The following is a 128,847-nucleotide window of genomic DNA, read 5'->3' on the forward strand; positions in this document are numbered from 1 at the left end:
ATGGGACATTAGGCCATATACATACAACTAAAATAATATTCGAATAGAAAAAAAATTCAAAACAGGTCATCCACCAAAATAAATGAATTTTAGTGGATTCCCGTAAGTAAATAAAATTGTAAATTTCTGGTATAAATCGTAAGGAATCATCTTAAGCAACCATGGGTACCCACGCTTATCTATGGAGATAGTTAAGAAAAGGGGGTACGCATGATTGCTTTAAAAAGGGTGCGCATGGTTGCACAACATGGTTCCATTGATCTTATATACAAATTTACAATTTTAATCATTGGCAGAGAATTCTCTAAAATTCAATTTTGTCGATTGAAGCGTGTTCAGGGAGCCCAAATCTACCATACCTTGACGGAACTGGAACGATTACTGACATCAACTTCAAAAATGTCGAGTTGTGTAATTTTCAAACCCCTTTAAACAAACGTCCCAAACAGACAGTAGATAAAAAAAAACAACTTACTTCATACTTCATTTAGAAAATTACTATTAATTTGAATTTCTTTCACAGCCCCTTTCCAAATGTCAACCCCCTCGACCACGATGCCGATCGTGACTTGAATTCCCAAAAAAAAAACAAAAGAGGTTCGCACAAAACCGCAGCCCTCGCAAGTGACCAGCGCAGAATGCAGATTAGCAGCTCAGTTTAACACAGTGACTAACTCACACACGCACACAGGTGTAATCTAGCCTCTCCTAGGCTTTGTCTGTTACCAATTTCCAAGCGGTAGTTCAAGATTCGCTAGCCAGACATAGCCTGACAGAGGTTAGGTGAAATCTGAAATGTCAACGAACGACGACGAAGTGAGCGATTTGAGTTCAGTGATTTGGACGACGACGACAACGGCGGCGGCGGAGAATTGCGTGGGATTTATGTGACCAAGTTATGGTTTGCCGTGATGAAGATATTTTTGTTTTTTGCTGGACCGGAAATGAATGTGTAGTGAATGGACTTAAAACAAGGTAAGAAGGGTAAACAAAGGTAAGACCTCTAATTTTATTTACGTGTTCCATTGAACCTGTCATTGATATGATTGATCTAGTCACTGATGCAAATTCACAGTGAACGTTTGATAAAATGAATGTTTTGATTGATTACAAGACGAATAAATCTAAATGGAAAAAAGTATTAGAACTCAATAATTAAAAAGCACTTACCAATACACACAATTTCAACTCCTTGTTTTGCTTTCCCTTGAAGGATTCAATATGATAATATTGTAAAAGAAGCATTTGTTTTTAATCTCTTTAAAAATATTCAAAACTGTTTTAAATTCAGAAGAGTTCATTCTAAAATCACCATAAGATTAGATTCTCTCTCTCTTCACTCTCTTTCTCTCTCTTCTCTCTTTTTTACTTTTACTACATGTTTTACTAATCCCTTAACATTTTTTGTTATGAAATAAACGAAACAGTTCAAGCTTTAATAAAAAAAAGCTACTTAATCCACCCGTATCGTTGGTGCCTTCCTTAATACTTCCTGAAAATGGATAACATAGATAAAAGTTGTCATAACTTGAGACAGGGTTGCCAGATCATCAAAACTTTAGACTCGTTTGAAAGGTCTCTCGATTATCTTCCCTACGATATGTTACATGATGGTATTTGAGTCACAATCTGGCTACTAATCTAACATCCGGATATGTGAGAAAACACATTTTTATGGATAACTTTTGAACTACATATCGAAACTTCAAACTTTATAAAATTCTGTCTATGGGACCCTAAATCAAACAAAATTTAGATTTGACAATTCGAACATACAAAAAAAAGTAAATTTACAATATATTTAAAAACGGGAACATAATTTAAAAAAAATTTACTTATTCCACCTTTAGGTGGTTGGTGCCTTCCTCTCATTTAACGTGATTCCAACCCCCCTAAAGTGTCCACATGTTTATGGATCTTCCCTAACGTTCGCAGCACCTATTAGGTCCTTATAAAAATAAGTGATGAGTAAAAAAACAAACTACCTACAGACTTTTTGTCAAGATTATACAGACACGGCCTTTGAGGAAAATGGCATCCCTCTACACGGCTTTTTCGTGGCGATCAGACCCGACCAGTTGAGGTTATGTGAATTCAGACCATTTTTTAAACTGCTTGTAATTTAAGATAGGTAAGTCAGATCTTGAAAATTCTTACTCCATCTAAAAGATCTTCTCATATGCTATCTAAAAATATATAACATGTGATGTTTTCATGAAAAAACCACCCTTTTTACCATAATTTTAATTGAATATGAAACCGTTTTTTTAACATAACTTTTTAAATACATGATAAAACTGCATGAATTTAAATAGCAACTTAGGGGACGTTAAGACGGATCGATTAAAACCATTCCGGCCAAAATCGGTTGAACCTGTGACGAGATGTTCCAGTGACATTGATTTGGTACACATGTCTACATACAGCCAAACACACAGACATTTGCTCAGCTGGGGATTCTGAGTCGATATGTACAAATGAAGGTAGGTCTAGGAGGTCTAATTGAAAAGTTCATTTTCCGAGTGATTTTATAGCTTTTCTCAGTAAGGTGAGGAAGGCAAAAACAAAAAAAAAACATTTTTGTTTTTTACACTGTAGTTTAACAGGTATTTGAAAGAAAGCCAAACCTAATTAAAATAAAATCATATAGAAAAAGCAAAAACAAAAGCATTTCGATTCTTTTATTAATACCTAAACTCCCAAGCTCGACAAAAGTGGGGAATTTCCATATAAATTCCTCCTTTTTCTCGAGCATGGGAGTTTAGGTGTTAAGTTAACAACAAGTTTCAAGAACTAACAAAAACTACCTACAATTGACTTTTGAAAAACTGATTCATCTTCTTCTCAATGAATGAATATCAGTACATTTATTAAAATGTAAAATAACTCATAGAATCTAAAATTTCGAAAATCCTCCTCACTTTCAAACAAAAAAATACAATGAACTGTTTTAGCAAATTGGAGCAACCTCCAGCATCTCCTGTGACAAATAATTAAACTATTTCTCATCAGTTTCCGAAAAAAAACATCACATAAAAATATATATTCAATGACTTTTTTTAATGTTAGTACAGAAAGTGGAATGGATCGGAAAATTTCCTCATAAACTTGAAAATCTGAAAAAGATAAGCAATACTGCAACATTTGAATTATTATTTTCACTCTTAAAAAAACTGTTACACGTGCCAATGTCAAAAAAGCACCAGTTCCGGGCAAACACGAGCCACCTTTGCATACAAAGTAATGTCATTAATTTAAAATTCGCGGCCATTTGCGGTCACCAAACCGCAAACTTTCACAAAACCTGACAATTTGATTGGAGAGGTCCGCGCGGAGAAAAGAATATGTGCGATTCCTGAAGGGAGAAAAGCCCCACCACCTCACCAAATTACCATATCTTGTAATAAATGACGCAAACGACGATGGACTTGAGCGGAAATATTGTGCGTTGTGTTGAGTATTCAAAAACCTGTTTTCATTTTCGACGATTAACGCCCGCAAAACATATTATACGTCAGGGGAGAGGACACCTTCGAACGCTAAAAATAACGGACACAACTTACTACATTTCGGGGGGTTTGAGGTGAACATATTGATAAAATCTGCTGCAAAATCTGCTTTGCTGAAACATGGTTCGGGATTGAATTCCAAACTAAAGATTGTTAAAAGATATTACATATGAACAAAACAAACTTTACAAACTATTTTTTTAATAAAAACATGCTGGGCAAAATTCAACTAATTTTGACGTAGAATTCAACTGTATTTATTACCTTTCCTAGTTTTCTTCCACAGCCGCCGGCGTCATCGTTTGCCTGTCTCTCTAAACATATGCTCCGAGTGGTTTTCAGCATTGAACTTGAAAACAAGCTAAACAAGTTGTTGCTGTTCCGATCGTCGTGCGGACGGTCGGCTATTTTCGTCTCTTTCAATTAGGCCACCACACTAACGTAGCGCGGTTTGAGTGCAGCCGGCTAAGCATATTAGTTAAAACTGTTTATGGGACAATAATAGATGGTATCGAGTCTATTGGAAATATTATGAAATGAAGAAACGTGTATTCCTTACTTTTTTAGATTGTAAGAATTTACGGAGTGAAAGAAGTGAGAAATAATAAAATTATTATTATATTATGTATTGATTTACCAAAAAGTTTTAACGCATATTTTGATATCCTGAATGTTTGGGAGGTCATTTAATTCGAAATATAGTGGACTTGTTAACGATTGTCCACGCTCCATACAAAAAAGATTTTATTTGTATGAAAATTGTCTACGATGGGTTGAGATTTTCAAAAATCTGTTCTCGTGGTTTGTGGATGGTCCCTTTATAAAGATGAGAAAACGAAACAAAGAATTCTATTTCGGACATTGTCCAAAAGTTAGGTAGCAATTAGAATTACGTTATTTTCTTCTAGTTCTTTTTCTAGGGATGGATAAAAATTTACATTATTATTTAAACCCAAAAAAAAAAAAATTTCGAAAAGTTCAACCAAAAACAAAAACTACGAAATCAGTGAAATTTATCAAAATTAATCGATAAAGTTTGTCGAATAGAGTTTGTGTGATAAAAAGTGAAATAAAAAATTCGGGATTATTTTTCGTGTACTCATTTTATCCGAAAATCCAAATTCTTACCAACATCTTTGCCGAAGACAACAAATCGATCATAAAATCACTCCCTCCCCTTGGTAAAAATTTTCTGGTATTATCATGGCACGGCGTATTTTGTAGAACAAACTTTTCAGGAAAAAATAGTCATCGTTACTTTCAAATGTGTCTTATAGAAAATTTTCTCAGCTTTCCAATGCGCTTAAGAGCGAAATGATTCATCAAGAAATTTCTGAGATTTATTTATTTATTGGAAACTTTTAAATAAAAGTTCTGGAAACTTGTCAAATTATGTGTTTTATGTGTCATTTATTCATCAAAATGTACAAAATAAGACAAGAAACAACTTTGTAGAAGGTTGCAAATCGCTGAACATTTTGAAAATAATGTTTTAACTGAGTTTTTGAGATGTGTGATTTATTCAGAAATTAAAAACATTAAACCGTAATAAAGTTTAATAATGATTTAAAAGATAATTACATAATTTTTGTGTACAAGAATCACGTGTTTGCTCTGATTTAGCTGATACAACCGAATTTTTTGAAGATTTGAGATTGTTAAGGTTATTATTGGATATTTATGAATAAATATGATATTTCCGTAATCAAATATAAACCAGAAACATGGATACAAAACATAATTTGAAATCTAAAATGTACTACAAATTACTGTTGCAATCTTATATAGGCATATTCTCATGAGTATACATTGAAGAAAAAAAAGTTTTTCTGTTGAAAATGCATTTAAAAGTAGTAGTAAAATTCGTGTGTTTTAAATCTGAATGTTGAAAACATCGCCACAAACTTTTTTTTGGTTTAAGCAAAAATTAAGTAGTATTTAATAAAAAAAAATCAAACAGAAACTTCCATTTCAAACTTGTTGAACAAAAGTCAAAGTATTTGTAAAAAGTTTTAAAAAGATAAGATTTATAAGACTTCTATAATATTGTTGATTTCTTGATCATTTCATTCAAGAAAACTAAAAAAAAAAACAATTAATTTTCATGAAAAGTATTTCTCCGGAAGTTTGCAACAGTAATTTGTAGTTCGATTTCGAGTATAAAACATGCTTTGTATCCATGCAACTGGTAAATATTTGGTTAAGGAAATATGATATTTTTTCATAAAAATCTTATACCCTTATCAATCTCAAACTTACAAAAAAAATCGGGTTTATCAGCTAAATCCAAGCTAAATCTGAGCATTCGAGTGATATTTGTACACAAAAATTATGTGATAATCTATTAATTCTTTTAAAAATATTAATTAATCCCACATATTCAAAAACTCGGTTAAAATAAATATTGAAAATGTTTAGCCATTTGCAACCATCTACAAAGTTGTTTCTTTTCTCATTTTGCACATTTTGATTAGTAAATGTCACATAAAACACATCATTTGGCAAGTTACACAAACTGTTATTAAAATGTTTCTAATAACTAATAAAGGAATTTAGAACAAAAAACTTAAAAAAATGATATCTCAGAAATTTCTCGATGAATCATTCTCTTCTTAAGCGCATTGGAAAGCTGGGAAAATTTCCTATAAAACACATTTGAAAGTAGCGATGACCTCAAGGTTGCTCAGAAAAAAATATCAGATAATTAACCTTTCTAAATTGTTTTGCTCACGTTTTAAAGCATTTTTTTTAGGAACTAATCATGCCAAAAAAATTATAAACCATTCAAAAATAACTTAAAAACGTATCTATAAATTTTTCATAGAACTTTTTCTCATAATTGCAAATGCAAAAACTCATTTTTTTTGGTTTTGAAAAACCTATTTGCTTTCAAAGAACTGCGCATGTAAAAAGAAATGTGGCAAACTCTAAATCACTAGCGTGCACAGGGTGCCCCACCATCCTCAGAAATTTGGTCTAATTTTAGTCAGGGGGCGTCCATAAACGTCGAAATTTTCGAAACGTCCATATAATTGCCCCACCTTCCTCGAGGAGCTGGGCACGCTACTGCTCTTAATCTAAACATGGCTCATGTTTGAAAGAATGTAAAACAAATAAAAATATTGTTTTGTTTCAAAACCAATTTATTTTCAAAGAACTTGTCATGTTTGAAACTATTTTTAAGAAACAGCTGATTTATTTTCAAAGAACTGGTTATTTATAAAATATTGCAAAATTCCTAGAAATGGATAAAATCATCTCTTAAATTGTTCAAATAACTCAGTAGCGTGACCAGGCTCTGATAGAAGGGGAGAGGGCTCACGCATGGGATTTTTTTTTAATTACGGTGTGTGTGAATGACCCCTCAGACAAATCTAGAACAAATTTCTGGGGGAGGGGGCAGGCCCCCTCAAGGCCTCCCCTGGTATAGCCAGTGAAAAAACTACTAAAATTATTTAAAAAAAACTACTAAAATTATTATTATTATTTTCAAAATAGTGCAAAAACTCCCAACAACATTTTTTTGTTTTCGTCAAATCTTTCATTTTTTTTTTTTTTGAAAATTAATTATTACAAAACAACTGAACTAGTGTAAAATGCATTTTAAAACACCTTTTTCATGCAAATGCTGAAACTATGGCTTGTTATTTCATTTTTTTATGTTGGGGTTTTATTTGGGTTTTTTAACCCCATGACTCAGCTATTGTTGTAATGTTTTTGTTCAATAATTCGATATTGTTGTTCATTTGTGGTTAGAACAGACACAAAACAAAAAAAAGGTAGATCAACTTCCAAATTTGAAACTTTTAAGAGCTCTGAGAACGGGTCCCTATTTGAATTGTAGTCTTGTTTCGCATTTTTTTTAATTCACGTCATTTATGAATCTTCCCGATTGTGCTCGTTCGTATTTTATTGCTCGTTTTGCAAAATATGCGCAGTTTGAATATTAAGTGATTCATTTTGCTCACTGTTTCTCCTCGATTTGCCCAAAAAGAAAGTACTTCCGAGCACTAGCGTGCCCAGGGTGGGGCAACATGGGGCAGTTGCCCCACCATCCTCGGAAATTTGTTCTAAAATTGGGCAGGGGGTGTCCATAAACGACGAAATTTTCAAAACTCTAATATTTTTGCCCCACCTTCCTTGAGAACCTGGGCACGCTAGTGCTTCCGAGAAAGGAGGACGCGGCGTGAGAGAATGCTTTTTAATGAAGGAAAATCCAGTTCTTATTTTTCAAGGTTTGCAAGCAATGCAAGATTTAGAGATTTGCCATTTCTAACAGAGTTGAATCAAATAGTTCAACGGTTGAAGCAAATGGTCCAACCGCGATTATCCAACCAAATGAACCAAGATAAACCCACTTTCAAAATGATGTCATTAAGCCACAAATCATTTCCGGCCGGTTCGATTAGTCAGTGCAATTACACAAACCGTCCGTCGAGGCGACTTTCTTTGCCTTCGATTCGATTGGCACCTGGACGGAGGTTACTTAACAAACTTCGACGACTTACTGCACGGACGGACAAGAGGACGGTAGTACTCATCCTCTATGGCTATGGGGCATTTTGTGGTTCAAGAGATGACACACCGCAAGAGAGATGTTACACCAGGAAGGTCGAACGAAATCCGGACTGACAACCAGAGCAACTGGTTTTATTTTTTCGTTTTTCGTTAGGTAACACACTCTGGATGCGTCAAGACTCTTACCTCGACGGTAGGTTGCATAATTTAAGGAGTGCTAGTTGTATGAAAATGATTTAGTTTACTTCATGATTTTTTCCAAGTCCCACTGTATACCATTTTTAATAAAACTTATAAGAAATCATAATGTCATAAAATATCATAAAAAATCATTGATCAAAAACCTGAAATTCCTCAATCCTCACGTGTCAGCTGTTCTCGGAACGAGGCCAACCAACCTCTTCAACTATAAACCAAAGCAGCATGAGGACTTAGTACCTCCTACTAGCGAAGTGAATGATGGTGCGGTGATGATTGGTATTCATGAACGCAGCTGTAACATACCTACTTTTGCCGATGGACGTGTTGGCCCAAGAAGAAAGTAAATAATATTATATTTGCGTTCATTTGCGAGCGCGAGAAAGAAAGCAACCTCCGCCGCGATTGTGGGACACTCGGACGACCCGAGAAATGCCATGTTTAAAACACCTATTTATTTATATTATAGGTAAACAGGTGATGGGTTTAGTGTTGGTTCAGTTTTCTTGAAGGTATGCAAAATCATTGGAAAGAGACGATGATAGCATTTATGTACTTGATTAATACTTATACTGTTTTGGTTACGGCAAAATAATCTGATAAATTTAATTTGTTTTATATTTTTGTATTTCTGTTTTGAATTACAATCCCGTAAAACTGTAAAGAAAATGTAAAAAATCAAAAATATATGCAAAATTGCTAACTGTATTAGGATCATTCCGTGTCAAGTGGGTACACTTTTGGACTCGACCTTCACCGATTTAGACCAAACTTGGAAGGAACGTTCATCTATCGATAGTTAACAGAAATCCCAAGTTTGGTCCGATTGGACCATCCCTCTTTCTTTGGCACCTCCTCCTTTTTTGGCAATATTCTTAAGGAGCTATTATACTACGGCAAAGAAACAAACAAACTCGCACTTTTTGACACTTTACCAGTTTGCCTGCTTTGTTTGTTTGCCTGAATTGTTTGTACAAACGTCAGCCTGCATACATTTTGCCTTGGATTTCAAAATTTCTTATCGTCATCTGGGGTGAATAGAAACAGCTGTTTTAGCCAGGTTCTTGCAGTTTGATTATTTTTATATTTTTGATTGATTTCGGTTAGAACAGATACAGATCAACTAAATTATTGCATTTTTTTCTGTCCCTATTCAGGTTGTAGTCCTGATACCTTCCGAAAAACATATTTTTTATAAATTTCTGGCTCCAATACAAGATCTTGCACCATCTCCAAACATTTGTGCAAAAGATGCCTTTTTTGGTCCCATAAAGCATATAAAAAAGTGCAGGATGTTATGTTACACATGACCAGTATGACAAAGAACTTTGCCTTAAACTACTGAAGTTGAATCTATTTAATTGAATTTACATAATTTTATTTCAAGTTCAAGCTAACTAAAAAAATTATAAACTGATGCATAGAAATACACGGACAAAATTTTCGAAGTTTTTTAAATAAAATAACGGTTACTTGATTATTTTTTGCCATACCATTCAAACCCTAAAATTGACACACCGTCAAGTTTGCGCATCAAGCTTCTTTTCCGTTGCTCCTGGCTCACTGCCGGAGAAAGTACGTTAAGCCGTGCACGACTTGTTGTCTCATTCCAACCATCCTCTATCACGAGAGAGAAAAAAAAACCAAGAGCAGGAGAAATGAACAAACACATGTTTTCAAACACGCGGCCGCCGCCGACCAGCAGTGGAATGCCATAATGTTACATTGCGCGCTTCACTCACCACGAGGCACGCCGAAATTCATTGGCATTTGGTTCATTTCTCACTCTCAGTTTTACTTGAACAATTTGATATATTCATTTTCTAGCACTTGGAATCGTGTGTTGGATTTTTTTAAACAACTTTCTAGTTGGTATATTTTTTAACTTTGATTATTTTGATTCTTTTTAGGAAATGTAATTTCTTCATGTAATTCGATACATAATATTTCTTACTTTAATTTGTATGCTTTCCTTTCAATTTGAATTTAAAAAATAGTCTAACACTTAGATTTAAAGATAAAATAAACATACTAAAGTGTCAGATTAATTAGCGAATAAATTACTGACAATAATTTACTCTCTCACACAAAAATAACTTATGAGTACGATCAACACTGAGAGCAAGAGTACTCCGAAGAAAGGTCCAAAATGGGATGTAAACAACTCCAATTTCTCTCTGCGTGGCACTATCAAAACAGACACTCTCACCGATTGCCACGGTCTTCGGCCAAGATCTGCGAAGAAAGGCCCATTCAGTACCACCTGGTCGTTGGAGTAGTTTGGAGTGTTTTTTTTATTTCTCGGCTCTGCCCTTGTAAGGCAGCTGATATTGGATTAGGTGTCATAAGGTGTGCAGCCGCGAAGTTTCCACCAACCATTTCGTCACGATGACAAGCCAAGTGTGAAGGAGATTTTTGGATAAAAATCTGGAAAAAAGTGCAACCTTGTGGAACAGGTCGAGTTTTTGGTGTGAGTTTGGGATGAGCTGAATGAAGGGATACATATATCCCGTGTGGGAAACTGTAAAAACAAGTCCGCGAGTGGTCGGTTCCGGTTTTGTAGGTGATGTGGGCATCTTCGTGGAACCGGTGCAGTGGTGGTTTGTGTTTTGAAATCGGTGTTATCACGACGTCTTACGGAATCTTCGATTATGTGACCTAGAAACACAACACGGTGCTAGAAATGTTTTGAGGGTTTGAATTCATAATGATGCAATTAAATCAGGATTTTTTAAACACAGTGAGTGTAAACCAAAAATAAATAGAAATAAGTTAGCATTGCATGCTCGAACACTTGAAACACTCTAAAATTATGAGTTGTGAATTTGTGAAAAACCTATAAAATCACCCATGGCTTTCAATATCAATGTGAAGTTTGAAGAATACATTGAACACCCTAATGGACACACAAACAACTGTTTACCATTATAAAACCTCAGGTTTAAATAGTTTTATTTAATGATTTAAAACATGTTTGGTAACTTTTTTAAAATTTTGTTTTTTTTTTGAATTCCGTCTTGATTAGCATAACCATTTTTCGGAAAATATGTCCATTTGCGTAAAACCAGTGTTAACATTGTTTCTTTAGTGTCTTGAATTGTTATCATTAGGATGAACAACGCTAACGAACATCATTGACAATATGGCAACGTTTGTTTACTCACATGAGAAGTTTGGCAGTACCTAGTTTAAAAAATATATATAAATATATATATTTCTAATTATTTCGTCCTACAATAGATATGGCAAAATACGTGATTTTTCAAAGTTTCATTTGAAACGATTATCCGAAGTTCGATTATCCGAAGGTTTGTATGGGACTTCGGATAATCGAATCACGACCAATATTTTTTTCATATTTTTTTATTTTCTTATTTTTAACATAAAATTCGAATTCTGCGACCCCATTTTAGTCAAATTTAAAAGTTGATTGCCTATAAAATTACAAAATGCAATTTTTTCAATGTTTCATCACCGCCATTTAAGCCGCCATCACGGATTTTAAAATTCTAAATCACATTAGAGTAGCTTATGGGACATACTAAATCTCAACAATCAAAAATAAGACAACGAAAAAAAAATATTTTTTTCGTTACTCGATTATCCGAAGTGATTTTTTTCCGAGGCCTTCGGATAATCGAGTCTGGACTGTATTTCCCACCAATCTGTATCCAAAAATTAGCAAAAAGTATGAAAATTGGCATAAAAAACAAATTAATTGCAATTTTACCAACTGAAACCATGTGCAAGAATTAAATAGGATTATTTTAACACTCTCATGATGTCATGATACAAATTAGTTCCAATAGGAAAATAGACTACATTATTGGATTATTTGGATAATTACACTAAGACTATCTGCAGCGCGAAGTTTTATAATTGCTTCAAATTGCGAGCAGTTTTAAATTTTTAGAACTGGCGGAAATGAAACTAGAACACGATGCTCGCAACACGCTGATCTAAAATTTGTTTCCAAAAAACCTTTTAATTGTGTGCGTATGATTATCAACACAGCATCATGGTGTGTGTGTAAGAAAACGTGGATATCTCTATATATCTGATTATTTTTGAAACTGAGTTCTATTCCAGTTCCAAATCGTCTCACGTTTGAAACTAACTCGTCGAGCAGTTTTATTTCAGTTTCAAAATACTGCTCGAAAAATAAAACGCAGCTCCGCGTTGAACAATGAAACAGCTAGAACAAAGTAGAGCCGCGTTGCAAATAGTCTAAGAACAGTAAAAGTTTTTTTTGTTTACCCAGGTTGGCAGCTTATTCAGCTGATTTAACCTGCATGCTAAGTACACTTAATTTACACTAGGAACAGATAAAAATGTCAAGTTACAAGTGTTATTATTTAAATGATTTTTAAAAATATCTTCAAATTGCCGGAATTTTTCAGTACAAGTTTATGTTAATAAATGTGAAATTTTTAATTCATAGATTTGATGGAAATAAGAATTGATGTTTTGATGAAAAAAAATATATTTCATATGATAAAGCACACAAATAAGTATTTGAGCTGCTTTAATCGACTGCAAGCCAAAAATCCATCTTAAAAAAAGTTTATCAAACTTTTAAAAAAAAATCTACATATGGACATTGCACAGTGTTCGGAATGGCAAAATTAAGTGGAATAAATTGATAACTCCTTTATTTGACGTCCTAGCCAAATGGTGTCTTCGGAAGAGTTGTTGTACTTGATAAGGGCTATCTTTTGAAGTTATTGACATACAGGGTGACGACCTTCCAGGGTGTCAACCAAAAACTAACTTTGTTGGATGACGTTGTAGGGCTTTAGTGTCTTCGGCAAAGTTGTAGAGGAGAAAATTTCATGAAAGTTTGTCCAAGGCACCAAATTTGTAGCTCTTAATCTACTACGTCATTTTTGCAAAAATGGTCCAAAAAAGCACTTTTTTGGTGATAACTCAAAATGTTAGCATTTTAGCGGCCTACTATGTTCTGAAGAGTTGTTTATGACATAAAATTACACATCTTTGCCGAAGACAGCAAAATGTTTTGAGCCTTTATTGAAGAGTTATAACCATTTTTAATGTGATTTTGAGCCTATTTTCAAGTTACTATGTTTTCAAAATGGCGCATTTTGGCGCAAAACCGAACAATGCACCTGAAAGTACACACTTTCAACTACATTTCCTGAAAATATCTCCGTGTCTATCCGTGTCTATTTTTAGATATCTCGATTTGAATTTGACGGTTTTTAATCAATCTATTTATAAATGTTAATCGAAATCATATTGAATACGAGTTGAAAATCGGTGAATTGAAGGGTAAATTGATCAATTTTTATGGAAAATACTTTGTCTATAAAAAATACGACAACCTTTCTAAACTGACCAAATATAAAAGGAAATATTTAATTTTAAATACGAACAATTATTTAAAATTTTAATTTACATTATTTTTGGGCTAAACATGTTTTTATTCATAATTTTAGAATGTGTGTCATAATTTTAAGCATAAACAATGTATTTTCCATAAAAATCGATCAATTTACCGATTATTACCACGTTTTCAATAAGATTCCACTTTAAAATATAAATAAATTGATTAAAAACCGTCAAATTCAAATCGAGATATCTAAAAATAGACACGGATAGACACAGAGATATTTTCAGGAAATGTGGTTGAAAGTGTGTACTTTCAGGTGCATTAGTCGGTTTTGCGCCAAAATGCGCCATTTTGAAAACATAGCAACTTGAAAATAGGCTCAAAATCACATAAAAATGGTTATAACTCTTCAATAAAGGCTCAAAACATTTTGCTGTCTTCGGCAAAGATGTGTAATTTTATGTCATAAACAACTCTTCAGAACATAGTAGGCCGCTAAAATGCTAACATTTTGAGTTATCACCAAAAAAGTGCTTTTTTGGACCATTTTTGCAAAAATGGCGTATATCTCGAGTAGATTAAGAGCTACAAATTTGGTGCCTTGGACAAACTTTCATGAAATTTTCTCCTCTACAACTTTGCCGAAGACACCAAAGCCCTACAACGTCATCCAACAAAGTTAGTTTTTGGTTGACACCCTGGAAGGTCGTCACCCTGTGTGTCAATAACTTCAAAAGATAGCCCTTATCAAGTACAACAACTCTTCCCAAGACATCATTTGGCTAGGACGTCAAATAAAGGAGTTATCAATTTATTCCACTTAATTTTGTCATTCCGAACACTGTGCATTGGCCTACCCCAGTACATTTTTTTTAAACAATTTAAATATTGAGAAAAGTCTTACCGGTTGCAGAATATTTGAAAATTACTTTGAAATCCTATCTATTTCATAAGGTAATTATTTACATTATTTGTGTTTTTTTTTTGTTATTGTGTAAATTCTTTAAACATTACAAACACTATTGAAATTTACTAATTTTAAATCTTCAAGAAAAATCTAGCTACCAAAACATAGTACAGTCATCCTACAGATTCGGAAACGATTACTAAACGTTCAACGGTTCAACATTTGAAAAATGATGAAAGATTGATAATTCAACAAAATGATTTGCCATTATCTTCATTAGTAATATGATGCTTCTCAACTTAACACAGAGAGACAGATTCGGGCAAATCCTACAATCGTTGCACAGTTAAAAACATCATGGTAATATTACATATGGGAAGGGGTACACCTTTTATGTTAGAAAAAAAAAAATTGAAAATGTGTAATTTTACCACTGTTTTGGTGTAATGTTACCTTTTCAGTCTAAATTGATTGTTGAATCGCAAAACCTCCCACGAATGTCAATTCCCATTTCGAATGAGTGCCTAATTTTCCTTTCATGTTTCCATACGATGAATAAACATGTTTCCGAAAGTAACAGGTCCACACCGTCATCAACAATCCGGTCCAGTGCTCGCTTTCGCCGCGTCCAAAACAGCTCACGATAGTCCATAAAGTACCCGAAAAAAAACAGTTTCTTCATTTTCGTTACACCAAATAAAATAAACGGGATCACTTCTCTGCATACTAATCTCGAGCGGACAATTGGCCACCTAAACTGGTGAGAATTTGTAGTTGCTCCAGGTTAAAATTTTCGCGGTTAGCATAAATAACTGGAAAATTCCTGGGGGAAAAATTGCACGGTTTGAACAAGCTTCATTTTCGTGTATCTCCCCCTACCCATGAAAATTCCTTCTTTGTTGTGCAAGCGTTAAATAACCCAATTCACGCGATTCGACATCTTTGTATCTCCCTGTCTGCCAGGGGCCGGAAGCAGACTGTTTTGGCGGCCGGGTGATAATTTGTTTCTCACCTTTAAATTCAGGTGTAATAATGTGGCTTGAATGGTGGTGATTGTTGTATTTTGTTAGATTATCATCTAGGAGTTATTTAGTAGCTTTAACACAAGCAACACAATCGTCTGTTTATCTGTGCTTTTATCAAAATTTTTAGTATAATTTTCCATTTTTTTTTCAACTTCTAACAAAACATGTTTTATACACAGATAAATAAACGTAAATTATTCCTCAATAGAGCCACAGACAAACAGACTTGAATCATTGAACACTTCAAAGTGGATTAGTATGCGTGTATACCGTTTGAACCAACTGTCAAGCTTAAGTAAATGTGCAGTGGTGAGTTCAAAATCATCGTGTTGAGTTTCTGATCATTGCGTTGAATTGTCTAATGAATGCGCAAGAAACTAAAAAAACTTGTATTCTTCAAAAATACTTAATTTCTTTTGTCGCACCACCGCCTACCATGACCACGGAGTCAATGAGCTTTGCCAAGCCAGTAAAGAAGTGGTCATAATATCAGCAGCTCGGCAAACAACTGTTAGGCCATTTGAATGAAGGTCATTGAAAGTGAAATGGAGCTTGAAGAAAAAATTACACTATTTTATCATTACACACCTCTTTCACCCGTCCGCCCGTCCATCAAACTCGTCGGACGCGTCTGGTTAAGGTGAGGTTAGGTTCACTTTGTTTTCCCAATTTGGCACTTTATGCTGCAAACGGACCTCTGCTCACACTTCAATAGAGTTGACCGGCGCGGATTTTTTGTTTTCGGGGTTTCTACTGCGTGTTGGCCGCACCTATCACAACAAAATAACCCATAATTATGATTATCACAAAGTTTGCTCGCGCTCCGGAAAGTAAGAGTGAGATTTGGCTGAGTGTGTGTGTAGGTAGAGTAGAGCAGATTGTGTAATCCAATTTCCGTTGGGGTCAACGGAATCGGACTTCATTGCAGACATCTGGAACTGAACTTGAGGGGAGGTCATTTAAAAAGATCAATCACAAACATAGGTGAACTGAAAACAATTCTTCAATATTGCCAACAATAACGGCGATTGAGTTCCGGGAACGTATCATTAGTATGTGAGACAGGGATAATTACGGTCTTGTGCGGAGAGGGAAAGTGTCTCCTGTCTGATTGTTGGAGGAGATTGACGACTTTCTCGGTATTTCCGAGTTATTTATTCATGCCAAATTTGTTGGGGACGTGTGAAGTGAAAGTATTGAGTTTTTTCGAGGAATTCAATTTTTGTTTCTTGAAAACAACTTTATAATTTGTTTTGAACTCAATCAATATGGACATGGAAGAACATGCGTAAATCGTCATTGAACTCACAAATCATAAATTTAACGATCAAATTGAATAGCACGTAAAACTGTATCCAGATTTTTAAGCGAAGATGGCGTTCGAATAATGAACGCCCGAAGTGTCAAAATCACGCAGTGGTACCAACATTACAAAACAAAAGTGCCATGGCATGACAGCCAATTTTTTTTCGAATGTTGGTGCTACTGCGTGATTTTGACATTTTGGACGTTCACAATTCGAACGCCATCTTCGCTTAAAAATCTGGATAGATGCACACTACCAAACCAAAGACAAGCAGACTTAAATCATTGAACTTTTTACCAAACGTATAATGATGCTTTCTCACAAGAGCCATCTAGTTGTGAACGTGCGCATTGTTCATATTTTTGACAGTATGAGCGCATACAGTTTACAACTCTTCAACGCGTGTAAGGAAGCGGTGGTGAATTTGAAATTGCCGTGGTGAGTTTCCAATCATTTTCATTGGCTGATGGAAAGAATAAAACAAAGATTTACGTCAGTTTGTCTGTGCTTAATGAAAAAGAAGATTTGTGCTACAATTTAGTCAAACTTTCGCTTCGCTAAATTGAAATTCTCCGCACAAATCAAACATTGACAGTGTTCATTAAATACCCTCCCATCCATCAATGCTATTTCACCACAAGACCGATCGTCACCGCAAAACAGATCTCGCAAGCACACTGAAATAAAAACCAACAAGAAATTCCTACACCCCCAACATGTTTCAGCACTCCCAAGCCCTGCTAATTTTCCAAACTCCATTATCTTCCATTTTTTTTACTCCAACAGCATTTAACGAGGAGGATCCACTTCACCCAACGAATCAGCAACTTCAGTCACGGGGCAAACGCCACCGAAGAAAGTCAATTGCGCGAGAGACACAGACCCATTATGGCCACCAAATCACTCCTGGCGGTGGCGACAATTGCGGTGCTGATCGTGATGCCGGCTCTGATTTGCGGTCTGGAGCCACCGGAAGATGCTGCCAAATCGAGGGGTGAATTGATGGGTGAGGTGAAATTTCTAAATTTAGTTGAAATTTGAGCAGAATGTTGTGAGCGTGTATTTAACAGAACGAGAACTGTCAATTACACGCTCATTTGAAATTACTCAGATTGCCTTAAAATGGAAACCATCTTGGCTAAAGGGATGACATAACCAAACTTTATTTTGACAGCTCCCAGAACCTTCGGCCGGATCCGGATCATGAAGAACGTTATGCTTCCGATGGTGTTCCTGCTGGGCGGGATCAAGATGCTGCTGATGTTCCTGACGGTCATCTCGCTGAAGACGCTGTTCGTGGCCACCTCCATCCTGGTCATCAACATAAGCGTAGGTCTGGCGAAGGTCATCAACTTCTTCAAGCATGGCCAGTACGGGCAAGTCAGTCATGGCAGTTCCGGCCACTCCTGGGGCGCACAGGAAAAGAACATCAACATTAACATCCACAGCGACCCGGGCCACACGTTGTCCCTGGACGGTCCTCCACTGCCGTCGATCCACAGCAGCATAGCGCCCTCGTATCCGTACTCCCGGAGTGACATGGGCCTGGAGCCGGTCTACAGCAGTCTAAGCCCGAGTCTCGGACACTACTCGAAGCTCTACTCCGGTGGTAGCGTTAGCAGCGTAACATCGAGGCCGTACTCGCACTGGCCACAAATGACCCGGCGATGATAACGCTCCTGGTGGAGTTCCGAGGAAGCTCCCAAGATACTCACAATGCCAAATATGAAGACCACGTGGAGGAGACTGTACTCAGCGGAGTATGAAGATGAATGGCTCGCCGCAGCCAAGTGTGCAGCTCTAATTACTGCAAAGAGATTCGTTGAAATTGTTAAGTTTCTTTCACCCTATTCACTGCTGGCCACCAGTGCGAGTGTTGACTTGTAAGTTATTAAACTGTGTATACCACTTAAGGCTTATGTAAGCCCCTAGGTTCTTTAAGTTTATTTAATTAGCTCATTAAGGTAAGACAGGATGTGCGCAAAAGCGACCACGTGAGGCAAAAACGTTGAAACAAATCCCAAATTTGTTGAGTTAATTTGTTTCAGTGCAGTTCAGAATTGTCAAACGGAAGTAAACAGTCGTCGATATCTAACCCCGTTCTCGTGTACTAGTTTTCACTTATTTTCATGTGGTCGTTTTGGCGTGTAAAAGATTTCTACCAGAACAGTGCTATCTCGTTTTAGTTTCAACTTAATTTATTTATTTATTTATTTGAAAAAAAAAAGTTCAATCGGAACATATCAGAGTCGCGTTGCAAGCATACCAGCTTCATCAGTAAAAAAATGTTTGCAATGCAGCCAGTTACACCGTTTAAGTTATGTTGATAAACAGAGATAAAAGTAAAAGTGGACGAAAACAACGGCCCACAAAAAAAAGTGCATCATTACTAAATCAGCTCGTGCGCGCCCGCGCTCGAGATACTCCTATTATAAGCAATGGTATTTGTAAGCAATTACGCACCGCGTGCCAAAACCCACACTAGCCTACAACTGTTACAACTGCAGGTGAAAATAAAGTAAAAGATGATGTAAATTAGTCAACAGTTTAGCGCGTTTCTTTCTTCTTTCTTTCGTTCGCCGTTTTTTTAACTCGTTTGATAAATTCAGCCAAGCGAGTCCAAAACGAACTCCGAAAACAACAAATTTCATAAGGTAAGTCCATCATCGCGCTATTGTTTGGAGAAAACGGTGTTTTTCTTCTCGTCTAACGACCAAATCGCGTTTATTCAAGGTCGATGTGACGAGAGTACCTGTTGGGCGGGGTATCGATTAGGGTCTATCACCGAATGCGTGTTAGTTGGTCATTGGACTAGGTTAGGGTGTTGGACTAGGTTGACGAATGACGGTGCATTTTTACAGGTGACTCAACATTATAACCTGTTTTGGATCATCAACATAATACAGATGTAAGATTCAATTTTTGTGTTGGCTTTGGGATTTGTGTGAAATTATATGACTATTTTTTGCTAGTCCTAAAATAACCGAACATCGAACTTCATTATTTTCAATTATAATATAAGAACGCTTAGGAGTTAAAAGAAGGAAGGTATTATAAATATTAACCCTCTACTTCACAATTTTATATTCTACATTTTTTCCCGTGTCATTTTGGAAAATGTTGTTCTAAGAAATACTTTATTTCTCTTCGTCATATTCTAAGAAAAACTTTATTTCTCTTCGTCATGTTTTTCTTCTATCATTATTAATAGTTTAACATGCATTTATCTTGTTTAGTTTTTTTTTATTATAATAATATGCTTTTTCTAAAAACTCCACTAAATTATTTTGCCTGTTTGCAGTTTTTTATATTGTTTAAGTTATTTTTGTTTTACTGTTTTTCACATTTTGTTTATATACAATTTAACAGTTACCTTTCAAGGGATTGCATAGAAGTAAATTTTTTTGGATATTTTTTTATTCTCTAATTTGACTATAAACATCTTGAAATTTTAAAAAGATATTTAATTTGTTCGCTCTGATTAAATCCAATTAAATATTATTTTTGAAAAAACATGTACCTAACGATTTTGTTTCTGTTGTGCATGTGTACCGATTTGAATTTTCTTTACAGCTACACTGAAATAAAAAAATAGTACCAAATTCCTAAATTCTAGGAATTTTGCCACCTTTTCTTATTAAATAACTGGGTTTTTTGGATTACCTAATAAGAAAATGAAGCAACATTCCTAAAATTTAGGAATTTGGTACTTTTTTTAATTTCAGTGTATGAATGTTTCCGACTCAGTAGCAGAAAAAATCTTTTATATTTACGGACTGTCAAACTTGAAATGCATTTTGCTTCGCTTGAATACGCTTTAGATTTTAGCGGATTGCATACTGGATTTCAGTCCCGCCCGTGTGGATCAATCGGACCGCGCACTGGACTCACAATCCAGAGGTCGCTGGTTCGAATCCCGCGGCGGGCGCTCTAAAAATCTTTGTGTAAATATGGGTATTCGGCGCCGTCGCACCGTGCCATACTTTCATACACTTAGGTGCCCAGGGCGGCGCAGTCCTTGTAGATAAAAAGGAAGACACTAGTGGTTGGTACTAGCAATGGTGGCCGACAGCTATAAAGTCAACTTCGTTCATACTGGATTTCGTGATTATCTAAGTCCACGTTGCCGTGAGCTAATGTATTTCAGTAATTCCGAATTCAATGAGTCCAAAACTTGCTCGGGTTCAAATTGGAATTGAACCCAGGATCATTCGCTTACAAAACAAACATCGTATCTATTCAGCCATGGCTTCTCCAAATCTTAAAGACACCTTCGCTCAATTCCTAAAAGTTTGAAGTTTAGTCGCATGACTAATTCACGCTTTTTACAAAATATGGTTCCAGATATGGCCACGGTGGAACCGGTTCCGATTGGGGTATTTTATATTATTCCAGGATTATTTCGCATGACGCACGGCTACAGTTAACGACTGAAAAAAAAATCATTTTTCAAAACATTGGCAAAGTTTCATAAAACAAACAAAATCACCTATCCGTAATTATTTATAAAAATCAACAGTTCAATTCCACCAAAAAACCATAGGAAAAAATTGTATATGAATTTTTTTGTCTTATAAATTAAGTATGTTTAGCAAAATAGAGATCTTTAAATAAATTGAAACATTTACCAAAATAATACATAAAAAATAAACGCATGAAATTCACAATTTGTTTTAATTCATGACATTAAAAATCAATCAATAACTCATGTTTTGTATTATTATCAAAACCAAATAATAAGTCTAATTAGTGAAAGTGTTCATTCAAACACGGCAACCAAAAAACAAATTAAAATTTAAATATGCTGCATACTCACCGGGCGTTAGCGCTCGACCCAGGAAAGATTTCCTCACGTGTTACAAAGCAGAAAGCTTTCATGGGAAGCTCACAAACAGTTCGTTACTTTTGATTTAAAGCATTGGAATAAGCAAAACCAGTTTGAGTGAAAACAAATTTCACAGTTTCGGAAATCTTGCAAATTTTGGAAACTTGTTTCACGTTTTTACGGACTCTGTTTTGATTTTCCCCGAAAGCCAACTAAACTTAGGCCGTTGCAAATATTTTTCAAAGTTTATGTCCCCCTTCAAAGTTGGCCTGAAAAATCAGGGGGCAAAAAAATATTTTTTCGAAAAACTTCAAAATTTTAATGAAAATTAAAGTTTAACCAACTGAAAACCAGTTAAAATGCATTTTCCCGCGTTTATAATCATATTTAGCATGTTTGAACTCTTTTGAAAACATTTTAAATTTTCATGAAATACCAATGTACAGTCCCACAAAAAAAAAATTTTTTTTGGGGAAAAAAAATCCGTCAATACCTCGATATTTTCAAAACTAATGATTGGAAAGCAACTGTACGCCTGTAAAAAGCATTTTAAAACACTTTTTTCATCCAAATGTTGAAACCTAGGCTTGTAATTTCAATTTTTATATTTTTTTATTTTTTTGCCCTCCCCTCGACTTTGGTCAGAGCCGAGGGTCATAAACTTTGAAAATTTTTTGCAGCGGCCGTAACCCAAAAAAAAAATTCGATGTTGAGTCTATTTATTAAACTTAAAAATTTTGTCTCTTTTGGCTATAATCAGCGTCGAGCAAGACAACATAAATAATATTCAACCTCATAATAACTTTTTTGAGCATGAGAATTAGAGCCTTATTAAAATTTGTTTCAAGCAAAACAAAAGTATTATAGTGTGGTTACAGTATTGCTGTTGCCAGAAAATTCTTATACATACTTCTGAATTTCTGTAAATACTTCTTACTTGTCTAGATTTTTGTGATAACATTTGTATAAAATTAAAAAAAAATCCGAATGATAAATACGCAAATTGACAATTTTTCTATTATTGAAGCAGGTTATTATTAATCAATATTACCCATGGGAGATTTAAACGAAGAAAGTTGTATTTCATCTTTCTGATTATGAATATGTTTTTATTGTTTTTTTTTTATTTATTTTTTTCAGCATGATAAAACCTCTTAAAAACACTCTTTCCACAGATTGAATATTTTGAATCGTACACATGAGCAATTCTCTACCAAAACCGGAAATGGATTTTATTTGTATTTTTTGATTTGGCTCAAACTTTGAGGGGGCCTTCCCTATGACCAAAGAAGCCATTTTGCATCATTAGTTTGTCCATATAAATTTCCATACAAATTTGGCAGCTGTTCATACAAAAATGGTACGTAAATATTCGAAAATCTGTAACTTTTGAAGGAATTTTTTGATCAATTTGGTGTCTTCGGCAAAGTTGTAGGTATTGTTAAGGACTATTTAGAAAAAATAGGTACACGGAAAAAAAAATTTCCCGATTTTTTTATTAACTTTTTTTTTCACAAAAACTAAAATTCCCAAAATACGTATTTTTTGATTTTCGAGATTTTTTGATATGTTTTAGGGGACAAAAATCCGCAACTTTTGAGCTATAGAGAAACATGGTCAAAAAATCTTCCGCCGAGTTATGATTTTTTGAAAAACTTGTGATTTTTGGAAAAAACGAAGTTTCATACATAAAATTTTTTTGACCTCATTTTTTCATGCAAAATTGAATTTGCAATCGAAAATTACTTTACAGATTTTTTGATAAAGTGCCCCGTTTTCAAGATATAGCCATCGAAAGTTTGATTTCAGTGAAATATTTGCAGTTTTTCGATTTTTAAAAATAGTGACCATGAGTGACCATTTCTAAAAATATTTTTTTTGAAAAGTTCAGAAAATTTGCTATAAAATTGTCTAAGAGACATTGAAGATTGGACCACTGGTTGTTGAGATACAGCGGCTTAAAGAAAAAGAAACACGAAAATTGAAGTTTTCTAAGTCTCACCCAAACAGTCCACGATTTTCTAATGACGATATCTCAGCAATTAATGGTTCAATTTTCAATGTTAATACATGAAACATTCGTGAAATTTTCCGATCTTTTCGAAAAAAATATTTTGAAAAAAATTAAATCAAGACTAACATTTTAAAAGGACCAAACATTGAATATTATGCCCATTTAAAATGCTAGTATTGATTTAAAAAATTTCAAAATATTTTTTTCGAAAAGATCGGAAAATTTCACGAATGTTTCATGTACTAACATTGAAAATCGGACCATTAGTTGCTGAGATATGGACATTAGAAAATGGAGGGTTGTTTGGGTGAGAATTAGAAAATTTAAATTTTCTTGTTTCTTTTTCTTTAAGCCGCTGTATCTCAGCAACCAGAGGTCTAATCTTCGATGTCTCTTAGACAATTTTGTAGCAAATTTTCTGAACTTTTCAAAAAAAATATTTTCAGAAATGATCACTCATGGTCACTATTTTTAAAAATCGAAAAACTGCAAATATTTCGCTGAAATCAATCTTTCGGTGGCTATATCTTGAAAACGGGGCCCTTTATCAAAAAATCTGTTAGGTAATTTTCGATTGCAAATTCAATTTTGCATAAAAAAATGAGGTCAAAAAAATTTTATGTATGAAATTTCAATTTTTTCCAAAAATCACCAGTTTTTCAAAAAATCATAACTCGGCGGCAGATTTTTTGACCATGTTTCTCTATAGCTCAAAAGTTGCGGATTTTTGTCCCCTAAAACATATAAAAAAATCTCGAAAATCAAAAAATACGTATTTTGGGAATTTGAGTTTTTGTGAAAAAAAAGTTAATAAAAAAATCGGGAAATTTTTTTTTCCGTGTACCTATTTTTTTCTAAATAGTCCTTAACAATACCTACAACTTTGCCGAAGACACCAAATTGATCAAAAAATTCCTTCAAAAGTTACAGATTTTCGAATATTTACGTACCATTTTTGTATGAACAGCTGCCAAATTTGTATGGAAATTTATATGGACAAACTAATGATGCAAAATGGCTTCTTTGGTCATAGGGAAGGCCCCCACAAAGTTTGAGCCAAATCAAAAAATACAAATAAAATCCATTTCCGGTTTTGGTAGAGAATTGCTCTTATAATATTTTGCTTCTGCCAATACAAACTCTGTCTCCAATTTTGATGAGAAATTCAATGTACTTTTGGAATCTACAATAACCCAGAATAGGGGTCATTTTTCTATTAGATTATTTTTTTGCTTTGGGACCATCCATAAACCACGTGGACACATTAGCGAGGGGGAGGGGGTGTATGGCGATTGTCCACGCTCCATACAAAAAAGTTGTTTTTGTGTGGACATTTGTCCACGAGAGGGGGGGGGGGGGGGGTTTGGGATTTAAAAAAAAAAGTGTCCACGTGGTTTGTGGATGGCCCTTTTTTAAAATTTCGTGTTTTTCTAACTATGCAGGATAAGTTTTTACAGTGTTACAATGTTCTACAAAGTTTAAGAGCAGACCATTACAAATATTTTTGCTTGTAACCTTCACGAGTTATCACGATTTTACGAAGAAAAGTTTTGAAAAAGTTGGTCGTTGTCGATCTTGAACGGCATGGTCAACCGCTATAGACACGAACGATGAAACATAGAGAAACGGAAAAAGTAGCTTTTACAAAACTTTTTTTTTGTAATATCGAGATGACTTGTGAAGGTTAGAAGCAAAGCTGTTATGTTAATAAGTCAAAATTTTTGTAATAGTCTGCTCTTCAACAAAGTCAGAAACAAACATGAAATTTTAAAATGAAATTTTTTTTTTTTTTTCAGAATGAAAAAAAATACTCTTTAGGGTTGCTTCTGGGATATTGCAGATTCGAAAAGTACATTAAATTTCCCTTAAATTAAAAATGCGTTTTTTCGCAAATTTGAGTAAGCCATTAAATTGGGCGTCCAATTTCACATAAAAGTCCCTTGGACATCAAAGTACCATATCATTATCATTCAGGCTGCAAATTTAAAAAAAAACGCGTCTTTTTTCGCATGTTCAAAAATTTAACGGGTGGTACCGCCCCTCCATCACGAGATATCGAAGAAATGGACCTCGGATTCGTGATAAGGAACCAAAATTACTGTTTAAGACAAAGTTTCAAGACTTCGTTAAGGATTTGTCTCACAAACAGAATCATAATTCCTTTCTACGGTTTCTGCCTAATCTCCCATCATTGAACAAACCCCAAGTGCAAGGTTCAAATTAGCGCAACCACATTTTACGGCTCGTTACATTGCAGCACGATTAACACCTCCTCAGCAGCCTCCCTCCATTCAGGAGCTGAATGATGCAAATTACCACACGTCGTTAGCCAATCACACACCTTCCTTCCTACATGATGGTCAACTACCAATTGACACAGAGGTGCACTTTTCCACCAAACCAACGCAAAGACGACGACGACGCCGGCATTAATCAAAATCCATCCAACAAACAACCAACGTATGGGCCGTTATCGAATATTGATGAGCCACCTGCTTAAGCCCGCTGTCAATGTCTACCTGCCTGCCATCTACTTAAAGGTTGCACTCACATATAGTGTTGCGTGTGTTTCGTCCAGGGGGGGTTGAGCAAAGAAACAAAGAAAACTTTTACTTTTTCACCAAATTTCAAACGGAAATTTTCTCGCGTATTTGCAAAGAGTTCCTCCTTCTGGGGTCTTCTACTATACACATCTGCCGTTTCTGCTGCCACTGCTTCTGTTGCAACAACGTATGGTCATTGGCAGTGTTGTCGTCAATTCGCAACTACATTCATTGACCACCTTACCGCTGATTGTCACACACAAACGGTTTGGGTGTGTACTGTGGAGTGGAGTTGATTGAGGAAGGATTTTCAATGGCTATCAATTACACAACAAAACAAGTTAGTGTCACTTAATAGGCAAACTTAATATTTTTATTTGATAAATGTTTAATTTTGGAAGGTTGAATATTACCTAGTAATTTTACCTAAATAATATATAAAAAAGTGAATCTAACCAGGATTCTATCTCGTCACACGTGCATTTTGGGATCAAATTGAGTTTAAAACGCCATTTGGTGTAACTCTTAATGCCTCATCTTTTGACCTTCACAGATCCCCATAATTCGATTTCAATCCCGAGATATTCAATAAAAATCAAAAAACTCCGTGCATTTTTGTCACTTTTGATAATAAAGAAGTTTCAATCCTGTCGTGCTTTCTTGAAACACCCTGGAAATTGTTGTAAGACAATTGGTCATGGGGAATTCAGGTCAAAGCACGTTTGACACACGTACATGCCCGATTAGCGAAAAAAATATATAATTATAACTGGGAACTCCGGAAACAAATTCAACCAAACTTCTGAACAATGCACAGCATGGTGGACCTAACAAAACGTTTTTGTTATTGTTTACATTGCGAGCTCAATTTTTTTTCTATTCATGGTAAAACATTAAAACGCATTTTTCTCGGAGTGTCAGAAAGCGACGAGCGTCAAGATAGCTCGGCAATGTCGATTTGATGAAATTTTACAAGTTACACTTTCATTTACAAAAAGTTTGTCACCATCTGTCCAACAAAAAACATCGATTCTGAATTATTGTTAGGTAGAATTATAAGCCATATTTTTTTAAATATGCCATACACAGTAAAAAATTGTAAATTTGGAAGGTGCTGCATGACCTCTTTTAATGATGTAATTTTACCTCAATTTAGACTGAAACACTGGGACTTGAGGTAAAATTACACATATTTTTCTGACATAAAAATTCATAGATGTATTTAATATTACCAATTTATTTTTACTGTGTACTGAATTTAGAATTGTTGATTTTTTGGGAATTACTTTGCGTTCAGCAATTTCCCTCACTGTATGGAAATTGTCCACGAGGGGAGAGGGGAGGAGGGTTCTGAGAATTCAAAAAAGTATCCACATGGTTTATGGGCCATCCATTAGGACAGCTTAAAAAAAATTACACTCTCAAAGATATAAACCTAGTTTTTCATCTCTTCCATTAAACGAAAATGATGCATTTCCTTAATACGATTATTTTGCTTTTGATTACAAAATAATAAATAATGAAGGACAAACAAACTGAAACAAGTTCCAGAAATTTGACTTTTTAGAAATTTTCAATTCTGTATTTTCATATTTGAGTGAAACTTTGTCCCTTTGTCAAATGAAGCTATTTTGCATAATTTATGAGTATTCGAAAATCTATATCTTGAGAAGTAATTTTCTAATCTATTTGGTGTCTTTCGCAAAGTTGAAGGTAGTGATTATGATATTTCAGGAAAAAAGATTAACAGAAGCAAAACCTCGGTTATAATCGCTATTTTAAAGGGGAAGTTTATTTTCTCAAATATTTTTTTTTTATTTTCCTTATGTTTGAGAAAAACCAGGATAGAATAAACGTTCATTTTATTTATAAATTTCTTTGAATTGTCTATCTACACGTCCTCAATATTTTCTAAACTAAAAAATACAATGAAAATTCAGTTAGCTTCAGATTATAATGCAAATAATTACTGGATGTCATTTGGTGGACTAGAACTACAGATCGGAAATGACAAAAATGCTTTGACAAAAAATTGCGAATTCTTAGTTATTTCTTTGTTTGCCTTTCTTACTAATTTTACATTAGCATTCAAATTTCGAGAAATTAGCTTGAAATTGGAAATGTAATCTCGAGGTAGGGTTGTCAGTTCTTCTAACATCACGATAAATTATAAAAATCTTTAAATTACCCAGTCTGGTTCTAGACAGCATTTTCCTCAAAATTACTGAGAACCGGTTTAAAAAGTCTGCAATTTGCACTCAACCGGATATTTCTTAAGACTATTAACACAATTAATGTGTTACAAAAAACACGAAATTTAAAATTACAATATTGTTCTAAATGGAAAAATTGTGATTGCAGATTCGAAAAGTACATTTAATTTCTCAAAAAATGACATGTTCCAAAATGTTTTAAACTTGAGTAACGAAAAATTTCCGATTTCGTGTGAGTTGGCAGATAATGACCCAATAACGAACTTCACTGTCGAATTTCAGTGGAAAATATTGTTTTTTGTCCGTTTTAGCACAAATGTCCGATACGCAATAACAGCAACCCTCTGAGAAATGTAACGCCCCGATCAGTCTGATGGTTGAATAAAATCGGGCTGATCGGGGCGTTAAAGGAGAATGAGCAAATTTGTATGGGAGCTGGTCCAAGGATGTACACGAACGGGACCTACTTTTTTCGAAAGATCTCGCCGAGACATGAAAAAAAGTCTTCTGGATCAACTCTCTAAACCCCGGGGTTCAAAAGTTACAAGTTGTTGAAGTTTGAGCATTTTGGGTAAAAATGTACAAAAAATCGTATTTTTGCTATTTCTAAAATCATTTATAAAATCTCCATTTTATTATGGATTTTGCTCATCTTGACTTCATTCGACGCGTATCAGCAAAAACTATGAGTTCTAATATGTCTTAGCATGATTGAAACATGATTTCTCTTGTTTTTATACGTTTGAACCGTTTGTACAAGAGGCATCCCATAGAAACAAGTCGAAACTTCAAGGTTTTGAAACCGGATCCGACCCAAACTGCTTCAGTGAGTATGGAGGGCTTCAGTGCAATGTTGTAACAACTTATTGGGATGGTCTGAGTCATCCGAGAACTCCTTGGAGTTAAGACCGGCGAGTCTACCGCCGTAACAAGCAAGATGTCGGCGGTTTTTGACCACTGATCATACCCGTATAGCTTCAGTGAGTGTGGTAAACTACTTTGCTAATGTGTTAGGATGTCCTGGGTCATCCAAGGACTCCCTGGAGTTAAGATCTGTGGGTCTACTACCGTAACAAGCAAAATGTCGACCGGTTTTGACAACGGAACATACCCGCATAGCTTCAGTGAGTGTGGTAGACTACTTTGCTAATATGTTAGGATGTCCTGGGTCATCCAAGGACTCCCTGGAGTTATGATCTGTGGAGCTACAGCCGTAACAAGCAAGAGGTCGACGATTTTTGACCCCGGAACATACCCGCATAGCTTCAGTCAGTATGGCTTTCTTAATGTGTTAAGATGTCTTTGGTCATCCTAGGACTCCCTGGAGTTAAGATATTTGGGTCACTGTAACAAGAAAAAGGTCGACGATTTAAAACCGCGCATCATAACCGCAAAGATTCAGTGAGTATGGCAGACTTTATTGCTGTTATGTTGGGATGTTCTGGACCATTCCAGGGAGTCCTTGTAACAGCCGTAGACCTACAGATCATAACTCCAGGGAGTCCTAGGATGACCAAAGACATCCCAACACATTAACAAAGCAGTCTACCATACTGACTGAAGCTATGCGGGTATGTTCCGGAGTCAAAAACCGTCGACCTCTTGCTTGTTAAGGCTGTAGCTCCACAGATCATAACTCCAGGGAGTCCTTGGATGACCCAGGACATCCTAAGACATTAGCAAAGTAGTCTACCACACTCACTGAAGCTATACGGGTATGATCAGTGGTCAAAAACCGCCGACATCTTGCTTGTTACGGCGGTAGACTCACCGGTCTTAACTCCAAGGAGATCTCGGATGACTCAGACCATCCCAATAAGTTGTTACAACATTGCACTGAAGCCTTCCATACTCACTGAAGCAGTTTGGGTCGGATCCGGTTTCAAAACCTTGAAGTTTCGACTTGTTTCTATGGGATACCTCTTGCACAAACGGTTCAAACGGATAAAGACAAGTGAAATCATGTTTCAATCATGCTAAGATATATCAGAATTCATAGTTTTTGCTGATACGCGTCGAATGAAGTCAAGAAAATCTAAATCCATAATGAAACAGAGATTTTATAAATGATTTTAAAAATAGCAAAAATACGATTTTTCGTATATTTTTACTCAAAATGCTCAAACTTCAACAGCATGTAACTTTTGAACCCCGGGGTTTAGAGAGTTGGTCCAGAAGACTTTTTTTCATGTCTCGGCGAGATCTTTCGAAAAAAGTTGGTCCCGTTCGTGTACATCCTTGGACCAAATTCGCCCATTCTCCTTTGTCTGAACCACGCATAAGGCTACGTGTTAATTTTTCACGAAAAAACTGAATTTCCTCCAAATTTCAAGAAAAAGTACAGGATATTTTATTTTTGAAAGAAAACATGGTTTTAAACCAAACTGCATCAATTACTCAAAAGATATGGAAATGCATATGGGTTATTTATGCAAACAGGGGCAGTTTAGTCATTTTAAAAATACTTCTCTTCATCATAATATGCGTGAAATAATCGCTTTTTCTGGTATGGGTATTAGAAAGGTTAAGGAAATAAACAAAACTGTTGAAAACATTCTTAAGTTTACAATACCACTTCAGTGAACGGTAACTCATTTGAAGATTCACTTTTCAATCGCAAAAAAATTCCAAGCATCGTTAAAGGTATTTCACTACCGTCTCCAAACGCTCGTTTCCAGCTAAAGATATTGAATGCCATGGTCGTTCGGCAAAGACATTTCCTCAGTCAGTCAGCATCCCTATGCGAGCTAGGGCCACCTTCGTCACACGTCTTTGACCTTAGCCATTTTTATCAGCAAGAGCCTTTCGCCGACGAGAAGAAAAACCACGCAAGAAAATACACATGTTCGGTCATAAATTCAGCAGTGGCGAACCATGAATGTGTCGTTATCAACGTCGTCTTCATCAGAGTTGTGTGCACCAACCTTTTCGGATTGCCGTTTTTGAAGATACTGGCGAGGGGAAAAACTAGTCGGTATTCAAATATGGTGCTATTCCAACCGGTTGGACAGCAGAAAAGTCGTGGTTGTACGATTTTCCCCCCTCCTTCACACCCTCTTTTCCCTAACCATGGAAATGACTCCCCTGCAAAGGCCACCACTAACCTAACATGGACATGGGCTCAGCATAAACCAGTAGTGAAATGGCTCATCCAGGATCAAGTTCGCTTCTTGAACGGCGACGTCAACAACGCGGTACGACAGCTCTTGGAAGTGGGAAAACTCTTGAAAAGTACCATTCCAACCACGTATGAAGAAGTGGAATAAAACGTTAAGGCGGTACGAGCGGATAACTTCAAAAAAAGATAGTGGAAGATTTTTTTTTTTTCAAAATATGTAAAGTATTTTTTTTTTTGATTGCAAAACTAATTTTGTTTTAAAAAAAATAGCTCAGTAAAAAAATAAAAAATATAATTTGAAAATACCTGAAAAAATGTTGCTCCTACTTTTGTATAGCTCTAAATTTACCTTTTTAAGTTCCCTCAACCACATCAACTTACAACTTTGCTGAAGACACCAAATCGAACAGAAAATCCCTTCCCAAGAAACAGATTTTCATATTTCACATATACATTTCGTATAGACACCTGCCAACATTCTAATTGAAATCGTATGAATAGTGCAAACGGGCTGTATTGGTCATAGGGATGCCCACGAAAAAAATAAAATAAAGAAATAATTATCATGAAATTGACTGCTTTTGTGGAGAATTGCTCCAAAGACACAAATCTAGAAACCCCTTAAAACATTATTTTTTTCTAATTTTGAATGTTCAATTTCTTCCAAAAATTTGGCACAATTAAAAAAGGTACAAAATTATCCAAAAAAAAGTTAAGTTAGACTTCTAGTTGTTTTTTTTATTTATTTAAGTAAAATACTCTTGAAACAAAATGGTCTCAAAATCATTTAAAACATGCTTGTAGGCACCCCCTTAACTTAGACCTCAACGCTAAAATACTTAAACGAAGTTGAACACCGGCTTGTAAGAAAAAAGGCTTCACGCTGAGACCAAGCAATAAAAGGCTTGAAGCCGGGATTGAGGGTTGTGTGTGGTTTTGGGTGCTCGAAGCTTTACTTAATTACTATTTTGCGAGACAATCATGATTAGTGGAAATATGTGGTTAATAAAAGGTGGATAGTTTGTGGTTTTCGTATGCGGTGAGTCTCTTGATGGCTCGAGAAGAAACTCGACAAGACGAACTTCGTCCAGCTGGAAAATGTTTTCAGTGATTAACACGAATTAGCACCTTACCAATACTTGGCGACTTCAGCAAGTTTGGCCCTTTTTGTGAGCTTCAATCAGCGATTGGTTTGAGTTAAGCTAAAAACTTAAAACTATTCGTGTGGTCAACTTCAAGTCAAGTTCAACGTAAGGAGAAACTGAAAGTGTAGAAAATGTATTAAATAAATTTTGTTGCATTTATATACTCAACACATTACTTTTTGTGAAAAGGTCTATCGTAGAGTCTATCCAATTTCTTTGCATATCTTCTATATTTTTATTTTGAGTGTTTGAACAATTTATTTTACTAATTGGGCCAAATTTTTAAGTTTATATATTCGTAAGTATTGTTAAGCCTAAATTCCGATAAATTTTTCATTTGTAAATGGTATTCAATACATACAAAAAAGATATGATAAACTAAAAAAATCGTCGAAGCCCCGTCTAGACAGCAATAAACCAGTTTGTTATGAACGCAACATTAGGCGGTTCAATGAGGTTAGAAATTTGACACTCCCTTCCCTAACCACATTTTTCTCTTCCTTCTCCCAACCATCTCGATATCTAAACCGAAAGTAAAAGTTCAATCGAGTTCAATCATCTTTGGAAGTCAAAAAACCAACCACAAAACAGTAATGGTCCTTTCCACAATCGATTTACCAAGCCAGAAATTGTCAACTGAAATTTCCCATTGAACCTTCACCTGTTTGGCAAACAAAGTTTAGAGGACCTTTGGGAACGTAACTCAAAGTGACTGCAAATTGTCCAACAAACAAGTGCTGCAAGGAAAAGCCCCCACAGGGGCTCGACCGTACTCTTAGTTGGAAGCCCTTTTTTATGGTAGAGGTAAAGCAGAAGATGTTTTGCCGATGCAAACTCGCCGCACGTTTTTCCAATCATTTAGCTGCCAAGAAGACACTATCACTCTCGCCTTCTAATGTGCATAGGGGACTGGCTCAACTAACCATCTGGGCAATGTCACCAAAGTTGATGACCACCAGAAGTAGAAAGGGTAACCAACAAATTGTTATAATTTATTTGATTATAATTAAAGATTACCTTCATGAAATGAAATAAGAAAAGATTGTAATACATTTTTTATCTTTAATGTCGTAGTTAATATTAAAGAACCAAAATTTTTTTTTTTTGCTAATATTTAGCAGTTTATTTTATTAATTTTGAGTGCACTTTACAACATTTTCAAGTTCAAGTGTTTCAAGTGTAAGTTTTATCTAATTTAAAAAAAGAAAAAAAATCAGGAATAATATAAGAAATTTCTCAAAAATATAAAATTTCATCTAGCAAACAGACTAGAGTTATTAGTAATTCGGAAAATCACATTTTTTAAATTGTTTATGAATTGACTAGCTAAAATTACGATTTATTTGTATGATACTGAATGTAAATTAATTGGATTCCTAATGTAGATTGTGAAATTAAAAAGTGAAATTTTAACAAGTTTTTTAAAACATTATTCAAACATATGCTGTTAACTAAAGTTTTGGTCGGATAATTATAATTAAACTTTTGTTTCTCAAATTTCACACCAGTTACACAGAATGTGTGATGCTAAAAAACTCGTTTAAAACTAATGAATGAATGAATGAATAATTCTCATACCCGCCGGCAGTATGGTCCAGTTCACAGGTGATCGCTTGATCAAACAGTTCGTCATCTTATGTTTCCCATTCCTCCAAAGCAACTGAAATTTGAGTGAATTTCACTCAGATCTGGGTGAATAGAACTCAGTTTTCGTGGAATTCTGAGTGATATTCACTCTAGTCTGACAGATGTCCCCTTTACTCTCCCTTTACATATCTGATAATTGTCGATTTTGATGAAAGCTGAGTGATTTTGAACGTGCGTGTACAGTAGGGTGCCCAGAAAAAATGACCCCCTGCTCCACAAGCAAAAATTGGTTTTTCGGGTTATTTTAAGCATCTGTGCAAATTTTGAGCGAAATTGGTTGAGATTAACCCATTGATACCCGAGCCTAAAGTTGGTTAAAAAAATGTTTTTCATACAAAAATGACTTTTTTAAATCGCTAATAGCTTTTCAGGATCGAGTTTTACGGCTTTGGTGTGTTCTACAAAGTTGTAGAGCATTAAATTTTCAATAAGAATCTCACGTTTGGGAATATTTGGATGGAAGTAGCGCACCGTGCAGACCAAACTGTAAGAAAATTGGGTTTTCCATACATTTTTTCGATTTTTCCCATACAAACTTCACCTTTGAGTATCAATGGGTAAATGTTAACCGATTTTGCTCATATTTGACCCAGAGTCCTAAAATAGCCCAAAAAACCATATTCAGCTTGTGGAGCGAGGTTTTGAGTAAAAGTCCCATATTCTGGGCACCCTAGTGTACAGAGACCCATTTTCTTTCGGTGATTTTTAAAAGGAGGGGGAGGGGGGGGGAGCAAAAAAGGTAAATAAAATTTACAGCCGCCTGTTTCGATCAATTTATAAGCACGTTTTAAACATTTGTTTTGTTTAATAATAACCGTAGAGATTATTTTAAAATTACCAAAAATAAGGCCGATGCAAATATTTTCCAAAGTTTTTGTTCCTCGGCCTTGGCCTGGTCAAGGAGAGGGGGCATAATAATAAAAATTTAAAAAAATTAATAACATGCCAGAATTTCTACATTTTAATGAAATATATTCGAACGCAATTTTCGCTTAAAAAGCTGGATTCGAAAATTTATTATACACCCGTGCAGTTGATATACAATCATAAGTTTTGAAAACAAAATTATGTGGTGAAAAAAAAGCTAGCGAAAAAAAACTTTTTCGGTTTTCTACAATGAAAACTTACCAAAATTCAACAGATTTTTGATATTTTTTTTAAATCTGCTAAAAATAATTATAAACGCAAGGGGAATGCGTTTTAGGGGAAGGTGGGGCAAGAGGAACAATCGCTCGTACGGCCGTAATTTTTACAATTTTGATTATTTCCAGTATGAGGAATTGTTGCTAGCAATGCAATTAGCTGATTCTACTACCACATAACCGCCAAAACGACGTAAACGCCACGGGGCATAATATTGAATGAAGTTTTTTTTCAAAACCTTTGTTTTCTTATAATATTTGGAAAGTACAAAATAAGGCTTATTGTTCGTTTTAAGGCTCATTTTATCAAAATACTATTTTTCCTTAATCAGTAGTGTCTCTACCAATGACTTGCACCTATTACAAAGTATGATTTAACTTTTGGTTATTTTTGTTGAGAGCTTTTGAAAAATCTTGTTCAGGTGGGGCAAGTGTACCATATGGAGTTTTAGTATGGAAAAAAATACGAATTACTGCAACAACATATTTTATTGGGAAAAAAACATAAACGTACTTAAAAACTGATAAACAATTGTTAAAAAATTTGTCCATGCAAAATATAGTAGTATTATGAAAATTTACTGTTTATCATCTAAGTAATTCGTTTTTTTTCGTAAAAACGATCAAATTTTTTGTAAAATATCATTATTTAATCTAAAAATGAAAGAAAGGTTTCAAATACATTCTAATCTGATGTGTTTAATTGATAACAGTTCAATTGTTAGCAAATTAACATGTTGTTTCATGCATTGTTCCTCTTGCCCCAACGGGTTGTTCGTCTTAGTTGAGTAGAACGCACGGATAACCAAAAATTTTAATATCAATTTTTCACATTAAAAAACAGGATTTTTTAAAAACTTGTTATATCAAAGTCTTAGTTAAGACCTGGAATATGATGAATATACAGAATCTGACAGATTTTTTTAACGTTTTTAATGGGTTTTAATGAGCATTTCCTTAGCTTGTTACACTTGCCCCACTTTCTCCTACAGCACCGCAAAAACATTTTTTTTGCTAAAATATAAATTGTCGTCAATACTTAGTTATTTTGGAAATTAATGATTGCAAAACAACTGGACAGGTGTATAATGCATTTAAAAACTTTTTTTTCATCAAAATTTTAGAACCGTGGCTAGTAAATTAAATTTTTAATCTTTTTTTTATGTTATGCAAACAAAAAATTATGATGGTGTAAAAATTGACATTATTATTACACTCAACATCAACAGTTTGGCTTGGGTTACACCTTGACATTCGACCTCTTGTGGATATATTAGAAACTGCGTTTTAAAAGCTTTTGTTAATAGTCTTTTTCGCAAGCATTCAGGCGTAATTAAAAACAAAGAAAAGAAGCATTTGCAATACATTCTGTAAGGAGGGCATCAATCAATGAGGTATTTAAAAAACGTTTTTTTTTTACTCCTCTGTACTTACAAGTAACTACATTCACAAGTATCATGTTCAATTTTCCATTCTAGCCTAAATAGTTCCCACTGCGCGCAGATCATGTCCTCAAATCTATCTTATCCCGTCTTAGTCCCCAACATCGATCACACCTGTAATGAAACACCCCGAACAATACTCTCCCTGAAAGACAGTACCCTCTTGCGATGACCTCCTTGACTTCGGGACACCCTAGAGACGGCCGCCGTGCAATACCCCAGCAAAATTTTCTTGCTGCCGGTGGCCGAAGCGTCTGCAGCACGAGAGAGTTTTCATTCCCCGTTTTGGGACCCGCGCACACGAAAACCGGCAGCAGCTCGGGGAGAGACTTGTTCGGCGGCGGTTCGTCGTCTTCGCCTCGTTCGCATCTCATCGTTCGTATAAAGCCCAACGTTTGGCCGGAGTCGGGCTTAATGTTACCTTGATCTTGAATCGGTACAGTCGTGTGTTTTGCCGAGCGGAACACAGCACGAGTTCCGGCGACTTGAATTGACAGCAATTAACGAACATAGTTTAGTGTCGACCGGGAGATCCCGTGACGAAATAGTGAGAGAGACTGTTGTGAAGGGCGGCGGGGGTGTGCGAAAATTTTCCCCTCAGTAATTTAGTGTCCAAGTGTCCGGAATTCCGGAAAAATTGGTGAAACCATGATAAGAAAACGGCCGTTGATGCCGCTACTGCTGCTGCTGGTGGCGGTGACCACGCTGGCGGATGCCCAGAAAGCGGAAAGTCGAGGTATGATTTGTGGTGGCTGCTGTGCGCAAGGCCAGAAATGATGTTCAAACTTTTTGAAACTTAAGTATACACAGATTAATATATACGCGGATGGTACAGATAATCAGCAAAGTGTGAGATTTTTCTGCCAGGCGAAATTGGCTGCCAGCTCTCGGAACTAGTGAGTTCGTGAACAACAATGTGTTGAGAAATGGAGAGATTGTGTCCAACCGATCCCAAACAGAGGCGTTGAGGAGTTATGAATGCTTCTTCTCTTCTTATGATAGGTCATGTCCAAAGGGGTGTTGCACAATTCACGGTTGTTTTTATTGTTGTTGAGAGGATGGCTTTTTTTGTGTTTGAGTCATTTAACCCTATGGACACCTGGGTGTTGATAGAAGAAGTTTCTGGAGATGGTGAAAGGTCTGAATACAAGCACAAACTTCAGTCATTTCAACAGGCAGCATCCGGCAGTTAGGTGTAATGTTACGGCATAATGACTGTAAGAAATGGGCCTTGTGGTGGACCCGTTAAGTGAATATGACTTACGGAAGAAATTGAAAGTTGATGGTGTAAGTTTTTTTACTCCACACACATTATCAAAAATATTGCAGATTTTTCAAATACTTTTTTACTTCAAAAAAACATAGTCAAGCCTACGTATTGGTACTCAAGAACTTATTTCATTCTTAGGGATTGGCTTTCTAGAGTCACCAAACTAAGCAAATCCTTTTTTTTTTTTTTTTTGCAGACTGTTCAATTTTACCGTACCCATTTCAGGCCTAAAGGGTCATATTACCCAAAAAAAATTCTAAGCTTGCCTTAAAAAAAAGAAAAATCTAAATTTTATTTAAAAAAAAAGTCAAAACAACTGAAAACAATGAGAAAGTTATTTTTTCTACTTTGAAATTATATTTAGCATGTTTGGGTTCTTTTAAAAATATTTGGAATTTTTGTTGAAAAATACATAGAAAAGCAAAAATACTGGAATGATCACATGTCGAAACAAAATTTCAAAGATGAATTGGCGATATTTCACGACAGAATTTCCAGATCTCCAAACATTATATTACCTAGATAGGTGACGATTCTTGAGATTTTCAATTTCCCGGGAATCGAGAGTTGTATTTTGCTATTTCCCGGGAATTCCCGGGACCCGGGAGTTTTTTTAAACTATGCAATAGTGCCATTAATTTAACAGAAATGTAATAAATTTGTTACTTTTCAACCAATTCAGTTACAATTAATTCAAACTTATTCAATGAAATGTTAACTTTAGTAGCCTCGTTTTATAGTTCACAGTTCTACATTTTGAAATATTTTTTTTCTGAATTCTGAAGCTTTTTGCATGAACTTGTCATTAGATTTTTTAAAATTTAAAATGAGCTAATATATAATTTCCCAATATCGTTATTTTTGCAGTATAATAAATAACGACTCAAAACAACATTTTGAAATTGTTTTTCCTTCTTGGGTCAACTGTAAATATTGAATAAAGAAATATTTACCTGGAAAATATTAATTAATTAATTACCTTGATACAGCGACATTAGCTTACATAGAATAAAAAAAAACAAAATTTTAAGGTGTGCTATGTTTGAAAGATGATATGGAAATTGAACTTGGCTTGAAAAGGCATTTTCCTCTTAGAAATAATAAATAGAAATAATTGAAAAAAAAACTTGAGTTTTTCTTTTCTGGTGTGTACCTGCTAAGAATGCTTTAAAATAACTTTTGGCTACACTCAATTATAGTTATTGGATTTTTTGACAGAAGATTATAGAAGCATTGGTTTATTTAAACTTGAATATCGATCATTGAACACTTAATGTTGTGAACGAAATTCGATTTTTTCAAATGTTTTTCTGATTAAAATATATAATTTGGCTTTCATATTTATAAGAATAAAATTTCCCGGGAGTCTCGACCAAATTGCCCGGTCAAAAAATGATTGATTTTCCGGGATTTTTTTCCCGGGAATTTCCGCTCGTCACCCTCTACCTAGAATTTTAACTGAGATGATATTTATGTTAATTTTGGTTAAGAATTACATCAATTGGATTTGAATTTTGATCTAGCCGTCTTATGATGTAATCGTTCATAAAAAAGGTTACTAAATCATCAATGTTCATGACTTATCGTATTACAATAAGATGGTTCTGCCAGTAATTTTCGAGACCTAGCCTTGAAAGCAACGACATTGTTCACCAAAGTACACATTTTTCGACAAGACTGCCAGATCTTTGGTTCTTTCGAGGTTTTTAAATTCATTTCTGAAAAATTATGAAAGTCTGGGCACTATTTTTTAAAACCGCCCTATTATAAAACTTCCGGATCTTAACCATATTTCAACTTTTAAACCTTTTTGTCAAGCCATTAAATGTTAATATAATCGAATGGGAACCCAACACGGTATCAAGGCACTCTAACTAACAAAAACAAAGATTGGATCCTGCAGAACAGGTCTGGACTATTGGAAATTGAAAATTGGTAATTCTTTACCAACTCACACGAAATCGGAAAAAGTGGCCCGACCCCTTTTCGATTTGCGTTAAGCTTTGTTCTAAGGGGTAACTTTTGTCCCTGATCACGAATCTGAGGTCCAGTTTTGCATTTAAACAAAAAAAAAACATTTTAAAATTTCGTGTTTTTTGTAACCCTGCAAGGATTATTTCGTAGAGTATAACAATGTTTTACAAAGTTGTAGAACAGACAATAACATTTTTTTTGGAATATAAACATAATGGGCTTGGCTGCTTTTTTCGCATGTTCAAAATGGAAGGGGACGTACCCCCCCTCCGTCACGAGATACACAGCAAAAAATCCGATGGTAAAATCGCATGCAAAAGCATGCACATCACCTTCGTCAAAAAAGACACTTAATATTACACGCTGCATGTACAATTTTTGTAAACACAAAAAAAAAAGTTGCAACCGACGGGACTCAAACCCAGCACCTACAGTAAGGACTGGCGCCTTAGCCCGCTCGGCCATCAGACCGATGAAAAATGTAGAGGATAAACGTATATGTGAGCTTCACATTTCGGTCAAGTAGGTTTTCCATACTGATGGGCTACATATTTCAGGGTGTAATATTACACAGAATTTCATAAAATAATGCAAAACTTATTTTACACCCAAGCCTTTTACACGCAGCTGGATTACTACTTTATTTGCTGTGTATCAAAAAACGGACCTCGGATTCGTAATCAGGGAAAAAAGTATCACGCAAATCGAAAAAGGGTCGGGGAGTTGGCGGAAAATGACCCAAATAGAAAAACATTTTGTTATTCCAACAAATGATTTTTTAGCAATTAAAAGTACATAATTATTGATTTTTTTTAACTTACATTATATTTTTTGCTTGCAATTTTCACAACAAATAATCTTTATGCTAATTTTTATATAACACATTTTGGATGTTAGTCAAATACGCGCCCAAAGTTGGTCTACAAACAGAGTAATTCTCGATTTTTTGTTATTAGGTCCTATAAACAAATTTAAACATTGTTGTATCCCTTTCAGAACTTATGTCAATGTGCATCGGAGTAAGCGGGATACACTCAATGTTTACATTTGTTTATAGGACCTAATAAATAAACTCTAGAATTTTTCAATGTTTTGGCAAAGTAATGTAAAACAAGTCAAACCACTGAACACATGTTGTTTTACAAATACTAATAGAAAATTGGTATTTTTTTTTATTCTAAAAAAGCAAAGAAAAATTTGCGTTGAAAATTGAATCCAGCTTGAAAACGGAAAACGATTCAATTTCTCACCCCTTTCGTTGCTCTTATTGATTAGTTAATCTCTCATGTTTCGCCACATTGTGTTGCATCCTCTCATACATTTCAAAACATCGAAACGTTCAATTAATTTGTAGCATCCAATTTCTCTCCACGTGGTGATTTATTTTTCCGAACGCTAAGTAAAAACAATTTCTACATTAAATTTCTCTACCCCAGCGTTGATGGTTACCATCGTACGAAGCCGGCCAGTTCGGCGACTCTTTCTTATCACCGTGTCTGCCATCGTCCGCGCGGTGAACGGTTTCGCTTTCAAGCTCCAAAAAATCCGTACAAATGCTGCACGCATGACCCCCTCCTTCCCCGTTGTTCCTGAGCTGGGCCCCACCAAAATTCGAATTTCACCGCGAATGCCAAGGCCGACGCGGAACGCGTTTCATAAATTATTCCATGTTCAATGGGTGTCCACGATCGCCAGCCGATGATGGGCGTCACAGATTGGCCCAGCTAACGGTCATTCGCAAGTCGTTAATTTGATTTGAGTTCCTTCGCTGGTACCCTCAAATACCTTCGGGGAGGTGAAGGGCAGTGCTCAATCAAGGGTGTTTAACACACCTTACGTGAGAAATCTTCCTCCAAAATCTGTCAATCATGGCACGTTTTGGGTGCGAGTACGCACCTGGAATGTCGAAGCTCAGCGAACTTTCATCTCTTGAAATTGAATACCAAGTACAAAAGGCATCTGAACAGATTGTACTTATTAACCTAAAGGTACAACCCATGAATTACGTAGCATTTTGGTTTGATTTGTGATTTTTTATATTACTACATGGATTTTCTCTAAATTTGAAGGTATCTTTAAAAAAAATATACTAAGAATTCAAATAAATATGTTAAGTTTTTTAAAGAATTTTACAATAAACATCTAACAATAATTATGAAAATCTTCACCAAACCCGAATTGTTTGCAATAGTGTCGTTTTTAAATTTCACCCAACCCAACTAGGCGCGCACTGACCGCCCACTGACATTTAGGAGGCCAATGTTCACACCTAGTTGCAAGTGAAATTTGTAACAATTTCCAAAAACTAATACGACGCCAAACCAATATAAAAAGAAGAAGAGGTCCACCAACTAACGATCATCACCGAGCGCACGGAACCGCCGCCAAACACGCACTCATTTAGCTTCGACAATTAGTTTTGAACGGCGGCGTGTTGTTAGTTCGGGTCAGCACCGTTAGGGGAGGGTGACCAGTAGTTGTATTTTTTTTTATTTTCAAAATTTGGGCATTTTAAATGTTGTTCATTTTTACAATAAAAAGATATAATTAAAAAAAAGTGTCAAAATTTTGAAATTTTGATTTCAAGAATTTCTCCCCTATTAACTTCAAAAACACGCTCCTGAACTTGTACGTACCACGGAATGCCGATTGCCCTCGCCCCTCCTCCACTTTGGGGCCACGTCCGTTCCGTCCGTACGGTGCCTGCTTCAATAACCTTCCCCACCAATCAATTGTCGTTACTGACCTGTGCGCTGCTGCCACAAACTGACTTTCTTCACTTTCGTTTGCGCAGGCTGCTGTCCCAGATTCACAGCTCGGCACCTTGTTTAGCGGAAGTTACCGTCCGGTCATCATCATTTACTTGAGTGGAACGAAAATCAATGGATTGCGGAGTAAAACTGATTTTAAAAGGGCAGAATTTGAAATTAAAAACAGTACAAGCAAAAGAAAAGTATCTTTGAAAATTGGAAAATAAAGTGTTTAACTTAAGCTTACCATAATAAAGTAACCTTGCTCAATATCGGCGCCCTCCCATGAGGATAAAGTTCATCAAAGTGGTAGGAGAAAAGAGCAGGAAATCCTTTTGTAATTAGGACTGGTTAGATCGAATTTCATTACTGAACTTATAATCGACTCCATGCCTTTGGAGCTGCGATAACATGTAATGGTCATCTTGAACATTCCACAACAGAATCACACGCGATAGCAGTGTCAAATGTCGATCGATTACCGATGTGTCTTTTTAGTTTGCGTGCCTTCCGAGCGGCGATGCTACGAACGAAGTTATCTGATATGATAATAATGTGCAAATGCTTTTAATTGTTCATCATATAATCGACACTATAGGGTCGAATGTGACAGTCCATTTTGATCGTTCCTCAACAAAAAACACACGTAAACAATTATCTATACCAAAAGAAACAAAAACTTATTAAGATTATATTTTGCCTAAAACGGTAACACATTTTTTGAATTTATGTTTTGCAGTTGTTTTAATGCCGTTAGCCGTAAAATTTCAATGTGTTGTTATCGGCATGCCGTGAAATTTAAAATTTTTTGGGCATACAAAATATTATATTTTTGACACAATTCCGATTGCCAATTGCCGATTTCCGAAATATGCAATCGGATAAATTTAACAAAATTTATGTTTTTAGTCTAATCTAATCTAATCTAATCTAACACAGACGCAGCCAGTCCGATGAAAGCATGCTGGAAAGTCTTGTGATTAGATTACGCCCCAAGCACTTTTCTTGTCAATATTAATAATTGCAGTACATCCGAGAACACCCGAAAATGTATTACAAAAATTAAAGCGGCCAGCCCTACTGCGTTGTGTTTACCGCAGAGAGGATTCTGTGAACGGATCACATTTCACAGAATCTACAGGGGAGGAAGGATGCGTGGACATACCGTACCAAACGCTCCGTTTTATATTTGCATTGGTTTTGTGTAGGGTGTGTCAAGTGTTATCATATATAATATTTTTTCAATTTATCATGTGTTATTTAATAAATTACCTCCATGTCATGCTGAAAGGAATATTTGATTATTTATGGAGACGGTTATAGTACAGATGAATAGAATATAGAGAGAAGAATAAAATAGAATAGTTGAATGAGAATGAGGATTGCTTGAGATAGCAAATGTCAAAAAGATTGTTAACAGAAATGAGAAAAAAACTAAATTTTGTTATCTTTGATAATTTCAAAAGGATTCACTGCACTGATGTTGGCAAACGTGCAAGAAAAAACAAAAGGGGGCGAAACTGTGACACAAATTGAGTTAAACAAACAGCTGTTCGCGTCTTCCAAAATTGTTCGGAACAAAAAGAACGCATTCACCTGAAAACTGCATCGTTGACGAAGACTTTGCCGCCGATCCGCCGCCGAAGTCAGTGTGTGTGTGACCGACGCTGCTGGGTTGCTGGGACGCCAACTTCCAAAAGCTCCTGCTGTCATCTCTTCGTCGATGTTTTCCCCAGCTGCCAAATGTCAAATCAAAGCTCCTGCTCACTAACACAAACACTCGCGACTACACTCTCGCGCGTAATTTCTCTTCGTCAACATTTCGGCAGCCAAACTCCATCAAGGCCAGTCTCCGGCAACAAATTTGGTCATCAAGAAAAACCAAAATAACAGCACGGAATCAAAAACATTCAACCAAACTTCATAATCTTTTAGAACCGCATCTTCGACTGAACTAATGCACACTATTTTCAACTAGAACAAGTAATGATTTCGCAGAAAAAAAAACGATTTTAAAAGGGAACAGCGACGTGACGCGACTCTTACTTTTCGTTCTCTCTCGTCCTCTTAACAAAATTTATGTTTTTAGTTTAAAAAAAACTAAAAAAATCTTTTGGATGTTTGCAAAATTTTAATTATCTGGACAGGTCGGTAAAATAAACCCGTTGATTAAAGGTCATTATTTAGGGACCATCCACAAACCACGTGGACACTTTTTTGGAAATCTCAACAATTTCCATACAAATGAAATCTTTTTTGTATGGAGCGTGGACAAAACTTTTGTTGTTGGATTGTTGGTGACTTTTTGAAAGGGGGGGGGGGGGGGGTTAGAGGGGGTTCATCTTTAAAAATATAAATAAATACGATCGTTTTTTTATATATACAGCTTTGTTTTTGAGGTCAGATTTTTCTTAAGATCTTTTGTGGCCATGAAAGAAAGATTGAAAAAGGATAGAAAACTTGCAAAAATATTAAAAAAAACGATACTTTTCCATTTTTCGAAACTATTTAAATTTTAATTTGAAAGAATGTAAAAGTCTCTAAAATATTCCAACAATTTTTATAAATAAAATAAAAACTTACAAAATATTTGGAAATAGTATTTATAAAAAGCGAACTGGTAATATTTAAAAAAAATGGAAAAATTCACAAAATCATTACGACAGTTAAGAATAAGGTTTTTTTTCAATTAAGGCCGTTGCAAATATTTATATTTTTCAAAGTTTATGTCATATACCCCCCCCCCCCCTTTAATATTGGTCCGAAAAATCAGGGGGCAAAAATTTTTTTTTCAAAAAAATATCAAAATTTCAATGGAAATAGAAGTCTAATCAACTGAAAACAATCCTAAATGCCTTTTTCTGCATTGATAATCATATTTAACATGTTTGGAGTCGTTTGAAAATAATTTGAACTTTTAGGAAATTACAATGTACAGCACCGCAAAAACTTTTTTTTCTCGCAAAAATAAAATTTTCATAAGTATTTAGAAATTTTGGAAATCAATGATTGCAAAACAACTGGACAGGTGTATGATGCATTTTAAAACACTTTTTTCATTCAAATGTTGACACCGTGGCCTGTAATTTCAATTTTTAGCTTTTTTTATTTCCCTCCCCCTCGACTTTGATCAGAGTCGAGGGACATAAACTTCAAAAAATATTTGCAACGGCCTAAATAAAAACTTAAAAAAATATTTGAGAAGTCGAACTTTTTTTTTGGAAGAACTGCTAATGTTTGAAAGAATGAAAAAACTCACAAAAACATTACGACAGTCAAAAATATGTTGTTTAATTAAAAAAACTTAAAAAATATTATAGAAGTCGACCTTTTTTGGAAGAACAGCTCATGTTTGAAAGAATGGAAAAACTCACAAAAATATGTTGACAATCAAGAATAGGTTGTTTTTGTAAATAAAACTAAACTTCCAAAATATCTTAGAAGTCAAACTTTTGTTTAAGGAACTGCAATGATTATGTTTGGAAGAATGGAAAAACTCACAAATATATTTTGACAATCAAGAAAAGGTTGTTTTTTTCAAATAAAATTAAAACTAAAAAAATATTTTTAGAAGTCGAACTTTTTTTGGAAGAACAGCTCATGTTTGAAAGAATGGAAAAACTCACAAATGTATTTTGACAATCAAGAATAGGTTGTTTTTAAAAATAAAATAAAAACATAAAAAATATTTTAGAAGTCGAACTTTTTTTTTGGCAGAACAGCTCATGTTTGAAAGAATGGAAAAACTTACAAACATATTACGACAAACAAGAAAATCAGACTTGTTTGTAAGAAAATAAAGTTTGCAAGATTTTTTTAAAGTTTATAATTATAATTATTTATTCTATTTTTTCACATTCAACCTTTTGTCCTTTTGACGTTTGATCCATTCGACCTTTTGTCCACTTTCGACCTTTTGTCCATTCGACCTTATGTCTTTCGACCTTTTGGCATTCGACCTTTTGTCCATTCGACCTTATGTCTTTCGACCTTTTGTCGCACATCCGTTCAGGAAATCATAAAGACGGTGAAATTGCGACCATATTATTTACACAATTTCTTATGAATCTTTTGAACCAAAATTTCACAGACTTCTAAATCGCTTAAGCACTTCTTCCCAGAAACCCATCAACCAACCAATCAGTATCCAGACTTTACACTCCGATAAGCTCCACTGAAGAAAATCGTCTCGTGACTTGCATCCGTCTGCACCTTTGTTTTTTCCGAAGAACTTTACCAGCTAATTAACCGCCAGAAGGCACGATCATCATCCCGGAGGGAGGCGCAATTTGTCACTCACCATAAACCATAATTTCTCGCTAGCTTCGAGGTTGAAATCTGCAGCAGTTGATGTAACTATGAACAGAAAAATTCCAACAATTATCGCGCACACTGAACGGATCATGCCCTGTCGGAAGATGATGGCGCATGAGAAGGGCACTTGAGTCAATTGATCGGTCCAGTGCTCTACATAATTCAAGTGCCTAAGATCAATAAAACCGATCGATAAATGGTTCGATAAGACAAAGATCGTTGAGTTAGTTGCGCTAGATTGTGTGGTACATTCTTCGAATCTGAACCACTCCGTTACCAGAGATGAGCTTGAGCGTCTCTGAAGTCTGGAGCTGAACGTTACCGTTACCGTAGCAAGCACGTTTCATTACAGTGGTTGTACTACGCTATCGAGCCACCGTGGGACCGGTTCGATGGGGTTGTTGTGGACGAAACTCGTTTCGTGTGTTCCAATTATTCAATCTACGGGATACAAAAAAAGAGGGAGAGTGATGCACGCGTGTCCCATTAATGGATTAAGACGAAGACGAAGATAAACAGACTTGTCACTTTTGAAACGAGCTTGAATAGAAATTTTCCCAAGTGATTCCTGTTAGTTGACAGATGGTCACCATACCTTGGTCGTCATATTTATTTATTCAAATACAAATAATTTTAAAGGAATGCATTCGATGCACTGAACCAAATCATTAATCAACACAGCAAAAAATCCGATGGTAAAATCGCATGCAAAAGCATGCACATCACCTTCGTCAAAATAAACATTTAATATTACACACTGCATGTACAAATTTTGCAAATCCCAAAAACAAATTGCAACCGGCGGGATTCAAACCCAGCACCAACAGTAAGGACTGGCGCCTTAGCCCACTCGGCCATCAGACCGCTGCAAATCTGTAAGGATAAACGCATATATGAGCTTGACATTTCGGTCAAGTAGGTTTCCCATACTGATGGGCTACATATTTCTGGGTGTAAAATTACATAAAATTGCATAAAATAATGCAATTTTTATTTTACACCCAGCACTTTTACACGCAGCTGGATTACTACTTTTTTAGCTGTGAAGCTGTCACCTTTTATTTTGACATCTCGCAAAAAAATGTTGAACAGGTTTCACATGAAATAGTGTCAAATCACCGGTGTTCTGCTGTGAGTGTAAAATCTTGTTTACCAACAAGTTCAGATTGAACCGTCCCGCCTGCGCGTCCTACATGCAAACCTGATTACCAGCAACATGGTGCAGAATTGTGCACCATGTAGCATTTATCAAGAAATGGAACATGAATAACAAAACGATTATTTGTCAAAGTGGCGTAACTGCAATTTTTGCATAAAAAATAGGAAACTTTGGTGATATTTCTCCAAATACGTATAATTTCATCGATTCAAATTTCAAAGGTACAAATCAACTAATTTTAGTAAATTTGCTTTAAAGAGCAATAATGACACATAAACCACCTCCAACTCATCTTCAACGCATTTTCTTTTTTTCTTCATCTGGGTTGCAACGGAACGGATATGATTATAAGATGTGTATGTTGCAAGCGTGCAAGGTAATATTTAAAAACTGCATGCCATGAAAAGAGAGATGACGGAATTTGCATTTGCTCAGCGACACACGGCGAAGACTCCACAACACTTTATAGTGGTACTTGAGTGACGTCAGGCTGTCACTCCTTGTAAGGGTTTGAATGCGGAGGCATGGAGGATACTGTGTTGAAAGTGAAATCTTTGCTTCAGTACACCGAGGATGATGTGCGGTGGAATAAGCGATTTTAGTTTTTGACTTAATATGAATGTGAGATTCATAAACGTGAAACAATCAGAACTTATTTATATTCTACATTCAACTAAATACAGTCCAGACTCGATTATCCGAAGCTTCGATTATCCCAAGTTCGATTATCCGAAGGTTTGTATGGGACTTCGGATAATCGAATCATGAACAAAAAAAAATCGTATTTTATTTTTTTCTAACTTTTAACATCGATTTCGAGTTCTGCAACCCCATTTTAGTCAAATGTGAATATTTGCTTGCTTTTTAAATTAAAATAGTTTTTTTATCATCGCCATTTTGGCCGCCATCTTGGATTTGAAAAATCTAAATCACTCTACAGTAGTCTAGGAGTCATACTAAAGCTCAACAATCAAAAATATGACAAAGACTTTTTTTCGTGATTCGATTATCCGAAGTTTCGATTATCAGAAGTGAAATTTTGCCAAGACTTTCGGATATTCGAGTCTGAACTGTATCGAAAATAACATAATAAAAAAAAAACTTTTAATTTATTGAATATGGAGCCTCAGCAACCTTTGAGGGTGCTACAGTCGACCCTCTGGCTGTCGATCTTCTCGATATCAATATTGCTCCACCTGTCAATTAATTTTTCAGTCCCATAAAAGCATGCTTGATTTTTCATTCTATAATTTGATACCTCCCGCTCTCGACGGTCCCTTCAATATCGAGACAGAGAGATTCCACTGTATAATGTTCAGTAAGAATACTCAGCTTAAGCAAACAACTTGAGATTTTTTAGAAAAAAAATTCTCTTGTGAAGAAAAATATTAAACCAACCTTGATTTTTTGGTAATTTCTAGTCTTATCTTGAATTATCAATTTACAAAATATTGTTATCAAAAAAGTCATCCGGAACGAACGCAGTTCGGAATGGACGTTTTCCTGAATAGACGTATCCCGGAATAGTTGATATCCGGAATGGACACTTCCCTTAAGGGATTTTTGCCGAATTATAAATTCTTGATACATTCCCTCAAAAATGTTTTTTTACGAAAAGAAACTATTTTAAACTATATGTATTAATAAGAATACTAAGCTTATCTAATCCAAGGAAAAGGATTACACATACAGTTGACTCTCTAATTGTCGATATTTCAAAGAAGATTGCAAAAAAAATATCTAAAAAAAAATCTGCAAGTTCAAACATTTTTTAAATTATTATGAATTCAAGAATGTTAATTTTCAAGTTGTTTCAAAAAGATTGTACTTCTAGTTCCAATGAACTCAGATTTTTTTTAAAACAAAATATTGCCCTCCCATTTTTCTATCTAATTTAGTAAGAGAGGCTTTCTCTCATCCCGGTGGGAATAAATCGGGGTTTTACCTGATCAAAAGTTTATTAAACACCAAATTCTGCGTCTTTAAAATTTTATAGATAATATTTTTGAAATTTCCTGAAATGTTTGTAGCAAAATGTTAAAAAATAATGCGCAGCCGTTTTTTTGATAAATTCAAACATAACTTTCTAATGCCATCTCGATATGAAATTTCTGGAAAACTTACATCATATTTCTTATTAAATGACATGTCTTACCATTTTTCAACAGTTGAGTGAAGGAACTATGTTTTCTACTGAAAAATGCACTTGTTTGGGAATTTGGAGAACGTCTTAAAATCGGGCGTACTTTTTTGCATAATATTTCAGATTTTGAAAAAAAAAATCATAAACATTATTTTTTTCAAATACAAAAAATGTTAGAGATCGTACCTCCCCTTCTTCACGAGATATGTGAATTTGAACCTCGGATTCGTGCCTAGGTACATTTTTTTTAAATCTTTTTTTTTTGCAATTCCGTCGTGAAACTAGATATTTGTCTTTTTACTCTCGAACAACGAAACATCCTACTTCTCTTTACCAATAATTACAGAATCGAAAATTAATACTTTGCGATACAAGGGATGAAAAGTTGATCTTTTCAGCACCAGTATCGAAAAGTATTACTTTTCAAAATTGTTTTGATTGAATTGAATGAATTGGCTAGTGCTTTTCGAAATTGCAAAAATGTTGTATGCAACTTGTTACCAAACTTGATCTTTCCAGCACTCGTCGAAATTATCCAACTTAGTGAACCTTGTTGGATGAATGTACGACCCGTGTTGAAAAAAAAAATCTTCTTTTTCCAACTTGTGATATAAACTATTATTATCCTGCGTTATACGAAAACTTTCATAAATGATATTATCGTTAAAATGTTCAAACGTCAACTATTAAAATAGATCCAGCTCCCACCGAGATATCATCTCCGATCAACCTCAATCCTAGTCCGATACACCTCGGACGATCGATCCACCTTGTTAAGGTCAAACAACTTGAATTGATCTACGAACGCTTTCACTCTCATTGATAAGATCTTCCACCGTATCTCGCAAGGCATTTCACTTTCGAAGCCCTCGAACATTCTGCAAACAGAGAGACTCGCGCAGTGCTGAATTATTACATCCAAGTTCTAATGGACCATAAAGCATCGCTCGTGTAAACAGCAGCTCCTCTTCTCAGTTGAGTAACTGGCTGAAATTCGCAATAAATTTCATTCCGAACCCTTTCAGGGAAAGAAAAAAAAGCACCGACAACTTTCTTCCCCCGATATTTGCCACCGGCCAGCTCGATTCATTCACTTGAAATGCGCAATAATTTTCCAGCAAATGATTGTTGACTAGTGAAGAAGATGCTGCACAAAAAAAATCGCTGAAAGCTGAATGAAAAACGACACGAAATGTGGAAAGGAGCCATTTTCCGGCTCGTTTTCGCATCAATCAAATGCGATAAATTGCATTTAAGATTATCCCACAAAGCGGAATCGCGGTTTGATCCATTGAGGAAAAAAACGCCTCACTCAATTAGCGTGTATTCATCGACAGTCCTCAAAACGAGCGTTTAATATTAATAGTTTTGCACAAATCTAGTTGATCGTGTGCCATTTGCACACAAATTGACCATCATTTATAACTCACGATTAACCATTCTTTCTTTCTCTCTTTTCTGATTCCGTAGCTACCGTGGATTCGTCAGCGATCTTGGAGAGTGCCATGTGTCTGATTCGGGCCCAGCCGATGCTGTGCATACGGCAGCAGGCCGCCCGGATGCTGGACAACTGGGAGGACATTCTGGACGCGAAGAAGCACGAAATGATGGGTGAGTGTCAGCTTTACCAGGAAATTAAGATTAAATGCAGTCAAGACATTTTCTAGCCATTAAAATAGTGGTGAATAAAGATAGACTTTTTTTTAAATTAATTTCAAGTTGAAATTTTCAACAGAAATTTAATTTTGTTATTTGAACAAATTTTATAAAATAAAAAAAAAACTGTCCAAGAAGCTAAACCTCGCTAATCTGTGCGCCCATTTCCCAGGAATGTCACCAAGTAGCTCTCATTTTTTTCCGAGAGTGTTTCCTCCTAGTTGAAACTCGCTCTTGAATCCCACGCGTGAGCTCGAACGAGCCTCCACATAAAGTGAAAACTCCTCATTAGACGACGAGGATAATTGCTGATAAATAGTTCCTACGTCGTCGGAAAAGCGGAGAATCTCTGTTCACGCTAGTTCGATTTGGGTCAAGTTTGAAACCTGCGAGAAAAACTGGTTCTATTGGCCCCCCCCCTCCAACAGTAGGTGACACATTTCGAGAAGAAAAACTCCAAAGCGTAGAACTTGTTTATACAGTTTGATCTAATTACGATTACGTGCAGAGTGATTACGACTGGGACAGCTCTGGAAATGGGTGAAAACAGAAGTTGAACTTGACCGTTGTTGCTTGAAGCAGTGAGAGGAAAAACAGGCTTTGCCATTTACTGTATATGCATTTCACAGACACTGAGACTATGTTGGGGCTCTTCTTTAACTAAAACTTGTTTCTCCGACATGATGAAACCATGTACCATAATGCAACTGCACGTTATAGTTGATGGTATTTGGAGCAAGATGAATTAAGTTTAAGTCCAGTTCACGGTTTCTAAATCGCTTAACAACTTTATTGTTATCAATCGTAGTATAAATTATAACTATTGCTATACAGTCCAAACTCGATTATCCGAAGGCCTTGGCAAAATTTCAATTCGTATAATCAAAACTTTGGATAATCGAAACAAAAAAAAAACATTTTTTTGTTTTTGATTCGATTATCCGAATTCTCTTTCAAACCTTCGGATAATCGAACTTCGAATAATCCAAACTTCGGATAATCTAGTTGGGACTGTTCCCTAAAATGATGAAGAGGGGAAATCAATTATTCCATCATTTATTTGAATCGAAAAACAAATGAATTAGATAAAGTTTATCAACACTATTTCAACAAAAGAGAACAAAAACAAAAGAAAAACCCGGAACATCACTCAATCAACAAAAACTGCATCAAATTAAGCTCGAGCAATTATCAATTTAGAGCATCAGTACCGCTCGACCGTGTACATCTGTTAATCACCACTTTTCATATCACGTTTTTATGCCCCATAATTTCCAAATCGCACTGCCGGATGTAGCGTATAAACGGTTCCACATTACTCTTCCAGACGAATGGCATGCAAATTGTTTACATTTTGCACCTCGCTCTTAAACGGCGTGTGTCTGCTGTATCAAATGTTTATGAATTGCAACACAGTGTGTACAACAACAGGCACAAAAAAAAGAAGAACATGAGATCTCACCATTCCATTTATAACGTCATAATAGCACAATGAAGCACAGATCAAGCTTGAGGAGAAGTGTTGAAAAAATGTACAAAGGATAGTGTTTAAGACAGAACAAACCCATTATTAATCAGAAACGTTCAAATTAATTGAATACTAGCCTTTCAAACGAAACATGTTGCTAGTTCGACGCCAACATTTCAAAAAGCATCATGTACAAACCATGTGTTTTGAGAAAAACGCATTTGAATGTTGAGCATCATTTTTCAATTCCCATTTTAATTTAAAAGCAAAAGACGATGTTCTAATGATAACAAACGATGAAAAACGTTGCTTTTATTGATACTTGATCATCCATATTCAATAAAACATTATTTCCGTCACTATATTTAAGAAAAACAAACATAAATTCTTTTGAAATCACCAACGTCTATATCATCCTGCTGTCATTGGAGGGGAAGCTTTGTTATGATTGGTTTTTCTTCGCCGAATGTACATGGCTCTTATTGCAAGCGGAGGGGAAGTTTTGTTATGATTCGCTTCTTGTCGGCAAATGTATATGGCGTCTTTTTCATGATGTTTTTTTTTTTCGTCACGAGGTTCATGTAGTCTTTCATTTGACAGGTTGATAGGGCTATATAAACAGGCACTGCTGATGCCAGAGATTTTGATTATGTTTTTCTTTTTTCAATGATCACTAAAAAATGCTCAACACTCAACCGAGAGGAAAAAGCTCCCAAACTTGTAGCAGTAGCACTCAAACTTTGACTCAAACACTACAGTGCACAAACTGTTTGGATAATGCAACAACAAAGTTTGAGAACATTTTGCTCTCAGGTTTATTCTGATAAAATGTTGAATGTTTGTATACTCTGATTGATTAATCAGCTGAAATGAAAAGAACACAATTTTATGTAGGTTAGCGAAATTTGATAATGTGATAATTTTCACAAATTGAATAGAGAGAATTTTACTCTCAACCGTCTGCCATGACAAAAATAAAACCAAATTTCACCATCTTAAAAAATCTTCTATGTTAAAACGGTATGCCTTCAGTAGAAGAAAGAAACCTTAGAAAAAGATATTTCCTCTTGGTGGTAAAATACACGTGTTTCGAGAGACGCTCTCAGAAAGACCATCTGATAATAGTGTATTTCCGACGGCTGCCGGCGGTAAAGGTTTTATGGCGTGAGCGAATGGTGCTGGTAATGATGGCTTAATGTGCAGCTTCTAGGCGTATCCGATACCTACGATTAAAGTAAGCTCAGCGTAAATGTGCGTGAAGAAATTGAAGGGATAGTGTTTTCTTTTTCCTCTTGAAGAGGAGATGAAACTGCAATTAGTTACATTCTCAAGAATTGAGAGGAATTCGAATGGTCAACATAAAATAGTAGTTTATGCAACAAGTTACAAAAAGAAAATTTTCTCAAAACGCGTAGTACAACGAGTTGGATAAATACGACAAGAAAAAAATCAAGTTTCGCAACGAATTCCAACGAGACCATAAGATACGTACTTCTTCTAAACAACTCCTCAATTCTAAGGAACTTAACTATACTAAGTTAAGTCTTAACTACACTAATGTTTAGGCGGGGCCAGACAATGCCCAATTACCTCGGAATTATGCCGCTAGGTTCTCTTCTTTTCTGAAATGGGCTGTCACCACTTGAAGGGTGACTGAGATCTGTATCTGCAAAACCCAAGTCAGATACAAACTATACTTTCTTATAATTTCGCTGTCGGCCAGTGGCTATCCAGATTATAAAGCGAAGATGGAGTTACCGATGGTGCACGCCGAAATGTCAAAATCACGCCGTTTTACAAATATAAGAAAAAAAACTTGTGGCTGTCATGCCATGGCACACTTTATTTTTAATGTTGGTACCACTGCGTGATTTTGACGTTTCGGGCGTGCACCAATGCACCATTCAAAATGCCATCTTCGCTTAAAAATCTGAATAAGTAAAAAAGATGACGAATTGTCACTTGTAGACGGCGTTTATGAGCTTACACAATATCAAAACAAAAGTATTTTAGCGTGTGTGAGTGGCCGGTATTAAGGTTTAAGGAGTGTCAACTGGTCGTTTTAAAATATCTTTTTAATTTCATTTTCAACTGCTAAAAATTTAAATCTGGTGACATTTGATCACAAACTGGCGCAGATATGATAATAAGAAGTTAACCCTCTACAACCCAACCCCGCCTTTAGACGGGCTTCGATCTAAAAAATCGCCAAAAATCAATTTTCCAACCGATTTTTGATCTTTAAAAAGCATTAGAAAGAAGAACTCTTAAAATTTTAGAAAATTTCAGGGTTGGAAGTTTTACTTGTTTTATGTGACTTTGCCAATGTTTTTAAAAATGACATTTTTAGGGGTCAACTTTGGCTGTGTTTTTTAAAAACATTTCCTATATTTTCAGTAAAAAGAAGTATGCAGTAATTTTTGTAGTGTCCCAGACTATGCCTCTACGCATTTTTTTTTGCAATTTAATAGCAGAAAATGTGAAAAATGTAATTATATTAGGTGGTAGAATAGGCCAAATACTACCAAAAACAATCATAAACTAAACAAGATAAATGCAAATTAAAATACTAAAAATAAAACAAGAAAAACATAAAACAAGAGAAGTAAAGTTTTTCGTAGAACAAAAGTTGCTCAAAATGACCTCCTAAACACGGGAAAAATAAATATTTTCGAAAAAAAAATTTGGGCAGTAGAGGGTTAATAGGATCATAATAATGGTAAATAGGTTGACCAAATCGGATTTTGTTTCAATTAAGACTGATCTGACGAATGCGTTGTGGCGGTCCTGAAATTATGAGATAAAAGGCACGGGATTTATTTCAATTATGGACAAATTTTGCGTTGGACAATTCCCGATAATGGCAATGATTTGTATCTTAACAAAGTTTACCATAAACATATTTTAAGGTATGTTCACATTTGAGTGTAAAGATAATAATAATAATAATAATAATAATAATAATCTTTCAAGTTCAACATCCCCCGTGAACCTTGTCCAGACAGCACGCTGTTTAATTAGATTTTTTCGCCAAATATGGCCCCTTCATTAGCGGCGATCATTGAACGCATCTTGTTTCTCAAGACTCGTGCGAAAAACAGGCACGGCGACCACTTTTCCGCCGTCAACTTCACCTTGATAGCCAGCTAGATTCGCCACATCATCATCGGTTTGAGCAGCTCGATTTGAATCCCTTTCCTTATCAACTATCTTGGGACCTCTCTTGGGGGTGCAATTAGAGAGAGATGGGCGCAGATATTCCACGGATATCTTTGGTTTTGCATTTTTCTCGCAAAAACCGCCCAGTTAGGGAACAACTCGCCAATTTCACTTGATGATGAGAACAGCGAATCCCATGTTCGAAATTAATGGCTCGCATCAAGCCATGAATCGATGGACATTTGCCATTTTTCCACGATCCCGGTGAAGGTTCCGCCGGTTAGGGAAAACAATTCCTTGTTCCGTGTCCGTGTTTCTTTCACGGGTATCACTTTCAAATGACGTGGAGAGATTCATACGAATTTCACCCCAAGGGGATGGGTTCGGCCGGCCTAGGAAGACGACTACCGAAGAAGATCGCTTGCTTGGAGATAACCTTTAGACTTTAGGCGGTGGTTTGTCGTGGCCTCGGCTATACAATGCACATTGCAATGCTGGTGATTTATTTCCAATTCAGGGTGACAATTTAATACTTTTTTTTACTGCAAGCATTTTTCTATCTATCAAAAATATGTTTTTTTTTTTCAATGAATGAAGCTCGGTAGATCTCTTAAACATGATCAATTCTTCAGAAATGATCATCAATAAATTTTCGTATTTTTTATTAGCCTTTAAATTTGTGGGGGACTTCCCTTTGTCCATTTTGCGTTATTGGTTAGCACAAGTGACCACTTCCGATACAAAAAGGTTATCTACACATTTTTAAATATCTATCCTGAGAAGTGTATGTCTGATCAACTTGGTGTCTTCGGCAAAGTCGTAAAAATAATTAAGAAAAAAAATCGATACAAAATAAATACACTCTAAAAAAATACCCTTTTTTCATTTCATTTTTTGACATAAAAAAACTACGCAATAACGCAAAAGCAGGGGCAAACTTAATTTACCAGTGTTGCCTATCATTTTTTTTAAATCAATATTGTTTGAAAAAATTGGAGTGGGTCTCGTGGCGCAGGGGTAGCGGCTTCGGCTGCCGATCCCGATGATGCTATGAGACGCGGGTTCGATTCCCGCCTTATCCACTGAGCTTCTATCGGATGGTGAAGTAAAACGTCGGTCCCGGTTTCTCCTGTCTCGTCAGAGGCGCCTGGAGCAGAAATCCCACGTTAGAGGAAGGCCATGCCCCGGGGGGCGTAGTGCCAATAGTTTCGTTTAGTTTCGTTTGAAAAAATTGGAATTAATTTTCAAATTTACAATATAGCTTACAAACAAAAATTTAATACAAGACTAACATTTCAATTAGTCTTGCATTAAATGTTTGCTTTTTTTCAATTGGTTTTCAGGCTTATATCTGGATCATTGAAAAAATGGTAAACTTTTAAAATATGTGAATTTTTTGTTTTGTTTTTGCTTAAACTCTTAACTCATGATCGTTATCAAAAAAAAATTATTTTACTTCATTTGTTGATGTTCAATGTGTTTTATAATTGGAGGGTATCTTCCAGTAATTTTTTTAAGGTGTATTTAAAGTGGGATTTTACGATTAATCAAAAATAGTTTTTGATAATCGATACAGCCTCGAAAAGCTTAAATTTGGTGACAAATGCGGTTTTCTCAGTGTCATCAAATTAGCCCTCAGTTTGCAACTCGCGATATTCAATGTTAAATTATAAAACATTAGTGAAATTTTCTGCTATTTTAAATATAAATTATTTAGAAATTTTAGAATCAAGAATAACATTTTGAATGGGCTATAAACTATTATTAATTATTAATTGATTTGATTATTATTAATTATTAATTGTTTTGAATAGTTTTCGATAATCGTAGAATCCCACTTGAAATACACTTTATAAAAATTACTTGAAGATACTCTCCAATTATAAAACGCATTGAACATCAACAAATGAAGTAAAATATTTTTTTGATAACAACCATGAGTGTAGAGTTTAACCCTCTTTAGACGGGCTTCGATTTTAAAAAATCATCAAAAATACATTGATTTCAATTTAAATGATCATGGTGCCATTTTATAGCAGAAAATGTGAAAAACGAGCAAAAAATTTAAAAAAGTGACTGTAAAAACATGAAAAAATTAGATAGGCAAAATGTAATGATAGGAGGTGGTAGAATAGGCCAAATACTACCAAAAACAAACATAAACTAATCAAGATACATGCAAATTAAAAAACTAAAAATGAAACAAGAAAAACATAAAACAAGAGAAGTAAAGTTTTTCGTAGAACAAAAGTTGTTCAAAAAGACTTCCTGACACGGGAAAAATAAAAAAAAATCAAAAAAAAAATTGGGCAGTAGAGGGTTAAGCAAAACAAAAACAAAAAAATCACGTGTTTTGAAAGTTTATATTTTTTTCAATTATCCAGATGTAACCAAAAAACTATTTTTTTTTATTTATCTTTTCTTTAGTGATAAATTCTCATAATAGGTATCTCTTAAATTTCTTAGGATGATACAAAATCTGGTACCGGAGCTACAATTCTTTAAAAAAAACATGTTTTTAAAACAAAAAACACAAGCAAAAAAAACAAAAATATTGGCACTGGTTGCCTCGTAAAGCTTAAATTTTGTGAGAAATGAGTTTTTCTCAGTATCATCAAATTAGCCCTCATTTTGCAACCCGCGATATTCAATGTTAAATAATAAAACAATGTCTGATATTTTAAATATCAATTATTTAGAAATTTTTGAATCAAGAATAACATTTTGAATGGACTAAAAACTCTTATTTTAGAAATTGTTTAACAGTTGTCATTAAAAATATGTCAATTTTGCTTATTTATTTAAACATTTGAAAAATGAGGAAATAAAAGTTTTTGAAATTGTATATATCTAGAGATGTTTTTAAGTTTCAATAAACTAAATTTTAAAATTTAACTTTTTGGTTATTTTTGAAACCGCCTGAAGTCAGGGGTATTCAATACCTTTTAAAATAAACTACAGACATTAAGTAAAAAATATTTTCAAATCAAGTTGCCACCATGGCATCCCAGCGAGACCTTCCTTGAAGGTCTTGAGATCGCTGACTCCAGTAAGGTGAGGAAATAACCGTTCTCATATCGAAAATTACCGATAGACATGAAACTGCAAACACCAGGACTGTAGCCAGTGACAAGATTCGTCCCACGTTCACGATTATTCAAATTGTTGCTCGTTTGACATATCTCATCCCCTTCAGGAAGGCAGCATCCGGAGGATGAAAGTGAATTGTATACTGTTTTTTTCCTCTTCTTCTTCTTTCTAATTGGCCCAATATGGAGAATGCTTCGGCATGTCACCGTCTTCGAAATAGGTGCCTCTTCGCTTACCCTTAACAAAAAATGCACACGATTTCGCTTTCGTTAAGGTGAAGCTTAGCTGCACCAAGAATTCCGATATGGGATAACCAACAAAAGCGCGGGGGTTCGCTGCCGATGATGATCACCACGTGCTGCGTCTAGGTTAGGGTTGTGCTAGGTTAGGGGTTTTCGGTTGAGGTGGGTCATGGGTGCACTTTTCGATGGGACATTACCGCAGAGTGCCGTCGAAAATCGTGATTTAATTGAAAGAGAAAGCTCATGTCGGTGGCAATCGTCGCGGGCAGCGTCCGGAGGAAGCCATTTAGTTATCGATTTGGTCTGTTGGGATGATCTTTCGCGTTCGTGTGGGTTTCCCACGATTGTTTGTTTTAAGTGTTGTTTGGTGGCAGACTCGAGTCGTGACATGTTTGGGCAATACACGGGAAGTCGTTACGGGGTGGTTAAGGTTCATTGACTGTCGATCATTTGGGGTTTGTTAGGTAACTTTGGCGAATAGTTTCGCAAATGAACTATCTGCAATGAATAATGAGTTTTACAGTGACGTAACACAATTTGAACACCACTATTAACCGCATTAACGATTTGATTGTCAGTTTAACGTTTTAATTGCATCACTCATTCGTGAAGCACGTTCAATAAAGTTCAGTTCAGTTTTGCACTGCATTTTAAAAAGTTAAGTTCGTCGCTTGCAAATCATTGAAGTCACTTTTATTAAATTTTATTAATAGAGAAGAAAAGCAACTCGCGACAAAATTTTGAGGCTAGGAATTTTGACAGGTATGGTTTTTATAAAGTATTCGCCTCCTTTTCTCTCCCACAGAAAACCTGGGAACGAGGTAGCTGTCAAACTAGGCCAAAATGTTAAAGTCACTCACAAAATGAACTTTGAGTGATTTGAGTTCATTTCTGACGTCACGATTTTCTCCTCTATTTCAATCAATTAAGCTCAAATTAAATTTTTGACTTAGTATTGAAAATCGTCAACTAAATTTTAAATATCCAGAGTTTTTTTAAAAAAGGACCAATAAACTATTGTCTTTCATATGTTTATAGGACCTAATCACAAAAAACTCTAGATATGTGTGTTTGTGGTCCAATCCAATTCCCGCTGGCCGCAAGCGAAATTATGAGAAAGATTACCTATTTTGTATATGCACTTGTAACAACGAGCAAAAAGTTTAAAACAATAACTAAAAGTAATAACAATACGAAAATCAATGTTCGTTCCCTTCTAAATTTACAGAGGAAGCCGACAAGGAAGCCCAGAAGCGTCAGAGCCGGGCCCTCAACGGGGACACCGCCAAACAGGCCAAACCGTCCAGCCTGATGAACCAGATCGAGGACGGTCTCTCGATCGTCGCGGATTTCGTTTCGGACGGAGTTGACAGGTAAGACGGTGGAGGGTTCACGTCCCTGCAGTGTTAAACGAAGCTAGCGGTTGGAGTCTCGGCTTTTCAGCTAGGACACCCACCGGTGCAAAGACGCAAACCAACTCTTTTCTATTCGACCTTCCAGCTATTCGTCGGACGACAGCAGCAAGCGCAAATCGGTCGCGGAGGACGCGGCGGACGTGGCCGGAACCGGCAAGAAGCACCTGCACCACATCCTGCACAAGCTAGGTAGCAAAACGGCCGCCACCAACAATCGTAGCGAAGAGAGTGGTGTTGCACGTGGTTCCGACGCGACGGATTTGGATGAGGAAGTGGAGGCCGCCGTGGAGGATGGTTTTGTGGATTATGGATTTGGCGCCGGGCCAGAGAAAGCTATCGGTAGAGGCAAGCAAGGGGGTGACCCGGATTTTGGTTACGGTGATGATGGTGGTCATGGTCATGGAGGTGGGTCCGAATTGAAGTCCAACACAAACAGTACTAGAGCCATTCGCGGAAGAGACAGCAACGACGACGACGACAGCGAGGAGGAGGAAACTGGCCGCAACGGAAGCGGCGAGGGCGGAGGCTTCCGACGTATGAGTTTCGATTTCTTTGAATACCCCCTCTCCCACACACGTTGTTTACATTCTTCGTTAAATGACCCCTGGGTCCCTCCCTGCCCTCAATGTTTTTTTGATGTTTGTTGCAGCCCTCCCCAAAATTGGGTTCCACGAAGTTTCTTCCACGTGTACAAAAGTTTCTCCCCGCCACCAAATTTAGTTCCAACCAGCAAGCGTACAAGAATCTACGAAGCTACGGAAAACCAGTTCATTTGTTGGATCCGCCCCCCTCCACGAACCAAAGGGTGTCCTTTAAAAAAAACTAAGTCAGCCCATTAAACTTTGTCCCTCTTTTTTCTTTTACCCCCAAACCCTGCCCCATTACAGATGATCGCCTCGGTTTATTGCCCCAAATTCCCTCCGGAGATACCCAAACCCAATACACTGCCAAACACAAGAAAGGAAATGATACAAAGTTGATGAAAAAATAGTTTGTTTTTGCTTAAGCGTGTGTTTGTGTGATTTTTTGCCTTTTTTATTGATTTTAGTTTGATTTTTTTTTCTGTGTGATTGGATATTTACAGAGTTTTTTTAAAGGTCCTATAATAAAGGTCCATGAAAAGTTTAACAAAACTTTTTTTTTGTCTAGTTGATGGGTTGAAAATAGCATCATCTAGTCAGTGTACAAATTAATCATTGAAGAATTTATTTCGAAAAGGTGTAAGGTTTACATACATAAACGTGTAACAATTTGGGTCAAAAGTACAGCTCGAGTACAACTAAACTTAGAAATCTACTTGATGCATTAATATTTGAAATCAATCGAAGTTTCTGGTGGCTCCAAAATTATGTTTTATGAGCACTCGAGGATTGAAGTACAGGCTACACTTACCAAACTTGGCCTGTCGCTAGAGACAATTCGCCATTTTCCAATCAGTGAATTTATTTTTTTAAATTAGTCAAAAAAATAGTACGATAACGATAATGTTAGTGAGGTCTTTGATAACAAAAACAATAATATCATCGTTATCATTATGATTTCATGGATGTGCGACAAAAGGTCGAAAGTGGACAAAAGGTCGAATGGACAAAACGTTGAAAGGATAAAAGGTCGAATGTGAACAAATTAAACAAATAATTATAATTATAAACTTTTAAATAATTCTTGAAAAAAATATTTTCTTACAAAAGGTCTGATTTTTTCTGTTAGTCAATCGTTGGTTTACCCACCCTTTTAGTGATGATATTTTTTTTAAAAATAAACAGAATAACTTCCAAACCATTTTTTGAGAAGATTTCCATTCTTTCAAACAAGAGCAGTTCTTCCCAAATAAGTTCGACTTCTAAAATATTTTTCAAGTCTTTGATTTCTTTTAAACAACCTTTTCTTTTTTGTCGTTATATTTTTGTGAGTTTTTCCATTCTTTCAAACATGAGCAGTTCTTTGACAAAAAAAGTTCGTCTTCTAAAATATTTCAAACGTATATTTTTATTTAAAAAAAAAATCTTGATTGTCACAATATTTTTGTGAGTTTTTCCATTCTTTCAAACATGAGCTGTTTTTCCCAAAAAAAGATCGACCTCTAAAATAATTTTATTTTTAAAAACAACATTTTCTTGTTTGTTGTAATATTTTTGTGAGTTTTTCAATTCTTTCAAACATGAGCAGTTCTTTGACAAAAAAAGTTCGACTTTTGAAATATTTTGAAAGTTTATTTTTATTTTTTAAAACAACCTATTCTTGATTGTCAACATATTTTTGTGAGTTTTTCCATTCTTTCATACATGAGCAGTTCTTCCAAAACAAAAGTTCGACTGATAAATTATTTTTTAACTTTTTATTTTATTTTTAAAAACAACATGCTACTTCTTAAATATTTTGCAAGTTTTAATTTTATTTATAAAAATCGTTGGAATATTTTAGAGACTTTTACATTCTTTCAAGCTAAAATTTAAATAGTTTCAAAAAAGTCTTGCTAATTAAATATTATTGCAAGTTTTCTATCCTTTTTCAATCTGAAAGCATGGTCTCAATAGATCCTAAGAAAAATCTGACTTCAAAAACATAGCTGTATATATAAAAAAAACGATCGTATTTATTTATATTTTTAAAGATAACCTGCCCTCTCCCCTTTCAAAAAAAATTCCAACAATACGGGGGCAAGTTTTGTTCAGAAGATCTCTATTTTTTTAGGAATATAGAAGTGAAATTAAAAAAAAAAAAGTTCAAATCACCTTTCCATAGCTGCTTATCAATATTTGTGTATTTAGGCTCAAATCAAAAGTTTTGGTTTGTTACATATATTTTTTAAATTCGACCTTTTGTCCTGTCGACATTTTGTCCATTCGACCTTTTGGCATTCGACCTTTTGTCATACATTCGATTTCATCATTTATTCACAGAAAGTAATTTGTAAATATCATGTCCCATTTAGCAACTAATTAGATGGGTATCAAACAAACCGAAATTGTATATGCTTTATTCATTTTCATTACAGTTTTTTTTTTTTTTTTTTGCAGAATATTCATATCTTCACAAAATTCCGAAAAAAAACTAAAATTTTCATAATTTGCAAATTGGTTATCAAACAAAGCGAAGCTTTGTATATTATTTCACTTTTATTAGAGTTTTTGCCTTCCTCACTTTACTGAGGAAAGGCTATAAAATCACTCGAAAAACGAACTTTTTAGTTAGACCTCCTAGACCTACCTTCATCTGTACATATCGACTCAGAATCACCAGCTGAGCAAATGTCTGTGTGTTTGGCTGTATGTAGACATGTGTACCAAATCAATGTCACTGGAATATCTTGTCACAGGCCCAACCGATTTTGGCCGGAATGGTTTTAATCGATCCGTCTTAACGTCCCCTAAGTTGCTATTTAAATTCATGCAGTTTTCTCATGTATTTAAAAAGTTATGTTAAAAAAACTGTTTCATATTAAATTAAAATTATGGTAAAAAGGGTGGTTTTTTCATGAAATCCTCACATGTTATATATTTTTAGAAAGCATATGAGAAGACCTTTCTTGTGGATTAAGAATTTTCAAGATCTGACTTACCTATCTAAAATTACAAGTAGTTTAAAAAATGGTCTGAATTTACATAACCTCAAATGGTCCCGTCTGGTCGCCACGAAAAAAGCCTTGTAGAGGGATGCCATTTTCCTGAAAGGCGGTGTCTGTATAATCTTGACAAAAAGTCTGTAGGAAGTCTGTTTTTTTTACTCGTCACTTATTTTTATTAGGATCTCTTAGGTGCTGCGATCACGTTAGGGGAGATCCATAAACCATGTGGACACTTTAGGGGATTGTAATCACTCTATAAATGAGAGGAAGGCACCAACCACCTAAAGGTGGATTAAGTTACGTTTTTTTTGTAAATTACTCAAATTTTTGCAACAAAAAAAAAGTATTTTTTGAAAATATTTAAATTTTTATTATTTGCAATTTAAGTATTAAACGAAGTGAAATTTTGTATGTTTCACTAGTTTAGAGTTTTTGGAATTAAATACTCACATTTTCACAAAATACCGTATTTTTTTAAATTACTAATTTTGCACAGTTTTAGAATTTTAGAAATGAAATACACAGATTTTCACAAATTTACAAAATTTCAAATCGCATTGGAAGTTATATAATTTTTAATTTGACTGTTTAATTACAATTACTCAAAAAAGTGAAAATGCAGACAAAATTTTGCTTATTTTATTATGCTTAGAATTTTAGTATTCAAAAAAAGTGGCATTTTGTGAAAATGTGAGTTTTTCATTACAAAAATTCTAAAACAATGAAAATGCAAACAAAATTTCGCTTGGGGGTATAAAACCCATATTGCAAATTATAATAATTTGACTAATTAAAAAAAAGGTTTTTTTTTGTAAAAAATTGAATATTTAATTCCAAAAATTGAATCAGCAAAAATGCATACAAAATTTCGTTAAAGGGTATCAAATTTGAGTACTTCCAAAAAATACGGTATTCTGTGAAAATTTCAGTATTTAATTCAGAAAACTCTAAAAAAAACGAAGAATTTATACGAAATTTCAAATCGTTTGAAACCCGTTTGTGAAAAGTTGAGTATTTTACAAAAATAAAACTCTTGTAAAGTGAAAATGCATACCAATTTCGCATCGTCGTTTGATATTACGAATTATGAAAATTTTAGCATTTTCGAGAAAATAAGATATTTTGTTATTTCTTTTTTAATGTTTGTACTAAAAATATATTCTAAGTGAAAGCTTTGAAAATTTAACATGATTTGGTTGGATTAGTTCAATTTTAGAAATAGATATAAAAAAATAGTTTTCGTCCGATATCGATAAAACTATCATTATCCTTATCGAATATAATCATAATCCAATATAATCAGACAATTTAGCTTATTTCCTCTTAAAAAAATTAAAAAGTGGCAATAGTTTAACAATTTCTCATTGGAACTTAAATTAGATAAAAGATTCTAAAAAACTCAATTGGGCAGTCATATTTTACTCAAAAATGTCTCGATTCACCCCAGTTGGCGCTAGTTTTGAATTTATTTTATGTTTCAGCACAATAATGATATATTTTTCTTTGGAAGCATGATTGTTAGTTATATACAATAATCTAAGTATAAGGCATGATATTTTTACAAATCAAAAAGTGGTCACCTTCAAGCTTTTCGCTTGCTTTTACCAGCTTTGTTCTTTGCATAAATAATGCATGTTTCAACCAGTGTGTGTGTGTTTTTATCATTTATCATTTATATAATGGGGTCATTCATTCAAACATTTTTCAATTTGCATGATTTCAACCAATCAACCATAAACTGTAAGGACATCGATCATCCGACATGCATGCTGTATCTCATCAAAAATCATCAAATAATTCGAGAAAAATAGAACAAAACATCATACTTCGTACCAACACTCATCCAACACATTCAAAGTAGATCATCCCTCTCATATCCCATTTTCCATCAAAAGCATTTAAGTAACCATTTTTAGATCATTTTGGTATGCTTCACAATCCATTCGTAGTAAGTGTGTGTGAAAACTAGTTAACCCCTCGAGTAGTGAGTGTTTCTAACCGCTTAGATTTGCCGCTTCTATTAACCGCTAACTCCTCCCAAAGATCCGTCGTAGTAATTTACTAAAAAAAAATACAACGTCCAACGAAAAAAAAAAAATAGTGTTTGTCCGTGGCTAACATTCAACACAATTTTGAGCAACAATAATAACCGATTTTTTGATTATTTCTTCCCCTTTTCCGAATAAATTTTCGGTGCAAATTTGTCCTCGTTTTTCCCAAATATAAACATAAACAAAAACAGGCAAGCGCAAGGGTAAGAAGAAGAAGACGTACATGAAGCTGTTCATCCTCGGAGCGGCCCTCAAGGGCAAGATCGAGCTGCTGCTCAAGATCCTGTCGTTCCACCTGCAGCTCAAGTTCTTCGCGATCGCCGCCATCGGCCTGCTGATCAACATCGCCCGGTTCTGGATCGACATCAAGAAGCAGCCGCACCCGCAAAAAGTACCGCACCGGAAACGGCCCTGGTTCTTCCACTCTGACTCGAGGGGGGTTTGAAGTGTATTTGATCAAAAGAGACTTTTTTCGGATTCGACTTGACGACTTGGAGACTAAACGACCACACGACTAGACAGTTTTAACAAAATCGATTAAAAAGTTTAAAACCAATTTAAAACAACTACACGGAAAAAAGTAAAATCCCGAAATCGTGAATTGTGCACATGAATTTTATTCATGAATTTGAGAACCACGAAGTAATAAATTCACTTTTGCAGTGCAAATTCACTTTACTCATGAATAAATTCCTTCATGGTTTTTGAATTCATGAACAAAATTCACGATTTCGGGAATTGATTTTTTTCTGTGTGATTTATTTATTCAAATAAAAAAAAACTGATGTTCCGACTCTAAATTTAAAAAAAGAACGACCTCGATCAAGTGGAAGAATCAGGCCACGACCTATCCTACCCGTCCCGTCCAACTGTCACTCCCCCCACCCCACCTCCCACCGAGAACCACCCGCCAACCCCCGCACTAATAGGAGGTCCATCTGGACTACACTTACAGGTAATCTACTACGAGCACGCCCAGCACCAGCACCACTACGACGAGGGACACGGCGGCGGCGACGAATGGAACGGCGGCTACTGGAAGCGATCCCTGCACAATGTCCACGATGACGGCCCGGTGGCGGCGGCGTCCGAGCCCAGCTACGGTTACTACGCCCAGGAGCGCAGCGAGGACGACTCCGGCCATCACTATCGAGGTGCGCAGCAGCAACACTACGTTCAGCAGCCTCAGGCCAACAATCCGAGCCACTATCCGTACGATCCGCACAGCATGGCGTACAACCAGCAGCGGCCATATGCCTAACACTTTTTTTTTCTTTAGGAAGGTTAGGTTAGGTTAGGGTTACGGAGGTCTCCCCCTATCGAGTTCTTATTTCATCTTCATCATCCCATTCTCATCATCATCATCCGTCTCATTTTGTATAAATCTAACGCAAAAGCCAGTGTTACACTAACCTTCTCAATATCTCACGAAAAGCCGTACTCTTTTTTCCCCTATTGTTCAGCGTTGTCATCGTTAGTCCTTAGGTAGTATGGAGAAGAATCATCGTTTTGTTAGTTTTCAGTTAGACTGTTTATTTATTTATTTATTGAACTAATATTTATTTGTAACGTGATGCCTTTTTGAGTATTTAATTCGATCCATGTGCGAAAATCGTAATGAATTGTAGTGAATGAAAAACTATTATTGTGTGGAAGAATAAATAACAAATTAAAACGATATTTATGATTTTTCTCTGTATCCGAAATAATGTCCTAAAGTCCTATGTATTTTTTTATGTACAACGGTAAAAAAACACAATTAAAACCTAGATTAAAACCCACTTTTTCATTTTTAAGCGGTATACGCACATCGGAAGGAACCGGTCAAGAAAAATTTCAAATGGGCAGCAGCGGCAGCGAAAGCAAGCCAGAGAGGGTGAAGAAAAGCCCCAAGAAAACGCTCCCTCTCCTTTGTTCTGCTGTTCGTAAAGCTGTTTCTTGACCCCTTTCCTTCCGATCTCCATACTAGCCTTTAAACAAAAATCGACGCCAACATTTCAAAAAGCATCATGTACAAACCATGCGTTTTGAGAAAAACGCATTTGAATGTTGAGCATCCATTTTCAATTCCCATTTTGATATAAAAGCAAAATAAGATGTTCTAACGATAACAAACGATGAAAAACGTTGCTTTTATTGATACTTGATCATCCAAATTCAATAAAACATTATTTACGTCATTTTATTTGAGAAAAACAAACATAACTTCTTTTGAAATCACCAACGTCTATATCACCCTGCTGTCATTGAGGGGGACGCTTTGTTATGAATCGTTTTTCTTCGCCGAATGTACATGGCGCTTTGTTCATGATGCTTTTTTTTCGTCACGAGGTTTATGTAGTCTTTTGTTTGACAGGTTGACAGGGCTATATAAACAGGCACTGCTGATGGCAGAAATTTTGTTTATGTTACTTTATTTAAAATCATTATTAAACAGACTTTACTGAAGTAAGTTTTGCTCATTTTTGGTGGAGAGGTAGCTTATTAGGAGTACTTTCAGAATATGCAATAACCCAGAAAGTGTCAAAATGTACATGATGCCTTTTGAAATGTTACCGTCGAAATAATAAATTGCCAAGACAACATTTTCGATGGATCAACTATGGTCCCCTGGAATGAGCTGTCAAGGAGGGCCGCGAAATTATTTTGTTTAAAATTGATTAAAAAATCCATTTTAAATCCTTTGCGGTCATACAAAGGGTCATTGTACACAGAAAAATAAGCTTTATCGTTGTGAAAAATAATATCAAAAATTTAAGCCTAACTTTAGGACCCACGATATTAAATTGTGTTTTTTACCGTTGTACATAAAAAATTACATGGGGCTTTAGTACCCAATTCAATTAAACATTATTTCCGTAATTTTATTTGAGAAAAACAAACATAACTTCTTTTGAAATCACCAACGTCTATATCACCCTGCTGTCATTGAGGGGAGCTTTGTTATGATTCGTTTTTCTTCGCCGAATGTACATGGCGCTTTTTTCATGATGCTTTTTTTCGTCACGAGGTTCATGTAGTCTTTTGTTTGACAGGTTGACATGGCTATATAAACAGGGACTGCTGATGGCAGAGATTTTGTTTATGTTACTTTTTTTTAAAATCATGATTAAACAGACTTTACTGAAGTAACTTTTGCTCATTTTTGGTGGAGAGGTAGCTTATTAGGAGTACTTTCAGAATATGCAATAACCCAGAAAGTGTCAAAATGTACATGATGCCTTTTGAAATGTTACCGTCGATTTTACAAAATCCATCTGAGCTAATTTTTGTATTTTTTTTGATCCGGCTGAAACTTTTTTGGTGCTTTCGTTATGCCCAAAGAAGCCATTTTGCATCATTAGTTTGTCCATATTATTTTCCATACTAATTTGGCAGCTGTCCATACAAAAATGATGTATGAAAATTCAAAAATCTGTATTCTTTGAAGGAATTTTTTGATCGATTTGGTGTCTTCGGCAAAGTTGTAGGTATAGATGAGGACTACAATGAAAAAATATATACAAGGTAAAACAAAAATTGGTGATTTTTAATTTAACTTTTTGTCACTTAAACTTGATTTGCCAAAAAAACACTATTTTTTATATGTTTTAGGGGAAATCAAATGCCAACTTTTCAGAAATTTTCAGGTTGTGCAAAAAATCTTCGACCGAGTTATGAATTTTTGAATTAAGTGTTTTAAAAAAAATCAAAATATTGGTCGCAAAAAATTTTCAACTTTATTTTTCAATGTAAAATCGAATTTGCAATCAAAAAGTACCTAAGTGAAATTTTGGTAAAGTGCACCTTTTTCAAGTTATAGCCATATTCAGGTAACGTTTTTGAAAAAAGTCGCAGTTAATCAATTTTTAAAATTAGTTCACATGTTTGCCCACCCTTGAAAAAAATATTTTTTAAAAGCTTAGAAAATTCTCTCTATAGCATGCTTTCTTGAACTTTGTGATACGACCCAAGGGGTAGGACAGAGATTAACCGAGTGACTCAATTTCTCAAAATGACTCAATGTTACTCAAAGTTACTCAATTTTCCTCCTGAAATTTTGTATAGCCTGGTTACGGAATTTTCGAATCGTAACTTTGACAGTTAGCTGTGTATACAAACAAAAAGTGATGCTGAAGGTTCAAAAGGTAAGTCAACTACTTGAGTAAAGATTCCGGGGATTATTACAGGTGCGGACAATCTCGGATTACATCTAGTTGTCCAGTGGGAGTAGATTCCCTGCGTAAAGGGCAAATGTCATCTTTCTCAGGTCCGCTGCACAACCAAATCGGTTCCCACGTTTAAACTTTTGCTCCTCAATCGACGTCTGCAGGAAGTTAATCTCTTTGTTCATTTAATTTTTCAGAAACACCCTGGAAGCAGCCCCTTCAGGTCGGACACAGACTACGGGAAACAACATGCTCAACTCCCGGATTTATCCCCGTGTCCATGTCGTCTTGAACGCTGACGTCGGAACGGTCTCTGCTATAGGTCATTCACCACCCCACCGGCCGCGGATTTTTAGTGTGGGTGATATCGGGCTCCGTTGCAAAGTTGGAGGTTGAAGTTTGTCTGTGGTTGAAGGTCGTGTCAATGTCAGAGGGTTCGGGAGAACCGGGAGAAGACTTCGCTTCTACGTGGACATGCCTTTCCCACGACACGATGCTGATCTAGCTGAAGCGGCTCATGATCGACCTGAATTGGTTCAAAAGCAAAGAAGTGCCACCGCAAAAATGCAACAAACAACAATTGTTTTCGATCTACAAGGAGCATAGAAAGTAATTCGAGTTGATCGACAAAGTGTACGTCGAGACGGAGCTGCGGCCCGAATCGCTTGATAACCGCCATCGCGGATCGGGAAATGATCCTGTAGCAGAAGGTGCAACGGTCCAGAAGACAGTGAACAAGGTCCGTCGAGTGGCGGGAGGAACCGCCAGCGGAAAGTCGACGGTCTGCAAACGGATCATGGAACAGCTGGGCCAGGCTGACATGGACCACACGCAGCGACAAGTAGTCTCGATCAGCCAGGACAGTTTTTACCGGGAGCTAACCTCCGCGGAGAAGGTCCGCGCCGAGAAGGGTCAGTTCAACTTTGACCATCCGGACGCGGTCAACGGGAACGGAAACCGGTGTGACCAAGCCCGGTTTCACCCTGATCAACCTGACCACTGATGTCAAGTCCGTCAAAATGCACAAAGAAGCCCTGCCGGAGGCTGTGCCCGGAGACAATGTCAAGAACGTGCCCGTCAAGGAACTGCGTCGTGGATACGTCGCCGATGACTCGAAGAATCACCGCCCAGGTCATCGTGCTGAACCAACCCGGTCTGATCTCCAACGGATACCCCGTGCTGGATTGCCACACCGCTCACAATGCTAGGGAGTTCAGCAAGATCAAGGAGAACATCTTTCGTCGTTCCGGCAAGTCCACCGAGGATCATCTAAAGTCCATCAAGTCTGGTGATGACGCTATCGGTCCCACAAAAGCCTCCAGCAGTCGATTTCCGGTTTGTCCTGCCGGTACTTGCGAGAAATCAGTTTTTGCCAAAAGATTCAAACGAAACCAATGAATAAAAGTGTTTATTTCTGCTTTTTGCTTAGTTTTTTTGTAATGCGGTTCCGATGCCTTTGGTCCGTTCTAAAAAATGTTGGGTAAACAGTCTTGATAAACGCCGATGTCCTCCGAGTCCTCCTCGTTCTGGATGACCTAGTGTGCTGACCACACCTCTTCCAGGTGCACCTTACAGCCGATATCACGCAACGCCGACTTAACGTCGTTTGCAATCGAGGAATGATTGGTCAGGGCCTGGTTGAGCGCGTTCTCGGCGCCGTGGCTCAGGAATTTTACTGGCCGCGTGGATTTTCATAATTTGGACGATCGTTTCGGCGATACCGATTTCGAAGAGCGTTTTTTTTGTCACGCAGCGGAACGTGATCTCTACCATGTCCACCAGCACCTTCAGATCATCCGCCTCCGGATGACAATCCGGAGACGTCCTGCAGCTGCTCGGCGCGAAACACCCAAAACACAATATTTCGTTCCGATTCCGGCTTGCGTGAGATGCCGGATTTTTCTATGTATCTGGTCCTGCAAGAGGTAGGATCCATGACAGCCTTGGGTAGAATCCAAGGGGTAGGACAGAGAGCAATATTGAGAAAGTTTGAATAATTTTGAGTAACATTGAGCCACTCAAAGTTTTTCAATCCTCCCAAACGACGTAACGAATTTTGACACTGACATTTGGCACCAGAGAGAGACGACTGATTTGACAGATACAAAACTAAGCCCGAACAACGTGGAGCGGAAAAAAGATCCCGTTCCGGTTTTATTTCTGGCAGCTTTTTACGGCCTCGATCGATTCTACCCAAGGCTGTCATGGATCCTACCTCTTGCAGGACCAGATACATAGAAAAATCCGGCATCTCACGCAAGCCGGAATCGGAACGAAATATTCAATTGTGTTTTGGGTGTTTCGCGCCGAGCAGCTGCAGGACGTCTCCGGATTGTCATCCGGAGGATGATTTGGAGGTTTATAAGGTGCTGGTGGACATGGTAGAGATCACGTTCCGCTGCATGACAAAAAACGCTCTTCGAAATCGGTATCGCTGAAACGATCGTCCAAATTATGAAAATCCACGCGGCCAGTAAAATTCCTGAGCCACGGCGCCGAGAACGCGCTCAACCAGGCCCTGACCAATCATTCCTCGATTGCAAACGACGTTAAGTCGGCGTTGCGTGATATCGGCTGTAAGGTGCACCTGGAAGAGGTGTGGTCAGCACACTAGGTCATCCAGAACGAGGAGGACTCGGAGGACATCGGCGTTTATCAAGACTGTTTACCCAACATTTTTTAGAACGGACCAAAGGCATCGGAACCGCATTACAAAAAAACTAAGCAAAAAGCAGAAATAAACACTTTTATTCATTGGTTTCGTTTGAATCTTTTGGCAAAAACTGATTTCTCGCAAGTACCGGCAGGACAAACCGGAAATCGACTGCTGGAGGCTTTTGTGGGACCGATAGCGTCATCACCAGACTTGATGGACTTTAGATGATCCTCGGTGGACTTGCCGGAACGACGAAAGATGTTCTCCTTGATCTTGCTGAACTCCCTAGCATTGTGAGCGGTGTGGCAATCCAGCACGGGGTATCCGTTGGAGATCAGACCGGGTTGGTTCAGCACGATGACCTGGGCGGTGATTCTTCGAGTCATCGGCGACGTATCCACGACGCAGTTCCTTGACGGGCACGTTCTTGACATTGTCTCCGGGCACAGCCTCCGGCAGGGCTTCTTTGTGCATTTTGACGGACTTGACATCAGTGGTCAGGTTGATCAGGGTGAAACCGGGCTTGGTCACACCGGTTTCCGTTCCCGTTGACCGCGTCCGGATGGTCAAAGTTGAACTGACCCTTCTCGGCGCGGACCTTCTCCGCGGAGGTTAGCTCCCGGTAAAAACTGTCCTGGCTGATCGAGACTACTTGTCGCTGCGTGTGGTCCATGTCAGCCTGGCCCAGCTGTTCCATGATCCGTTTGCAGACCGTCGACTTTCCGCTGGCGGTTCCTCCCGCCACTCGACGGACCTTGTTCACTGTCTTCTGGACCGTTGCACCTTCTGCTACAGGATCATTTCCCGATCCGCGATGGCGGTTATCAAGCGATTCGGGCCGCAGCTCCGTCTCGACGTACACTTTGTCGATCAACTCGAATTACTTTCTATGCTCCTTGTAGATCGAAAACAATTGTTGTTTGTTGCATTTTTGCGGTGGCACTTCTTTGCTTTTGAACCAATTCAGGTCGATCATGAGCCGCTTCAGCTAGATCAGCATCGTGTCGTGGGAAAGGCATGTCCACGTAGAAGCGAAGTCTTCTCCCGGTTCTCCCGAACCCTCTGACATTGACACGACCTTCAACCACAGACAAACTTCAACCTCCAACTTTGCAACGGAGCCCGATATCACCCACACTAAAAATCCGCGGCCGGTGGGGTGGTGAATGACCTATAGCAGAGACCGTTCCGACGTCAGCGTTCAAGACGACATGGACACGGGGATAAATCCGGGAGTTGAGCATGTTGTTTCCCGTAGTCTGTGTCCGACCTGAAGGGGCTGCTTCCAGGGTGTTTCTGAAAAATTAAATGAACAAAGAGATTAACTTCCTGCAGACGTCGATTGAGGAGCAAAAGTTTAAACGTGGGAACCGATTTGGTTGTGCAGCGGACCTGAGAAAGATGACATTTGCCCTTTACGCAGGGAATCTACTCCCACTGGACAACTAGATGTAATCCGAGATTGTCCGCACCTGTAATAATCCCCGGAATCTTTACTCAAGTAGTTGACTTACCTTTTGAACCTTCAGCATCACTTTTTGTTTGTATACACAGCTAACTGTCAAAGTTACGATTCGAAAATTCCGTAACCAGGCTATACAAAATTTCAGGAGGAAAATTGAGTAACTTTGAGTAACATTGAGTCATTTTGAGAAATTGAGTCACTCGGTTAATCTCTGTCCTACCCCTTGGTAGAATCGATCGAGGCCGTAAAAAGCTGCCAGAAATAAAACCGGAACGGGATCTTTTTTCCGCTCCACGTTGTTCGGGCTTAGTTTTGTATCTGTCAAATCAGTCGTCTCTCTCTGGTGCCAAATGTCAGTGTCAAAATTCGTTACGTCGTTTGGGAGGATTGAAAAACTTTGAGTGGCTCAATGTTACTCAAAATTATTCAAACTTTCTCAATATTGCTCTCTGTCCTACCCCTTGATACGACCCTTAGTTGTTGACATATTACCATGCAAAGGTTTGAAAACAAGAAAATTGATGTTTTCCAAGTCTCACCCAAACAACCCATCATTTTCTAAATGTCGATATCTCAGCAACTAATAGTCCGATTTTCAATGTTAAAATGTGAAACATTCGTGAAATTTTCCGATCTTTTCGAAAAAAATATTTTCAAAAAAAATATTTTTTTTTGACTCGATTAAATTTTCAAAAAGCCCTATCTGCATATAGGAAACCCATGACTCATAGGTTGTTTTGAAAATTGACTTTAGAATTGTAATTAAATGACAAAAAATGGATTTTTACCAAGATTTTGCCGATTTTTTTCCAAAGTGTCCTGAAAAGATCCAAATATGTGCTCAACAACTCGCCGTCAACCAGACCGACGTCGGTTCGATTTCTGGAGCAACATTTGAAAGGGGCGGTACGACATTGCTCTTACGGCCTTTCATGACACGCGTTTAAATGGGACGAAAGGCCGTAAGAGCTATGTCGTACCGCCCCTTTCAAATGTTGCTCCAGATTTCCATTGATCCATTGTCGCACTATATTTTTACCGGGTTGATTAGGTCGACACAGCGAAATGTCAAGAGTCGTCCTAACGGCATCGAGTCCTCGAGGGGGGCTAACCCTGCGCACAAATGTTTTTGTTGACAAATTTTATCTTGAAATCAGTTTGATTTGGCCAAAAAGTTTTTTTGTGAATGTTTTAGGTGAAATTCTCCGGGTTTTTAGTTGTTTTGTTAAATCTGTTATCGGTAAGTACATTTAAGGGGAAATGTTAAAAAAACAGTCAAACTGAGTTCATCCCCCACAGGCATGACCGCCTTCAACCTGTCCACCTTCCCGGAGGTGTGCCGCCTGTGTCTGCAGTCCAAACATCCGGACGAGCTAGTGCCACTAAATTCCGACCGACCCGCCTACGGTCGCACCCTGTCCGAGCTGCTCGGCGATCTTACCGCGATGGTCATTCCTGCGGAGGTGGAGCGCTACCTACCTTCGGAGGTTTGCTCGATGTGTCTGGAGGTGTTTGATTTCTTCTGCAAGTACCGCCAGAAGGTTGGGTACGTGCATCGGTTCTTGGTGGCGTTTGTGCAGGTGAAGCTGGGTGATGATCGACCGTTGCGGGAGCTGTTTGCGGACGAGTACTTTCCTATACTGTTGAAGGATTTGGATTTGTGCAATAAGGACGAGCTGGTGGTCGAGGATATGATTGAGGAGTACTCGCAGTACAAGATCGCTTCGATGCCGATGGGGGTGGCGGCGAAGGTGGAGGATGAGTGCGAATCGACCACGGTGATGGTGGAGATGCTGGACGTTAAGGAGTCGTTGCTGGTTGAGCGACTGTTGGATGATGTGGGGGAGGTTGGGGGAGGGTTGGAGAACATCATTGAAGCGGAATCGGTTCAACTGCTTCCGATGGAAGGGTCTGAGGTTGGGGTTGAAGAAGTTCCCGATAATGAGTCGGATCAGGAGTTTGTTGAGGAACTGGAATCGGCTCAAGAACCGATTAAAAAGGAAGTCTTCCATTGTACAAAGTGCAGATATAAAACGGTGTTGAAGCGGACATTTGAAGCACATTGTAGGTTGCACGAGCGGAATGACCATCTGGAAGGGGTTCGATGCCCCAACTCGTCGTGTTTGAGGGTATTTCCCAACAACGAGGAACTCCAGCGGCATCTCCGGAAAGACATTCACAATCTGCACGTTTGCGACATCTGCGGGACGGCGTTACGCCACAAACATTCGCTGGAAATTCATCTTGCTCGTCACACAGGAGTTCCCAGCTTCAGCTGTGAATATTGCTCATCGTCGTTCTTCACCAACACCGAGCTGAAGAATCACGTCAAGTCGATCCACACGATTGGTGAGCTCTTCCGCTGTTCCGAGTGTGGTTCCAGCTTCAAAAGCAAGAAACTTCTTAACCAGCATCTGGAATCGCACCAAGAACGCAAATTTTCGTGCTTGGCTTGCGAGTTTTCGTTTAAAACCAAGCAACACCTTCGACGCCACGTCGTGACGGTCCACCAGGAGGTTCGATTCCACTGTGACCATTGCGAGATGTCGTACGGACGGAAGGACAAACTACGAATGCATCTGGAGCGAGCTCACAGCGTAAGAATGATCAACTTAATTAAACACTTCCCCAAAACTAACAAACCCTCCTTCCAGATCAAAACCCACTTCACGTGCGACATCTGCCTGCGCACCTTCACCACCCCGTCCGCCCTGGAAGAGCACCGTGGCCACCACGCGAACCCGAAGCCGCTCGAGTGCGCCCGCTGTCTGATCGTGCACCAGGACCAGCGCACCTTCGATCGACATCTCTGCATCAGCTATCGGGAGGATTACGTGTGCTGCGAGCGTGACTTCAAGTACCACGGCCCCTACAATCGGCACATGCTGCAGGAGCACGGCCAGCGGACGAATGTCCGCGTGCGGCCATCGGAAGACGCTAGACTGCGTAGCGAGAGAAAGTTGGCGCGCTGTCGACGGTGCCGGCAGAGCTTTGAAAGCGTGGCCGAGCGGAGAAAGCACGTGGTCGAGTGTCGGAGGAGGGCGGCGAAGGAAGCGGAAGCGGTTCGCGCGGGGACGTCGGAGATGGGAGAGGAGGAGCGTTTGGAGGAGGGCGATGACGAGGAAATGATGATTGACGAAGTGGAGTATGTGGATGAGGATGAGAGTTGAAAAATTTGGACCAAGTTAGCGAAATAAATGGTTTTATTTAGTTGATGACAAATTTCTATTTGCGTTTGAACTTAAGGCTATCGTATCGAGAAAATACGTAGGGGAAATGTACTCATTTTTTTCCGCTATTAAATCAACATTTTCAGATGTATCAACAATGGAGAGTTGCTTGCTCACTTTTATTTCTGGATTTTTTTTTGAAAAGGTCCAATAAACCAAATTTCCAGTTTTTGCTTTTTGGGTGTTTTTAGAACCGCCTTGAGTCAGGGGTATTGAAAAACACCCAAAAAGCAAAAACTGAAAATTTGGTTTATTGGTCCTTTTAAAAAAAAAACTCCAGATTTGAGCTGTTTATTACTTTGGAACAGTCAAAAACACTTAATGAAAATTGTTATTCATGATCAAAATGCTGATAGGCCGATAATAGAAATAGGCTGAGAAAGGGTATAGTTCCCCTAACTCTTCACTCGACTACCTTTATCGAGTAAACTGAACGTTGCGTTTCGTTGAAGCTCTCACACACGTCTCGGTGTGCAAGTTTAAGCTTTCTCGTTGGAAACACCTTTCCGCATTCGGCACATCGTTCGATGTATTTCTGAAACGATTCACAGTAAAAGACAATCTTTCATTGACATCAAACGCCATTGAAACTCACCCGCTCCGCTCGCATGTTCGCAATCAGCTTGTCCGAAGCCGGCTTGACGCGCGCGTTCGTCTTCTGGCCGTGCGCCAGAAACATGTGCTTGTTGTAAAACGTATGGAACTTGTGGTCCCGCCCACAGCACAGGTAATCGTCCCGGTACGAGATGCACAAATGTCCGTCCAGCTCCTCCTGGCTGAGGTAAATCACCAGACAAACACCGCACTCCAGCGGCTTCGGATTGGCGTGGTGATCTGCGTGTTCTTGCAGCTGTTCGGCCGTCGGGAATGACTTGAGACAGATTTCGCAGATAAAGTACATTTGGATCTATGGGGGGGAAGGCAGCGTAAGTTGGGTTGGATTTGGACAACGTTGACTGACTTACATTGTGCACGCGTTCCACGTGCATCCGGAGCTTGTCCTTTCTTCCGTAAGACATCTCACAGTGCTCACATTGAAAGCGTACTTTAAGGTGAACCGTTTCCTTGTGCCGATGAACGTGCATTATAGTTTTGAACGTTTTGCCGCATTCCGAGCACTTGTAGTTTCGCTCGTCGGAATGACTTTTGAGATGTCTTCGCAAGAATTGCATACTGAAAAGTACAAAATTCAGAGACAATTCAATTCCAATAATACCTACTCCTTACTTCTTGAACTCCAGCTTGCAAATCTCACAGCTAACCGCCTCAGTTGCGACGTGCACCAGACTGAGATGGAGCTTGTACTCCTGCTTCGTGTGGAAGCTCGAGGAGCAATACTCGCACGGGAAGCGCGTTTCGCCCTTGTGCCGTCGAACGTGAACATCCAGCGAGTATTTGTTCTTCAACGTGAACCCACAAATGTCGCAAACACAACAAAGGTGAACGTCCTTCTTGTGCGCTATCAGCGCTTCCTTGCAGTCAAACTCCTGATGGCAATAGTTGATCCTGCACACCAAGTCATCTGCCTGGTGGTTCTGCATGTGAGCTTCGAAAGAATCTTCGTAAAACGACGAAAAGTTGCAATCGATACATTGCAGAGGCTCATCCAGCTTCACCCTCGTCGGAGCAGCTACCTTTTTCGCCTTCTTAATCGTCTTCTTACGAATCTTAGGCTTGACGCTCACCATCACCTCATCCACCTCGCTATCAACCCCGTCCATTATCTCCATCTCCAGAAACTCAATATGCTCAGCATCCATTACATCCTCCTTCCCCTCAACGGCTTCCGTCCCATCCAGCATCTCAATCTCAAACAGCGGCATCGGTTCCGCAATCATCTCAACGGTCTCGTACTTGGAGTTATCCGTAACAAGCGCTTCCCAGCTGAGCAATTCCCCATCTTGCAAAGTTCCCGCCTCACGGAACGCCACGTCCAGCTGCTCGATGCCATCATCCATCAGCTGACGCAGCGAATCCGTCTGGCCGAACTTGAAGCGGGCGTAAGCCACCTGGAAGCGCAACAGCAACTCCAACCTCCGCCTCATCCGGAAGGCGGACAGAAATTCCTGCACGCACTGCTCACACACGGAGGAGGGCAGGGCGGAGCTAATGTCCTGTTGGAATTTTCTAGCGTCAGAATCTTGGTGCCTCACGAAATCAATTCAGTAGTACGGTTCGCAGAGCAATGGCCAAACGCCAGGCGGTTCCCATAGCGGGAAAACTTACCTCCGGAACGGGCGAACAGAACTCGTCCAGCAGTTCGCTGAGCTGCTGTTCGCCGAACTCCGGAACCGTTCCCACGATGGGTGCCATCTCCGGTTCCGGGCCCGGCCGCAGGCACAGCCGGCAAACTTCGGGAAAGTTTTCCAGCGCGGTGACCATCGCTTAAAAATGGAATTTGAAAGAAGACGCTAAGGAATCCGTTGTAGAAACTATTTTGTTGTGACGTTTCGTTTGTTTTGATTGGATTTTGGCTGTTTATGAAACGGAAGGGCTAACTTCACGTACATCCCTATGCGAAATTACTTTGCCTTCCTCACTGAGAGATGGCTACAAAATCACTTAAAAATTGAACTTCTTAAACACACCTCCTAGATATACCTTCACGTATACTTACTAAAACTTTTTGAAATTAATGATTTAAACTTTCCCTATTATTTTGATTGTCATCTGATTATAAATCAAGTACTCATAGACGAGCTTTTATTCTCTGGTAAATTTGTCAATCAACGTTGCAATATATTTAAAAATGAGTCAAAAATATGTCGTTACCACCTGCTTCTGTGCCTTTTCCTGCTTCTTGCAAACCTTCTCGTGTAAAGCTTTTAGCTTAATCGACTCAAATACTGCATTACACTTTTTGCATCGAGATTTATATTTCTGTAAAATAAAATGAGACAAAATTATTTTGCTGAAATAATAAAAATACTCCTTATAACCTACCATCATCGAATCCGGTTTGACGCGAACGTTCGTCTTTTCCCCGTGAGCCAGGAACATGTGCCGATTGTAGTGCCTGTGAAACTTAAAATCCCGCTCGCAGCAAACGTAATCGTCTCGGTAGGTAATGCACTGGTGCGCTTTGAGCTCCTTCGGGCCCGGATAAGTCACCATACACGTCGCACATTGGTGCGCTCTGGGAGCTGCGTGATGGCCCTTGTGCTCCTGCAGTTGCTCTTTGGTCGGGAACGATTTAACACAAATTTCGCAAAGGAAGTACGTTTGAAGCTGAAACAAAAATCATCATTAACACACGATAACATCATATAAGCCACCTACTTACATCATGGGAACGCTCGATGTGCTGCCGAAGTTTATCATTGCGCACATAAGATTTGCTACAGTACTTGCACGTGAATCGTTCATTTGCGTGAACAGCTTTCTTGTGGCGCACGACGTCCTTTCTGAACTTGAACGTCTTGTCACAATCTGGACATTTAAAATTTCTCACGTCAGCGTGGCTTCTGAGGTGACTCCTCAAGGCGGTCACGCTGCAATAAATTTCGAATAAGAACCAATTCATCGCATATCTTTAAAATACTCACTCTTTAAACTGCAATCCGCACGTATCACAGCTGTGGCATTCATTGGCTCCATGAATCGTATCCAAGTGGAGGCGGTACTCATCTTTTGCTTCAAACCTCATCGGACAGTAAAAGCACGGTATAATAGTCTCACCTTCATGCCATTTCGCGTGAACTTTCAGAGAGTGCTCGTCTTTTAACGTTACATAACAATTTGCACACATGAATCGCGAGTGAGCGGATTTCTTGTGGGCCTGCAAACATTTTCGCTGCTTGAATTGCTTGCCACAGGCGTCAATGTCACAGATTCGAGTGCTCACGGGGTGGTTTTGCAGATGGTACTCGAAAGCCTCTGCACTGCATGTCGAATAATCGCAGCTGCCACAAGATAGGGTCTGATCTTTAGTCTGAGTGTCAACTGTCTTAGATTGCTCACTGGTTTGCGATTCATTTTTATCGACATGTTCTAACTTACGATCTTTGTAGGTTTTTGGTTCATTTTGCTGAACCGTTTGGAAATCATTTACTTCCATATCCACGAATTCTATCTTTATTTCATCAACCAGTATTTCTTTGTCGATTACCATGTCAAAACTAACCTCATTGTTGTTAGCCGGTGTCGTCTGCCCAATTCCTTCCAAATCTGGTTTCTGCTCGCTCAGAGCGTCCCAGTCGAGCATCTCGTTCTCATTTATAATCCCCAACTCACAGAATACCGTACACATGTAGTCAACATTATTCTCATACAGCTGGCGCAGTGAATCCACGTTTGCATCAAATTTGAACCTAGCGTATGCCACCTGAAAGCTCAGCAGAAACTCCTGTCGTTGTTTCAACTTATAGGCAGCGATAAATTCTTTGAGACACTGCTGGCACACAGTCGAAGGGAGCGATGCGGCGATGTCCTTCAAGAATTAAAAGTTGATGTTAAAATAAGTATTTTAGAGTTAGGGAGCGTTCTTTTATTACGTAACGCAGTAGGGGGGGAGGGGGGGTCGGAGGCCGTGTTACGCTCCATACAAATTTTTTAAAATTTGTATGGAAATTTTGTTACGAGGGGGGGGGGAGGGGGTCTAAAAGTCCGATTTTTCGCGTTACGTAATAAAAGAACGCTCCCTTAAAAGGCTATTGAAAATTTCTTATTAAATTTATGCCACTCATGGTTTTTCGACTCTGCTCTAGTAAGTTTGAAAAAGATGAGACGTGAAAAATTTGTTAAGGACTGTAACAACAAATTTTAAAATTGTCAATATACTTTATAATAAAAAGAAATCTTCGTTATTGCGCTATGTCACCGCACTTTTAAACGTTTTACATAAGCAAATATGAGCCTAAAGCCCTATCTATATTTTTATGTACAACGATTAAATGATTATACCATTTCTGATCACTTATTTTCATTTTAATGCAGACAAATAAATTGACAAAACAACATTTTTTCGAAGGATCAGCTATGGTCCCCTTGGAACGAGCTGTCAAGTAGGACCTTTTCTGTCAAGGAGGGGAGCGAAATATTTTTTCCAAATTGATTTAAAATTCCATTTTAAATCCTTTGCTGTCGTACAGAGGTTCGTTTTACTCAGAAAAATAAGCTTTCATAAGCGTTGTGATCAATGATATCACTAAATTAAGCTTAATTTTTAAGGACCCAATTACAAGACAACGCAATCCTAATGAAATGACTAGAACTGAAAACATCACATTTTACAGATCTGTCTCTGTTCTAACAGAATCTGTCAAAAAAATGTGTATGATTTTGGGAAAGTGATTTTTAGGATTATGCGAAAATTTTAGGCTTATTTTGAAAATTTTGATTTTTGGGTCGATATTACCATCAGGCTACGTTTGAACGGCTGTCACGATTCAGACCCTACACGCAGAAAAATATTTTGTAGAATCAGCCTGTACGAGGCATGATTCAACAAAATTTTTGTTGAATATAATCAACTCCGATTTTGCGTTGAAACAAACCTTGATTTTCTTAATTCCACAAAAATCTTTTGTTGTTTAGAAAAAGTTGCTTTGACGTTTAGCGTTGATTCAACAAAAATCTTGATTTTCAAAACAACAAAACGTTTTGTTGATTCAAATATGCCTTATTTTTCTGCGTGTACAAGGAATTAAATTTCCCGGAATAATAATTTTCTTTATCTCAATTTTTATGCACTTGTTTCCGTGCTTTTGACAGTCGTTTTGATGAGCCTAACAAGCATATTTGGATTTCATAATAAGAATGCAGTTTACTACTTTAATAACATTGCTGGCGAAAACAAGAAAAAAATCAAGGGGAAAACCACTCTGATCAAAGAGCCCCGGGCACGATTTGGCACCTCTCGGGCACCTTTCGGGCACAGTTCGGCACGAGGTTCGGCACCTATTTTGACAGCATATCAAGCAAACTCAAATTATCTTAGTAATCAGGTTAAAATTTGTAAACATTGTCAGTTCGGTGAGGAAAACTATAACCACGGACGCTGGTTTTCGCCAAGAAGAAATAAAAGAAAACCTGCTTCACTTTTTGAAACCCCGTGTCATGTCCGTTCGTCCGTGCTATAACTTCGGCCACAAATTTGATTTATATGATCAGTTTGCAGTTTTCCCAACAAAAATACGAGAAAATTAACATTCGGATAAATGAAGTTTTAAGACTATTTTTTAAATTCATGATACTGGCCGATTCGAAATGAGTTTACTTCTAAATTGTTAAGAGATTCGTTTTTGACGTGAAATTGATTAACAGCGTCCTCTCATGGAACGACAGCAACTTTAGTTCGAAGGCAACCCTGCTCAGCGGACCAGTTATTCGATTCCTCGCGGATGAACAACCCCCCATGGTGTCGACCAAGGGCAAAAATAAGGACCTGTTCAAGAAGAACACCTCAAACATTGTCATTGTCGGTCAACACGGCAAGGAGGTTCCATTGTTACCGTGCTGCATAATCCAATGGACAACTCTCAGGATACGGAAAAGAATTAGCTCCACTGATAGCTGTCAACGGGAGAAAAGAAAGTTGGATAACATAAAAGTTAATAAAGGAAGTGTCCAACCAAAAATACATTTTTATTCACGATTTTATTTCACTGAGTTTACAAAACAATACATTTATAAAATTTTCATCTTGTTTCGAAGGAAAACATCTTGCATCCCCGGATAAACGCCTGTCTCGCACAGACAATATTTTCACGATTCCAGCGATCTTTTGTTGAATGAAAAAGTAGACTTGACCGACGTGTTTAAGCCTTGACGCCGCGCTTTTGCTCTTGGAACTTGGCGCGCTTTCGCTGCTCAGGGCCATACGCACGGGGCACGTCTTTTTGTTACGTATATCCAGGGACACGCAGTTCTTGGTTCTCCTCTGCCTTTTTCATGGACACCCGGGAGATGGCCTTGCGGACAACGCTGATTTTAGACAGCAAGCACCACGCTGTGGCCTCAGCCACGAACAACTTTAGCAGCTCAGGTGAGCTACTCGAGCTGCTTGGTCATCTCCTTCTTGTCCTTGTTCCGTAGTTCCTAGCACAATTCTGCCTGCAGTTGGAATCGACTCGCTACCACCTCGAAAAAGACAGACCAGTTTGAAAATCAAATTTTGTTTCTACAAAATGCCAACTGACCGTTCAAAAAAAATGTAAACATTTCTAATATAATGGTTGCTTAGCATCACCCACCGATTGTTGATTTTTGCCTCAGGGCACCTTCAATCGGGCACCTTCGGGCACGTTGGGCACCTTCAAGGCACAGCCTGCTCAGGGGCACTGTGCAGAGTGGTTTTCCCCTTGAAAAAAATGCTTGAAAATTTTTAAATTATTTATTAATGTTAGAAATCAACGCTCCAATGAAAAATTCATAAAAAGGTCAACCAATTATTAACTCAACTTGTTATGTTTTAAGATTATGACCGGAATACTAGCCGAATGGCTACCATTTAACATTAAAGGTTTCAAAAAAAATAAAACTGTAAAATTCTTCAAAATCCATTGTCAAGCTGGCTTTAGCGAATTTTTCAAATATTGTTCAAGATTATCGAGAAATTAGAAGTGTGTGCAACATGAAGTTAAACTTTTAGAAAAGTTTTGGTAAGCTTCACAACAACTGCTCAGAAAGTTTAACTCCATATTACGATTTGACAGCTCGATTATCAAAGCTATACATTCGTCGTTCGGTTCAAAAGTATTCTCTTCGGGAATCACCCGACAGTTTGAGCGAAAACTGTACGACGTCGGACGAGTATCGGTTTAAAATATAGTTTTTTTTCTATTTTTTATAATTTCAGTTATTCTATCACAACCTCGATCATAACACGTTTTCCGTTTCAAAATTTTGTCAGTAATGTGAATTAGATTACGATATTAGAAAATAATTAATAAAAAAAATATGAATCTACCTCTGGTGCGGCTGAACAAAAGTCGTCCAACAGGTTGCTCAGCTGTTCACCAAATTCCGGCACTGTATCCAGAATCGGCACCATCACCTGCTCCGGTTCCGTCCGGAGGCACAACCGACAAACATTTGGAAAGTTACGCAGCATTTTCTTCTGCAAAATATCACTGAATTTCTCGCAATTTAAACTTGGAATGGCTAAACTGTTTTGATATGACTACATCGCCCGTTTTCAAAAACTTGTGGGTAAACAAAAATATTGGTGGGGGCTAACTTCACTCCGATTAGGACGACTGCCGATTATTCCGTTGACAGCTGCGGTTCTTTGACATTCCATCACACGCAAAAAGTTTGCGAAAATTGCCAAAATAACGCAGAAGAAAGTTTTTTAAGTTGTTTGTCGATACAGTCCGTTGAATTTGCATTTGTTATGAAAATTGTACACATTTAGCAGCAGGGAAATAGTTTCAAAGTGATGTCGGAAGTGCGAGCGAAGAAAGCCCTCGCGGAGCTGGTCAAGAAATCCGGGTGAGTTGTGGGTCACATTCCGACGCAGAAGGGTGTTTGTTTACGTTTTTCGTTTCCAAACCGTAGAACCACGTACAGCGCGGACAACATCTTCACCTTCTTCCGGAATAAGGATGGCAAGGTGAGCAACAAGCGGCTCGGAGCCCTGCTGGCACAGATCTTCAAAACGACCCCGAACGGGGCCAAATACGTGGAGGAGTTCGTTTCGTCCAACCCGAAGGACACGTACGGGGCGTTGATCGTGCTTCTCAACACCTTTGTGCAGGACTGCAAGAACGCGCACGCCGAGAAACCGCTGGCCGGACCGGAGGTGGATTCCGTCTCGAAGCGGGCGAAGATTTTCGAGAGTCCTCCGCTGTCCTCGACGAGGATCGTGACGGAGCAGATTACGCCGGAGAGTGTGCAGGAGATTCGGGAGAAGATTGTGCAGACCACGATTGGAGCGGCGGCGGCCGCTGCCGGGGTGAATCGATCGGCTGGGTCGCTTCCGGCGGCGGCGTTGATTCCGCAGACGTTCGAGTACCTGTCGAAGAAGGGTTCGATCGTGACGTGGAACTTTAACTACGAGGATCTGTACCCGATGCAGAGCAAGAACGTGGCAGCGATTCCGCTCAGCTCGCAGGAGCCGATCGTGTTGAAGGAGTTGCTGGATTGCTTGGTGGGCGTGAAGGGGTCGCTGCTGTCGCCGAAGAAGTCTAGCCGGAACGTGGTTGGGGTTTATCCGGTTGAGTTTGAAATCTCCGAGCAAATTGAAGACTCGCTGAAGGACATCGTGCGGGAGATTCTTCCATTGGCGTCGCATTACTCGCAGGTTCAAGATTTTATTGCTGCGTCCAGTTCACTCGAAAGTGGCCAAATTCTGCAGGCACTCCGTGCCGCGCTTCAGTCTATCGTCAATGATTACTATCTTTCGATCACCCAGCTGGAAGATCTGTTCCTTAAGCAGCAACTAACATTCCACAAGTTGCTGTACTTCTTGCGGCCGGTGTTCCACACGATGGAGGTCCTCGCGGAGACGGTGACCGCAATTCGGCAAACCAACTGCCGCGGTGGAACCGTCTTGACGCTGCTGCACGATAAGATAACTTCGACCACGGGCGACGAGAAGAGCCAGAAGGTGCTGATCCACCTGATTGAGCAGGCGGCCGTGCCGTACATGGAGATGCTGCAGCTGTGGATCCGCGAGGGCGTCATCAGCGATCCCCGGCGGGAGTTCCTGATCGAGCATAACGTGATGGATCTGGCCGAGAACGAGCTGATGGACTACTGGGAGCGGCAGTACACCATTCGGGCGGACAAGGTGCCGTGCTTTTTGAACAAGTACGCGGACGTCATTCTGCGCACCGGAAAGTACCTGAACGTGATTCGGGAATGCGGTGAGTTGAAATTAAATTTTTATTTCGGACACATGTTTATTTCCAATTCAAGTCAATTTTAACGAGTGGTTCAAACTTCAAATCACCGCTCAAGAGCTCGGTAGCTTCGCCGCCATAGCTTCAATAACTTGCCAGGCCAATGGCAGGTTTGTGGCGGCCAAATCTTTCCAGCCTGCCGTTTCCGTCACGCCGACGGCCCGGCCACTGCTGAGAAACTTGATCGCGCACGTCTTCAAGCCATCGTCGCTGTAAACGTCGGCAAATTTGAACGTCTCGGCCACATTTTCCAGCGTCAGGCCGCTCATGATGGCCTCTCGGCACAGCGTTTTCAGCGAAATGAGCTCGTACTTGTCGGCTGCCGCGTACAGTTGGAACGCCATCGCGCTCAGTTCGTTGACCTGGCCGGTGTAGATGTACCGCAGCAGTTCACCGAACACAGCCGGCTCGGTGTCGGAAATGGTGACCGCGTTCTGTGCGCTTTCCTGCATATCGACCGAGAACATGGCCGCAAACACGGGGCTCCGCGTGGCCAAAATGCCTTTGTAGGCGGTGAACTTTTGGTCGGCCACGGTTATGGTGACATCACCGTACTTGTCGCTCTCCAGGAGAGAACTCAAGCCTTCGATAAGCTCGCTGGATGGAAATTGCCATTTTTGCACAGTTCCAGGATGAACTTGCTGGAGGAATCCGACTGTTGCAGTTATTTTGCAGCCAACTTTCAGCATGTCGTCGGGAAAAAGAGTCTTATCCAACAGCTTCTCGCGGATAATGAATGACGAACTAGCTATGATCACGTTCTTGGAATTGATCATCGACAGCTCATATTTAGCCTTCACGATGTGCCAGATGTGTGGCTGCAAAACCAGCAACAGAGAACAGTAGAACGGACTGTGTGGATAGGAATGTACAAATTTCAAACGCCAGGTGATCACATTACTTCCGCCGGTTGGGAATACGGAGGAAAGGATTGCGGAGTTTGTCGATGCAACGGTCAACCAGGCTTGTAGGTTCGTGATGGTCCACGTAAATTTGTACTCGTTTTTCTCCTGGTATGTGACAGTCTCATCGGTGAACACATTTGCGGTGATTTCGCTGGAAGATGAGGCCATGACGGAACTAACAAAAAGAAGAAGACAAACTTCGTAAAACTAGCGCGTGGTTAATGTGAGTTATTGATGTTCCTGTGAAGTCGATTCCAGGCGAACTCAATTTAATTGAATTAAAATACCTACAGCTTGTCTTCACCGTATTGTTGGCAGGTAGTTTTGAGATCGAATCCTGCGACAGTTTTCTTTTTCAGCTGGATCTCGCGATCTTTACCAAATCAGAGCACAAAAGGGAACAACCAAAAGTGCATCCGCCTACTCGGATTCCGAAAAAAGTTCAAGATAACTGTTTGTACAGGTTGAGCAGACAGAAAAAAATATGCTGACGCGACAAAATCTTGAGCGTTCTTTCATTACGTAACGCAAAAATGTTAATTTTGTTGGGATTGTCTCAAAAGACCGAATTTTGTCTTTTGCTCAGAAGGCCGAATGTCTTAAAAAGAAATTTGGTATTTCACGATATTTTTACGATTCCATTCATTGTAAATAATGTTCAAAGATAAAGTAAATTAACAAACTGCGTTCTTTTTAAAAATGTTAAGAGGAAGAATTAATAAGACATTCTGTTCAGAAATTTACCAACACATTCAAAGTATGTTTAAGTTTACAGTATGTATGTAGCAGCTGGGGGTATGTTTGCATCAACTTTGAATCTCTTTCCAGCAAAAGTTTTTTGTCAGGCGACTTCTAGCTGTTTTTTTTTGACTCACTGAAAATCTAAATTTTTGCGTTCCGCTCAAAATCAGAAGTGCTCCTGAAAGAGGGTTCTATCTACCCTTTATCTGTCAAAACAAGGTAAACAACCCCTTTTTAAGGGTTACTTCCACCCCTTTTTTCGAGTTTACCGGTGGTAACCCTTTGGTAACGACGGGTAAACGTGAAAAAGGGCTGCTTGATGAAAAATCAGGGAAACAATAGAATGCGACTGATAATAACAAGCGTTTAAAGAATTTTGTAGTCGATAAATATAATAATATTGAAATGCCAAAAAAAATAAAAGGACGGATTTTGTTTTTTACTCAGAATGAAGTTAAACAATAATCAATTTTTTTTTTTTTTTTTTTGAAAAAAAATATAAATTCACAAAATCTAGAAACCTAGATCCTAATTGAAAAACAAAATAAATTCAATTATTGAAAAAATCAATTTAGCAAATCAAAACACATCAAAAAGGATTTAAACAAACTTTAAATTTTGAAAATGCTTTCAAAAATAAAGAAAATGGAAAACTTGAAATTCAAAAACTGAAACATTGTGAAAACTATAAATTCCAAAATTTAGACATGTCAAAAAGCGATCATTACACAATTTAAAAAACCTGGAACTTAAGATTTGAATTTTAAGCGAAAATGGCGTTACAAATGGTGCACGTCCGAAATGTAAAAATTACGCAGATGTATCAACATTACAAAAAAGGTTTGCCATGGCATGACAGCCACACATGTTTTCTTAATGTTGGTATTACTGCACGATTTTGACATTTTGGGCGTGCACCTTTCGTAACGCCATCTTCGCTTGAAAATCTGGATACAGTTCGTACCCGATTATTTGAAGTACTCGCCTAAATTTCACTCCTTGTGAAAATTTTACTTGCTCTACATTTGGGTCTCCAACCAAACATAAAACCCCAAAAATGCTCAACGTTATTGATTTTATGTAATCTAATATGACGGCATTTAAGAATTCTGGAGTTTTTTTTTTTTTTTAAAAAAGGTCCTATGAACAAAATTTACAATTTTGGCTTTTTGGGTGTTTTTAAATTCCCCTGTCTCATGACGGTTTCAAAGACACCCAAAAAGCAAAAATTGAAAATTTATGTTATAGGACCTTTTCAAAAAAAAAAAATCTAGACATGAACAACTAGCAAAATAAAAAAAAAAACTATTTTTAGATTTTAAGTATGTTTGAAATTTGCAATTTTGGTAGCCCAGCTACCGAATGCTGCTCGTATTTTAATGCTGAACAATTTTGATAAACAAATTTAATAATCTTAGGGAAATTTTTTTTTTTTAATATTTTAAAATTCAAGCTCGATCTCGATCCAGATCGACTCGAGGCTCGAGCCAAAATTCTCAGTGGGTAGGTAATCTGCCCCTGATCACATAAATGTCCCATATGCATTTTCAGCTTTTTTGAGTTATTGATGCAGTTTGGTTCAAAATCGTGTGCTCTTTCAGAAAAGCCTACAACATCCAATACTTTGTTCTAGAAATCAGGAGGAAAAAAAGAAATTTGTTTTCGGCATTTGATTTATGAAATTATTTAATTCCAGAGTTTTTTTTTTAAGGACCAATAAACTATTGTCTTTCATATGTTTATAGGACCTAATAAAAAAAAACTCAAGAATTGATTATTTCAAAATGTTACGTAAATTTTATCCTAAATGTATAAACTTAAAACCGTGTATTTATGAATTGGGTACTGAAGCCGTATGTAAATTTTTATGCACAACGGTAAAAAACACGATTAGAACCAGTTCTGATCGCTTTTTTTCATTTTAATGCAAAAAAAAAATATTGACAGGACAACGTTTTTTCGATGGATTAACTATGGTCCCCTTGGGACGTGCTGTCAAGTAGGGCCTTGAAGTTTTTTTTTAAAATTGAATTAAAAATCAATTTTAAATCTTTTGCGGTCGTTCAAAGGGTCATTGTACTCAGAAAAATAAGCTTTATCGCTGTAAACAATAATATCACAAATTTAAGCTTAATTTTAGGACCCAATTGTTACAAAGCTGAGTAAAAATTAAAAAAGTATAGCTAGTGTGGCTCTGGTTCCCAATAATTTTAAAGATTGTTTTATCTTGTTTTTCTGGTTTCTAGTCTAGTCGAAAAAAAAATCTTAACAGCTAATTCTCAAAACCTTTTTTGTAATTCTCCTAAATTCCAGGAAGTTCCGTCGACTATCAGCAGCAAGTGACGGCCACCCTGCGGTACACCCACTCCGACCAGGGCTACATCACGACCATCGAGGACGCGTACAACTTCGCCTCCTCCTCGCTGCTGAATCTCATCATGGACAAGTACAACCTGATGGGCCGTCTCTACTCCGTCAAGCGGTACTTCCTACTCCAACAGGGTGACTTCATCTCTCAGTTCATGGACGCGTGCGAGGAAGATCTGAACAAGGACGTGGACAATCTGCGCCCGATGCGGCTCGAAAATCTGCTCGAAGTAACGCTGAACATGTCCTCGGCACGGTACGACGAGTACCACGACGACCTGAAGACGCAACTGCTGCCGTACGGGATCGTCACGCAAATCTCGAAAATTGTCAAAAAAGAGGACGTCTTTTTGGACGCCCTCGGGGACACTTCGCAGCTGAAGGGCATCGAGTGCTTCACCTTCAGCTACAACGCCCAGTGGCCGGTTTCGATCGTGCTGAACCGCCTCACCATCTCCAAGTACCAGATGATCTTCCGGCAGTTGTTTTATTTAAAGTATGTCGAGCGGATTCTGTGCCGCGTTTGGATCGCCAACAACCGGACGAAGCAGTTCGCGCCGCAAACGGCCAAGCTGTACCGATCGGCGTTCACGCTGCGACAAAAGATGCTGATTGCCATCCAGAACTTTGAGTCGTACATGATGATCGAGGTGATCGAACCCAACTGGCACATCTTCTACCAGAACATCAAGCAGATCAAAAATATCGACGATGTGCTAAACTACCACCAGGACTTCCTGGACCAGTGTATCAAAAACTGCATGCTGACTGATCCGGACCTGCTGAAGAACATCATCAATCTGTGCAACATTTGCATCCAGTTTTGCGCATTCCTTGCGGTAAGTTTCCCCCTCTCTTTTCCCTCTTGCAAGTAATTGCTAGAACCAACCCGCCCAAAACTAGCTAGGCTAGCGAATGTCGGTTTTTCACAAAAATAATCAAGTTTGTCTCCCTCTTCTATCTCCCGCGGAACGCTGCCTGCCATAATATCGTTCGTTCGTAATTCCGTAACCAAACCCGCAACTCAGGAGGCACAGCGACACTTCGTTGACGCGGAGCTCTGTTCGATGTTGGCCTCCACCGACGACTTTTCGCTGTCCTCCGAGTCCGACTATGACTTTGCATGCCAGCAGGTATTGTGTGACGGCTTTTCGAAAACCCTGCTAAATGTTGGCACTGTGTTGTTGTTTTAACTATCAAAACACGCTTCTGTTTCTTAAATATTGTTTTAAAAATATGCCTTATTAAAAGCACTGAATAACGTGCGTTACTAAAAACAACTTAATTTTCTTGTTTCTATCATTGTACATAATGATACATATTTGCTCTTCATAGTACCAATCGGTTTTTATGTCTAGTCGACCACTGCGACCAGTTTTAGGATTTTTGTAATGTGACCTTTATTTATAACTGATAAAGGAGGTATTAGACTATGACAAACATCGTACTTTTCGACTGTTTGCCTGCAATGGTTTGCAGAAACGTCCTAAAAACTGTGAAGGTTATGGGAGTGTTCATTTATTACGTAACGAGGAGAGGGCGTCGATATCTATTTACCTTTTTTTGCGTCCGTTTTAATAGTAAAAAAATCTTTTAAAAATTATTTTTTTTTGTAATTTCTTAAAATTCTTAAAGCATAAAATTGTAAAATTATTTTACAAAAACGGCCCGAAAACGCAATGTAATTTTTTAAAGTTATTTTTGTTGTGCAATCAGTTGAAAACAATTTAGAATACATTCCCCTGCGTCTATAGTCATTTCTAACATATTCGAGTTAATTTAAAAATAAGTTGAGTTTAAGTGAATTTCCGCAAAAAAAAAATATGTTTGTTGAAACTTTGTTTTTTTTTTTTTAACAAATGATTGCAAACCGACTTTACTGCTGTATTGTGCACTTCATCAGCTATTTCCATTTAAATGTTGAAATTTTGGCTTGTTATTTATTTTTTTATAAATAATCCCAAAATATAAAATTTTATAGATACATTTTTTAATTCTAAATTCTGAAATTAAAAAAAAAAATGCTGGAATTCAAAATCTAAAATCCTAAAATTCAGATCTTTCAAAAATCCAACATATTTTAAAATTATTAAATTCCAAAATTTAACAAAATTCTTTAAAAAAAACAAAAAACTTAAATTTTAATTAAAAAAAAAGTTCGACAATCTACAGTTCTAAAATTTTTATATATTGAAACTCCATGATTTTAAAATCTGTTAAATTTGTTTTATTCTAAAATTGTAGAATTCCAAAAATCAAAAATTCAAACATTTTAATTATTTCAGGACTCTTAATTTCTTAAACTCAAAAATCTTTTAATTTTTCAAAATATTCAAAATAGCATTCAAACAACCTTTTTTTTTGTGAAACGATAAAATTATCGAGATTCGATAACGATAATTTGTCGTTATCGTTATTCTGATAATTCTATCGGCGATAATTGTAACGTCGATAACGGTCGATAACTTATTATAAATATATTTCTAAAATTTACTTAATTCAACCAAATTATGTTGAATTTTGAAAGCATTCTTTTAAAAAATAAGTATTTGATAATATGGTTAGTTTCAAAGCATAAATGAGCAACTCTCTACGAAATCGGCCGATTTCGATCATTTTTATTTTTTGTATTTTTTGATTTGACTCAAACTTTGTGGGGGCCTTCCCTATGACCAAATAAGCTATTTTCCGTCATTGGTTCACCCATACAAGTCTCCGTACAATTTTGGCTGCTGTCCATACAAAAATGGTATGTAAATATTCAAACAGCTGTAACTTTTGAGTGAATTTTCTGATCATTTTGGTGTCTTCGGCAAAATTGTAGGTATTGTTGAGGACTTTTGAGAAAAAAATAGGTACACGGATTTTTTTTTTCCAAAGATCAAACTTTTTCAAAAAATCATAACTCGGCAGCAGATTTTTGACCATGTTTCTCTATGGCTCAAAAGTTGCGGATTTTTGTCCCCTAAAACATATCAAAAAATCTCGAAAATCAAAAAATATGTATTTTGGGAAATTGAGTTTTAGTGAAAAAAAGTTGATAAAAAAAATCTGCATTTTTTTTTCCGTGTACCTATTTTTTCTCAAAAGTCAGCAACAATACCTTCAACCTTTGCCGAAGACACCAAATTGATCAGAAAATTCACTCAAAAGTTACAGCTGTTTGAATATTTACGTACCATTTTTGTATGGACAGCAGCCAACATTGTATGAAGACTTGTATGGATGAACCAATCACACAAAATAGCTTATTTGGTCACAGGGAAGGCCCCCACAAAGTTTGAGCCAAATCAAAAAATACAAATAAAATCCATTTCCGGTTTTGGTAGAGAATTGCTCAAATACAAAAAAATACAAAATACCGTTTATTTAAAATACCTAAATTTTCATAATTTGCAATATGGGTATCAAACCAAGCGAAATTGTGTATGCTTTTCCACTGTTCTAGGATTTTTGAAATTAAATGCTCTAGTTTCACAAAATACCGTTTTTCGAAAATACTCAAATTTCACAAAATACCGTAATACTTCGAAAATACAATTTTTTGTTGGTGTAATTTGCAACATGGTATTAAACGAAGCAAAATTTGATATGCTTTTCACTTTTATTAGAGTTGTTTTGTTAAATACTAAAATTTTCACAAAATGCTGTATTTTTCGAAAGTACTCCGATTTTCATGATACAGTCCCGACTCGATTATCCGAAGGCCTTGGAAAAAATTCACTTAGGATAATCGAATCACGACATTTTTTTCATTATCTTATTTTTGATGGTCGAGCTCAGGTATGAGTCATACCGTATGACCCCTAAACTTTGCTAAAATGATTTAGAAATTTTAAATCCAAGATGGCGGTCAAAATTGCGGTGATGCAATATTTAAAAAAAATGCATTTTTTTTATTAAGCAATCAACTACTCAAAATTGACTAAAATGGGGTCGTAGAACGTAAATTTTATGTTAAAAACAAGAAAAAGAAAAAAATACGATTTTTTTTGTTCGTGATTTGATTATCCGAAGTCCCATACAAACCTTCGGATAATCGAGGCTTCGGATAATCGAGTCTGATTATCCGAAAGTTTGTATGGGACTTTGGATAATCAAATCACGAGCAATCATTTTTTTTCGTGTTTTTTTTTAAATTTTCTTACATTTAACATCAAGTTCGAGTTCTGCGACCCCATTTTAGTCACCTCCATTTTGGCCTCTTGGATTTAAAAATTCTAAATCACTAGAGCAGTTAAGGGGTCATACTTAAGCTAGACAATAAAAAATAAGACAGCGAAACGTTTTTTTTATGATTCGATTAACCGAAGTGAAGTTTCGGCAAGTCTGGATTGTATTGCAAATTATGAAAATTTTACGGTATTTTGAGTTTTTTTTTAGTATTTATGCTTTGAAACTTAGTACATCATCAAAATATACATTCTTAGTGAATGCATTGAAAATTTAACATGAAATTCACGGATTCAGTCAATTTAAGAAAGATTTTAAAAATTAGTTTTCGTCCGTCCGGCTGAAAAACTTGGTTTATCCTTTGTCATTAAGAAACATTTTATCATTTGTGTATATGTTATGTTGCAAAAACCAGAAACCAAGTTAAAGGAAGCACTTAAGTAAATCTAATAAAAATAATGTTTCCAAATACGCATTCTAATTAAGCAATAGTTTAGTTACCTGTTCACCTTTTTCCAATTCACTAACTTTAAGCTTCTTATACAGTTCTTTTTCGGTAACTGGGCGTTGTATAACTGGGCTGCTTTTTAACTGGGTGCTCGATAACTGGGCCGCAGCCCAGTGAAAAGCAAACAAACGTCAAAATACCAAAACAAACCGTAATGACCGAGGGGTTAATGTATGCAAAAATCATGTTCAATAAATTAAAAAAAAAGTTTTTTTCAGTTTTTATTAATTTCAAGTCACAATTAAAGGAATTTAAAAAGTAAGCATTGTAAAAAAAATTGAGTAACTTTTATGTTTATATTACATCAGAAAAATATTATGCATCGATGGTCCCCTCGTAATTTTTCGTTCAGCCCAGTTAGCGAGCAGCATTCGGTGACTGGGCTACGTTCTCAGCCCAGTTACCGAACAAGTACTGTATATTGCTCCAACAGTAGCTAAACCTTGCATAACAAACAAGGCAAACCCACAATTTAAATCTCGAAAAAATCCTATTCCGCACCATTACTAACCCTTTTTTATCTGTTCATCAATCACACACACGACGCCGCCGCCTTTCCTTCCCGTAGGACGCCACCACGATGGAACCGACGGAGACGTTCTCCGAGCGGGTCGAGCACTTCCGGGCAGACTTTACGAACCTGCTGCTGTCGCTGCTGCGCAAAATCACCGACATCGCCACCCAGAACCCGTCGGAGAAGTTTATCAACCTGATTCACCGGTAAGTTCCTGAATTTCTTGACAATTTTAACTTTTTAACAAAATTTTCCTTTTTCACAGAATCAACTTCAACTCGTATTACAGCGACAACTTTGAGAGTTGCCCGTAAGGTGAAAACTTGGTGGAACCAGATTGGCGCGCGCTCGCTCTCTCCGTTTGCTGTTTAGTCTTATGAATAATCACGTTGCCAAAGCGTACCTGCCGTTCGTTCCTTTGCCGCAAACAATCTCCTCCCCAGTAAGAGTGTGGACCAATTGAGATTCCGCTCGCCGACTAACAAAACAGCAAAACTCTGTTTTTAAAAACGATAAATAGAATACGCACTAAATAAAACTAATAGCTAACTGAGTATTAATGTGAGTAAAAAATCTGTTTATTGTAAAAAAAAATCTTCAAAGTTCACTTTTGACCTCTTGGATCTGAAGGGAAGGCACGCCGTCAGCGGTAGAACAAGCAATGCCATCGGCCACGGGTTCAATCTCAAAGATGACCACCTGTCCGGCGCACGTTTCCATGTGGGCCTTTTTGGTTTTGCGCGTAGGAAAAACGTGCTCGCAGAGCGTGCATCGCTCAACTGGTTTCTGAAAGAAAAAAAAATCGTTAAAAAAGCTTCAATCACTACCAAAATTCATTAAGCTTCACCCTCATGGCTCGCTGCTTCCCCATCAGGACGCCCGCTTTGGGCTTGACCCGTGCGTTCGTTTTGACGCCGTGCGCCAAAAACATGTGCCGGTTGTAGAACGAATGGTACCGGAAGTCCCGCCGGCAGCAAACGTAATCATCCTGATAGCTGATGCACAGATGCTCGTTGAACTCCGCCACGCTGGGGCACGCCGTCAGGCACAGGCCGCACTCCAGGTCGTCGGGCTTGTCGTGGCGATCGCGGTGCTCGGCCAGCTTGACGCTCGACTCGAACGAGCAGCAGCAGATGTCGCACACGAAGTAGGTTTGGATCTAGGGGGAAAAAAACGGGACGATTAATGCAGGATATCAGGACTTGGGCAAATTATGGTTCCCACTACTAGTTCGTTCGTTGGACAACAGGATGCATTTTCTTTAAAGTTTTAATTGAGAAAATCAGAAAAAAAATACCAAAACGCTGTTTTGCAAGGTTTGTTTTAGTTGAGCAATTCTCTGAGATTTCGGTCATTCGATTTTTTTTTTGTATTTTTTAATCCGGCTGAAACTTTTTTGTTGCCTTTGGTATGCCCAAAGAAGCCATTTTGCATCATTAGTTTGTCCATATAATTTTCCATGCAAATTTGGCAGCTGTCCATACAAAAATGATATAAGAAAATTAAAAAATTTGTCTATTTTGAAGGAATTTGTTGATCTATTTGGTGTCTTCGGCAAAGTTGTAGGTATGGATAAAAATTGTTTGGTGATTTTTAATTCCACTTTTTGTCACTAAAACTTGATATGCAAAAAAATATATTTTTTTTTGTTTCTCTGATATGTTTTAGGGGACATCAAATGCCAACTTTTCAGAAATTTCCAGAACGGGCAAAAAATCTTTGATCGAGTTAACTTTTTTCTTTTTTTTGCAGAGGTGAAAAACATAAGCACTAATTTAAAAAAATGAACAACTGCGACTATTTTCAAAAAAGTTACCTAAAAATGGCTATAACTTGAAAACGATGCACTTTATGAAAATTTCACTAAAGTACTTTTTGATTGCACATTCGATTTTACATCGAAAAAAAAAATGCGACCAATATTTGAGTATTGATTCAAAAATCATAACTCAGTCAGATTTTTTTTCCATTTTGGTACCTACAACTTTACCCAACACACCAAATCGATAAAAAAAAAACCTTCAAAAGATACAGATTTTTGAATTTTCATACATCATTTTTGTATGGACAGCTTCCAAATTTGTATGGAAAATTATATGGACAGACTAATGATGCAAAATGGCTTTTTTGAGCATACCGAAGGCACCAACAATGTTTCAGACAGATTAAAAATACAAAAATTAAAATTAAAGAAAAAAGACCGATTTCGTTGATTATTACTCTGCTTAGAAAATCACACCAATATTACCAAAAAAAAGATTTTTTTTTTTAATTTTATGATAAAGTTACTTAGATCAATATACTCTATGGGTTTTAAATCGATTCCTTAATTTATTAAATTTAAAGAAGTTTTGTCGATCCAGTCCGTAAGCTATTCTGTCCAAATTCGGTAATTTTGCAAAACTTCGATTATCCGAAGATTGGATTGTCTTTTTGCCTTCCTCACCTTACTGAGGAAAGGCTATAAAATCACTCGGAAAATGAACTTTTTATTTAGACCTCCTACACCTACCTTCATTTGTACATATCGACTCAGAATCACCAGCTGAGCAAATGTCTGTGTGTTTGGCTGTATGTAGACATGTGTACCAAATCAATGTCACTGGAATATCTCGTCACAGGCTCAACCGATTTTGGCCGGAATGGTTTTAATCGATCCGTCTTAACGTTCCCTGAGTTGCTATTTAAATTGCAGTTCTATCATGTATTTAAAAAGTTATGTTAAAAAAACTGTTTCATATTAAATTAAAATTATGGTAAAAAGGGTGGTTTTTTCATGAAATCCTCACATGTTATATATTTTTAGAAAGCATAAAAGAAGACCTTTTAGGTTGAGTAAGAATTTTCAAGATCTGACTTACCTATCTTAAATTACAAGCAGTTTAAAAAATGGTCTGAATTCACATAACCTCAACTGGTCGGGTCTGATCGCCACGAATAAGCCGTGTAGAGGGATGCCATTTTCCTCAAAGGCCGTGTCTGTATAATCTTGACAAAAAGTCTGTAGGTAGTCTGTTTTTTTTACTCATCACTTATTTTTATTAGGGAAGATCCATCAACATGTGGACACTTTAGGGGGGTTGGAATCACTATAAATAAGAGGAAGGCACCAACCACCTAAAGGTGGATTAAGTAACGTTTTTCAATTCAAGTTAAAAATAGTCATGAATTTCAAAAAAAAATAATTTTAATTTAAAAAAAATTAAAGATTATTTTTTTATTTAAAACACTACAAAAAAATCAAAAACTTAAAAACCATGAAGCACTTCCATTCTAGCAGTTTTTGCTTTTTTTCTACCATGTATTCATGATAATCATACGCACACAATTATAAGCATATTTTTGTTTGAAACAACATTTAGATCAGCGCGTTGCGAGCATCGTGTTCTATTTTCATTTCCGCCAGTTCTAAAAATTTAAAACTGCCCGCAATTTAAAACAATTATAAAACTTTGCGCTGCAAATAGTCTTATAGAGATTAAGAAAAAAAATCGTCGGAGCACCCGCAGCCGAGCAGTTTTTGACAGTTCGCTCCGTATGAAATGTATTGTAGAAAAACGATCATTCCGTAAGACTGAGGATCTAAAAAAAGAAAAAAATCTGATAAAAGCTTTTTTTTTATTAAATTTCGCAATTCGCAATTCGCAATTTTCAGTGTAAGAACGGGCCTTGACCGATCTTATGCACCAGGGTTCCCGATGAACACGCACTGCCCTTACACCTACATCTCACCCTTGCTCTGAGTCAGTACGAGCAACAAGCTAGAACACGCTTTGAGTGTTCGTGCTATTCATACACACCTTCTTTTCCGGTTACGCATTTTAACTCGGCCGGGGGTGGTACATTAAGTAGGGTTTGATGTAAGTATAAGCGCCTAACTATTTATAGTGTGCCTAACAACTTGAAAAATCGTTGTAAACCTGAATTATCTTCAACATTTTCTGAAGTTTCCAAATTTCAGGTTTTCAGGATGTTCTAGGTCGTCAAAAAGGCCATTAACAACCACTCAAACATTTTTTCCTAGGTAGAGAAACTCATAAATTACAACTTTGCTGAACAATGTTATATGTTTTGAGCACTGTGTGATTTTATACAACCGAATTTCGGTATGGGTCATATATGACCCATCAGGCCTGAAAGGGTTAAAGCAAAAACTGTTTTATTTTTAGTTTGAATTCAAAAACTAGTTGTTATTTTACTGTGTATTGTTTTCTTCTGAAATCTTTCCTAGAGTTGAGTCGTGTTTATATGTTGCTATTTCTTCTGTCGCGGTGTTTTGTTACAATATTTTGGTCCTAAGCATTTTACCCTGGGCCTTGTAAAGTCAAGGGGCATGATTTGATCCTAGTGCATTAGTTAAAATTTGGGTATACATACTTTTTTATAAGCACTATGGACACCACTTCATGCTACGAGAACTCGCTTTGTCGCAGCCCCAGGGCTTAAGCGTTGACCGATAAGCTGTCTTCGTGAACTAGGTAGTTCTCCGATAGTAAAAATACCACAATTGCACAAGACACCGCTGCTTCTGTGACTTTTTCACTATCACAATGTGGGTTTTAGGTTGGGACTTCCGGATAGTATAATTGTGTTGTTGCCAGCGCCGTACCTAGGGGTTGGCGCAGTTGGCGACCGCCAAGGGCGCAAGCCCTTTGGGGGGCGCCGAAATCGGTGATTGTACTTATTTTTAATGTCAGTTGTAACATCCTCATTAAGAATTTAAAAGAGAAAGGGCGCCAAAATATAAAGTATAACTACAAATTACTAGATAATTTCGTTTAGCATATAATAAAAAAATGATTTAGGGGCGTCAAAATCAATTGTATGAATATTTCTACCGAAGTGTTCTTGAAAATTTACATTTAATGCTAAATTTAATTTGTTATCAAAGAAGGGGCAGGGCGGTGAAGAGGCAGATAGATCAAGGAGTTATAGAAGAGCTTTTCAAAATTAATACAGCGTTAAAGTTTAGACCGTTATACAATGAAGTTTAAGCCATACTTTCCAGACTAAAATATTGTCCAACTGTATGTTTTTTTCACGTTGTTGTCATATTTTGAACTTCTTTAAAATAGAAATTATTTCTAGATTTTTTTTTAAGTAGTCCTATAAACCAAATTTAGACTTTTTGCTTTTTGAGTGTTTTTCAAAGCGCCTTGAATCAGAGGTATCAAGAAACATCCAAAAAGCTAAAAATGAATATTTTGTTTATAGGATAGAACCTTTAAAAATACTCTAGATTTTAGCATTGAAACACATAATTTTTTGTTTTAAAATTTAGACTTTTTCAGCACTATTTCCCTTTTATAAGCAACTTCGTGCATTGAAATTTGCCTACGCTTTTTCGAAATACTAGAGTTTTGAAATAGGAAAACTGCTGTAAATTTTCACCAATAAAATCAACAATATATATTCAAAAAAAAAATGTTTTACAGAACACACAAGCTTCTCTGAATCTCATTCTCTATTTTTAGCTTAACCGGTGTTGGCAAATTTCTACACACTTAGATTTTTCACAATTTATTGATTAATAGCGTGGCTCACGGTTATATGAAAAAGACAAAAGTATTCAATTTCGAACGTCTATACCGGAATTTTAGAGCAATATGGCCCCAAAAGCTAGCCTGAATTTTTGAGCGTATTTGGTTAAGGTTTAGTACTTTCACCATTGACCTGAAGTTAGTATGGAACTTCAAAAAAATACTTTGGGAATGTTTCAGTTTTAACCTCTTCTTAGAGAAAGTTTCTCAAAACCTTATCAAATTTTCCTATTCTTAGGTTTCTTACAGATTTTGATCCAAGGAACAACTTTGTAAAACATCGCAAAGCGCTAGAAATTGATCGTGAAAAGATACAGGATATTTTTTGGAGTATGGAAAAAAATATAAAGTGCTCTAAACATTTGTGATGTTCTACAAAGTTGTTCCCCGGTTTAAAACCTATAAGAAACCTCTAATTTGAGAAAAAAAAAATCAAAGGGTATGGGAAAACTTTCTCGAAGATGTGTTAAAATGTGAAAAATGAATTAATTAAATTTATTTAAGTTTAATTATAACTTCAGGACTAGAGTGGAACAACTAAACATTAACCAAATGCGCTTAAAATTTCAGGATAGTTTCTGACACTATAGTACTTGCAAATTCCATTTGAGGCACTAGAAATTAAACATTTTTGTCTTTTTCATATATCCGTGAGCCACGCTACTGTTCAAGTGTTATTTCGCCAAAATTTACACATTTACTTTTTTAATCGTCTTAAAAGCTCTGACAATGAGAAACTATTTAGAACTTTATTTTCAGAAAAAATAGTTTCAGTTAAAACCAAACAAATAGGAAATATTCATACATACAGCAAAAAAAAAAGTAGTAATCCAGCTGCGTGTAAAAGGCCTGGGTGTAAAATAAATTTTGCATTATTTTATGAAATTTTATGTAATATTACACCCTGAAATATGTAGCCCTGGAAACCTACTTGACCGAAATATCAAGCTCATATATGCGTTTATCCTTTCCATTCTTCATCGGTCTGATGGCCGAGTTGGCTAAGGCGCCAGTCCTTAGTGTTGATGTTTGGGTTTGAATCCCGTCGGTTGCAACTTTTTTTTGTGTTTGCAAAAAATGTACATGCAGTGTGTAATATTAAGTGTTTATTTTGACGAAGGTGATGTGCATGCTTTTGCATGCGATTTTACCATTGGATTTTTTGCTTTGAAGCTTTGTTTAAAAACAAACAATTTTCTAGAATATGGAATTTAATTTTATGAATTAAAAATAAATTTAAAAAATATCAATGAAAAAAAAATCAATGAACAACATAATTTAACAAAAAAAAAATAATAAAATATATTCCAGACATAGTATGGGCGAATCTATAAAAATAATAAAAATTATTTATCTTCATATTTTTCACCAATTATTATTATAATTAAAATAAGTTTCATCATGAATTGCGCTGGATTTTGAATGATCATTAATTGATTTTGACGGAATTCGGTTCTGCCGCTGCATGTTGAAAAATTATACTTATTATTTTTCATAATTTTGAAGAAGGATTTTTTTTTCTAATTACACCGAAATTAAAACTCATCAGGATTGAGTATTCAATTCTGTGCATTTGTCTGAAAAATAAATTAAGAAAAACAAAACCCTGCTATTATTATCGATTTTATGAAATCTGAGAAAATATTCAGCCAACTTAATTCCTTCAATAAATTTTCAATTCAACCTATCTCAAATCAATTTGAAAAATAAAACAATAAAAATACTGTGTTTATGATTTTAACCATCACAAGGTCTCCAATTGCAATTATACAATCAAAACTCATTGAGGCAATCATTGAAAAATAAAACCAGTTTATCAAAATGCTTGTAATTTTGGGTGGGGCGCCAAATTGATGATTCGCCAAGGGCGCCGTGGGCCCAAGGTACGGCTCTGGTTGTTGCTTAGCATTAGCATTTAAAATAAATCTGTATCCTTTCCAAATCTATTTGATGTTAAAGTTAGTTGCGATTGTTAAGTAGGAGTAATGCTGTCAATAAACTTTGATTGATGTAGAATACTAGGCATTCTTTTATGATAGATTTTCAATCCAAAATAGTTAGCAAATGAATATTTGGACTTATATGAATAATTGAACATTTTGGACTTATGAATAACACACAACTGTACATTTATTCTAGAGTCAGATCCATACAGCGTCAGTGTTTATTTGGTCGAAGTGTACTAATTCATTGGCAGATCTGATTCTAGTTGTAATGTACGACAATACTACTGACGGACGTGACAGGACGAGGGCCCAGTTTAGAGGTTTCAACATCAACGATGTGCGGCTGGACCACCATCCAAAAAAAAAAAAATATTTTGGTCCTAAGCATTTTAGAAAAGTTTTTCAAAAGTACAATAGTAATATTTGTATTAATTCTTTGATCATTCCAAAAATTGAGTAAGGGCTCGAACCTCATTTGTTTGAAGAAAAGGGTGAAGATTGAAAACAATGGACAGTGAAAGAAATATACTATTTGAAGAATCAATAGTAAAAGAAAGTTAGTAATTTATGAAGTAGATAAACACAATAATTAATAAATAGAGGTAACAAACAAGCTTAGATTGTATTAAGTGCAATTTATAGGGCAGATGAAAAATTATTCAAATAGATAAATAAAGATAAACAAAATTGACATCGCTGCCAAATTAAGGGAAAGCAGACAGTTTGTTACAGCAGCATCAATTGGTAAAATAGAGTGGAAAAGCGTTGAGAAATAAGAGAATCAAATGAGTAAAATAAAAATAAAAACAGTAAACAGAAGCCGCGTTAGCAAATCTGAGAAACAAAATAAACAGAAGATAGGTGGTAGCTGAGAATGAAGAGAAGAGAAACCCCGTTGTGCGATGTTTCAGGTACATCCACAGCAGTTGACTCAACATACTGCGAATCAAAACAATACCGTCTACAATCACAAATTACTTCTTTTTCCCACATTGTCGCGCCCCTTTCTTTTAGCCGTCTCGACTTTGACCCACGGTGGTCAAAGGTTTACGATCCTTGTGGTTTGGTTGAGCGTTTTAGCACAATGCATTACTGTGAATACAAAGAGACGAGTTGTTCCTTTTAATTCCGCTATATCTGTAAGCCCATACATCCAATTGAAATGTGGTCAAAGACAAACTTATGGGAAATTGGACGAGCTTTTCGGTAAAAATATTTTCGAAACTGAAAAATCAAGTCCGTCATATAGAAATTGCCAAAAACCATCAAAAAACCTATTTTTTCAACGTTTTTATTTTTAAAACCGCTGTAACTTCACAAGGATTGGACTTAAGACAATGGTCAATATGGAGACTCTTATGTAAAATTGTCTGGAGAATCGATTCCCGTATTTGGCTTTTGAAAATTTTGACGTTTAGAGCACTTTTCAAAAAAAAAGTTTCAGTAATTGATTTTTGTATTTTTTAGGGCAGTTGCTCCATCCTGCATTTTTCGTGAGTCTTTTTGTAACATCTTAGGCTATTTTTACAAAAATTTTGAGTGAAAAAAAATCGTGTGCTCACCTTCAAATTTGACTTTTAAACTTAAAAATCAAAAAAAATCATAAAAGTGGTGTGTTTTTTTCTTTTAGTGTTTTTTTTTCGGAAAGCCCGTCAAATTTTCTACAAGTTTGTCTTTGACCACTTTTTGATACGATGCAACGGCTTCGAGATACAGCAATATTTAAATTACAAAATACTTAATATTGAAAACTCTTACGCCCTTCTCAAATGTCATTATCGAGTGTTACTGGCTCCATATACACAAAAATGGCTTATATATGCCTAGGATAACATGTCTACAAAGTTTCATTGAAATCGGAGAGGGTCGAGAAAAAAGTACCTAAAAAATTCCTGTTTTGGGCTGGAATTGCTCAATATTAAGAAATTTGTTACTGACTTAAAAAATACTTCAGGAAAGTCTGATTATCTGGCGGTAGGAGAAATATACCCATTTTAATCACCGTTCGAGCAATTCTCATCACTTTTGCCGTTTTCCGTTATTAAATCAACATTTTCAGATGTATCAACAATGGAGAGTTGCCTGCTCACTTTTGTTTGAGCTATTTATTACTTTGGAACAGTCAAACACATTTTATGAAAGCTGTAATTCATGTTCAGTGCTGATAGGCCGATAATAGAAACAGGCTGGAAAAGGGTATAGTTCCCCTATTTAATACTTTCAAAATTTAGTTATGTACCTATCATGAATTTATAAAAAAATAGAACTAAATAATTAAAGAGTTTATGAACTTAAGAGTTTAAAAAATTCAGAAATTTGAAGGATGTTTAAGTTTAGAAATTTATAAATTAAGGAATTCAAGAATGTTGAAATTAAAGGATTTGCTCCATTTTTTTGTCAATTTCAAAATATGTTGGATTTTGGATTTTTTTTTATTTTTTCTATTCGGTTCCTAAACTTTCAAAATCTTAAATTTTTGAATTTGAATATTTTGTAATTTACTAGGTTATCAACTATTTTCAAATTTCATCTAAAATAGGGTCGCCGAACTCAAATATGAAAAATGTGTTTTTCAATATTTGAACATTTTAAATTTGTTTTTTTGGTTTTTGTCATTGAAAGTTGTACCAAATACTATTCGAGCCGATTTAAAAAAAAATGTAAGCTTTCTTGAAATAACTTACTTTAAAAGCAATTCAATGCCAACACGACTCACCTCATGCACCCGCTCCATGTGCATCCTCAGCTTATCCTTCCGACCGTACGACACCGGACAAAGCTCGCAAGGATAGCGCACTTCCGCGTGCACCGTCTTAATGTGACGCCTCAGATGATTGGACGTCTTGAACGCGTTCCCACACTGGTCACAGTTGTAGTTCCGCACGACCGAATGCGTCAGCAGGTGCTGCGTCAAAAGTAGCTTCATCTTAAAGCCTAGCCCACACTCGGGACACTCGTAGCCAAAGCGCATGCCGTGGTCCTTCTCGATGTGTCGCTGCAGTTCCGTTTCGTTGCGGAACTTGTTCTCGCACACGGTGCACGGGATTGTCGGCTCTCGTCCGCGACCGTGCGATTGTTTTTGGTGGTTTTCTAGCGCGATCAGGTGTTTGGCGACCTTTCCACACTCGCCGCAAATGTGCGTCGAGTGGACATCGTTTTTGTGCTGCCTCAGCAGATCGGGCGTGTCGAACCGTTCGTCGGCGCAGCTCGACCGATGGCAGAACAGGGCATCCTGTTGGTCCGGGTGATGTCTGGCGAGGTGCTTCTCGAACTGAGATGGGTAGGAGGTGATGAATTTGCAACCGGGGAGGGAGCACTCTTGGAGGTCGGCTTCTTCCTCCGGGAAGCGGTTGTATTTACGCTTCTTCGGGGGACATTCCAACGGTCCGTCACCGATATCGACGTCGCTTTCTTCCATGTAGTCCTCGTCGTCTTCATCCTCGGCAAAGTTCTCCAGCATGGTCACTTCGGATGTGGTCACCTCGGATTGAGCTTCTTCAACCTGGGCGATTGGTTCTACTACTTTGGAAACCGGTTCCTCTTGTAATCCAGCGGGAACCACATCGCCATCAGGTTCAATTTCCAGCTCTTCTTCAAGCGACTTTTGAAACTCTTGCATGTAATTGTCAGTGACTTCATCCCTGCCGGGACCAGGCTCTTCCTCCAGCTCATCATCCTCTTTATAAAGCTTCAGTCCCAGCTCAGCCAACTCGGCATCATAATCCCCGACTGACTCCCCACTACCACCATCATCCTCCTCAATGTAATCGTTACTTTCGTCCTCCATCTCGCTGGCACTCTCAACTTTAACGCAGATTGTCGAGGCAATGTCGTACTCGCAAAACTCCTCAAGCAAATCCGCGGCCCGAAAATCCTCCCGATCGCACAGGTCCAAATCCTTAAACAGCATCTGCAGTGCGGACTTTTCCGTCTCAAACAGAACCTCCAGCGGCAGCTGGTTTCCACACTTGACTTCGGCCAACGCTTCGCAAAACCGTTGAACCAGATCCAGCTTTCGCTTGTACTTGTAGAAGAACTCGAACACGTCCAGACACTGCTCGCACAGCTCCGTCGGAAGGTAGCAAGTCAAATGCTGCGAAAAATAATCTCAATTACCACAAATCCCACCAAGAACCCATCCTGAACACTCACCATCGGAATCTTGACGCTGGCGACCTCTTCCAGCATTTCAGCGACGGATCGGGAAAACTGGGGCCGGTAGCTGTCCAGCGAAACCATTTCGGCGGACGGCTTCGCCTGCAGGCACATCCGGCACACGTTGGGGTAGGTTTTCAGCCGGAAGGTGGGCATGGCGTGGGTTAGAACTGAGCCGAAGAGACCCCCTGGATCGCGAGAATCTGGATGCCAGCAGGAAGCGAATCCGAAATAACAAACGCTGTTTATTTATGTTTACCCGTTTGACGTTTGGCTTTGGAATTCGGTTTGTTTTTAAATTCGGTTACCAACGATTGGTAGCAGAGAAGCAGGGGTGGGATTTGGGAACCATGATGCCTCAACAGTGGAGTCCTGTAATTTGAATATTTTTACAATTAGATTTATTGGAAATTGGGTACTAAAGCTCTATGTCAATTTTTATGTACAACGTAAAAAAACACGATTAAAAACCATTTCTGATCACTTTTTTTCATTTTAATGCAAAAATTTTTTTTGACAAGACAACATTTTTTCGATGGATTAACTATGGTCCCCTTTGGAACGAGCTGTCAAGTAGGAGCTTTTCTGTCAAGAAGGACCGCGAGATTAATTTTTCAAAATTGATTTAAAAATCCATTTTAAACTCTTTGTGGTCGTACAAAGGGTCATTGTACTCAGAAAAATAAGTTTTATCGCTGTAAACAATAATATTAGCAATCTAAGCTTCATTTTAGGACCCAATTCTCGATAATTTCAATCGGGAAATTAATTTTGAATTTCATTGGAATTTCCAGACTGAATTCTTTATCATCTTTTTTGTTAAAATTAAATCTAACATTAGCATTCGCATTATCTATATATCTGACGGCGTTAAATTAGTCCGAGAATAGGGTCCTAAGCTTTATAAAATTTGTGTACAACGGTAAAAAACACGATTTAAATCCATTTCTGATCACTTTTTTTCATTTTATTGCAAATAAAAAATTCACAGGACAACATTTTTAAGATGGATCATCTATATATGGTCCCCTTGGAACGAGTTGTCAAGAAAGACCTTTTCTGTAAAGAAGGGCAGCAAAGTTAATTTTTGAAAATTGATTTAAAAATCTATTTTAAATCCTTTATGGTCGTACAAAGGGTTCTTGTGCTCAGAAAAATTAGCTTTATCACTGTGAATAATAATATCAAAAATTTAGGCGTAATTTTAGGACCCAATGTACCCCCCCCCCCCCTCGTGGACAATTGTCCATACAAAAAAAAACTTTTTTGTATGGAGCGTGGACAATCCCCATAACCCCCCCTTCTCCCCTAAAGTGTCCACGTGGTTTATGGATGGTCCCTTACAGAAATTCTGCATTACTGCGGGCACAGGAATAGACCTTTTTATAGACGGAAAGGAGCCAGTCAGAAGAAGAGAGAAGATTCTGGAGTTTTTTTAATAGGAGAAAAGTAACTATTGTTGCTGAAAAGTACGGATGCACTCTTATGTAGGATTGCATAATTCGACAGGTGCTGGAATATCATTTTTTTCCAAACTACTTAATAATCTATATGATCTATATAATCTATTATAATCTACTTAATACTCTAATCCAGGGCCCCGGCGATGGCCTGATATTAGCTACCGAACAACATTGGCAATATGGCGTCGTTTGTTTACAAACATGGGATTGTTTGTGGAAGAACCGAATTTTTTTTTTGTAAAAAAAAATCTATAACCATTGTGCAATAACATAAAGTCTTACAAAACACACAAAATTTCGTTAAATTCTAGACCAGAATTAGTTTTTATTATTTTTCAATTCAAACCGAGATTCAAACCTCTTTTATCGAGATTCTGAACAAGATTGCACATCAAACCACCGTGCCTTTAGTGTATCTTTAGTTTTCACATCGATTCGCTGTAGATTCGTGTTTAAATTTTGAAATTTAGCATAAATTAAAATAAGTTGTAAAATTCCCAACTTCAGCCATGTGCAACAATTTCCACATCACCCATGCGGGAAACCGATAATGGGGTAATTCATGCCACACAAAAAAATATTACGGTAATGGCAAAAGTAACTTACTTTTGAATTAAAAAGTTGTTAAAATTTGCTACATTAAAAGTTTTTTTCCTGTTTTGAAAATGAAAACTTTTACTGCTACAGTTTTTGAAAATCTCATTGCTCACTGATTTAAAAGTTTTTACTTTTAATTCGACTGTAAAATTTCTTTCATTTTGACGTTCTCGTGTAAGCGGTATACGCACTTCGGAAGGAACCGGTCAAGAAAAAAATCAAATGGGCAGCAACGGCAGCGAAAGCAAGCCAGAGAGGGTGAAGAAAAGCCCCAAGAAAACGCTCCCTCTCCTTTGTTCTGCTGTTCGTAAAGCTGTTTCTTGACCCCTTTACTTCCGATCTGCATACTAGCCTGTAACCGTGGACGCCTAAGTCGCAAATGTAAACAAATACTAGGACGCAAAGCCGACCGCGACAGCAGCCAGGACTCAGACGCGGAAACCTTCGTGAGCCAAACAGCAGCAGCGGAACGCCTTCGAAGGAGGGTGGTGCAGGAGCGGGACGAGGTCGAGTGCTCGAAAAGGACAAGGCCAGCTTCCTGCAGGAACTGCAGCTGTTCCACGGCTGGAATGCGTAAGAAGGAAGCTAGGGTATTTTGTGGGGTTTGTGATTGATTTTGTTTGTTTTTGTAGGATGAGAGGTAGGAATGTGGATTCGCACCGGTTGTGTTGGGTGATGGTGGCCCGGGATTGATGGTTGAAGGTCTATTCGCGTGAGGACTGGGGCGAGATCATCGAGGAGATGGCGCTTTCGAAGCGTTGCGGGAACAACGAGATTGCGTTGAAGAATATTAACTTCCGGTTTTTGGACAAGTACGCGAAAGTTTATTTTCACGAGGGGCCTCCGACGAAGAGGAGGACGACGAAAAGCTACATAATCGGAGGTGGTCAGCGCAGATGTTGCACTCGGTGCCGGCGGTTTACAGCACCGGTGAGTATCGAGGGCCTCATCAACTTCATGTTCCGGATGCGCTTCCAGGATCGGGAACTCCCCGAATCAATGGCCAACTCATCCTGTCCTGATTAAGGCCGGAAACGTGACCATCGTGTTACACTGCTGTCGCGCGTCGAAGCCTCCATCCGGAACCGTCCAGCCTGTGGTATTCGGAAGTGACCGGTGGCGTAACGTATGAAGCAGAAGCTAGTGGAGAAGCGTCAAATACAAAAAAAGTGTTTTTCTAACATACTGTTTAATTTTTTTTTTTTAAATAAATGTAAAAAATCAAGCACATTCTGAAATTATCCCTGTAGTGCTAAATGTTGTGTATTCTTGCCATAAAAGGGTTCTTTTCCAATTAAAAGTAAAATACTTTTACCAATACAACGATTTTGTTCCATAAATGCATGGTAGTATCAAAAACTTTCCAACTTTTAAATTGAAAAGTTTGAACTTTCTACGAATATTCACCAACGCGAACTTTTAATCCAACGAACGATCCTAGGAACGATCTTTTTAAATTTAGAGTAATTTTTCTTTGTGTGATGCGTTCCAAACTGTCAAAATTCCAAAACGTCATTGCCAATCTTCGGTTCGCTGCTTTTGTTCGTGTTTGAAGTTTCGGGCCGAGGCTCTGCTCTAATCCAATCGCGGCATTTTGACAGTTGTTAGTTTTCCGGATTTGTTTGCCGTAAAACATGTTTTTACTGGCCATTGTGCTCAGTGTATAAGCTAATGCTAATGCTCCCTAAATCGCTACCAAGCTTAAAATAATGCCCACCCCTGCCGCATTCCACTCGCGCACAACCAAACTGTCACCCTGCTGTCAAATGCGTCACGAACGTGCAATTTTCAATCCATCCTCGAAACTCGCGACGTGTAGAGTTGCAGCAGACAGTCGATTTTCCCGTGGCTATTCCGGTCGAAAGTTTGCATAAAGTGACAATATTATGCGCTAAAACCCGCCGGCGGAAGTGTTAGCACAGTGACCAAGGCAGCCCGGTTCCCGGAAGGACGTTTGCGGTTGTAATTTTCATTCAGGTGAGGGCGAAAAACCGGATTTTTTCTTGGGGGAGAAGCATGCTCTGGTGGGGAAGAAATTTTTGGGGCTAGCTCGTGCTGATAAATTTGGAACCATACTTATTACGAATTGAACTGATAAGACTTGTTAGTGGTGTGGTAATTTTATTTTGATAAGAAGCCGAATTGGGGGCCAAAGTTGAAATCTGTTGAAATGATGCAATGTTCAAGAAATCAGCTTTGGCTGATGCATTTTTCTTTTCTAATTTTTTTTTTCTGCTGGCAAGAGGGATGACGATGTCTGGTGTTTTATTTCGAGGTGTGCAAACCCCCTCTACCAATACAAACAAACCGTTATGTAAGCCGAGCGCCGGGTGCCGGTGGCGAAAAGGGCAGCAGCCGCTCTACCGTCGGGAGAGGGACGTCACAAGTCACAAGAGATTTTTGCTTCTGGTTATGATGGCACTACGTACAGAAAAAAATATTATTTAGGACAAAATAGGTTTTTCTATGGCGTTTAACTTATTTATGAAAATTTACTTTGTAAATAGTATTCTAAACTAACTTTTTATAAATTTTGATTATAATTTTATTTATTTGGTAAAAATTACGAATTGTAAATAAATAACGACTAAAAATTATTATTAACAATCTAGGTATTTACACTGCCATTTTTTTAGTTTGAACCCCGTTGGTTGGTCTAAGTCACGGCGCTTACGAACACTATCAAAACAAACGTTGGGTAGTGTGTGTGAACTTCGTGTAAAAAGGATGTCAAACTTAAAAGTGACCCCGTACGTTTGACAACAGTTGGTGTCAAACCATCGGGGTTTGAGTGTATTTGATAGTTCGAAAGTACGTCACTTTACACACAGGCTGAACACAACAAAGGTTACGCTCTTTTGTAAATTTACATGGTAGTTCTTACCCTATGTATTTTAAAATTATTTCTTGTGGAAATGATGGTACTTACAGAAGAAGCTTATCCGTAACTACAAAATGTGTTAAAATATAAATGTTATAAATGTGTAGTTTTCAAAGACAAATATTCTATAAATTTGATCAAAACAGATTGAAGATAAGGGTTGTCTGTTTACATTTTAAGGTACCTTCATTTTTTACATTAAGACAGTTATTGTTTGAAAACTGTAAATCAAGACCAAACTGCTCACAGGCCAAAAATAGAAATATGTTTGATGCAATTTTGTGTGCTTGGTTCACCCATACAAGTCTCCATATTGGGGGTGCCCAAAACAAAATACCATCTGCTCCACACGCGGAAAATGTTTTTTTGGGTTGTTCAAGCATTTGTGCCAATTTTGAGCAAAATTGGTTGAGATTAGCCCCTTGATACTTGAGCCCAAAGTTGGTAAAAAATTTGGGAATATTTGGGAGGAAGTAGGGCAATCGGGTTTTTCATAGTTTTTCCGTTTTTACATACAAAATTTATTTATGTGTATTAATGGATAAATATTGACCGATTTTGCTTTTTGGTCCAGAGTCATAAAATAGCTCAAGGAACAACATTCAGCTTGTGGAGCGAGGTTTTTTTTAAAAAAAAGTCCCATGGCATCCTAGTCTCAACTTTTCTGAACTTTGGCAGCGGTTTATGTTAATGAGGACTGTTCTAAAAAAATTAGTTCAAGGAGGATTTTTTTTTATTTGTGGGGAAGAAACCCGCATCCAGCGAGTTATGTTTTTTTTTGGGGAAAAATACAATTATTTCCCGCAAATTTGATAGACTAGAGTTTTTAATTTGCAATTTATTTCAAGATATGGCCATTTGATTTACCTAAAATTTGCAGTTTTTCGATTTTTTTAAATAGTGCCCATGGGTGACCATTTCTGAAAAAAAATATTTAGAGAAAATTTCCTAAAATTTCGTCTAAAAACATAAAAAACTGAACCTCTGGTGGCTGTGATAAAAGAAAAACAAACAGTAAAATTAAAGTTTTCATAGTCTCACCCACCCGAAAACGGCGCACTTTATCAAAACTTAGATAGGTTTTACATTGAAGACTAATGTTAAAAAAATACGGATTTTGGGAAAATTGAATTTTTATTCAAAGGATTAAAAAAAATAAACCATCCACATTAACGACCCCCGGGTCTTTTGTGGTCTCTATTGCAAGTTTCTGCTCGAACCTAGGAGTCCGAAGGCTTGAATGGGGAGAGAACCCAAACCTCTTTTTACTCCAAGGAACCTTCCACCCCAGTGTTTGAACTGACGACCTTTGGATTGCGAGTCCAACCGCCGCCAGCGATTCCACCGGAATAGGCTTGGTTTGGTGTGTTGCTTGTACTTTTGGCATGGAGACAACTCCTACACCTGGAATGACTTAACGGCCTAACAACCAAGGCCGGGACCGACATTTTACTTCCTCATCCGATGGAAGGTTGCAGCAGATGGGAATCGAACCCAGAATCATCCGCTTACAAAGCGAACAGCGTAACCATTCGGCCACGCACTGCCATTCAAAGGATACATCAATTATTTAAATAAACTGTTTTGGAATGTCATTTTGATGCAAAGTAAATGACCATGTCAAAATTGGCCCTAATTTTCCCAAGGTTTAAGAGATAGGGGAAATATGCCCATTTTAAGCCTAATAAGTGGTCATGTGGGTCTCGTGGCGCAGGGGTAGCGGCTTCGGCTGCCGATCCCGATGATGCTATGAGACGCGGGTTCGATTCCCGCCTTATCCACTGAGCTTCTATCGGATGGTGAAGTAAAACGTCGGTCCCGGTTTCTCCTGTCTCGTCAGAGGCGCTGGAGCAGAAATCCCACGTTAGAGGAAGGCCATGCCCCGGGGGGCGTAGTGCCAATAGTTTCGTTTAAGTGGTCATGTTTGAATGATGCTGGATAATCTAGATTGTTCTTTGAAATTCACTAAAACCAAGTACACCAACGAGTAAAGCAATTTTTTGTGAACATTTCTGTTTATTTTCACTTTTATTAAAGGTTATGCTATTCCTTTTACTAGCATTTAAAAAAACTATTTCAAAAATGCATTCTAATCAGTCGAGTGCATTGGGCCACGCCCATTTTTCTATTTTCAGCTTAGTTCTTTTTTTCTTCCAGTGCCCTTTTGGGTCTGCTTAGTGCTGCCAAAATTGATGAAATTTTAAGCGAACACTCACGAAAAGAAGCATTCATAGCGAAAGTTTCCTGGCAGCACTTGCTCACTCTAACAGGCGCTGCACCAGCATGTTGGTGGTGTTGGTGGCCACCCTTTGTTCTTTATTTGCCTTCGCTTCTCGCTCGATTTTCTTCAGCCTTCGTTTTGCGTGTGGATGTGTGTGCCATCAAAATGATGAGAAATGGTCTAGCAAAATAGAAATTATTATTATTATTATTATTATTTGTTTATTTATTCATGTAATATAAGGCACGTGCCTTTTAATTAAATTATGATCAAAAGTGCATTAAATTTGATCTTTTTGGCCAGTAATTGGCATAAATTTGCGTGCTTACTCGAGGCGGTGCTGTTGCTGGTAAATTTATAGCCTTAAGAGGCAGTATTTGTAGATTCTGCTCGGTTTGTTCTAGAGGTCGTATCGAGGTGCTCCGATTTGGATGAAACTTTCAGCGTTTGTTTGTCTATATATGAGATGAACTCATGCCAAATATGAGCCCTCTACGACAAAGGGAAGTGGGGTAAAACGGGCATTGAAGTTTGAGGTCCAAAAAATATGAAAAATCTTAAAATTGCTCGCATTTCCGTAAACCTCCATCAATTCCAACTCTCTTAGATGCATTCGAATGGTCTTTTGAAGCCCTTCAAAATGTGCTTTAGACATCCAGGATTGGTTTGATTTTTTCTCATAGCTTTTGCAAATTACTGTTAAAAATGGATTTTTTTAAAACCTTAATAACTTTTCCCAACAGCCTCCAACACCCATACTCCCATAGGTCAAAAGTTAGAAAATTTCATGGACTATAAGCCTACGGTATTAACTTTTTGGCCAATTGCAGTTTTGCTCATAGTTTTACGGTTTTTCTAGAACAAACATTTTACAACGTTAGTTTTTGCCCTGTATGCCGAGAAGACGGCACTTTTTGGTCTCAATTTTGTCATATTCGGAATCCTCGGACAATTTCACGTAAATTAGAAGTATTGGAGTTGTAATATTGCTTTAAAAAATAATTAAATAAAACATTTTTGAAAAAAGAAATAGATCTTATTTACCCTGTGATCAAGACGTCAAATGCTGTATCAAGTAGGCGAAAACTTGTTTTACCCTTAATCCGACAAAATGCTAAATAATATTTTAATTAATTCTAAATAGCATTTTTTACAATCAAATTCAAAATTCCAACACCTCAATCTAATGTAAAATTTTCTGAGAATTCCGAATATGTCAAAATTGAGACCAAAAAGTGCCGCTATGGAGGCCTACAGGGGAAAAACTAACGTTGTAAAATTTTTGTTCTAGAAAAATCGTAAAACTATGAGAAAAACTGCAATTGGCCAAAAAGTTAATACCGTAGGCTTATAGTCCATGAAATTCCCTAACTTTTGACTTATGGGAGTATGGGTGTTGGAGGCTGTTGGGAAAAGTTATTAAGGTTTAAAAAAATCCATTTTTAACAGTAATTTGCAAAAGCTATGAGAAAAAGTCAAACCAATCCTGGATGTCTAAAGCACGTTTTAAAGGGCTTCAAAAGAGAGTTGGAATTGATGCATCTAAGAGAGTTGGAATTGATGAAGTTTTACGGAAATGCAAGCAATTTTAAGATTTTTCATGTTTTTGGACCTCAAACTTCAAAGGCCGTTCCCCCCACTTCCCTTTGTCGTAGAGGGCTCATATTTGGCATGAGTTCATCTCATGTATAGACAAACAAACCCTGAAAGTTTCATCCAAATCGGAGCACCTCGATACGACCTGTTTCACATCGGTGAAAAACTCGCTCTTAAGAATATTTTTGGAGCTTTAATCTTTGTTTGATTAGACAGGGTATATTTTCCCTATTAGGTAAAAAATTGAAATACCCTAAAATTACCAAATTTTGGTATCCGAACTTCGACAGTTTTTGTAATATTTCAATATCAGAAAAACCTCAAAAAATAATATGATACCAATTTGGGTATTAGTAATGGAAAAGGGGGTAGGTGTACGCATTCCCATTGTAATTTACCCTTGCTCGGGAAGATAACAAAATTTCCTTTAAATTTGATTCACAGATTCTCATCTGTTTTGAAGTTTTCACAATCAAAATCGACATTAGAAGGTTGTATGCTTATTTTTTAGCTATTTCTTGGATAACATTTTTTGAAAGTTGAGCAAGCACTTTTTAAATTGTTTGTTGTTTAAATAAACTTTGTTGAAACAATTTTGTTGCTCTTCTGCGAATTTGAAATACCTGTTTTAATTAGTTTTTTTTTCATTAATATGTCTCTTCCAAGTATTTTTTTCACGTGCAATAAAAATCTCCTCAATGCACTATTTTTCAATTAATTTCAATTTATTTTTAAGTAGTTTATGACTTGGAACTTTTGATGTATTTAAAGACCACATAATGGTAACAAAAAAAAAGAAAAGAAAACAAAAATATGTCCGATTTAACTCTGTACATCATGTTCGATAAACATTTTCAAAACTGCTACAAATATTGACCTTCCCGCGGCGCCAAACTGTCTCACTGTGCCATTTCTTCTGAATGAAGCAAATAAGAAGAGAGTGAGAGGAAGACCAAAAATGCCAGGGATCTCCAAACAGATTGTCGTCATAACTGACAAAAGAGAAGTGGGGGGTGTTGTGGGTGGTAAACAGCTTTCTTCTCCTCTTTCTTCGCGTGGGTGTATTTCACAACGTGACCGATGACGTCGCCATGCTCTCTACCCTCCCCCCACACGTAACGTCGCGTTACTCGCGCTGACCGTGGCAGTGAAATAAATACACACTCTGCACTCGCTTAATTTAGCTCTCGCTCCCCGTGAGCATGAACAGTTCTAAATCGAGTTCTACGATTGCAGGTTTCGTCAAAGCACAAAACAGAACGATGGTAGAGGAAGCAGCAGCGCTCAAGGAGGAGTCCAAGAAGGCAGCGAAAAAGGCCGCAGCCGCCGCCGCGAAAGCAGCCAAGGTGAGTTCCTCGAGGTCGATGCTGTGTGATGAGGACTAATGTTTTTGGTTCTTTTTAGAAAGCGGAACATAAAGCGGCCGCCGCTGCCGAAAAGGGCCAGACGGAGAATGTCTCGGCGGAGGGTGGTGAGGACGCCGGCAAGGACTATTCCGAGGGTTTGTACGGTGCGACCAAGATGATCCAGAGTACCTGCCGGCATGCGGACCGTGCCTTTGTGGCCGTGCACGACCTGTCCGGATGCGAGAAGGACGCGCTGGTGTGGGTTCGTGGCCGCGTCCACACGACCCGTAGCAAGGGCAAGCAGTGTTTTTTGGTGTTGCGCCAGCAGAGCAGTACCGTGCAGTGTGTGGTGGCCGTCAACGACAAGGCCGTGTCTAAGCAGATGGTCAAGTTTTCGGGGAGTGTGCCGCGTGAGAGCATCGTCGACGTGCGCGCTCGAGTTGTGCCGGTGGCGGCGAAGATTGAAGCTTGCACGGAGCAGACGCTGGAACTGCACGCGACCGAGTTCTACCTGGTTTCGGCGGCCAAGGCCCAGCTGCCGCTGCAGATTGAGGACGCTGCGCGGCCGGAAAAGTCCGACGATCCGGAAGCGCTCAAGATTCGCGTCAACCAGGACACTCGGCTGGACAACCGCGTGCTGGATCTGAGAACGCCCGCCAACCAGGCCATCTTCCGGCTGGAGGCGGGCGTGTGCAAGCTGTTCCGTGACATTCTGGCCGCGCAAGGCTTCACCGAGATCCACACGCCGAAGATCATCTCGGCGGCGAGCGAGGGCGGTGCGAACGTGTTCACCGTGAGCTACTTTAAAGATTCCGCGTACTTGGCTCAGTCGCCACAGCTGTACAAGCAGATGGCGATCGCGGCCGACTTTGACAAGGTGTTCACCGTGGGTGCCGTCTTCCGAGCGGAGGACTCCAACACCCACCGGCATCTGACGGAGTTTGTGGGGCTGGATCTGGAGATGGCCTTCAAGTATCACTACCACGAGGTGCTGGACACGATCGGCAATACGTTTACGGAGATCTTCAAGGGACTACGCGACAAGTGAGACCGACTGAGTTTAAAAGTAATTTCAATTTCTAACTCTGTAACTATTTCACTTCAGCTACGCCCGCGAAATCGCCGCCGTCGGTCAGCAGTACAACGTGGAACCGTTTAAATTCCTCGAACCCCCGCTCAAGCTGGAGTTTGCCCAGGCCGTCGCGATGCTGCGCGAGGCCGGCGTCACCATGGACGACGAGGAGGATCTGTCGACGCCCAGCGAGAAGCTGCTCGGCCGGCTGGTGAAGGCCAAGTACGACACCGACTTCTACATCCTGGACAAGTTCCCGCTGGCGGTGCGACCCTTCTACACCATGCCGGACCCGTCCAACCCCAAGTACTCCAACTCGTACGACATGTTTATGCGCGGCGAAGAAATTCTGTCCGGCGCGCAACGTATCCACGATCCGGAGTACCTGGTCGAGCGGGCAAAGCATCACGCAATCGGTAAGACTCCTCATCACCCAACAGAAAAACTTAAAAAAAAACTAACAAATCGCTCAACCCCCCGCAGACACCTCCAAGATCGCCGCCTACATCGAGGCGTTCCGGTTCGGGTGTCCACCGCACGCCGGCGGCGGCATCGGCATGGAGCGCGTCGTGATGCTGTACCTGGGCCTGGACAACATCCGGAAAACGTCCATGTTCCCGCGCGACCCGAAACGACTCACACCCTAAGGGACTGCGGCTCAATTTTGTTTTTCTTTTGTTTCAACATGCTCATTCCCCAAATTTCTCGACCGTTGTGTTTTTTTCTGTTTTCTTTCTCGTACTAGGCAAAATTTGTGAACCAGTGTAAACGAACAAAAAAAACGAGGGAATCGAAAATCCACCACTTTCAAAAAAGACTTAATTTAATCCCAACAATTGGAAGAAAAAAAGCGCATAAGAAATATCAAAATTTGTCAAACAGATCACACGAGAAGACTTGAAGTTTTTTTTTGTTTCGTTTAATTTTCCTTTTCAAGCGATCAAGTCCAAGACTTGAACAAAAAAAGGTCGAACCTGGAGTTCGCGCGAAAAGCATGGTAAAACTGCGTGTGTGTGGTGAACGCGTGCGTAATTGCTAGAGTGAGCACAGCCCGAGAGATATGTGACTTAAACAAAAATGCAAATAAAACTGAGAAAATTCGACTTTGAAAACGTGCATGCTGCGAATTTTATTTCTTCGAAAAAAATCCAACTTTGGTCTGTTGTCTCTCATCTGTTTCCACAACCACGTGTCCTTTCGCTCTGTTTTTGTTTTCTCTCGTGAATGTGTTTTTTGCTCGTTTTTACTACACGCTCTTCAATGGTATTGGCGAATATGCGCAGAACTTGAAATTATTATCCTTTTGGAGCATTCAGGGTTGGCAACGACAAAACGTAAACAAATACATATGTTTTACTGTTCTTATTGGTAAAAATCCATGAAATCATCATAACTAGTATATTTACCTAAATGTTATAAATAACGTATTTGCCATGATCGCATGAATTTCCCATATGCATTTCCATCGCTATTGAGTTATTAATGCAGTTTGGTTCAAAACCGTGTGCCTTTTCAGAAAAGCCTGCAACATCCAGTACTTTGTTCTAGTTTTTCGCGAAAACTCAACAGTATAAGCTATTGTGTTTCATATGTTTATATGACCCATTCAAAAAAAAACTCTAGATATTTTTTTTAGAAAAAAAAAATTACAGTTATCATTTTTCTCAATTTCATATCTAAGCTATTTGATTGATTTTCAAGTGAAAAATAAAAATGAAAGCTAAAAGAGAGTTTTCTCAGCTGGAAGATAAAAATACATTTTCGAAATGGACACACATACACACTTTTCTCAATGAGGCCCAATAAGCTGAATATTTTCCCCCTTAAAATCGGCTCAAAAAGCCTCAAAATGTTTATGGAAATAAAAGTCTGATCTATTGAAAAACAGCGAAGTGCATATCTCGCGTTTATAATAATATTAAGCACATTTTCAAGGCTGTTTAACGGTGCACATCAACCACAGCTTTTTCACCCAGATTTTTGTTACAGACATATTATTATCTGAGCAGTTCTCTACGGAATCGGTATTTTTTCTTTAATTTTAATTTTTGTATTTTTTAATCCGGCTGAAACTTTTTCGGTGCCTTCGGTATGCCCAAAGAAGCCATTTTGCATCATTAGTTTGTCCATATAATTTTCCATACAAATTTGGCAGCTGTCCATACAAAAATGATTTATGAAAAATAAAAAATCTGTATCTTTTGAAGGAATTTTTTGATCGATTTGGTGTCTTCAAAGTTGTAGGTATGGATATGGACTACACTGAAAAAAATGATACACGGTAAACATTTTTTTGGTGATTTTTAATTTCACTTTTTGTCACTAAAACTTGATTTGCAAAAAAACACTATTTTTATTTTTTTTATTTTATGATATGTTTTAGAGGACATAAAATGCCAACTTTTCTGAAATTTCCAGAATGAGCAAAAAATCTTTGACCGAGTTATGATTTTTTGAATCAATACTGATTTTTTCAAAAAATCGAAAAATTGGTCGCAAAAATTTTTCAACTTCATTTTTCGATGTAAAATCGAATTTGCAATCAAAAAATACTTAAGTAAATTTTTGATAAAGTGCACCGTTTTCAAGTTATAACCATTTTTAGGTAACTTTTTTGAAAATAGTCGCAGTTTTTCATTTTTTTAAAATAGTGCCCATGTTTGCCCACCTTGGAAAAAATGTTTTTGAAAAGCTGAGAAAATTCTCTATATTTTGCATTGTTGAACTTTGTTGATACGACCTTTAGTTGCTGAGATATTGCAATGCAAAGGCTTAAAAACAGGAAAATTTATGTTTTCTAAGTCTCACCCAAACAACCCACCATTTTTCAATTTCGATATCTCAGCAACTAATGGTCCGATTTTCAATGTTAAAATATGAAACATGTGTGAAATTTTCCGATCTTTTCGAAAACAATACTTTCAAAATTTTCAAATCAAGACTAACATTTTAAAAGGGCCAAACATTCAATATTACGCCCTTTTTAAATGTTAGTCTTGATTTGAAAATTTTGAAAATATTGTTTTCGAAAAGATCGGAAAATTTCACAAATGTTTCATATATTAACATTGAAAATCGGACCATTAGTTGCTGAGATATCGACATTACAAAATGGTGGGTTGTTTGGGTCAGACATAGAAAACATCAATTTTCCTGTTTTTAAACCTTTGCATTGCAATATCTCAGCAACTAAAAGTCGTATCAACAAAGTCCGGAGAAGCAAAATATAGAGAATTTTCTCAGCTTTTCAAAAATATTTTTTCTAAAAGTGTGCAAACATGTGCACCAATATAAAAAAATGAAAAACTGCGACTATTTTCAAAAAAGTCACTAAAATATGGATTTAACTTGAAAACGGTGCACTTTATCAAAATTTCACTAAAGTACTTTTTGATTGAAAATTTGATTTTACATCGGAAAATAAAGTTGAAAAATTTTTACGACCAATATTTCGATTTTTTGAAAAATCAGTATTGATTAAAAAATTCATAACTCGGTCAATGATTTTTTGCACAACCTGGAAATTTCTGAAAAGTTGGCATTTTATGTCCTCTAAAACATATAAAAAATAGTGTTTTTTGCAAATCAAGTTTTAGTGATTAAAAGTTAAATAAAAAATCACCAAATTTTTTTACCGTGTATCCGTATCCATATTTACAACTTTGCCGAAGACACCAAAACGATCAAAAAATTCCTTCAAAAGATACAGATTTTTGAATTTTCATACATCATTTTTGTATGGACAGCTGCCAAATTTGTATGGAAAATTATATGGACAAACTAATGATGCAAAATGGCTTCTTTGGGCATACTGAAGGCACCAAAAAAGGGTATTGGTATGACGATTGTCCACGCTCCATACAAAAAAGTTTTTTTTGTATGCCCACAAAGGGGGGAGGGGGGTTAGAGATTTCCAAAAAAGGGGTGTACCCCATTTGGCATAATGGACATTTGGCATAATGGACGTTTGGCATAATTCGTTCAAAAACCATCAAGGACGTTTGGCATAATGGACGTTTGGCATAATTATTACCAGCTTGTTTTTATGGTTAAGTATTTGTCATTTTCACGAACGAAAATTTATATTTTTTACCTTTTTTATATTACTTTAAGAGATTATCATTTTTTTCTATAAAAAATTCTCTATATTTTTTCCCCAATAGTCAATTCTTTCCTTTTTGAATAATTCACAATAAATCTTTTCAATGAAATTTTGATATTTTTATTAAATAATTAGTATAAAGAAGAAAATATCTCTTGTTAGCTTAAGATTTTTCCCCTTTCAATATAATTAGCAGTAATTTTTTAAATGAAATTTTCCCTTTTATATGAAATTCATGATGAGAAAAACCTCTTCAAATTTTCGACAATTGAGCTTTTATAATGCAATTTATCCTTCTTTTGATCGAAATTTTACTTGAAGAAGGAAATCTCCAAATAAATTCACATTTTTCCCTTCTTTTTCGAATTTAATCTAAAGAAACCCCAGAACTGGCAGCACTCATCCGACACGAGACTAGCGGAAAGATTCACACACACAGAGAACACAGTTCTAGATGACCGAGAGAATTATGCCCTCGAGTCCATTTTCAAGAAAAAGTTCATCCTTCAAAACAAAAAGTTTTCTCTACGGGAACTGAACCAGAGACCTTTAATAGACTAACTCAATGACTAAACTGCCTTGGCCACAGCAGCTTGGTGACACAAGAGTAGTCAGATTTCGATGTATGACTCTCGTTGCAGATTTACTGTTTCAATTAATTAATTAAATTAATTGTTTTGCAGGTGTGAGTTTGTACCATTATTCTATCGAGTTTAGCATTGAGCTCTCTATAAATTATGATGGGATTATACTCTCGATCCTGTATTTTGGGTGAATGGATGTTGATGTTGCTTTTCTTTGAATATTTTGCAATTATGTTTTTTTATTCAATTTTCGCATCATTTTTTATATTTAACTTGAAGAAGGAAATTCTCTTATAGATGTTGTCTATAAACATTTATATAATTTCTGCACATTTTTTCTCTGTTGGTTTAATTTTTGCAATAAAGTTGTTTATGGAATTTTCCCTTCTTTTATTTATTCAATACTAATCTTAAAGAAGGGACAACTGCCCAAAAAATAAATGCTGATTAAATGTTATTTTTAAGAGAGTTAGGTGAAAAACATAAAAAATATTGCAATAGTCAAACATTTAAAGAGTGTCAAAATGTGAATCTTCAAATTTACTTTTCCTTCCATAAGTTGAATTTGATATAAATAAATATAAATGTTATAAAAAATTTCATAATCGAAGTTAATTGAGCAGTTCTCTAGGATTTCGGTCATTCGATTTTTTTTGTATTTTTTAATCCGACTGAAACTTTTTTGGTGCCTTCGGTATGCCCAAAGAAGCCATTTTGCATCATTAGTTTGTCCATATAATTTTCCATACAAATTTGGCAGCTGTCCATACAAAAATGATGTATGAAAATTCAAAAATCTGTATCTTTTGAAGGAATTTTTTGATCGATTTGGTGTCTTCGGCAAAGTTGTAGGTATGGATACGACCTACACTAGAAAAAAATAATACACGGTAAAAAAAATTTGGTGATTTTTTTATTTAACTTTTTGTCACTAAAACTTGATTTACAAAAAAACACTATTTTTAATTTTTTTTATTTTTTGATATGTTTTAGAGGACATAAAATGCCAACTTTTCAGAAATTTCCAGGTTGTGCAAAAAATCATTGACCGAGTTATGAATTTTTTAATCAATACTGATTTTTTCAAAAAATCGAAATTTTGGTCGTAAAAATTTTTCAACTTCATTTTTCGATGTAAAATTAAATTTGCAATCAAAAAGTACTTTAGTGAAATTTTGATAAAGTGCACCGTTTTCAAGTTATAGCCATATTTAAGTGACTTTTTTGAAAATAGTCGCAGTTTTTCATTTTTAAAAATTAGTGCACATGTTTGCCCAGTTTTGAAAAAAATATTTTTGAAAAGCTGAGAAAATTCTCTATATTTTGCTTATTCGGACTTTGTTGATACGACCTTTAGTTGCTGAGATATTGCAATGCAAAGGTTTAAAAACAGGAAAATTGATGATTTCTAAGTCTCACCCAAACAACCCACCATTTTCTATCGTCAATATCTTAGCAACTAATGGTCCGATTTTCAATGTTAATATATGAAACATTTGTAAAATTTTCCGATCTTTTCGAAAAAAATATTTTCAAAATTTTCAAATCAAGACTAACATTTCAAAAAGGCCAAACATTCAATATTACGCCCTTTTAAAATGTTAGTCTTGATTTGAAAATTTTGAAAATATTTTTTTCGAAAATATCGGAAAATTTCACAATTGTTTCATATATTAACATTGAAAATCGGACCATTAGTTGCTGAGATATTGACGATAGAAAATGGTGGGTTGTTTGGGTGAAACTTAGAAAACATCAATTTTCCTGTTTTTAAACCTTTGCATTGCAATATCTCAGCAACTAAAGGTCGTATCAACAAAGTCCGAATAAGCAAAATATAGAGAATTTTCTCAGCTTTTCAAAAATATTTTTTTCAAAACTGGGCAAACATGTGCACTAATTTAAAAAAATAAAAAACTGCGACTATTTTCAAAAAAGTCACTTAAATATGGCTATAACTTGAAAACGGTGCACTTTATCAAAATTTCACTAAAGTACTTTTTGATTGCAAATTTGATTTTACATCGAAAAATGAAGTTGAAAAATTTTACGACCAAAATTTCGATTTTTTGAAAAAATCAGTATTGATTAAAAAATTCATAACTCGGTCAATGATTTTTTGCACAACCTGGAAATTTCTGAAAAGTTGGCATTTTATGTCCTCTAAAACATATCAAAAAATAAAAAAAATTAAAAATAGTGTTTTTTTGTAAATCAAGTTTTAGTGATAAAAAGTTAAATAAAAAAATCACCAAATTTTTTTTACCGTGTATTATTTTTTTCCAGTGTAGTCCGTATCCATACCTACAACTTTGCCGAAGACACCAAATCGATCAAAAAATTCCTTCAAAAGATACAGATTTTTGAATTTTCATACATCATTTTTGTATGGACAGCTGCCAAATTTGTATGGAAAATTATATGGACAAACTAATGATGCAAAATGGCTTCTTTGGGCATACCGAAGGCACCAAAAAAGTTTCAGTCGGATTAAAAAATACAAAAATTAAAATTGAAGAAAAAAGACCGATTTCGTAGAGAATTGCTCAATTGTCAAATATTCGAAAAGTATTGTTTTTAGAGATTTTCCCTTCAAAAAGTTGAATTTAAAATAAAAGAAGGGAAAATTTCATAACTCATTTGTCAAATATTTAAAGAAAGAAAAAATGTACATCCCTTATTAAGGATGAATATTAAAGAAGAAAAAATTGCATAAAAACAATGATTGCAAAATTTTGAAAAAAATACAAGCTGCGAATTTTTTGAGAGATTTTACCTTATTTTAGCTATAAAATAAAAGAAGAGCAAATTGCTTTAAATAATTTAAATGCATTTCGTTAAAGAAGAGCAAAATGTACATACATTCTTTAGGTTGAATTTGAAAAAGGAGGGAAAAGGGTGAACAGTATAAAATCTTTATTGCGATATTTCAAAGACTACCAAAACTTATATCACTTTGATAGGTTGAATTTAAAATAAGAGAATAAATAATTGAATAAAAAAAATTAGCTGCAAAATATTTCAAAAGAAGACAAATCCCAATATTATATATTTATGAAAAATTGCATTTTCAAGCTTTATTAAGAAAAAAAAAGGAAAAAAATACATCTATTGGGAGAAAATGACAAAGATACTAGATTTCTTGAAAACAAAAATTATTTTTAAAGTAAAGTTATTTGCTTAGAAAAAAGGAAAAAAAAAACCTATAAATTATTATTCTTTACAAAAAATAAATAATAATCAAACAAAAAAAAAGCTAGCAAAAATTATGCCAAACGTCCATTACGCCAAACGTCCTTGATGGGTTTTGAACGAATTATGCCAAACGTCCATTATGCCAAATGTCCATTATGCCAAACGTCCCTGATGTCTTGGACCAATTATGCCAAACATCCATCTAGAAAACCCGTTATGCCAAATGTCCATTATGCCAAATGGGGTACACCCCAAAAAAGTGTCCACGTCGAGGTCCACGTGGTTTGTGGATGGTCCCCAAGCCCAAAATAAAAATAACAGAACCAAATTGAGTCATCAACACAAAAAAAAACACAAATAATTGTGCTAGAAATGTTCAATAACTTAAAATATTTTTACAGTTTTCCACCAGATGGAAATAAAAATAAATAAACAT

The 128,847-nt window shown here is 37.1% G+C and overlaps 8 protein-coding genes, 1 long non-coding RNA gene and 2 pseudogenes across 13 annotated transcripts; 6 read left to right on the plus strand and 5 right to left on the minus strand.

Moving 5' to 3' along the window:
* The first annotated feature begins 10,490 nt into the window (after positions 1–10,490).
* Positions 10,491–19,359, plus strand: LOC120428614 (uncharacterized). The gene is made up of 3 exons (XM_039593657.2): positions 10,491–10,695; positions 17,600–17,819; positions 17,988–19,359. Exons 2-3 carry the CDS (start codon positions 17,702–17,704, stop codon positions 18,482–18,484), a joined length of 615 nt encoding a protein of 204 aa, XP_039449591.1. The 5' UTR covers positions 10,491–10,695; positions 17,600–17,701; the 3' UTR covers positions 18,485–19,359.
* A 17,958-nt stretch (positions 19,360–37,317) lies between these two features.
* On the plus strand, positions 37,318–68,839 carry LOC120428626 (uncharacterized). 4 transcript variants are annotated; one of them, XM_039593676.2, is made up of 6 exons: positions 37,318–37,638; positions 51,983–52,123; positions 61,356–61,500; positions 61,628–62,076; positions 67,353–67,552; positions 68,091–68,225. In XM_039593676.2, the coding sequence occupies exons 1-6, from the start codon at positions 37,551–37,553 to the stop codon at positions 68,118–68,120; spliced, it is 1,053 nt and encodes a 350-aa protein (XP_039449610.1). In that variant the 5' UTR covers positions 37,318–37,550; the 3' UTR covers positions 68,121–68,225. The 4 variants fall into 4 exon arrangements, with proteins under 4 accessions (XP_039449610.1, XP_039449609.1, XP_052566595.1 ...); XM_039593675.2 differs by having other exon boundaries at positions 37,324–37,638; positions 68,117–68,839; XM_052710635.1 differs by having other exon boundaries at positions 37,325–37,638; positions 61,628–61,947; positions 68,117–68,839.
* A 2,290-nt stretch (positions 68,840–71,129) lies between these two features.
* LOC120428625 (uncharacterized) lies at positions 71,130–73,089 on the plus strand (annotated as a pseudogene).
* A 450-nt stretch (positions 73,090–73,539) lies between these two features.
* On the minus strand, positions 73,540–75,639 carry LOC120428622 (uncharacterized; annotated as a pseudogene).
* A 918-nt stretch (positions 75,640–76,557) lies between these two features.
* LOC120428623 (oocyte zinc finger protein XlCOF6-like) lies at positions 76,558–78,699 on the plus strand. The gene is made up of 3 exons (XM_039593672.2): positions 76,558–76,670; positions 76,730–78,027; positions 78,085–78,699. The coding sequence occupies exons 2-3, from the start codon at positions 76,732–76,734 to the stop codon at positions 78,598–78,600; spliced, it is 1,812 nt and encodes a 603-aa protein (XP_039449606.1). The 5' UTR covers positions 76,558–76,670; positions 76,730–76,731; the 3' UTR covers positions 78,601–78,699.
* A 247-nt stretch (positions 78,700–78,946) lies between these two features.
* On the minus strand, positions 78,947–81,121 carry LOC120428624 (GDNF-inducible zinc finger protein 1-like). Its single transcript, XM_039593674.1, has 5 exons — positions 80,887–81,121; positions 79,888–80,774; positions 79,626–79,833; positions 79,256–79,567; positions 78,947–79,195 (listed from the first exon to the last, which is right to left on the minus strand). The coding sequence occupies exons 1-5, from the start codon at positions 81,040–81,042 to the stop codon at positions 79,064–79,066; spliced, it is 1,695 nt and encodes a 564-aa protein (XP_039449608.1). The 5' UTR covers positions 81,043–81,121; the 3' UTR covers positions 78,947–79,063.
* A 219-nt stretch (positions 81,122–81,340) lies between these two features.
* LOC120428617 (zinc finger protein 221-like) lies at positions 81,341–86,850 on the minus strand. Its single transcript, XM_039593662.2, has 5 exons — positions 86,570–86,850; positions 82,206–83,089; positions 81,944–82,151; positions 81,604–81,888; positions 81,341–81,540 (listed from the first exon to the last, which is right to left on the minus strand). The coding sequence occupies exons 1-5, from the start codon at positions 86,711–86,713 to the stop codon at positions 81,415–81,417; spliced, it is 1,647 nt and encodes a 548-aa protein (XP_039449596.1). The 5' UTR covers positions 86,714–86,850; the 3' UTR covers positions 81,341–81,414.
* On the minus strand, positions 85,336–85,960 carry LOC120428618 (uncharacterized). Its single transcript, XR_005607149.2, has 2 exons — positions 85,854–85,960; positions 85,336–85,780 (listed from the first exon to the last, which is right to left on the minus strand). It is a non-coding gene; the product is annotated as an uncharacterized LOC120428618 (long non-coding RNA).
* A 52-nt stretch (positions 86,851–86,902) lies between the features above and the next one.
* On the plus strand, positions 86,903–98,267 carry LOC120428615 (gamma-tubulin complex component 2 homolog). 2 transcript variants are annotated; one of them, XM_039593658.2, is made up of 6 exons: positions 86,903–87,093; positions 87,160–88,469; positions 92,465–93,357; positions 93,547–93,651; positions 97,768–97,919; positions 97,979–98,267. In XM_039593658.2, the coding sequence occupies exons 1-6, from the start codon at positions 87,041–87,043 to the stop codon at positions 98,025–98,027; spliced, it is 2,562 nt and encodes an 853-aa protein (XP_039449592.1). In that variant the 5' UTR covers positions 86,903–87,040; the 3' UTR covers positions 98,028–98,267. The 2 variants fall into 2 exon arrangements, with proteins under 2 accessions (XP_039449592.1, XP_039449593.1); XM_039593659.2 differs by lacking the exon at positions 93,547–93,651.
* On the minus strand, positions 98,266–109,603 carry LOC120428616 (zinc finger protein 135-like). The gene is made up of 4 exons (XM_039593661.2): positions 109,352–109,603; positions 107,916–109,292; positions 98,561–98,872; positions 98,266–98,499 (listed from the first exon to the last, which is right to left on the minus strand). Exons 1-4 carry the CDS (start codon positions 109,508–109,510, stop codon positions 98,311–98,313), a joined length of 2,037 nt encoding a protein of 678 aa, XP_039449595.1. The 5' UTR covers positions 109,511–109,603; the 3' UTR covers positions 98,266–98,310.
* Positions 109,604–113,194: 3,591 nt separating this feature from the next.
* Positions 113,195–121,646, plus strand: LOC120428619 (aspartate--tRNA ligase, cytoplasmic). The gene is made up of 5 exons (XM_039593663.2): positions 113,195–113,391; positions 119,349–119,458; positions 119,517–120,502; positions 120,564–120,946; positions 121,014–121,646. Exons 2-5 carry the CDS (start codon positions 119,375–119,377, stop codon positions 121,175–121,177), a joined length of 1,617 nt encoding a protein of 538 aa, XP_039449597.1. The 5' UTR covers positions 113,195–113,391; positions 119,349–119,374; the 3' UTR covers positions 121,178–121,646.
* The last annotated feature ends 7,201 nt before the right edge of the window (positions 121,647–128,847 follow it).

The sequence above is a fragment of the Culex pipiens genome, chromosome 3 (genome assembly GCF_016801865.2).
Source record: "Culex pipiens pallens isolate TS chromosome 3, TS_CPP_V2, whole genome shotgun sequence".
In the NCBI taxonomy this organism is placed as follows: domain Eukaryota; kingdom Metazoa; phylum Arthropoda; class Insecta; order Diptera; family Culicidae; genus Culex; species Culex pipiens.

Coding starts and splice junctions, on each gene's coding strand:
- LOC120428614 (XM_039593657.2), top strand. CDS start 17,702: ATGGCCACCAAATCACTCCTGGCGGTGGCGACAATTGCGGTGCTGATC. Junction 17,820..17,987: donor ATCGAGGGGTGAATTGATGG/GTGAGGTGAAAT, acceptor TTATTTTGACAG/CTCCCAGAACCTTCGGCCGG.
- LOC120428626 (XM_039593675.2), top strand. CDS start 37,551: ATGATAAGAAAACGGCCGTTGATGCCGCTACTGCTGCTGCTGGTGGCG. Junction 37,639..51,982: donor CCAGAAAGCGGAAAGTCGAG/GTATGATTTGTG, acceptor CTGATTCCGTAG/CTACCGTGGATTCGTCAGCG. Junction 62,077..67,352: donor CGAGGGCGGAGGCTTCCGAC/GTATGAGTTTCG, acceptor AAACAAAAACAG/GCAAGCGCAAGGGTAAGAAG.
- LOC120428623 (XM_039593672.2), top strand. CDS start 76,732: ATGACCGCCTTCAACCTGTCCACCTTCCCGGAGGTGTGCCGCCTGTGT. Junction 78,028..78,084: donor ATCTGGAGCGAGCTCACAGC/GTAAGAATGATC, acceptor CCCTCCTTCCAG/ATCAAAACCCACTTCACGTG.
- LOC120428624 (XM_039593674.1), bottom strand. CDS start 81,042: ATGGTCACCGCGCTGGAAAACTTTCCCGAAGTTTGCCGGCTGTGCCTG. Junction 80,775..80,886: donor TCTGTTCGCCCGTTCCGGAG/GTAAGTTTTCCC, acceptor AAATTCCAACAG/GACATTAGCTCCGCCCTGCC. Junction 79,834..79,887: donor TGCAAGCTGGAGTTCAAGAA/GTAAGGAGTAGG, acceptor TGTACTTTTCAG/TATGCAATTCTTGCGAAGAC.
- LOC120428617 (XM_039593662.2), bottom strand. CDS start 86,713: ATGCTGCGTAACTTTCCAAATGTTTGTCGGTTGTGCCTCCGGACGGAA. Junction 83,090..86,569: donor TTTGTTCAGCCGCACCAGAG/GTAGATTCATAT, acceptor TAATTCTTGAAG/GACATCGCCGCATCGCTCCC. Junction 81,541..81,603: donor TCAAACCGGATTCGATGATG/GTAGGTTATAAG, acceptor TTTATTTTACAG/AAATATAAATCTCGATGCAA.
- LOC120428615 (XM_039593658.2), top strand. CDS start 87,041: ATGTCGGAAGTGCGAGCGAAGAAAGCCCTCGCGGAGCTGGTCAAGAAA. Junction 93,358..93,546: donor AGTTTTGCGCATTCCTTGCG/GTAAGTTTCCCC, acceptor CCCGCAACTCAG/GAGGCACAGCGACACTTCGT. Junction 97,920..97,978: donor TTTATCAACCTGATTCACCG/GTAAGTTCCTGA, acceptor CCTTTTTCACAG/AATCAACTTCAACTCGTATT.
- LOC120428616 (XM_039593661.2), bottom strand. CDS start 109,510: ATGCCCACCTTCCGGCTGAAAACCTACCCCAACGTGTGCCGGATGTGC. Junction 109,293..109,351: donor CCAGCGTCAAGATTCCGATG/GTGAGTGTTCAG, acceptor TATTTTTCGCAG/CATTTGACTTGCTACCTTCC. Junction 98,500..98,560: donor GGAAGCAGCGAGCCATGAGG/GTGAAGCTTAAT, acceptor TTTTTCTTTCAG/AAACCAGTTGAGCGATGCAC.
- LOC120428619 (XM_039593663.2), top strand. CDS start 119,375: ATGGTAGAGGAAGCAGCAGCGCTCAAGGAGGAGTCCAAGAAGGCAGCG. Junction 119,459..119,516: donor CCGCCGCGAAAGCAGCCAAG/GTGAGTTCCTCG, acceptor GGTTCTTTTTAG/AAAGCGGAACATAAAGCGGC. Junction 120,503..120,563: donor TTCAAGGGACTACGCGACAA/GTGAGACCGACT, acceptor ATTTCACTTCAG/CTACGCCCGCGAAATCGCCG.